The 127,678-nt window shown below is 44.7% G+C and overlaps 4 protein-coding genes across 13 annotated transcripts; 3 read left to right on the forward strand and 1 right to left on the reverse strand.

Moving 5' to 3' along the window:
• Positions 1 to 4,568: 4,568 nt before the first annotated feature.
• dlgap4a (discs, large (Drosophila) homolog-associated protein 4a) lies at positions 4,569 to 25,769 on the forward strand. Of its 3 annotated transcripts, XM_062392240.1 has the most exons (11): positions 4,569 to 5,780; positions 6,150 to 6,388; positions 6,777 to 6,854; positions 7,398 to 7,545; positions 9,564 to 9,810; positions 18,263 to 18,681; positions 18,776 to 18,873; positions 20,040 to 20,476; positions 21,958 to 22,049; positions 22,478 to 22,630; positions 23,315 to 25,769. In XM_062392240.1, exons 1-11 carry the CDS (start codon positions 4,569 to 4,571, stop codon positions 23,537 to 23,539), a joined length of 3,348 nt encoding a protein of 1,115 aa, XP_062248224.1. In that variant the 3' UTR covers positions 23,540 to 25,769. The 3 variants fall into 3 exon arrangements, with proteins under 3 accessions (XP_062248224.1, XP_062248222.1, XP_062248223.1); XM_062392238.1 differs by lacking the exons at positions 4,569 to 5,780; positions 6,150 to 6,388; positions 6,777 to 6,854; positions 7,398 to 7,545; positions 9,564 to 9,810 and adding an exon at positions 11,360 to 11,569 and having other exon boundaries at positions 18,260 to 18,681; XM_062392239.1 differs by lacking the exons at positions 4,569 to 5,780; positions 6,150 to 6,388; positions 6,777 to 6,854; positions 7,398 to 7,545; positions 9,564 to 9,810 and adding an exon at positions 11,360 to 11,569.
• Positions 25,770 to 28,438: 2,669 nt separating this feature from the next.
• On the forward strand, positions 28,439 to 39,705 carry LOC133956485 (6-phosphofructo-2-kinase/fructose-2,6-bisphosphatase 2-like). 5 transcript variants are annotated; one of them, XM_062391579.1, is made up of 17 exons: positions 28,439 to 28,568; positions 29,578 to 29,747; positions 30,589 to 30,714; positions 31,493 to 31,589; positions 31,769 to 31,835; positions 31,918 to 31,992; positions 32,075 to 32,131; positions 32,229 to 32,353; positions 33,118 to 33,325; positions 34,153 to 34,299; positions 34,385 to 34,489; positions 35,216 to 35,345; positions 36,404 to 36,466; positions 36,548 to 36,612; positions 37,718 to 37,918; positions 38,551 to 38,622; positions 38,714 to 39,705. In XM_062391579.1, exons 2-16 carry the CDS (start codon positions 29,669 to 29,671, stop codon positions 38,605 to 38,607), a joined length of 1,602 nt encoding a protein of 533 aa, XP_062247563.1. In that variant the 5' UTR covers positions 28,439 to 28,568; positions 29,578 to 29,668; the 3' UTR covers positions 38,608 to 38,622; positions 38,714 to 39,705. The 5 variants fall into 5 exon arrangements, with proteins under 5 accessions (XP_062247563.1, XP_062247562.1, XP_062247561.1 ...); XM_062391578.1 differs by having other exon boundaries at positions 28,459 to 28,568; positions 29,558 to 29,747; XM_062391577.1 differs by having other exon boundaries at positions 28,479 to 28,568; positions 29,561 to 29,747.
• Positions 39,706 to 40,806: 1,101 nt separating this feature from the next.
• Positions 40,807 to 45,330, forward strand: LOC133956486 (membrane cofactor protein-like). Of its 3 annotated transcripts, none has more exons than XM_062391583.1 (11): positions 40,807 to 40,943; positions 41,038 to 41,232; positions 41,873 to 41,972; positions 42,050 to 42,123; positions 42,708 to 42,935; positions 43,702 to 43,896; positions 44,342 to 44,438; positions 44,524 to 44,597; positions 44,685 to 44,864; positions 44,959 to 45,144; positions 45,220 to 45,330. In XM_062391583.1, the coding sequence occupies exons 1-11, from the start codon at positions 40,889 to 40,891 to the stop codon at positions 45,237 to 45,239; spliced, it is 1,404 nt and encodes a 467-aa protein (XP_062247567.1). In that variant the 5' UTR covers positions 40,807 to 40,888; the 3' UTR covers positions 45,240 to 45,330. The 3 variants fall into 3 exon arrangements, with proteins under 3 accessions (XP_062247567.1, XP_062247569.1, XP_062247568.1); XM_062391585.1 differs by having other exon boundaries at positions 43,705 to 43,896; XM_062391584.1 differs by having other exon boundaries at positions 42,711 to 42,935.
• On the reverse strand, positions 45,327 to 118,603 carry scube3 (signal peptide, CUB domain, EGF-like 3). Of its 2 annotated transcripts, XM_062391575.1 has the most exons (23): positions 118,251 to 118,603; positions 97,703 to 97,825; positions 95,381 to 95,506; positions 86,599 to 86,733; positions 76,351 to 76,497; positions 74,779 to 74,895; positions 69,947 to 69,994; positions 65,239 to 65,355; positions 63,482 to 63,604; positions 58,411 to 58,527; positions 54,118 to 54,240; positions 53,281 to 53,397; positions 53,101 to 53,193; positions 52,888 to 53,004; positions 51,988 to 52,149; positions 51,664 to 51,867; positions 50,919 to 51,080; positions 50,669 to 50,836; positions 50,401 to 50,562; positions 50,115 to 50,312; positions 49,876 to 50,028; positions 49,222 to 49,301; positions 45,327 to 49,008 (listed from the first exon to the last, which is right to left on the reverse strand). In XM_062391575.1, exons 1-23 carry the CDS (start codon positions 118,348 to 118,350, stop codon positions 48,856 to 48,858), a joined length of 3,045 nt encoding a protein of 1,014 aa, XP_062247559.1. In that variant the 5' UTR covers positions 118,351 to 118,603; the 3' UTR covers positions 45,327 to 48,855. The 2 variants fall into 2 exon arrangements, with proteins under 2 accessions (XP_062247559.1, XP_062247560.1); XM_062391576.1 differs by lacking the exon at positions 69,947 to 69,994.
• Positions 118,604 to 127,678: the final 9,075 nt, after the last annotated feature.

Below are 127,678 nucleotides of genomic sequence, written 5' to 3' on the forward strand. Positions count from 1 at the left end.
GAATAGAGAGAAAGGGGATTATTGAAGGGGACTGCAAAAGCTGATACCTGGCAGCTGCAAATTCACCCTGAGAACATGGAGCGAGCCCCAGATCAATACCGCTCTCGTTCTCTCTCTCTCCCTCTGCTCCACGCTGGAGGATGCAGCGGCAGTGCACGGCTCCAGGAGACATTTATTACGGGCCCTGCTCGGTGGCTCGGTGGGAGACGGCACGGCAGCCCTGGGTCCGGCTTGTTATCGGCCCTCGTGTTACTGTAACAGCGGCTGTATGTCAGAGTTGGGCCGTGTGACATCCCCTCCCGACGGGACAATGATGGGGGGGGGGGGGGGGGGGGGTTGACAAAGTAGCAGTGATTTCTCGGGCCCCTCGGAGGATGATTGTTTTGTCATGGCACATTTATTGTGAGAGTTTTGTCGGCTATTTGTGAAATTGTAAACCTTGTGCAAAATGGCGACAAATTATATTTACACATTTTTCATTTTCCATGTTTTGTTTAGCCATTTACTAAAAGAAAAAAACACAAGCAAAAGTATGTATTTTTCACCATTTATTTCCATTTCCTTTATTTCCGTTTCACTTCATGAATAAATGTGTGAATCCTCCTCACTGTTGCAGAACTGATCCAACTGTGAAACATTTATTTATTGACTTCTCTTTATTTATCGTTATTTTCCCCCATTCAACAAACCCTACATGCCCAGTTACAGTTATGACGTTAATTGTGTGTTTCATGACAAAATTAAAAGTCAATTTCATGCCTGTTAATCACAACAATCCAGAAAAATAATGAAAATGTGAGTGAGTTCTCTAATTCATTCACGGTCATTGAGTACAGTGTAATTAATTCAATCTTTTGGAACATAACTTTTTAATGCAATCAAATGGCACAAGGGGAACACGGCATTATGAGAGAATTAAAAATATGAATACTTTGACGCTGATTTAAACACATCTACTTATTGAAAAGTGTTTAATTAAATAGCTAATTTCCATTGAAGCATTATTTTTAAAACCCCAGAAACAAGTGTTATCCTCAGATGTCTATTGTCAAAGACACCAATGGAACAATGACAACCTATGTTGCATCATTTGAAAATCCCCTTAAATCCCATACACTGGAACTTTAAGGGTGAATCCCAGTCGGAGCGCCACGCCCTGCTCCCTGCGCCTCCGTAACAACAGCACGCAACTGCTTTTATATCAGTGTCGATCAACCCGTTTGCTTCACAGTGTATAAGCGTCACCTTGCATGTGCTGAAGGGTGCCTTGCTGCGGGGGTGTTTTGTATGCTACATAAATACTACAGAGATTACACAGCTACTCATGTATACAGAGCTCAGTACAGAAGGACCTTGACCACCGACAGGCTGTAATGTTTCCGTGCAGGCTCTCAAACCACGAGTCACTGTTGTCAAATCTAATTTCCCCATAATGTTTAATGGCTGTTGGGATTTTCAGTTCACCTTCACACACCAATCAGCCAAATGCCTGGATGAGTTTTTACCCTCCAGATGACCCGCACAGCACCAGAATACACAAACAACTGGAAGATCACTGTCTGCGCCGCACAAGTGCTCTGCGATTGCACATGGCATTTACATATGTATGAAGCCGTTTGAGGTTACACTTTTGATGCACACACACACGCACAGACACACACACTCACGCACGCACACACACACACACACACACACACACATAGGGCATACAGATGTAGCTGCTGGTGAAAAAATATTAACAATTCTGTCCCTCAGTGTGCAATAGTCTCTTAGACAATACCCACTGTGGTGTGTGTGTGTGTGTGTGTGTGTGTGTGTGTGTGTGTCTGTGCGTAGTCCAGGTATTACTAATCTGACAAACACACTCAAGGGGATTGTCTTCTTGTGGCAAATCTCCAAAACGTAAATAGGTAAATGTTATTGTGTTTTAAGGTTAGGTTTATGTTTAGTTTAGTGTAATGTTAGGGTTAATCAGGTACTAACTATAGTTCGGATTAGTTTAACGTTCGCGGAAATTGAAGGTTAAAGGTTCAGTGTGTAGTGTTTAGTGACCCCTAGTGGTGAAGTTGCATGTTGCAGCTGAATACCCCTTGTGTGTGTGCGTATGAGTGTTTGTGTGTGTGTGTGTGTGTGTGTGTGTAGCGAGACACACAGTCCAAGGATTCCTTCACCTTGTATCGGTGCTGCAGGCCTCCACCACTCAGACACACATGCACTGAAGCTGTGACTGAGCTGTGAGCCTCATCTCTTTCTCCTCTTGCTCCTGCGATGCTCAACACTTGACAGGGTTTTCGTTGGTGTGGTGGATTGGCAGGTGGGCGGTTAGCATGTTCGTGTGTCAGTGTCAGTGTGTGTTGGTGTGTCAGTGTGTAGGTGTGTGTCAGTTTGTCAGCAGTGGCGCCTACAGGACGTGAACACGTGGGGGCTACAGTCAGCGCGGGTGGGTGAATTACAGCAGACTGTGCCGTTGTAAAAAAGAAAAGAAAGCACGCTGGTGTGTTTGTGAGCACGCTGCTGCAGACGTCCAGGAACAGTGACTCAGATAAGTGGCTGCTCTCACACTGTGCAGAGCGAATCGGAGGTCAGGGACAAGTAAGAAATGGCAAACCAACACACTGGAATGAGAGCGTGCGCAGTTAACGCTGCACATTCAGCTCCCGGGCAAGACTCCATGCTTTGCTGTGGGAGAGGGCTCTTACCATTGACTGATCAGTGAGTCACTCCTCTGTGATAGAGACAGCAGCTGTTAGAGTGAATTCACTGCAGCATGGATTTCTGCCGGTGTGAGTGATGAGTTTTCACAACCTCCATGTAATGTTATCGCCTGTTCACAGTGAGCCCCGGTGAACGAGCGGTGAGGGAAGAGGACGAGCCGGTCGCCCCGAAACTATCTCTCTCTCCCCCTCATTTACTCTGGATTATGTTTGTGTTTCCATTCTCTTCGGTTACACAGTTGTTAAACCGCTGCTGGGTGGCTGGGGCATTTAGCCCGGCTACCATGTTCCCCCGTGATGGCACAGATACATCATATGCAGCAGGTGACAGAAACAGATTAAGCGGTATATTAAGATTAATTGTTGTGCATACATTGGAAACTATAAGGCAATGTTATGTTTGGCCTTATGCCGGAGAGGCTGTTAGAAGTTACCTGGAGCTTCTTTGAACCTCCGAGCTGTCATCCACAAATTCTGTAGTTAGAATAAAGAGCTCTTCCCACAAAACAATAGCATTCGCAATAATACCGTTACAATTGAGGGAAGTTTTATCAGATTAAATTCAGCATTATATTTCCGCTCAAATCGAATACAGATGCCACTGAACTGCACCTAAGAGGTATTTCCTCTGTTTTCAGTCAGCGGCCAAAAGAAGATCTGTTGTTTCCCCATGATGGGAACGTAAAGGAATCAGAGTTTATCCCAGAGGGAGTGTAGCTTTCAAGAGGATGGCAAAGCACCAACAGTGATTTGTGGAAATGAGGGTTCATTTTCCTGCACATGAACAAATCTAGCTTCTTAAATATGAAGCTCATTTACATGTTTGAGTTACAAGATTATTTCTATGCATAGTCAGTTCCAAGCTGTAAATCCTGGTGGTGTCTCAGATCGGGTCTCCAGAGGTTTCAGGTTTCAGGATGTGATGGAAGAGTTCATGCACTAAACTGCATTGAGGCTCCTGTGATTAAGGCTGTTTATCTTTTTCTGAGTTTCATCCTCGTGGCTTCAATGTTTGTAAATGTTATGAGAGCTATGTGAGGATCTCATGTTCCAGTGGATTTCTGTCATTTCAGCCACATCGATAAAACATACAATGGGAGGAAAATGTGTTTCTCACGAACAACAGTTGAAAGATAATACAAAAAAACAGCAATTTTAAAAGACAAGGGCTCTCATCATAGAGTACTATAAGGTGATTGAGTTAAAATGATAAAAAAATTAAAAACATTTGAGCTTAATGTTCCAATTTAGTGAGATTTGCAATATGTAATGTTAAACTGCCTTTAACCACTTAAAGCACAGACATATAAAGAAATATTTTATACTATACTATAGCATAATTTGAAGCTTCTATTCACATGATTTACAACTTTGACGTCATACTACATTTTTGAAATGTTATTTAAGGCTCGAGCACAATGTGTGTGGGTTTTTCACCCAGTGTCCTCTGTGCACCTATTACTGCCACCTGGTGGTTTGTTGTGAGTACTGTGACTGTGGCTTTGTTCTCTGCATTACTCTCTGTGTTGTGTTGCTTCTGTTCTCTGCACAGCAATCCAGAGAGAGTTTGTAATGTTTCTATGTTAATAGGAATATGTAGAAATACAGTTATGTTGTTGTGTGGTCCATCTAGGTATGCACTCTTGTGTTGTCTAAAGCAGTAAGTGCTGGCAGGCTGTACAAGTTTTAAAAGGTTTATTCAGAATGCAACCTTGCACTAAATAACAGCATCAAATCAGACAGTTGAGTGTTTCATGGATCATTCCTGTGTCTCTCTCTTCGCAGGATGAGTCCTTCAGGTCTATAGACCCGTTCTGACTGGAGACATGTTCTAAGGACGACACATGAGCCACCATGAAAGGGTTAGGAGCCAACCGCAGTCGTCACCTGTCCGACTCGTGTGAACCATGCCAGCAGAAGCCTCTCTGTCCTCTCACCTCGGACCCTCACGGCTCCTTCATGTTGAGCCCCACCATTAACCACTATGGCACAATGGACCCCCATCTCTACCAGTGCTCCCCCACCAGTCCCACCACCCTGCCACCTGACTGCTTGCTGCCTTTCAGCCAGATGTCCAACAGCAGCACCTTCCCGCGTCTGCACTTCACCTCCCAGAACGACCAGCTTGACTGCTCCCAGGCCTGTTTGGCTGGTGGTGGAGTTGGGCAAGGCAACAGGGCAGGTAATCTATCCAACTCCCTGTCCATGGGTATGGGCTTAGGCCTGGGATTCACAGGTGCACCCATGATCACCAGTGGATCGGCCACCATATCGTCTGCAGCAGCAGCAAAGATGAATCGGTTACCTTCCAACCTCTTGGATCAGCTGGAGCGGCACCTGCCCCTGCAGCATGATGGCTTCAGTACTCTGCAGTTCCATCGAGGACGTATGTCGAAGCAACGCAGTGAGAGCCCAGGACGAATACGCCACCTGATGCATTCTGTGCAGAAGCTATTTGCCAAGTCCCAGTCTCTGGAAAACTCTGCAATAAAAGGCAGCATAAACGGGCGCTCTGTCGGAGGGATGACTGGCACCACAGGGGCTTGTGAGGACGGGGGCAGACAGAGCCGCAGGAGCAAGAGTAAAGACAGGGCTAAAACCGAGGGGCCAAAGCAGAGGCCGAGGCCCAATGCACTAGGCCTCTGGAGCTCGGATGATGCCCTGGACACTGACACAACCAAAGCTGGCACTATAGCTGTAGGTTACCGCAACCCGCTGACCATGATGACTCTTGGCAGAGCGGTGTCAGACAGCCAGGCTCCTCCCAGGCACATCCCACAGGGCTACCACACTATTGCTGCGCATCCTCTCAAGACCTCGAAAAGCAGCAGTGACCTCAAGTTCCTGGCATGCCAGGCGACACAGGTAGGATGCAAGGATGCTGAGGGAAGAACCAGAGGAAGCAAGGATGACACAATGGTGAAGAGGGGCACCTGGTCCACTCTCACCCTCAGCCAGGCCAGGCAAGTGTTGCAGAAGGGCTCTGCCACAGTCAACAGGACCCTGCTTAAATCAAAGTCATGTCACCCGGACCTGACGCAGCAGTTCCTTCAGGTAGGAGGGATAGTGAGTATTCATCTTCATCTTCATCCTCTTTGTGAGTTTGCATGTTTATTCTTCTATTTTCCCTAATTTCTCTGAGGTTTGTCAGTTTTATTTATTCTCTTGAGGACACGTCCTGATAATTCTGTCAGATTGACCCTCATTCTATTTATCACATACACTTTATCCTCATATTCATACTCGCCTACACTTGACATTCAATCCAGTCCTGTTTTCTTTTGCTGCACATGTTCTGAATCATAATTTGTTCACAAAAGTATTCAAAATCAGACACAAACAAAGATATACATGCAGTATCAAAGGAACACGACTGACATATATATTACAAAGCTGTACGGTCTCACAACTGTACATATATGCATTTTAATCTAGGTCCCACTGGGTGAATGGACAGGAACTTTGGGTCGCGGCCGATCCAGGGGAACCGAGATCCCCTGTCGACGGATGCGCAGCGGCAGCTACGTGAAAGCTATGGGGGACCTGGAAGACAGCGAGGACTCGGAGGGAAGTCCCAAGCCGTCCCCCAAATCTGCTGCTCGACGCCAGAGCTACCTGAAGGCCACCCAGCGCTCCCTGAGCGAGCAGCAGCAGCCGCCGCCGCCTCCTCGCAAGTGAGTCATAGAGCACGTAGAATAGACGTCAAATTTTGACTTTGATAATATTTGTATTGTTTTGCCATAGTTGAGATACTTTAACTTTACATTCCTCCAAACAGAAAGACGCATTGAAGGGGTATATTTTATTGAGTTTCAGCCTTTTTGTCTCGTGTCCCCAAAGGTCGTCAGCAGGTGGCAGCAACTTGTCATGTATAAAAGTCACAAAGGGCAGCAGCTCTTATTGAAGTAAATGGGTTCAAGTCATGTAGGTGGAAATGCAGCTTAATGGGAGAAGACAGGGCGGGACACACAGTATCATCTTTATTTGCTGCGAAAAAGCGAGAGGAGGTGAAATTTGTGCCGTGTGTTTTACCCCCCCCCCCCCCCACATCCACACGGACAGGCCTCGTTACTACGCTCTCATGCGGGAGGATTATCTGTGGTCTCCTCTGCACAGTGCATGCTCTGTGCAGCATCTGAGGTCAGTGTCATCCCTACAGGCAGGCAGTGTGGCCCCTCCCCCCCCCAACCTCACCTGCCCCACCCCCATGACCCCGCCACCTTTATTTGTCTAACCCCTCCCGATGCTTTTTCCTCTCCATCTCTTTACCTTGCAGGTCCCGTGCGTGGCGTGTTGGTACTTAACACTCACCTGCTTCCTCAAGCCCTGGTTTTCATAACATGCAAACTTCCCCATGGAAATCACTCAAACACACCCTGCTGCTTACTGTGCACATATTTTCCCCCACACTAAATAGGTGAGCCAGAACAGAGGACACTGAACAGAATGTTCCCAGATCAGTCAGAGAGTAAATTTATAAATAAAACAAATTTCGCTCTGAAATCAGTTTCCTCTGTGCTGAGATTCGAAACCCAAGCACATAACCCTTATCCACACATCTCGATTGTGTTAAACTTGAATTTACCCAGGTGCTATTTCAAGTTTCTCCTGGATACCATCATGTAAACACAGCCCTCACTTATTCCAGACTCTGACGTCTGATTGTCACGTTCTCTTCCACAGCACGCTGCCGTCCCTGAAGGAGCTGACGACCAATCGGAGCCTGGATAACTTGGACTGCCTGGTGAGCCCGCTGGAGGCCCCGGCACGCCACAGGAACCATGATTTCAGCCATTGCTCTGCCACACTGGGCAGAGCCTCAGGCACTCAGGTACGGCTGCGGTGTTATCAGACATGTCACTGTTTAGGCAAATATCACACGTACGCTGATGTCAGGCAAATGTCACGGGTCAACGTTCACCTGTGTGGAACTGGACTCAAACTCAAGAGTTGTTGATTAAAGTCGATTATCAACGGATGTTTCCACAGCAGAATCTTTATGGGTTGCTTATATAAGTATTAGAAAAAAGCTAATTAGATCATTTTTTATTGACTCCTGTGAACCCCAAAGAGAGATGAGTATGTGCGATCTATGATATGGTCACAAGGGATTGAGCAAAAAAATACACAACTCTGAGGTTGAAGCTTCTGTGAGAGAATATTTAAACATATGCAAAGTCTGCTGAGACGGCCGAGAGACGGGTTATGAATCAACCAGCTGGGAATAAGGGGGTGGAGTTTTTTTTTAAAGCTTGCGCGTGTTTGCAGAATGTCAAAGTGGGATATCTGCCTCAGAGTAAACTTGAGGGAGCTTGTATATCTCCATCAGCACGATGTAGAATCACACACCAGACTAATGCAAACAACCTTTACAAGGGATGGTATCAGTCTGTATTTGTACAGTACATGGGAACTTAAACATCCATCACATTAGGATTCAGAGATTCTATTTCCTTGAAGATGGCAGTTAAATCAGAATAAAACATGTCTGGGTTGTAAACTACCACAAACGGAGGCAGTGATTTTTGAGGGAGTATTATTCATGTTTATGTTCCACCCACGGCTCGTTCATATATAACAGTAAAATGCCAAACATAAAAATAACTTGACTGCTACTGGCTGTGTGCTGCTTCTTTTCATGTTTCTTTATCAAACATGTCAGATCAAGCCCATCATAACTTGACAAGACAAAGCCTCACAACAAAGAAATACTGAAACAGAGCTATTTTTGGTCGCTCACTGAAAGGCTGCAGAAAATATTATTTTTATTCTGACTCTGAACCCAGTTCTAAAAATAGTCATACCATGTATCAGCTTTAATTATGTACACAACTTTAACACTGGTTTTTAAAATGTTATTACTTCCTGTCCATGAAATATTTTAACTAATATTTTAAATGTGGTGATGGACAGTATCTAAGAGCCATTTATTTTTGTGTTGATACCTTAACTTTAAATAAAATCAACAAATTATAACATGCATATAACTCATTTTGTTTACACTGTTTCATTAACTAACTACGAATGATCCAATACATTCAAGTGAAGTAAAAGTACTTCAAAATTGCTGCTTTGTATTGTATGTTTGGAGCTGCCCAGATCTTGTACCTGATTGGTCGGCCGTGTTTGAAACATTCTCCATCACCTTCAGTAAGGAGAGACGATCATCAGTTCCCACGACTCTTGCTTCTCAGATTAGCTCCTGCAGTGTTTGCACTCACAGGTGCACAGTGTGAAGTCTTAGCACTTCTGTCAATATTAGCTCAGCAGATAGTGTTGAATCACTGGAGATCGGCCAAACCACCTTTACACTGCAACTATGTACAATGTGTGAGGGGACTTCTCAAACTTGAAAAACTTTCCTCCTCTACCAGTAAAATTCTCTGTGACCCTTTACAAAAGACACAGAGGTGTTATTAGCAATTCCATTTTAAAGTTCTTAGATGGTTTCATTATGAGGCCCAAGAGGTCAAAGTATATCAAATATTAAATAGAGTATAAAAAGGTTTTAATTTGCTCATTCTTACCACATCAATCCTTTCAAATCTTAAGAATTATCATATGATCCTTTGGAGGGTATCTTATGCTGTTTATACTGCGGTGCATAAGAATTAAGAATCTAATAATGTCACATAAAACAAAATGAGTCATAGCCTTTGATCATTTAAGTACAGTTGAGTGATAATATGTCTGTGCTTCTATTTAAATAGGATTTCGAATGAGGACTTACTTATAATTGTTTTTTCATTGTTGCGTTTGTGCTTTTGCTGGAGTAAAAGATTGCTGTGTACTTATTCCACCACTTGGGAATATAGAATGCATGGTTCTCAGACTGCCGTCTGCCCACAGCGTGTGAGTCTGCACACGTTCTTTCAGGTATGCGGGCAGGGCTGTGGCCACTCGGTGATGTACTGTGACGGGGAATCACAGGCAGTGGAGGCCCTGGATCTGCCCACGCCGACGTGCTTCCGGTCGCGCAGCCACAGCTACCTGCGGGCCATCCAGGCCGGCTGCTCCCAGGATGAAGACACGGCCTCTGTGGATTCGGACTCACCGCCGCCCACCGCTGCAGTCTACAGCTACTGCTCCGACACCAGTGAGTACCAGAGACAAGAAAGACAGGACATATATCATAACACATACAGTCAAAGTGATAATTGTCCTTGGAAATAGATGAGACACTTTGGTTTTACATTACTTATATAATCCACAATTATAAACATATTCACTTGTAAATTATATTCAAAACTGATATTCAATTTTGGTTAAGAAGAATACGAAGAAAACAGATAGATAGTTTGACTTTGATATAACTTTTTTGGCTTTATTTTTGTGTGATATAGTTTGTTATGTCGTGGAATATCTTTTTTTATTTTATCGTTTTTCAGCGTTTACTGTACTTTGTAGGAAATGTTTCTGAAACACAGTTCATGATTTGAAAGTCAAATACAGTAAGGAAGATGATCTATAACAGAATTTCCCACCATCATCCCCTGTCACAGAAGGCTTTGATTCCAGGGCAGCATGTGTGATAATGTCTCCACCATTGAGAATGTTTTAGAATAAATACACTGCTGTGTTAGGGTTTGTTTAAAGGGATTGTGTGAACATTAAAGCAAATGCATTGAGCAACATTAAATTAAAGTGAATTACATTTTACTCTATTTGGTTTTAACCTCTGATGACCAACCAGTCTCTACTTTATATTACATAGATATTCCTCTACTCACCACTTTGACGATGGAGCCGGTGGGTGTTTGAGTCCATAAAACACTTTTTTTCGAGTTTCAGGGGCTAAACGGCGTTGAAGCCAAATCCAATACAATGGAAGTAGATGGGGACCGATTGTTCAAATGCATAAAAACAAGAGTCGGTAACTCGTAATGAGGTACTTTACAACATGTTTTCAGCCTAAATGTCTGCTCTGGAGCTGTGTTCATGTGTGGATCACAGTGGACATTTAGGCTAAAAACACGGTGTAAATGACCTTGCTCCGAGTTGAATTGGAATGTCTTGGCTTACAGACACTCGGATGACACCACAGGAGCAGTGTGGAGGCAGCTTCTGTTTTTTTTTTCTGTTGTTGTTTTTACGTTTTAAGAAGTGGTCACCATGTACTTCCATTATATTGGATTTGGCTGCAACACTGTTAACCCCTGAAACTCATAAGGACTCAAACTCTTCACCCACCACCTCCATCAGCATAGTGGTGAGTAGATAATGAGTGAATTTAATTTTTTTGGGGGATGAACTATCCCTTTAAGCTAAAAGCTGGACTGGCCTAACATCCTACATTATTGGTGCAAATATCTGACAATGTTACATTAATTAAATCATGTAGTTGGTGTTTTAAGGGCCCTGTCTACAGGAGGATGGGCCTGCATATTTAAATTAGTGCTAATCTATATGTCACGCTTGAAAATTAAGAAAACGTTGTTGTCCAATATTTTTGACAATTATGACAAAGTGAAAGAAAAAAAAAACCTTTGTCAATAATCGCGCCTTCCCGTGTCTGATGACATGTTTATGTCTGGTCCGACTCCGGTGTGATCCCCGCGGCGTCCAGGCACTGAAATGAAGCGCACCTACCTCGATGAGCGCCTCCACAATACAACGCCACTCCAACCCAATCGCCCGCCTCACCGATTAGCGCGAGGAGCCCAGCGGACCAATCGCGTTCGTCGGGCGGTTAGCGGCGAAAACGTGGACTCCAATCCTGGTCGCGAAGGGCGTGTGGCTCGGATCCTTTCTTCACAGCGTCTGTTGCGAGTCCCGCCGCTGATCGCCGCCGCGTCTCTCCTTCGCTTCATGAATGAACTGGAACATTAAGGATTTTAACCCGCCGCCATTAAACAGTAAGACTTCCTGCCGCCTTCTAATCAGCTCGAGCGCAGCTGCTCGTGATGTCCGCCGCTGTCGGCGCATTAGCAACAGCGAAGCTAGCAAAAGCTAACGCGGTGCTGGGGCAAGCTAGCTAACGTGGATGAAGAAAGGGAATGAAACGCCTGTGATGAGAGGAGGATGGTGGGGTGGTGGTGGTGATGGTGGTGTTGTAGCTGCTGCGGTGGTTACACTGGTTACACTGGTGCCAGCGAGGCTGTGGTGGGAGCCGCCGGTGGCAGCGTCTCTTTTGTTGGTTCACCCACACGTCTGCTATGTGAAGCCTCGGGCTAACGTTACCCAGCGATTAGAGCCTGTGATGAGCGTCCACTGGCTGCTAGCACAAGCTAACAGTAGCCGAGGCGTCAACAGCTCCACACCCGGCGACTCAAGCCGAACCCTTCACTTTGTTTTACCGCTGGATCACGACCCATCGCTGCTGGACGCCATGTGCTAATAGAAGCTGGCTGTACTTCACCGATCAGCTGGATTTAGAGATGCTCAAATCCTAATTCACACGCACACACCGATGATCGGTTTAAAATCAGAAATCCATCCCTGAATTGATTTGAACAAGGGGAATCCGTACTAGCGGAGGGTATCGATTGGGTTTATAAACGAACATGAGCGGTTTAAATGAGGCGATTGCAACGTTACACGACCCTTCGCTCGTATCCATGTGACAGTGATGCGAGCCCAGAGGCATGGAGGAAGCTATGATTCACCAGCCGGCCCATTTAAAGACTCCTTAAAAAGTTTCAGCCCTTTTTTCCTCCTGCAGACTGCGGGTGACTCGTTGCTCCCTCCTGAATGTCTCCAATGAGCATTTACACATTGTTCATATTGATGGATGAGAGAAACCCCCTAAATGCGGTTTAAGAGTTCAGTGGTTCAGTAGTTGCCTTAAATCCCATGTGGCGTGTGCAGATCCACTTTCTGTCTTGAAAGCTGCCTTCAGAAAATATGTTCTACCTCCACCGCAGTGGCTATTTCTGATTTACAGTCAGTGGCAGGGACCATTTTTCACTGAGCAGCCTGCTACCACGTGCTAAGACCTGAGGACATCATCAATAATTGATCAGCTTCCTGCTCTCTGTAGTGCTCTGCAGTTAGGACACTTTGCTGGGCTTTTATTAGGACCCCCTGACGTAAGAAGGATGTGCTCACAAAACGAATGTGAGGCACTCAAGATCAAATCATCTGTCTATGCACTCAGACGTCATCGAACGGGAGATTTCCTGTGTAGTATTGATTTATTTTAACCAATGCTTTTAATTTTCCATCCTCCAAGAGCTTGGAAACCTCCCAGCTGAACAGCTGTTTGGGTGGGTACCATCAGCCTCACTGGCTTTAAGCTTTATGTAGCCACGAGGCGTGTTCATTGTATCCAGCAACATATTACACAAGGCGGGATGCGTCTGTCTGTATACTGCCGTGAGTCACGAAGCACTCATTGATGAGGTAATCTCTCTCGCTCTCTGACTGAATGGGTGAAGCAGTTTCACAGTAAGGACAACAGCACGCCAGCTTCCTGATGATGTCTGCATGTGTGGGGCTTTGTGTTAACATAGTTACCTGTCCACTTCCTGCACACTCTGATTTCTGAAAGTACTTTTTATCAGCTTGTGTGAAAAGAAAATATTCAGAGTATATGTTAAGAGGCTGTTTGTGCCGTACAGTAAAATAAATTTTTGCACTTAAACAAATAGATGATTAATTGATGAGTATATGATAATTTTGATTATAAATTCATTATTAAGGACATATTTAAATAAGTGTCTAATAGTGTTTTTGTCTGGCTATTCACTAATGAGGGTTTTTTACCTGTGTGTTGGTTACACAAACCAACCGTTTTCATGTACAGCGCAAAGGATTCACAGAAAGAAATCACCGGGCAGATTAAGAAATAATCACTCTTCTAATCACTGTCTTGTTTTGTGTTGTTTTTTTCGTTGTCCTCTGCAACTTAACCACGACGCTCGATTTAACGACAGATTGAAAAGAGGTTGCGTGTCTGAAGCACATCCTCACATCCGTACTGATGAATGGCAGGCGTTTACTTTCTAACCACACGACCCACCATTATGCTGGAGCTTGCAAAAGCCCAATGCTTGCTTGTGGAGGTTATTTTTGAAAGGGCTTTCAAGCTGAGATAATTAATCTCTAGCTGTGAGCTTTTAACCCTTTGTTTGATTTTATTTGTGTGTCGTATTTGTCTTTCTTTTATCTAAACGAAATCAAAGTGGCTCAGACATGCTGTGTTAAAGTGTCCCAGCCTCCCCTCCTGATTTGTTTGACCTCAGAGGAACTTCTCACGTCTCTTAACGTCAGCTGTTCAGGCGACAATCCGGACTGCTGCCCCCGCCCAACAGGTCAGACTTAGAGACACAGCAGGTCTAAAGGAGATCGCCATATGCACCCGATAGCCATGCACAAACCAAGACTCACGCAGTGCAAAGAGTGGACTAAGTCATTCGGATTGTGTCTTGGTTTCAATGAATGTTCTCAAGGCAAGTGCTTTATTTAAAGTTTTCCTGTTACTTGCTTTAGGAACTCCCAACATTCATGTGATAAAACAAGTTGCTCGACTGGTGGTGAAATCATACCTGTTTGTTCTTCCTACGTCATTTTTAGTTAGTGTTGTCACTGTTTCCTTCTGTGTGTTGTGTAAAAGGTTTGCCTCTTTCTATCAGTATGTCAGCATTGTCTCCTGAACAGCAGGCAGCCTGTCTCTCTGTCTCGACAGATTGTTCCCTCTGTCAGGATGTCTGTCTCTGCTCATTGATTTTTATTTGTTTAACTCGTACCTCTTGAGTTTGTCAGATCAAGGGAAGCAGAAGAACACAAACATTGTGAGGACAAGGAGATAGGTTTTGAGGCTAAGGGCACGGTTCTTAAATGTTGTCCTAGAAAGTGAATTCAACACAGGCCAGTTTCCTGCCCATATGTGAATGTACAGAAACGAAATGATCAGTCAGAAGTCATCCTCAGACATGTGTCCCAGTCTAATCTTTCAGTCTACGACTCCCACAGTCTGTCAGCCTGCCATATTATCTTACAATGATACTGCTAATCTTCAACAGCGCTTCTATCACCACCTCTTTTCATGATACTTGGCTCGTGTCCAGTTTCACTGAGGTTCATGCAGAATAAGCTACAACACTGTCCATACGGCTTTGTGTGTAATTCAGGAGAAACTAATGTGAAACACTGCAAAAAAATAACAGTTCAAGCCTAATTAACTTTAAGCCAAATCCACTCAGGAGCGAGTTCAGCAGTAATCAAGACTTCTTAAATCCCAGATCCCAGACCAGAACACCCAAACACTGCCACTGGAAGAGAATCATGTTCCGTTTTTGTAAAAAATTAGCAAATGGCAACAGCATTTAAAAGAGTCGATCGCGTTAACTCAAGTTTTAGTCGGCGGTGGAGGGCCCATTAGTGGTCATCCGATAGCTCACAGACAAACCTGCTGATGGAGCCGGAGAATATCCTGCCTCAGAGACTGCATAGCTAGCATAAGTGAGGCAATTTACTAAACATGTGTTCATGGTGGTATAGTGGTACATAGGCGTGGGGGTGTTGACAGCACTGTAATTGGTCTTAATTGTTTTGAGAGTAGAAGAAGGCTTTTGGGTCACTGAATTATGTGAGTCAGACAGCGGCTGTCAGTCTGTTTACGTGTTACCTTGTGCGTCACTCAGGAAAGGGAGGCTGCGTTATGACTAGTGTAGGAAAACAGTCAGCCTTTTCATTTATCCGAATGTGGCCAGTCGAGTAACATAGTAACATAGTGCCTTTGCATAGGCATCCGGCCTATGCATAGGGATCTTGCTTTAAGTGGCAGGGTCGTTATGTAAATGTTGTATTTTCACCGTTAATGTTGCAGTTGTCACAACAAAAGATAAAATAATTGACGCAATAACCTGCCACGGTTGTAAAATAATTTCAGGATAACCAATGTTAGCATAAACAGCTGTTTAATTTCCAAACCTGCAGAGACATTTCATTAAACTTGATTCCTTTACTCAGGAACCACTTTCTCCAGCGGTGGAAAGCGACATCAATGTTCACACTTTTGCGTCTATTAAACTTAGCATACTAGCCTAGCTCTTCTTATAGCAGGCTATTATAGTCCAGTCTGCCCTTATGAAGTACCGCTGCTCAGGGCATATTAAAAATGTTAACACAATGATGGATGAAGCTCTTAAAAAGGGACCATCACCTCCACTTGCCTCCGACAGGAAACCACATTTGGCAGCAGAGAAAATGAATAAAAACACCGTTTGTTAATTTTTGTTCCTTCATGCGTTCAACAACCAGGGTTTTGACAGCAACTAAGCACCTTTAGAGATCTGAAGAATTAAATGTTTAAGCTGGAGGCTGTGTGCTGGCCCTGTCCTAGAGATCCAGGATCTAGGCAGCACGGATCCCTGCTTGGCACAATCTCAGTGGCCAGGGGATATAGAGCCAGCCACCACATATTGCACTCCGACAGTGAAATGGATTGTGCTGTTAGCTAAAGGTGTGAATAATCTGCAATTAGCCCACTTCACTATGACCCATTACTTGTTGTAGCTAATATATCAGGCTATTGTAGAGCTGAGTGAGAATGGCTTCCTTGTGGTCAGCTGTTGATGGATATTTAGCTTCGAGGAGATGATCTAACTCTGTGTTAATGTGTGTGATGCGTTGCAGCCTCGCAGACACAACAAGTGTTGGACATGTGTTAAGACTTGGGGGTGTAATAAGACACATCAACGTTTGGAATGTTGTGCATCTGAGCTATGACAACCACAAGGAGTGTATCGCTCTTTCAGAATAAATGTTCTGCTGTTGGCTGGATATGTTCTCTGAGGTGAGATTGTCCCTGCAGGTCAGGGCTGCGTGTGCGCCCCGTGATCTACATGGAGTGGATTTCCACAGCCGTGTTTGTGTATGTTTGTGGGATTTAATGAAGGCTTTGCCGGTGCCGTGACTCGCAGGCTGATGACGGAAGTGCAGAGCCCTCACAATTATAGGGTGTTGGGTAGCTGCTTTGGTTGAAACCACTGCTGGACAGAATAAATATATTTTGTTGAATTTCTTAAATTACTTTCTTGGGTCGGCTAATTTTATATACTGAACACTGTAACGGGGCAAAAGTATTTGCTGTGCTTTAAAGCTCTTTCTGTCAGCAATGTTACCAGTCAGCAAGTTGTTTAAATAGTATCTGCCACCACCACCACCACAAACTCTTGAAGAAAACCCGAGGTTTTTCCTTGCTCTCCTACGTTGCTTCACTTTAGTTGACTCTGTCTCATCCACCACAGCCCTGCAGTCAGACTGATGACAGGAAAAGAGGCACCAGTCTCACTGCTGGTCTCTGAGTCAGATGGGGCTTACTCACTAGTAATCCACTTTCAGGCCTCATTTTTAGTTTCTGTAAAAGGAGTTTGGGAATCCAAGGATTGTGTGTCAACGTCAGAATGTGAAACCTTCTGAAATGCAGTTTTCACTGTGTGGGAAATGGTGACTTCTCTAATTCTGATTGTCACAGTTGAGGTTAAAGCAGTTATTGGGCAACATTAGCATCCATGTGCAGTCATATTTCTGGCCTGCTGAAGAACGTACATTCTATGTGCTCTGATTTTGGTCTCTACCAACTTCTCTCAAGCTGCTAAATCCTCTATTCTGAAATAGCGTCTTGTTATGGTTGACAATACTTTTATGAGAGCAGCAGGTGGGAGCCAAAAGAGTCGCTGCCAATTGGTCAATATCGATTAATGCAGTCCCTACAAATGTACATATGTGTTTCATTTTTGAGCGATGGGGTGTTCTCAAACAACCCATGTTTCAAGAAGAGGAATTAGAAACTGAATCTAATATCTGTATTGTAGTTCCATGCGCCAAGTAGTCCCTGCTCCAGGCTTTTCGAGTGGTTCATGTTTATCTGGACGGAGGTCGGCTAAACTTATGGACGAGCTGAGAGGATGTACCGGAGAGAGTGAGAGCTTGGGAGTGAACGCAAGGGATGAGAGAACTAAGCCAGTGAACATGAGAATTACAATTTTCTTTGTTAAAAGTTTAATCGCTTAGGCAGCAAGATGGAAACTTTAAATATGCTAATCATCAACTTCAGAGACAGGCATGGAGGAGATTTTGCTCTCCTTTTGTCTCTGCATATCTCCCATTTCATCCACTGAGACATACCATGCAACAATAAATCTAAAATTAACAAAACGTCAGGGTGACCGCGGTGTCACTCATCTAATCTTCACTTTGTTAATCTTTGGAGTTCTTCAAATTAAGGAGGAATACAAACAGGAAAGCACAATAAGAACATTTTAGTTCCCAGTTTATTTCCTCAAAAGTGCTCTGAGCCACGAACAGAGTTGTCCTGTCATAAGGTCCCCAGAGGGTCGCTGTAGGTGTGGCATGAAAGAAAAGTTCCTCATAGAGACAGACGTCAATGAAGCACAGCATCCAGCAGCTTCACAGGGTAGCAGAGGTAGCATTAAGTACATCCTAATGGAGGCAGCAATAAGGGCAAAGTGCATGTTTGTTTTTCAGATGTTTTATAGTTTTATGTTTTATACCTTTCTGCTTTCGTTCTGAAGTCTGATGAGCCAAAGAGCAGGTTTCTCATGCTCTGCTCTCTTTTCTCTATCTGCTTCTTCTGCCAGCAGTCAGCAATAGAAGGGCCCCTCCTCCAGTCCCACCCCGCACCACCTCCAAGCCCCTCATCTCAGTGACACTGCAGAGCAGCACCGAGTCAGCCCAAGACGTGTACCTTGACCGTGGCAGTGAGGCCAACAGCCAGTCAGGACGCAGCAACTCCTCTGACAGTCTCTGTAGCCTCCGCACAGGCAGTCTGGCGAAGGGGACCCAGCCTCCACCAGCTCCTGTCCCTGCTGTGACCCCTACACCTGCTGCAGGCTCTGTTCCTCCTGTTCCAGCCCCTCGTGACCTCCCTCCCACTATCACTGTCACCAACGCCACCACTTCCACTTTTACCTTACCCCAAAATGACACCCTGAGCTCTCTTGTCACCCTAGAGCAGCCACCGACTGCAACCAAGAGGAAACTGTCCTCAATAGGAATTCAGGTAAGAGTTATCTACGTCTGTAGTGGGACACGTCATACTGGCAGAAAGATAAAGCTTGTATTTGACTGTTTTTCTGGCATCAATGATTGTTCAGGTGGATTGCGTACTTCCAAATCCAAGAGAGGAACCACTATCACTGACTACGCCCCTAAAATTTCAGTCAATTGGTGTTCAAGTGGAGAACGGCAGGCCGTAAGTACATTCTCACACTTCACATTAACAGTGAATGAAAAGCCATAAGTAATGATTGGATGGTTTATGTGTAATCCAGTCTTCAAAAAGATGTTGCAAAGGAGGACATGATGAGGATTTGTAGGTTACTGATAATCACAATTTTCCTGTTTCACTGCTAAGCTGCTTTCAGACATGCACTGGTCTCCGCAGCTCCTCTGTATTTTCTCCGAAGGAGGTCAACGTGTGAACGCAGATGTCCAAACACGATCTTGGTAGCGGAGTTAATGGGTCACTTCCTGCCTCTGCCTGCTGCTCCCGGCCCTGCAGCCTCTCACCTCATTTGATTATTGGCTGTTGTGAATGCTTCTGTTCACAGAACCTCCGGCTGAGTTGTGCATGTGTGAAAGACAAACTACGAGTAAACTCCGTAGCCAAATCTCCGGATTTTACCCGGAGGTCATGTCTGAAAATGGCTCTTGTGAATCACCCTAAAAAGGTGTGAACAGATATTCCAGTTTCTTCCAGTCAGTGGTACATTGATGGTTGGATAAAGGTTTAAAAATACTTATTATACATTTATATACACTCATATTCTTTCCAAATAGGAATATAGTGAAACCAGAATACATTATAATATTCCGATACATTTTTGACCCCTTTGAGAGGCCTGTGTCTGAATGCACTTTAGTTCTTCTGCTTCCATAACTGCACACACTCTGTTTTGCTGGTGAAGCTTCAGCACCAGTGAGCGGTTAAGGTCATTCACCAGCAGTCGGTCTGGCAGCAGGACAGCGGCCAAGCTCTCTGATTGATGCCCTTTTACTCTTACTTTGACTGTAGTGAACTGAAAACAGTGAGAAACGAATCATTTATACGTTTCCAGTACTCTGTAATGCCCCTTAATCACATTGGTTTGACAGTCTGTTTCCTTTTCCCCTCCTCATTATCTCCGAAGCCAGCAGCCTGCTGAGCTTTAATGTTTTATACCTGGTTTGCCGCTAATTTCCATTTTTTCTTGGTGCTTCTTTGAAATGCACAATGCTGCACCATCATCTGTCACGGACGTCTGTCAGCTAAACTCGCTGACCTCAAACGGTTTCCATGGAGTATATTCCATGCATCGCATCATTGTCTTATTTATTTAACTGTCATTCAAGAGCTCATGTTTATTCATGTCTCTGCAGTCTCAGCCGGGAAAGCAGCATGTCCTCCAGACAAAACACAGAGACTGAGCCTCAGGAGCCCCAGGATGCCGCACCCACAGAAAACAACACAGCCAACTGCACCAACAGTCAAACGGTGAATACCACTGCGCCCAACGGACCGGACAAAGCCATGGAAAAGCCGGCCCTTAAACACACCTCAGCCCCACCCAGGATATCCACCTCCCCTCCCCAGAGTCTAGACCCGGCTCTGGACCCCTCCTCTTTGCCACCACCAGACCCCAGCTTGGAGTCTGGAAACTGCAGCAACCACGGAGATAATGTTCAAACTGGCACGCCAGCTTGCCTCCGAGACGGCAACTGGTTCCTGAAGCTCCTGCAGGCGGAAACAGGCCGCATGGAGGGCTGGTGTCAACAGATGGATCAGGAGACCAAAGACAACAAGATCTCGGAGGAGGGTAAGTAACATAATTACATGAAGACGCTATCAAAACATTAAGGTTCCCTTTTATACATTTGCATAAAATCCAGATATATTCTGAGATAATTTCTTACATAAACTGTATGTGTTCACTTTCATCAAATCATAAATGTGATTGCGATTTTGAGCTACATGCAAATCATGTTCTGCTGTAATTCAGTTCAGAGCATGCTGGTAATGGACCATAATCTGTTTAGTCCTTTGTTGTCTGTTGTCTGTATTTGTTCAATTCCCCCTTTCCCCCGTTGCTTCAATGACACAAGGAGAACAGTTGTAAATTTCAGTTTATCTTTAGCTGACGTGATCACGACAGAGTGGCTATATCTTCTTTGTAATGTAGTGCAGATAATGGCTAGACTTTGCCGTTGACCTTCTGAGTTAGTTCTGAGTTGCTATTACTTAAGTATAGTCTTTTAAATTCAAATTAAATATTGTCATGATAAAATTTGTATCGCTAATTCCTTTTTGTGGGGAGCATTGTTTCTGAAGCGAGTTTGAACATGAAGTACAGCTAATGTTTAAATATCCTATGACCTGAATTGTAAGTACTGTGTAATGAGGCAGTACCTTGTTCCTTCTAGAGAAAAAAGGACATTTGAACAATTTAGTTTGTATAAGTTGCAACGGTTAGTTGTAGAAGCTTTACTGTGCAGGGAGGGGCATTCATATCACCAGATTTAATGGCACGTTGTCTTCCATCTAGAAAAAGCCATGAATAAAACATAAAAAAAAACGTAATAAAGTGAATAGCTTGTCAGTGAGTGATGTGAGGGATTGGATTGATGTCCCTGTTACTGGAGTTCACAGACAGAGGAGTAGGTCAGGTGACGTCCATGCAGACATGGACAATGAGGCCAAACGTGACCAGCGCCATCCTGCTATTGACTCACTGTATTGCTGCTGGTTAGAGTGGGAGTAAGCCTTGTTTTAGCTTTAATATACAGCCACAGCAAAGTCATTCCACTTCTCTCTGCTCCCAGAATACCACTCAGGCTTTTAGGCTGATGTATCTCTGCAGTGTCTTAAATATGAATGAGCACGGAGGACACGAGCAGCCGAGGCTCCGTCAGATTATCATTCCTCCACCTCTCTGTGGACCTGAATTCTGAATTTCCATTTACATGCAAATATTAGGGCATAAAATAGCCAAATAAAGAGCTGTTTGTTGTCCTCTCTTAGATTGAGTCAATAAATTACTTCTAAGGAAATCATTTACTGTCACAGAATATGACATGATAAATGTTCGCATACATATTTACCAGACAACGGGAATAAATTCTAGCCCCCCAGCCCTTCATTTGCAGTATCTCTCAAGTGCAAAAGGACTGGTGTCTTTATCCTACAGCAGTTTATGACCTCTTTGTGTGTTTTTTTCTGCTCCAATGTTTTTATTTTTCTCTATGCTCATTCTTGTCGACTTGTTGATGGTGAATAACATTCTCTTCTCTGCTTTCGTAGTGTTGGGGACAATCCGCAGTGCTGTGGGCAGCGCTCAGCTCATCATGGCACAGAAGTTCGAGCAGTTCAGAGGCCTCTGCAGAGAGAACTTGGTGAGTGGCTCCTTCACTTCATGTTTGTTTTTTCCTTTCAAATTCTCATTGACCCCAATTGCTTTCAATCTTTGCGCTGCCAACATCATTTGTCGTTCTCACGGTGACGCGCGGGAGTCGATTACATTTAGAGAGGAAGCGGAAACAAGAAATCCTCTGATTTATTCAGGCAAATTTATTCTGAGAGATGATCACTCGGCTTAGTTGACTCTATTGTCAGCTCTTCCTTCTTGTCAGACACTCTACCGCAGGTCTAATATTGCTGGAATGTAATAATCTGAATGTTGAGTAGTGTCAGTTCTGTTTTCTCATCATCCATTTGCTTGAAGAGATGCTGCCCTGGAAATGTGTGTGTGTGTGTATCTGTGGGGAGGGATGTGACTGGGTTCTACCACTTGTCAATACTGATTCATTATCCCTTTCCCCAGGACGCAAATGCCCACCCCCGACCGACAGCACAGGACCTCGCCGGGTTCTGGGATCTGCTTCAACTCACAATAGAAGACATCAGCATGAAGTTTGACGAGCTCTACCAACTGAAAGCCAACAACTGGCAACTTCCTGAGAAACCAGAGAAGAAGGTGATGTTTGGTGCCACTGCCTGTTCAAGTTCTTTCGGGTAGTACCTCCGATCGAGCTGGAGGAATTACGGTTCATTTAATGTCGACACATGGGGTCAAAGGGAAATTCAGCATCTGAAACTATGACGTACATTTTGATTTATTGTTGATATCGCCTCTGCATCATTAGAGTGCTGTATATTCCCTGCAGAAAATTGCTTTCACTGTCTTTCATTCACCTTGTGAGGCTGAGCACTCAAACATCTGGAGTGACATCCCTGAAAGAAAACTCAAGCAGCCAACCGAAGTTGTTGCTTTCCCCGTGTTCTGCCTCTGTTGATGCTGTAGCTCTGATGTGTAGTTACATTTCTGAGGAGGCACATGTCACCTACACCTTGGTTTAATTTATTGAATGTACCACTCTAGGAAAGTGTTGGTCATTAGGTTCAAATGTAAATCCAGCCAGAACCAATTAATCATTCTCAGAATTGATAATAACAGAGCAATTATTTTTTAACACCAATAAATAGTCTCTGGCATTTCAAGGCAAAGTTGCCAAACATTCGCTGATGCCAGCTTCCCAAATGTGAGGATTTTTACTTTAATTTTAATTAAGCTTACAAATAACAGTATATCAATCCCACTGAAGGTTTTGTTTTCCACACTGTACCTTATCCCTCCTCTTTTCTAATTGTATTTCTTCAGGATGAAAACAAGCCGCTTCCAGCATCTGTGCCAAAGAGGCAGTCAAAGCCCAAGCTGTCGGCGGGCAAGGACAGGAGCGTGGACTCTGCTGTAGACAAGCAGCGACAAGAAGCCAGGAAACGGCTGATGGCAGCAAAGCGTGCGGCGTCAGTACGACAGAACTCCGCCACAGAAAGCGCTGACAGCATCGAAATCTACGTCCCCGAGGCCCAAACCCGCCTCTGAGGATGAACCAGCACCAATGATCGAGGAATATCCTGACTCACTTTAGACATTCATCGACACAAACACACAAACAGATCTGAGACAAACACGCAGACACACAACGGATGCACAGAGGCTATCCCTCATAGCAGAGCAGCTGATGACGGAAGGAACTTTGGGATCACACGGAAACAATCCAGAAAAATACAGATCATGACCCCGGCTGCCATGGGACAGAAATAACATTGACCGATGTTTAATACTATTGTTATTATTGTTATTATTAATGATTATTATCTCCTAAAGTATATCAAGACTGTCTTAAATGTGCAAGGACATCCTGTACTTTGTGGGCTGAAGAAACTTGGTATCCCAGACGTTTACTCTCTTAAAAACTCCCTTCACTGCTGAGTCTACCGGCAAGTTGTGGCTGCCTGGTTTACGAGCTGAGCTACCATCCACACACACACACTCAGGACACACATGCAGGTGTACTCACTGTCCACAGAGTCTTCCTGTTCTCTGTTTGTATTAGGCTGCCCCTCGTTGGGTGTGGTGTGTACGCTTTACTGTGTCAGAATCATAAGACGGCGATAATGTACTCAGAGGTTTGAAAATGCAGAGAACCAGAGGAAGGCAGTAGCATATATATTAAAAATATCACACTACTACAATGTTCATTTTGTAAATGTTGTATACCAGATTATTTGTTAGAAAGAGGTCAGTGTTCAGTACCAAGGTAGTTTTTTATAGATCGAGTACATGTACTGTCATGATATATTAGCACTTGATGCAATCGTTCACTCCACCTCTCTCTGTCCCTCTCCTCCTCACGAACGCTCACTACACAGTCTGTGAGAACCCATTGTTAAAGTCTTACATTTGTTTGCTTTTGTGAAGCGATGCGAGGACCGACTGTCCAGCCAGTGAGCTACAGAGGAATGTATGACATGTATGCATTTACGGCTCATGTTGACTTGATCACTGCACTTTCCATTCACCTCAGATCAAGTCCACCCACCTTCTGTTTGCCTGATCGATCTGACATTCACTGCATCCCCGAGCGATGCAGGGGACCAAGGCTCACCACTTGATATGGCATTCCCCATTCCACCAGACTTCGTGTGATTTGGGTGGGGGTTCTCTTGCTACTGGAAAGGAAATGGAATAACAAAGCAATAATCATGTTAGAACAAGCAATGCAGTAGGTACCCAGTCTTAAATTATTTAACTAAACATCTCTTAGCATGAAGGAGGAATGTTTATCTCTTTTCTGAACTGACTGTCCTTGGAGAAAAAACAAAAAACAAATCTCAGGTCTAACTCTTAAACTCTCACCAGTGCAAAACCACTATGAATTGATTATTTATTATATGACCTCAAATAAACTGACTACACGCGCTGAGCCGTTTGCCAAATTGTAATAATCCAGACCTATCAGTGTTCTCGAAGAAGAAAAGTTAAGTTCACCTACGGTTTGGTTCAGTGAAGCACAGGCATAGTTTGAGTGCTCAAATCAGCCGCCGCCTTCACGCTCCTTTCTAGCAGCTCGAACTCCCACCCGTGTGTTGAGAATGAATAACTGTGGTACATTTCTAATTTAAATTTATAATGTCATTTGACGCCTTTTGTGACTTTCATCGGAATTGAGGTGAACCCAAATATGTCTTGACTTCTGTAATTATGAAAGTTACTGGTGCTGCGAGGGTATCGTATCGTGCCAAGACAACGATCATCAACATTTCAGTGTCTGTTGACACAGCTTTTATTTAAACGTGATTATTTTTATTTAATCTGCTCATGAGTTCAGCTGTCTGTGTGCGCATTCTCAGCGAAGTTTTGTTTGTGTTCGCATCAGCTCACTCCACATGCGCCATGCCTACATGTTGAGCATGGGACCGGTGTAGTTTCCATGTTTCAGTTTTCTTTCACACAAACACAAGTGCCAAGGGAACACGAGTGGAACAAGGCATAGCAGTCGTAGGTCGACTCACTAGTTTTTTCTCATCTTTTATTTTATTTTTGTAAGAGCTGGCTCTCCCCCTACTGGTCAATCCTTGCGTGACACTCCAGACATCACCTGCTTCATTTTTAATTCCTTAATTTACATCAAAACCAGAAATCAAGTTGAGCTGGGAATGCTGACACAAAACCAAGTTGTTGATTTTCTTATTCTCTTATTTGTATTACATCAACAATGGACATGTGCATTTCATTGTCCAAAGAAATCATTAAACATCCCTTTGCTACATGTCCTGGTCATCATTCTTGCTGTTGCTTTTTATTGCTCTCATCCACATGACGGTAATATTAACTGCCGAGTTAATATTACACACAAATAAGTCATTAGCATTAGACATTGTATTGTGTAATCTCTAAAAGCATGGCCTTCTTACATATACAAATACACTTAGATCCTTGCCAGTGAATTTATATTACTCCTTTAAATGGGTCTTGCAAACTATCTGAAAGTGTTCAGTCTGCGTGAGGCATTCAGGGTACTGCAAGTAGTTGTTTATAACTGATGAATGGTGGAAAGTCTTCTCACTTCTTTTTCATATAATTTGAGAGCTGGATCCCTTTATTTATCCACATACTGAACTTTAAGAGAGCACGACCTGATCAGGGAACTTCAGAAGGTTCGTTTACCAGTACTTCCTGAGTTTCAAAGGGCTACAAAATGGACTGACGGTGACCAGATCTTGCAACTCTGGAGGCAGATTATGTGGAAGTGCTGCGATCTTCTTCTTTTTCTTGTTGAATTTACAGAACAGTCTGAGACAAGTGGGTTTAAGTTGTCATCAATACTGGGTCAATGTGTACGCTTGATGGACAGAAACACGCTGAGAATCATAAGCCCATTATGACTTGTGCACCCACCCTTATAGCAGCCATCTGTCCCCGGCTGCACAGCCACTCTCTGGCATCTGTCCTCTCAGTGATCCAGCTTCTGGGAATGAGCAACAACTATGTAGTTCCAGATGATCTTGTACTGACAAATATAATTTGAAAAACTAAGCACATATCTTACAAAGGGTTGTTTAATGTAATGGTGTATTAGTTAGACACTGTGAGGCTAGTTTCCTTTAAGAGAATAAAGACTTGTGATTGCAATGACTTATGTGGCATATTTTCTGTATGAAATAAAGCTGTAGAATTAAAGGGGAATGCCACTCAGTTTTTTTAAATGCATGTTCTTCCTTCGATATGTGTCAAAAACGAATTACCTCGATTCTTGTTATTGTTTTTCCCGGATTTGAAGCAGAATTAGTGCCCAGCAAAAACCTCTTTTTGTGATCCCAAAGCAACTCATGTTTCTTTTTTGTGCGGTTGTTTTTATTGTTTTATAACTCAAAATAAAAAAAAGGGTCAGCAAAACACTCCATTTGGTCCACCTTAGTATGTGGTCATACAAGTAACAGTATTTCACAGTAAAGCTTGGAGCAGCATTAACGGACCCTCTCACCTTTTTGCATGTTGAGGTCAGGCTCGATGCCCCACATGTCTAGTGCTGACTGATAATTGGACTTTTCATGAACACATGAAAAATAGTTGATATAAACTAATAACTATGTTTGTAAGGAAACCAAAACCTAGTAGAGACTTGGGTGGAGTTAACAAGAATCCAAATGATGCTCTCACTGTAGGATTTATGTCATGGACCCAAGAGACAAGGTCTAACATGTCTGCCAACCAAATTTAAAAAAAATGTAGTTCAAACTTACCAGTCCTTTTATAAGGAGGCACTAGTGAGGACACATTTTAGGCTTTCTGAAGTGTGGGTCAACTTTTACAAAGTTTTGAAACATGAGAGGCCCCTCAAACACAGCATGTAACGTGTTGCCATGGTAATTCCCTGAGAAATGAAAAAGAAAGCATGAAGTCTTTGGGACTACTCCAAACAGATTTGCAAGATTATCTGGCTGCTGACAAGATGGCGGATCTCTGTGCTCCATGCATGAGAAATGTTTAAGTCAACTGACAGTCTGTAATTTAGATAGATAGATAGATAGATAGATAGATAGATAGATAGATAGATAGATAGAGTTTAAATGATATTGTTTGTGATATGAGAGCGTACAAAATGTAAAGTACACAGTGTCAGTTGACTTTTAAAACACATTTCAATTGAATGAAGTTTGTGTATTTTGATTAATTTGTGTGCTACTCATGTAAATGCATGCAAGAGTATTTGTGCAACTTCACGAGTATGAACACGACAGAAGGTCAACTTCCTTTCCTTTCCCGTGACCAGCAAGAGGTGCTATGAACAAGACTGAAATTTGGCCAGCAGCTAGAGTCAATATTTTAAAGTTCCATGGTGAGTGTTAAAAATGTGCAGCGATGCAATGGCAACCCCATGTGGTGGAAACTCACAATATTCACAATTCAATTAGACAATTAATTCACCTTCAGAGTGCATCGCTATAGGTGTTCATGTAGTTGGATAAAGTCTGAAAGACAATGACAATATTTTGTGTTTCCATTTCCAACCTTGATTTTAATGGTTTAATATAAATAGCTGAAGCAAATTACTCCAGAGGATGCTATTTTAATCATTTAATCATATATTCACACAAATACAAGTCATAAAACATCCACATTTCAACCAAAACAACAACAAAAAACAAAAACATTTGTACAATTTAATAATTATAATATAATGTTAATATATTAACACAAGGCTATAATCAAACTGTGGATTCACCTGAAAATAATACATTTTCCTTGAATTTAATGACTAAGTGAATATCCACATGAAAATTCAGGGTCAGTAAAAGTCTATTTTCTTAAAGTTTATAAAATATGTTTTATTTTGAAATCTAATATCCTCATTGGTCTGCGGGCATCTAAATATTTTATTTTGCCGGAAGTTGACAGTTGTGATCTTCCGGCAGCAGCAGCCATCACACCGGGGGGCGGAGCTACAACCCCGAGCAGTAGCAGAAGCAGCAGAAGAAGAAGAAGAGTCTCCGCTTGTGGACGCTGGTGATGGCTGCTGGTTCACAAGGAGGAAAACTAATAGAACCAAACACCTGCTGCCTGTTCGGTGAGTTTACACCTTTAATATTTGACTCAGCCTTTCCCTGGACGTTTACTTCCTTGTTTTAAAGCGACATTCGCCTCCAGGAAAGCAGAAGTGATGAAGTTTGCAGCTCAGTAGTGTTGATGCAGCTCAATGGCGACAGGGTTTCATTAAGGTCACACATGTGTAACTGATGTTTTAGTGTCAGTATTAAAGCTTTCACCTCAGTGTTCGTCAGTGGTTCTGGGATCTATGGTTTCTTTTACGCTGTGAACGAAGGAAGCCTCAGTCCTCTGGTGAGGGGCTCAGGGGGTGTATGCAATTTTATACATCATCAAATTGTATTATTAACTAATTACTAATGTCAAATAGTCCTGAAAGCCTCCATTGAAACCTCCATTCCCATACAACTGAATGGGACAGGTAATTTGGCCTCAGTTGGTTAATCGATAAGTCGATCAACAGAAAATTATTGTTTTATTTCGGACCTAGTTTTTTAAATGTGACAGTTCACTACTTGTCTTGGTCTCACATTATTGTGGATTTGATATTTGTTGCTCATTGACTCTTGGCCCATTAAAAGCTCCGTGAGGAGGTGTCGTGTTTAACTCACGAGCAAAAGTCAAACTTTAAACTTAAAAGAAATATCAATTTGAGATTTATCCTGGTGATCATAATTATCAATTAATGCCTGATATGAAAGCTTTTGCAAAACATATGGAATCTGTCATTTCAGCAAAAGAAAGCGATTCTTCTCGTCCCTGAAGCTTTTCATCAGGGAACACATGTGATGTTTTATTATAAGGATTTGTAAATTAACAACTTGTATTTCCTGTCGATCAATGATTTACTTAGAATAAAAGAAGAGGTTGGCAGGTCATGTTGTAGCCACGTGGTTAATGTCTGCACCAGTGTCCTACAATGAATTCAGTTTGTTGTTCAGCATCTTAAAATGTATTATCATCTCGGATCCTCACACAAGTTGGCATCTGACAGTGTTTGATATGATACAGCAGCGTCCTGTCCTCACCAGAGAGATGCTGACCTCCTCACACCAGTGACCTTATAGCCCTTCATCCCCACGTCAGCCGAGACAGACCAGAAGGACACAGATCAGCCCCGTCATGGCCGCCCGGCAGCAGAAACCTGCAGCTGCAGTGGAACCTAAAAGGACGGACTACAGAGCCAGCGAGAAGAAGTGCTGTGAGTGGTTTGTCTTTTCTCTGAAGGTGACGCGTTGAATCATTACCTGAGGCACTAACCTGTTTGTGTATTAATGATTGAACACTGTGCACGTTAACAGTGGCATTGTGATCTGATGCTGTGTCATAATGGTTCTTTAATAAAGACAGATAAGGTTTCAGCAGGCACTGATGTCAGCTGTGACGTCCATTGTTAGGAGACGTACAGTGCATGGGTGTGTTTGCACAAGCATAAACACACACGCACGCACACACCTTTTGAAGGAAAGCACTAGTGAGCTTATCAAGGTCAACTTTTAAACTCACTTAGCTCCACATAATAATAACTTCACAGTCACTTTAAAGAATCTGTTAATCAGAAAATATAGAAAGGAAATGATTCCAGCAAATGTGTATGTTGAGCACAAAATGACTGCTGCCTGTCTGGTCTCCAAGTTTCAGGTCTTGAGTCTGGTCTGCTCTGGTCTTTGTTTTGTTTTGTCGTGGACACTGACCAGAGAAGGAGGATAGCTTGAATATTTTCCACTTGATGTTCCAGCCAGCACAGGCTAACTCAATTTGGATTGCTAAGCAGCAGGAATTTGAGAAACATTATCCAACAGCTGAGGGGTGACAGTGTTATGATGGAAATGTTAAACTGAGCGTTAGTCAACCGGTACATGAACTCTACATGGGTGACTTTGGATTATTTCCCAACCCTTTAACTCCTTGGTGAAAACTTGTATTTGTGTGTGTTTGAACGTTTATGTAAATAGTGTGTGTATCTGGCCCCTTATCACCAATAGTAGTAATAATTTACGTAATAATTCAAATCTGTGTTTGTGTGCGTGCACAACCTGCAGCTTGGGCTTCCTACATGACCAATTCTCCGACCGTAATCGTGATGATCGGCCTGCCCGCTAGAGGGAAGACCTACATGGCCAAGAAGTTGACACGCTACCTCAACTGGATCGGAGTGCCAACTAAGGGTCAGTACAGAAGCAGCATATGGTTGAGTTTCCTGCACGTCGCAGCATTTGATTTTTCTTTTTAGAAAACAAGAGCCAATAAATAAACTTAAAGGGTCAACCTATCCCCTTTTCCCACATTTATAAGTCCCTTTAACATGTGATGAACTTTTTCCTCAAGATCCTTGTATTATTCTCAGAGATTTTGCTTCATCTCACAATGTTAAGAAAAATGAAATAAACAATTTCCTTCTCACCAACATTTTACGAGTTCTTTCCTGACCCATCTTTTCCTGACCCTCTCAATAAATTGTGTGGTAATCTGTCCAATAGTTTTCCTGTAATCCTGCTAACTGACAAACAAATGCAGACAAAAAGATTAAAACCTCTTTGGCAAAGGTAATATGTTAAATCTACATTCAGTTCCATTTTGAGGCCTGTGAAATATCTGGTTTTACAAAGACAGCACTGTGTTATTTTGTGAAAGGACACGTCTGTGTATACTGTGCAAACATGCAGGTAAAAAGGGGTGGGGCCGTGGTTCACTTTGTTACAGGAAAACTAATGACATTCAGGGGTATTATGATCAAAGCGTTAAACTGTTGTCAAATTTCTGTCTCTGGCCCTTGTCCAATGTTTCTGTTTGTAGTTGTACACTTCAGTTGTCATTTGAAAGGAATGTAGATGGACTGGTTTTGCAGAGGCTGTTGAGTTGAAGGTTGCCCCCTTGATGGAACTCACAAAGTTCAGCCGTCCCTTCTCATGTCGATCACTGACTCTCTGCTTGATTCTCTTACAGTTTTTAACCTCGGAGTTTATAGGAGAGAAGCAGTGCAGTCGTACAAATCATACGACTTCTTCAGACACGACAACAAAGAGGCAATGCAAATTAGAAAGTGAGTCGACAAAAGACATTCATTACATTACATTCATCTCTGGTGTAGCAGACTTATTCATCCTCCACTGCTTAACACCTGGTTTATTTAACATGTATATCCTGTTTTAAAATTATCATATGCTGCTGAATGTGCATTTAAATAGCTGATGATATCCCCTGACAATTGTGTATCCACAGACAATGCGCTCTGGTAGCACTAGAGGACGTCAAAGCATATCTGAACGAGGAGGGAGGCCAGATCGCTGTGAGGACACACAAAAAACGAAGCTCATTCCCTGTTATATTTTGTGTTGTTTTTAATGTACTTATCTTACATTGTTCATCAGGTGTTTGACGCCACCAACACCACTAGGGAGAGGAGGGAACTCATCCAGAATTGTGCCAAAGAAAATGCATACAAGGTCAGAATCTCATTGAGGGTTTAATGGTGTGACCTGATTTTACAGCGTTTATGAAATTAAAAATGCATATTTCTTTTCTCAGGTGTTTTTCGTAGAATCGATCTGTGATGATCCAGACGTCATCGCTACAAATATTCTGGTAAATGATGCATTTGTGTTTGTTCTCTCACGAGAACACGTCTCATCCTGCTTTGTTACAAAATAAGTCATGGCTACAAAATGTCTCTGTCATAAAGGATGTGAAGGTGTCCAGCCCAGATTACCCCGAGAGGCACAGAGAACGTGTCATGGAGGATTTTCTGAAGAGAATAGAGTGTTACAAAGTCACGTACCAACCTTTAGATCCCGACGAACACGACAAGTAAGAACCTTTCTTTGTTAAGAGTTCGGATGTGTTTTGTCTTGAAACTGGTAACACTTCTCACCAGTAACACAATCCATGTAAAAGTCAGTCAGAGCTGTTGTTTTCTTGTCTGCAAGAATGTGTTGTTGCAGAAGTTGTCCAGCAGGTGGACACAGCAGCTAATCTTTTAATATGGACGACTAATTTCCAGTGTATTGTTTTTTCATTTACACAGTAAAACTAGGAATGCTTCGGCTTCTTATTGTCAGAAATCTGGGTCATGTTGTGACAGGAAAACAAAACAATTCAGACATTGTTCTTTTTTAAACTCCTGTTGGATATACTGTAGATGGTTTCTTTGGTTTCTTTATTAATCAACTGGTGATATTTGCAAATCCAAATAGATAGATAGATAGATAGATAGATAGATAGATGGATACTTTATTAATCCCGTGGGACATTTAGGACATTACACACATTATAGTAGTATTTAGATAAAGTAACACAACTGAGACTCGGTAGATACTCTATTTCTGATCTTTAATTGTAGTCAAGAGGAATAGTTGTTGCTCTTGTTCGACCTTGTCACTGTTCATGAGCTGAGCTGCTGACGAACAACACTGCAGCATGTGATAGATAAAATATCAGGATATTTTGGCTGCACCAAAAGTACAAGATATTCACTCCTTATCCGTGTGTCCATTTTAAATCTCTCCCGCTCTGTGCGTGTGATTTTGAACTCCCCCTCTGTCGTGTGTGTGTCTTCTCGCTCTGACCCACAGGAACCTGTCCTTCATCCAGGTCATAAACGTCGGCCGTCGTTTCTTAGTGAACAGGGTGCAGGACTACATCCAGAGCAAAATAGTCTACTACCTCATGAACATACACGTGCACTCCCACTCCATCTACCTCTGCCGCCATGGAGAGAGCCATCACAACGAGGAGGGACGCATCGGGGGAGACGCTGAACTGTCAGAGAGAGGCAAACAGGTTCCTCCACATATCCTCACACTGTTTCACATGTGGATGCTGGAAAGACATCAGAGTCTTCCCAAGAGTCTTAAAAGAGCTGGTCGACTTATTGAAGAGTTAAATGAGAAAATGAATACCACTCTCTTATTTGTCTGTATCTGGTTTGGTATACAAATGATCTCAAGAAGCTTTGCATACAGCGTAAACTGCCGGGGTGGAGTCATTCACAAAAATATTCTGCTCCTTACAAAAGAGTGAAACACATGATGTCAGTGTGAATTATATATTCTTGATTTATGTTTTTATCTGTTAAATGTGAAGTCTCCACCACAAACATTCGGCATTTATTTTTGTCCACTGGTTGTTTGGAAACCACATTCCTCTGTGTAATCCACAGAGCCGATTTATCGTTGGTCTTGATCTTTAGAAGTTCCTGAACTGGATATTGTTTACTTTTGGACAGAGCCAGTCTCGGAGCTCTTCCCCCTGTGTCCACTTTGCATTAAGCTAAGCTAACGGTTGCTGGTTTTATAGCTTCACAATTACTGAATAAGAGCAACGCATCTAAATCTTGGCAACAAAGCAAAAACTAGTCCTTTTATAGTGATTAGTACAACTCAACAAGCTTTGACAAAGTGATTCTGTCAAGGCGTAAAATTTAAAACAACATTCTTAGCAACTGACAGATGACATTTAAAAGCATTAATCAATGAAATGCTGCTGCTGCATATCAGCTTAAGGCTTTTAGAGAAGAACTAATTCATTTCATTCACTGCAAAGTTTCTTTTCTGTGAGCAGGTGTCAGTTCTACAGTAAAAGTCCCTGTTCTCTGTCTGTTTCCTCAGTTCGCAGTAGCTCTGAAGGACTTTGTTGAAGAACACCGCCTGTCGGACCTGAAGGTTTGGACCAGTCAGCTGAGACGCACCATTCAGACGGCAGAGGAGCTGGGGGTTCCCTACGAGCAGTGGAAGATCCTCAACGAAATAGATGCTGTAGGTCTTCTCTAACACCACGGACAGATGCACTGTGCGGCCATGTCATAGGATTTCCAGTGTTTTGATTTCTCTTGTGTTTCAGGGTGTGTGTGAGGACATGACCTATAAGATGATTGAGGAAACGTTACCGGAGGAGTTTGCCATGAGGGACCAGGACAAGTATCACTACCGCTACCCTGGAGGAGAGGTGAAGGCTCCTCCCTGTCTTTACTGTGATGGTGTTGAAGAGTATGTTGTGCTGTTGGCAGTTTGAGTGTGTCAAGGAGTTTTGGACCATCCACACACACATGACTGTATATCTCCCTTCTCCCTTGGCAGTACCCAAGGTCAGGTTATAGATAAAGGGCCACAAACAGTTTATTGTCGCGTCTAGGCTCAGCGACTTTCACACGACAGAGAGGCACCAATTCAACTCTTTAGCGTATTTCACGAATTGAAAGACGAAGGACACAATGTGATTTAGGAATGTATATATAGACTTAACTATCCACTAGGATGCGAACACCTCCATGTAACATAGAGAGTGACAGCAATTCTACTCTTTCATGGATGTGCTGTTGGAATGGGTGACGCAAGTAGAGGGAGATATACTGGGGAAGCTGTGGGAGACATCTTCAGACTTGAAGCACCCCAGTTACTCTGTTGACGTTTTGTATATTGTTTCACCTTCTGATGCATCAAGTCCACATTATTCTCTTCTGCATAAAACAGTTCTCCTTTCACCAGCTTCCAGAAAACTTCCATAACAAAACTGACCTTCACTGATATGAGGGTTTGTTCAGCTTGTTGTGGTCGAATAGTACACTGCACTATTTTTTGTAATAGCTACAGGGTTACAGTTAGCAGGAATAATAACCATGTGTGTGAATAAATCTGAACCAAACCAAACTCTGTGTTTCCTCTCTGTCCGTAGTCCTACCAGGATTTGGTTCAGCGGCTGGAGCCAGTGATCATGGAGCTGGAGCGGCAGGGCAACGTTCTGGTCATCTGTCATCAGGCCGTCATGCGCTGCCTGCTCGCCTATTTCCTGGATAAGGGCGCAGGTAACGTACACGAATGACAAGACACGGTTACCTCATACTGTTGACTCCTCTGGCACCAGCTGCTTTTATAATATAACTAGAACTTATATGATCGTTAACATCAAGCGAGACTTCTCCAGAGAGCAGTAACTGAGCTTAAACTGTGGCAGAACAGCTTCACTGAGTAATTCAAGGTCGTATGGTTTGAGTGTTAAACGTTTCTGAGGGAGGTGATGAAGACACACTTGAGAGATATTAAATGACCCTAACTACCAATTTACATATCTAGTACTTTAAGGGGAAATGGGAGCATCTGCCTTCACGTTACAACGATAACTAGAAGACAAATGCCTCACTCTAATAAGCAGATTGACAGAAACACATTTGACAAAGTGCAGATTTCTGGGGCTTCGTGTTTTGTTGATGCCAATACAACGATAAGGCCTCTTGTTTTAGTTGGTCTGCTGGGAGTGTCACATGTAGCTCGACAACATTTAGATATCTTTGTGGCCTTGAGATATATTTGCCCATTTTATCGTGAAACTCTTTTGAGCCCTTTTCCATTTGAGCAAATAGTGTTGATTATATAAACGACAGCATCAATAGAAAAGTACCAAAAATCAACAGCAACATAAACTGTGGATTTCTTGTATCATAAATATGTAGGTATGGGAGTGTTTGGCAAAAAAATCAAGGATTAAGGCAAAATAAGTATAATTTGATAATGATAAAATAAAAACATTAAATCAAATGGGAAATGAAGCTCAAGGCCTGATCCTGAATCTGTCATATGGCAGACAGAGGGTTTCATCAGTCAGCAGAGGAAGTGGTAATTGTTGCAGCTTCTGTGTAAATGCTAAATCACAGTTAAACCAACCAGCTCTGACTGGCATGTTTTCCCACTGGATCCTCCCATAGCACATGTTGCACCACAGACTTAAAATAGCCTTTTACAAAGCACAGCAGGAGCTCTGCAGTAGTGTAACACTGACATCACTAACATGAGCAAAACATCCTAATCTCGAGTCTAACCAAAGCACAGAAAGTCTCACATGTCATTTTTATTTTCCCTGTCACAGATGACCTCCCTTACTTGAAGTGTCCGCTGCACACCGTCCTCAAGCTCACGCCAGTGGCTTACGGTGAGACTCCCATCACAGTTCAGAGGTTAACCGAACCCCGACAGAGCTGTGACGCCTTTTTCTCTCGCCCTCCTCTCCTAGGCTGTAAAGTGGACATGTTTGACCTGAAGGTTGAGGCCGTCAACACCCACAGGGACAGACCATTAGTAAGCTTCTTTCTGTGAATGTAATGTCTGTTTTGTCTGCCGCCGTCCACCCAGTTCACTGCGGTTACACTCGGGTCAGGGTTATATTCACAAGTTCAAACCAAAAATTACACACGGCAGTTTCAGCTTTCAGGAACCAGATATTCAGTTGTTTCTAAAGCTTCCCAGGCTCAGACGCCTCAGCCTCAAGCTCTGTGTTTGCCCAGAAGGAAAACTTCACATCCATTCTTCTACTCGGATCAATAAGTACATGTTTACACTCTGTTCTATGATATGCATCTGTTTTAAGAAGTGCTTGAAGGCAGATTTAGTTACTGTTTAACAGAGCATAGCTTGCTGTTTCCCTTTCCCTGGCCTTAGCCTTCTATATAACGGGTAGTTAGCCACGATGTTGAACTGTTCCTTTAACTTGTCTGTTCCATCGGTAGATGAAAAGAACAGCGAGAGGCATTAATCCATTTTACTGTTGAGGTTCTTTAACAACAGCCGGGCCGCTGGCTTTACATTACATCATGTGACAATGACATTTCAACCTCTAAAGTTTCTTTTAAATTTCTTCTCAAACTTTTCCTCCTTTCCAAAGCTGTTGATTTGCTTTTATTTACCGTTATATTTTAGTTATTTTAACCAATTTGTCTCCTAAGTGGCCAATGTCCTATTTTTTGTTACACTTCTTGCTGTTGAGGGTTAATTTCATGTTTCAAATGACTTGATTGGTCAGTGGGTGGAGCTTTAAGAGATCTTAATCCCTCATCACCAACCATTAAACCCACAGTTACCCTGATAATCACAAAACCTGTTGCGTAGTACAGGGCCTGTCCCCTGGTTGTGCTGTTTGTGTCGGTTTGTGGCGAGAGTTTCAGACAGAGTGGGTGTTAACACATAAAGACATTTACTGAGAACACCTCCTTGTTAAATGACTGAGCACTACAGCGGCTTCTATATTTAGTGCTGTTTGTCTCAGTTGCTGTTTTTATCCGTTTCCTTTCTCACAGTCAATTACACAGGAAACAGTGATTTCAGCCCGAGGACAGATTTAATTAGTCCCTGATAAAGAGACGTGTGTTAATCTGTCCACCTCGTCTGTGTGTCCCTCACCGAGCAGAGTAAAGCCCAGACAGATGCTGTGCCGCCAGCCTTCTTCAGAAGAAACAGCTTCACTCCGCTGTCCAGCCAGGACCAGATCAAACGTCCTCGTCTCTACAGCATGGGCAACCCTCCACTGGCCCGCATGTCCCAGCCCCCCAGTCTACCCAGCATGCAGTTCTCCGAGGCGTCGGAGGGGGCGGAGTTGCTGCAAAGCCAGGTCAGTGTGGTAAATATAACAGGTTTAAAGACTCTGTAAATGGAGGAAAGGGATATAAATGGTAGTTGTGACAATAAAATAAATAATATTACGAGCTAATTAGGGAATGAAAATTGTTGTTGTGGAGTCTTAGCTCTCATTTAATTGTTTATTTACCATATTTTACCCTTGCAACCGTTCACATTGTCCTTTGTGTGAAATCAATAGTATGACGTCTATTTCTTTGTCTGTTTAACACATCCGTGGTTCACCAGTTTTATTACCATTATAAACCATTTCGTCTGTTTCAGGCCTTCATATGTTCAGATGTGTGAGGTCACAGCTCACGTATAAAAACCTGCTGTTGTGTTATTGTTTTCCATGTACACGGATGTTGACGACAAACACCAGTGCCCCTTTACAAACATGTTTGATGTTGTAGTTTTGCCACAGTTCTTCCTGGTGTTGCTGCCCACAAAGTGACCTTTATTTAGGTTTTACTCCTTCAGAAACAGGGAGTGCCTTACTAGGGCTGGCGACCTCAGATTTTAATATTAGCTGGAGCTCAGTCCGTGCCAGTCAAAACAAACTGCTCATTCCTTTTACAGGTTTGATGTTTCTCTGAAAGTCTCTGCCTCTCCTTTGCCTTCCAGCAGGACTCTCTGAACGGTTTCACTGCAGCAGACACAGACGACAGTGTTCGCAGTTAAAGCAGAACTTCAGAGGTATTTTCAGAGTTTTACCCTCGTATCTTTCATGTGTTACATCTGAACTCTCCACCACTAACATCTCCCAATGCTTTACCCTTTATCTCAGGCTTTTCTCTGCTTGGATGTGTCACCAGTTCTGAAGACCAGTAGGAAAAAGCGCTACCATTTTCTGCCATGACATACTTAAGTGCCCCATGTCTGTATATCAGTATATACGTGTTTTCTGTTTAGTTGAGGGTTGGCCGATCTAGAGAGTTTTATTTTGTGATTAATCTCGAAGTAGTCCCATCTCAGAGATTGTTATATTGTATGTCATTATTTTGTTTTATGGAAGGCTTAAGAGGCAGCGGTGGACACTTCTAAAGGATGTATGATAAATCTGTTCAACCCCAGTATGAAGCGTTTGAAGGAACAGGCTGAGAGAGTCTGTATCAAGACCTGAAGGATCATAATCGACCATCTCACTGGACCAACATTGGAAAGAAGCAAACGATGGAGAGAGGACGTCTCGGTCGCTGGACATGTGCATGACCATATGGAAAACTTAAAGCAATATTGTGTTTCAAATGGTGCAAATAGAAAAATGTCTGTGTGCCGGATATTCTTAACTGTAAATTTCAAAATCCACATTTTTGATCACGCATCATTATTGTGTTGAAAAAGATTGTGATATCTTTTTTGTGTTTCCCACCCGTAGTTCAGTTATTGTTGGATAAGGAATGTATGTATGTGTGTGTGTGTGACTGTGCACACATGAACATGAACTCAATGCCTTTGCATAACAGCCTTCAAAACTGCTCTGTAAGCCTGCTCATAATAATGAAAAGATATGTATGGACTAACTCTTCTGTATTAGATGTAGGAAGCTGTGTGGGGTGTGTACCTCAGGAGAGTGCCTCTCTACAATGCAGCTACATGCAGCCTTAATGTGTTTGAATCTTTCTTAAATTGACTTATCTCAACATTCCCAGGCAATTTGCATCCTTCCTTTGGTGTTCTAATAAGATAAGGTATTATTAAACATCAATTTTTTTCTGTGGGCTGGGATAAAAATGAATGAAACCTTTTCTGGCCCCTGTAAAAAGTGCAGCAGCTAAAGTGTCTCTGTGACAGTTATTCCTCTCACTGTGTTAAATGGCTGTTGCCTCCAAGTCCAATAACAGCTTTAACACATTAAGCTTTCCACTGTGATAATAACAAGCTCATCATATTTTAACTCTGCAAAATTTATGCTGACATTTCAAATTATAAAGTTTCGATTGGCACTGGGTACTTTACTAACGTTTAAACCCACCTACATTCTCTGTGTATAATTTCCATCTATTATCTATACAACAAAAATACTGAGTACTCAGAACTGCCTGAATAGTATCCAGATCACATCCATTCATTTGACATTTGTTCCTGATCCAAGGTCAGTTTAACATGTACAGAACATGAGATATCCAATTCTGTGGATTGGCAAAACACTTAGATGTTTCTAAAAATATGTTACGTTACTGCACACTGTTATTTTACGTGTATCATTAAATTAAGTTAATTTGAAACAGATTTTACAAGGAGTTTTGTTTTGGCATCAGTCATACAGAAGACAAACACGACCAACAAACAAAAATAGGTCATCTCATTAAATCGTTCAGGTAAATACAGTCTTTTAACAGATACTGGGCCAATCACCAGATTTTAGATAATTTATAATCATAACACATTTTATACTTTTGCTTCACACGTTCATGTTATAGTTCTTAACGATATTTATATATGTATATGACATATGCTCCACTGTCAAATCTAGATTTAGAATGTCAAGGATCTATGTTGTTTGTTCACTTAATATGTAGAATGCTTTAAATTAAAGTAAAGCGCTCTTTCATTGTGTGAATAGCATTATGGTTTGTTTTTTTTCATTTGTCCTTCCATTTGTTTATGTCCCATTCTCATGAACACTGAAAAACCTTGAAGGAACGTCTTCAAACTTGGCTCAGATACAGTCAGATAAAGGTTGTGCTCCATATGAAAACTATAATAAGAATAATACAAATAATAATGTAATAAGCACCTTTTAAAACAAAGCCACAAAGTTCTTCGCAAAAGTAAAAATGAAGGCAAAAGTAACAAAACAATTAAAAGCAGTTTGAAGATCACACAGCGTGTGTGTGTGTGTGTGCGTGTGTGAGTGAGTGAGTGAGTGAGAGAGAGAACCACCCCCCCTGTATAAATAACTCCTCTCCTCCTCATCTCTTTAATCTTCTCCTCCTTTAGTTTCTCACAGGACACAACCATGCGGTGTCTCTTCTGGGCGGCTCTGGGTTTATTCTCTGCTTTACTCGCTTCAGGTAAATATCTCACCAACAAGAAGGAAAAACGCTGAATGTGATTATTTCTGATGTCGCTCACTGACGGTCGCTGATCTTCCCAAAAAATGAAAAGCCCATGGGGCAAAGAGATGCTCTGCACCTCCGGAGCACCCTCACGCCCGACTGGAGGCGAGGTTCCGCCGCTGGGGGGGCTTCAGCAGCGGGCAGGAGGTCAGCTTCAGATGCCCGGAGGACTTCAGTCCCAGAGGCAACCCGTTTGTGCAGTGCTGGCACGGAAAATGGACCAGACTGATGCTGAAGTGCGAGAGTAAGTTCATGACACCATTTCTTTGATATCAGAAAAACACTTTTAATGTTGTTTTCCACCGGGAGGATTCGTTTCAACCAAGGCAGAGACTTTACGTGAGTCAATTTGAGAAGCAGCCCAACGACCCCTAGTGGCCTGATGGGTGACCTGCGTGGCAGACAACCAATACTACAATATAAAATATTGTTTATTTCCTAGACCTGCATGGATATTCAATATCTACCATTGTAACAGGGAGCTGTCCCAATGTTGATTGAGGAGGAAAGTTATTTGCAATAGATTGCCTTGTTTTGATTTGTTTCTTGAAAACCTGAGAAATACATTAAGCTTTCTGTGTATTTAAAAAAAACTCATAAGTTCATAAGTACGTTTTCATGTATAGTGTTTGGTAAAACTGGCTGAGGTTGGTGAAGGATTTAAAGCAGCTGGTGAAAAATGTGTAGTTTCTTCATCTGGAAAATTCTATCCAATATCATCTCGACACAAACATTATCTCAAGACACTTTGCATTGTGAGGTCAAGACCTTTAAATATTCAGGTGGTCAGATTCCAGCCTTGAGCTCTGATTGATTATTTCCCTCTCTCTCTCCCCCTCTCTCTCTCTCTCTCTCTCTCTCTCTCTCTATCACATTTCTTACAGAGAGAGCGTGTGGAAACGCCGGGGATCTACCGAATGGACAGTTCGACTATAGAGGCAATTCATTTATCGGGCAGAAGGTTTTCGCGACGTGCAATGACGGGTAAGTTGTACCCGAGGACGCTCATAGAAAACCTGGTCGGCTGTGTGTGACTGTGCTGCTCATCTCCATGTTGACAGATTCACTCTGAAGGGACTGAACTACATGATATGCAAGAGCTCTGGGTGGACCGGTGAATTCCCGAAATGTGAAGGTGGGTCTGAAACTCGGTCATCTTTTGGTATGCAGAAACCTCGAGGTGAATTGCACTGGGATGTATTGTGTCTGTAAGAACCAGTAACCGCTCCCTGAATGTGACGCTGTTCAAGTTAATCCCTTGATTCATCTAAACGTGGTCTTTACACTATGTGAATAAAGTTGTGGAACTAGATATTGAGTAATCTGGCTTGACGTCATGTCAGTGTTATGAAATTCAGGGATGAACTCACCTGTTCTAAAATCACATTCTCTTTCCGTGTGTGGCAGGATTGTGAGTTTCAGATTTTCTCAGATCGTCTCCAGCAGAGTTGTGTCGTCTGATGTTACACAAATATTTCACTCGTGTGCTTTGATGGTTCTTTATTTTCTCAGTTTATGTACAATATTTTCAGAGGTTTAAACCTTGAGTAAGTTAAGGAATACAATTAGCAACAGAAGATTGAACAAAGTACATTTAATTAAGTACAAAACCTGTAGGTATGTGTACTTGAACACTAGTATTTTCCACGTATTTGTCTAGGTTTCAGAGAAATTCTGTACTTTTTACTTCACATTAATAAAGTGTGATTATTTTCACAGCAGAGGTAGCAGCCACCTGCTCCTCCCCTGCAGTGGACCACTCTGTGAAGGCTGGTGGGACAGTGTCTCTGTACCAGGTGGGAGACAACGTGACCTTCACCTGCAGTCGGGGCTTCCAGCTGGATGGAGCTCCGCAGGTCACATGTGGGCCCGGTGGACAGTGGCTTCCTCGGCTCCCTCGGTGTCTGCCCTCGACCGAAGGACCTGATCAGCCCTCTCGCAAAGAAGGTACGTTTACTTCTGGATAAATAAATTATTGGCAAGATTACACAAGCGCAACAGAATCGATTTCCATGAAACTTGATGACAGGATGCGATATAGGTTGGGGAAATTTGGCACAGATCTGGACAAAGGGGAATTATGTTGGTCACAAAGCACATTAGTGATGATATTCCTGCTAAAGGTTAACTCCACTGTGGAGGAGGAGGAGGAGAAATGAGGAGGAGAAGGAGGAGAAGGAGGAAAGACTCACATATCAGTTTTATTTCAGAGAATTTAATCTGTGAAGCTGTGAATATTTTCTATGACTTGAGCAAAATACATAGATAAAAAAAAGGATGTTCACTAGTATGAATTTGATCTCCACATTTCAAATCCAGGATTATCTTTTCACTTCCTAGCTTTGGGAGACAGGACAATATTTAAGACACCAATTTCCCAAGGGAATAATTCATGGATCTTGGTGAAAGATATTTAGTACATATTTCTTTTATGACTGTTATTCAATCTGTTGCAGATCCAAATAAAATCTGGAATCTAGTTTGTTTAAATGTGGTTATATAGGGTTTAGGTTTATTACAGGTGCTGTGCAATAACAATGGGACTATAAACCTGTTACTACATTCAAAGTGTGGCTGTGATGATGTGGATTCAGTAGAAAAAAAGTTAGTATGTGTCTTTATAAGTTTTAGAAAACTATTCCAAACAAACATGAGGTTATTGAATCGGACTGCTGGGCCTTGATGGAAGCTCACTCCTCACTCTCCTCTCCAGCAGGTGGATGTGGCAAACCGCTCACCATAAAAACAAACAACGCCAACCTCGCTGACAGGTATATCATCAAGACAACCTTTAGGTCCGGCGACCGGGTCCACTACACGTGTGACGTGGGACACGCTCCAGCCGGAGGCAGCAGACAGCGCACGTGCAGGAACGGGAAGTGGACGCCGCTGTTCCTGAAATGTGAACGTGAGAACTTGTAGATTCTGTCACAGTCAAACTTTAGTGTGAAGCTTTGTCCGTGACTGAGGAGCTGATGTTTGAGGTCTTTGAAGTCCTAATGTCATGAACAGTGTTTGATTCATAACTGATGTGAGGTCATCAGTTATCATCCATGCAGCCATAGTTTTTAACCCTAAACAATGTTATTTTTTCAGTGTGGCTGTCTTGATGGAGGAATATATAAAACTCTATGATCTACAAATATGAACAATCTAAAAACATTGTTTTCCAACTAGTTATATCAGAAATACTTTCCTTTGAACATACTTCATTCATTACAGAAATAAATTCCTTTTTAGTTGGTTAGCATTTTTCTTTTTCAGTTCAGTCGACATAAAAATAGAAACAATATATTTCAAGTTCATAATGTCCTGACAGATTCTAAGAGGGTTCTTGTTGTCGTCTTTAAAAGCAAAGCAGTGCGGCTCTGCAGGAGAGATTCTGAATGGACAGTTCACATACACTGGATTGGATTTTGGAGACACTGCTACAGCCGTCTGTGATAACGGGTGAGACAGCACCACGCAAGCTCTTCTATTATACAGACTGTTTGTTGTTACATATTTAACTCTTCATTTTATATCCTGTCCTCAGGTATTCTCTCGTCGGACGGGCCACCAGGCACTGTAAGGATAACGGCTGGGATGGACGTGTGCCCGTATGTGAAGGTGCGGTGAACAAACAGAAACATCTACAATTCTAAATGTCCTGAATCTCTTTAGTAATATTTTCTCCGTCTGTGGCATCTCCTCCAGCTGTGGTGTGTGAGGAGGCTCCACAGGGGACCAACGCAGAGAGGAACAACCTTCAGGAACCACCGTACACGTTCAGGAGCGTGATTGGCTATCGGTGTCGTGAGGGAACCCTTGTTGGACCGAAGGAGATCTGGTGCACCCACAACGGGACATGGAGCTCACCTCCTCCTAAATGCAAAGGTCCCAAATAGACGCAGCCTGTTTTTTTTGTTGTACAACTTAACTTCTTCATCATGAGCTAAATTATAAATGTTAACCCCCCCTTTCTTTGCAGTGATTACATGTGCGCCTCCAATTGTGTCGAGGGCCTCCTGGGCTGGAGCTCAGATGAACCTGTATCAATACAGGGACACCATATCCATCGAGTGTTACACAGGCTACACCATGATCGGCCAGAGCCTGGTTACCTGTGGTCAAGATGGCCAGTGGTCACCTGGCCTGCCCGAGTGTACACGCACATGTAAGTAAACAACTTTGTTGCAGAAACTTGATATTTATATTATAAACTTAAAATGAATATGTTTTTTTTTCTCAGGGCGTCGGGTTGGGAAATGAAATGCAAATCCAGAGTATTCCATCGAGCCGATAATGATCTTATTTGCTCTTGAAACTTAACTTTCAGACATTAAAGTGCGTTTGAAATGAAGCTGAAGTACAGTTTGTTTATTTCAATAAGTGTTTCTGGGCAGCAACAGGTACAAACTTGTTCCATTCACCTCTGTACATTTCTTTTTCTTTACAGTGGATAATGTTACTGTATGTGTATCATCTCTATAGACTAAACGGTGAGTGAGCATTTCATGGACAAACAAGCTACGAGAACATAAGAACACCAAATTCCATTCATTTAAAAAGACAATACAAAATCCAGACATTTTTTTTTACATGAGCAATAACAATTCAAGTGCAAATATCATTATCAACTCTATGATACATCATAGCAAACTCTTGTTAAAAGGCAACAATTAAAAAAAAACAAAAAAAAACTACAGGTTGCAGGAGAAGATGATGATGATGATGATGATGATGATTTTGGCTGGGAAGGGGGGGGGTTGGGGGAATGAGGGCATGTGGGCTGAGTGAGCAGCAGCACTGGGACGCTGCGTGATGACGTCTGCACGGAGGAGTAAATGTAAAATAAGTATTTAAGTGAGATGTGTATGGAGGGATTTTGTTTTTTCATGGCTTGGCCCAGCGTAGCCCTCAAATCTGACAAGGTGGTCAAATTCCCTTTGTGTCCTCCTAGAGCTCGGGTACGTGGAGGTACATGATCCCACATACTTTTTATTTACATTTACAAAAACATCCTCCCTGATCTATTCATTCGTTATCAGAAAGTGAGCGTCGACTCGATTTTAATTTTCCTTTGGAGGGTTGAATATGTGGGTTAAAGTGGGGGTGGGGGGGGGGGGTTATCATTGTCACTTGCCCACAGACCAACCATGTAGCCGTCTGCACTGATGACACTGATATTAAAAGGAGTTGCTCATGCACTTTCTTGCTGAGATTCCCGTCACCACTGTTCTTGATCAGCTCTTTAGTAAAAACCACACACTGTTGTTTCCACACTCAGAATTTCACATCAAAAAGTCTGAATGTGTTAAAAATCGGGTTTAAGAAATGTGGTGGGCAGACAGGACAAGGCTAGCTGTTTCCCTCCATTTCCACTCTTTATGCTAAGCTAACTATCCGCCACACATGAAAATGCCAATCTGCTCCTCGACTACTTTGCAGATCCTAACATGAAGCAAAGTGTCAGATTTGACTAAACATAAATTATTTCACCCTGTTTTGGTCGATGTTTTAATTTCACAACATATATATCAACATATTTTTAAACACACCAAATATCATGTTCTTTAAAATCACATTTTTTTTAACGGATTTAGTTTGTTTTTTTTGTATTTTCCCCGTTAAGAGTACAATGGAAAATTGTCGTTTCGAGAATTAAGTTGCAATATTGTGAAGATAAAGTCGTAATATACGCACAATACTCTGCACTTTAACTCCTTTTTTTGCACTTCTGGTTAGACGCTAAACTGCATTTCGTTGTATAAGTACTCGTGTACTGTGCTCTGACAATAAAGTTGAATATAATCTAATCATCTAATATCATGAGAATAAATAAAAAAGAAATGAGCTGCTATTAGAGCCTGTGTTCCACCTTGCCTGGATCCAAAATCTTCAACCAATCTCCAGGTTTCTGGAGAAATTGTGAAACTACTTTGAATATCACACATGTGTAACCAAAGATACACAATCGACCACCAATCATTTCCCTCCTCAACAAAAAAAGGCATTTTCCTCCAAGTCTGTATCTGTTTGCTTCTTTCTTTGAAATAAACTCTTTCACAATCTTTTTTAAATTCCTGATAAGTAACTAGATCCAAATTCCTCATTTTAACGTTTGCAGCAGGACTAAAATCCGTTTATTGTCATCATTTTACGACCTAATATATCGCGACTTTATTTTCATAAAACTTACAACTCAACTCTCAAAAGCAATGTTCTTCCCTTTAGGTTACCGTAATACTTATACGTATAAGAGAGACACGATGAATCCGAGACCTCTTCTGCCAATAGTGACGCATTTTTCATACGAGTCTCGACAAGACCGACGCCCACTTCACTTCACACCTTTGCACAACCACTGTGTGGGTCACAACAGGGCGTGACCAAAGTTAAAGGTGTTTGTCTTCTTCTTCTGACGGCTTCTAAATCTAGTGCACAAACAACTTGACCTTCCCGTCTTTTCTGGGGCAGTCTTTGGAAGAGCTGTCTTCATTGGGACAGAATACAACGTGAGCGGGTTGTGTATGGAAGGGGAGGGGGACGGGGGGGGGGGGGGGGGAGTAAGTACTAGGTGTCTTTGGATCTAAAGACGGGCACAACATTAAAGGGTCGAAAGTGTTTTCTTTTAAGGGGGGGAAGGGGGGGGGGAGTCCTGCGTAAACAAATTAGGATCAAAGAATTCAACCCTCGTCGAAATTTATTTTCATTATTTACAAGATTGTTGAAAAAAAATTAAAATAATAATAAAACACTGTAAAACTAGAAATCCACTGACAGGCAATGTGAGATTATCAATTTATCAACTGTGTGTGAGAATTAAAGAGTTTTTCAGATTCCGCCGGTTTTAAAACCCGCGGACTAGAAGTGTGTGGAGTACATCGGAAAGACAATATGAGATTGAAGAATTAAAGTGACCTTTTAAAAGAAGCAGCAAACGTAATGTCCCTCAAAGACATTTCTCTCTCTCTCTCTCTCTCTCTCTCTCTCTCTCTCGCTCTCTGAGACATGTTCCACCTTACATCCCATTATCTCATTTCTGTGGCTCTCACTATTATTATTAGTTTGTTATTCGTCCCCTCAATTGTCCGCGGGTGTCCCTGGAATAAAAACATTTGATCTATTTGCTTTTTAAGTTGGCTTGTAAAAGAGCAACACAACGGAACAAAACACAAACAAACTGTTTTAACAGTAAAACTCGTGGAAGTCGCTCTAAGAGCTCAAATATAAGTAAGGCTTTAAATGACCTGGAGCGAAGCTGCGACACGAGATTCAGCGACGGCTCCTCCTCGCCGGGCGAGTGTCAACACAGACACTGAAGATGGAACCGGGGGGTTACACAACACGCACACAACACGCACACAGAGTCATACTTAATGGTAGGAGTTGGAGCCGGAACTCAGACCCCTCATTTAAGCAAATACGACAGCAACAAGCTCTATCAAGCTCAAACCGCACACACACCAAACATCGCTCCCTGTCTGAAGTCGACGTTTCTATTGTTATTTTCTGTGTGTGTGTGTGGTTTTGTTTCACAACACAATAGAAAAAAACAAAACCCACTCACACACTCTACACCCCCACTGAGGGTTTGAGCTCGGGGCTGCAGACCTGCGCTGAACGGAAACGACATGAAGAAAACCTAAAACACAAATAATGTTCTCTTCAGGTCTGCATAGTGTTTATTGTCAAAGCCTATGGAAAATACGAGAGGGTAAACAAGGTGGCAGGTTTTGTGTTTCGTTTTCTTTTCTTTTTTACTTTCTTTTAAGCCCTGTGAGAGTTGCGGGATGTGGCCTGTAAGGCGGCGGGAGGGGGGTAGGCGGGTGGGGGGGGGGGTCGGGGGAGGTCACGATCCAATGCGTCGGCCGCGCGACCTTTTTTACTTGTATGGTCGCAGGAAGGCTGAGACTTTGCTGCTGATGAGACGTATGAAGGAGCGGGGGAGCATCTCGTTGGACTCCCGAGTGGTGTACTTGAAGTAGTTGTTTGGGTGAGCCAGCACGTCGAACAGAGTCTTAATCAGTTTCTTATCCTGTGGAGAAATAAAGACATCTGATGCTATAACACAATGCTATAAAATAAATGACACCTTCTATCTCAGATTTACATCTTATTATTATTATTAATGCACCATTTGACTCATGCAAGCACCACTGTATTTGTTAGCAGCAGTTTTACTTTGCCCAACAATATCTTACATCTAAAGACCAAGATAAACACAGTCAGAATAAATCCTTGTTCACACCTTGAGGATTTCTTGGTGGTTTTCTGAAGAGTAGAGTCGTCCGTCCCTCACTATGTCCTCTACCAGCTGTTCATAGTCCTCTGAATTCAGAAACACACAGGAGACAGGCCACGGTTACAAGCCACCGTGGGACATGTTGAAAAACATGGCGAGCACATACAAAACAGGCTTGACTGGGTATCCGTTGTTTGTATCAATGCTGTGAAACACATCAGTATTATCTGCTGATAAATAACAAGAAACTACAATACTATACCATTTAAAATTCTGTAAAATAATTATATTAATGTTTTTAAAACAAACATACCCAAATTTGCCCAAACAAATTCCAATGTCCTCTTATGTACTTATTATCAAAAAAGTTCAATCTGAAAACCTTATTGGAAAAAAAATAAAACAGCGCTACCTGTGGCCACATGGAGTATTTACACATTGAACCATATTACACTTTCTTAACACTTGAAACTGGATTTCCCAAAGTGTATGAGTTTCATCGCTTACAATTTAAACTTTTTACATGTAAGAGGAAGATTGTTATGTTGTCTTTTCATAGCTAAAGTCTATAGAGTGATAATAAACTCATCATAGAGTTTAAAATTAGTTTCATATTAGTAGTAAAAAGCAGCTGCTGTGGTAAATGGGCGTGTTCGCTACCATCATAGGTGACGTAGGGGATCTGGAAGCCCCGGGCGCTGTTGGCCTCGTTGGACTTGAAGTTAATCCACAGACGTCTGGAGCGAGCTGTGAAGGCGATTGGCCGCTCGTACGTCTGACACGTCTCGTAGGTGGTGATGGATGTGGCTGACCCTTAGAGGGGCACAGACAGGACAACGATGAGCAAACAGGTTTTTCTTAAACAGTCAATGGAGGACTGGAAAGGAGAAGAAACTCACAGTTCTTCCTCATCACCAACACATCTCCACACTCGTCCTCGGAGGGCAGGAAAATCTCCGGCACCACGATGAGGATCTTGCGTTTGCTGGGCGGGTTGATGTTCCAGATGCATTCCACGTTGGCGGGGTAATTGCCGGGGTAGTTCGGTGACTCAATGTAACCCATGAACTCGCCCATCTCTCCACCGCATTGCCTGTCTAGACACACACACACACAAAACACATTAGATTCCAGCTGCTGGTTGGGAAATCACACACAACACTAAACCGTCACTTCCATGCTCACTCTTGCACTGCGATACGCTCGTGGCCCCATCAAAGTCCGTGGTGGTGTTTCCTGGGCAGGAGATACAGTAGTTCTGTCTGAACTCTGTCTGATAGGTCCCCACGGGGCAGCGGATGCACCGGTGCACTGTGGTGTTGTAGTAATGACCGGGAGAACACTGAACTGCAGGGGTGAAGTGGAAAGAGGGAAACACACATCAGTGGCTGCAGCTTTTTGATTAAACGAGTATATTTTCCTGCCTTTTTTATCAAAAAGAGCACACGCTGACCTTTGACCTCACAGTCGTGGAAGGAGCTGGCACCTTCCCGCTTGGTGCCCAGTCCTCCGCCACAGGGGAAGCACAGGGTCCGTCCCAAATCGGGCTGGTAGGTTCCGTGAGGGCACGGCTGACATGGTTTGAAGCCGTCGCTGGAGAAGGAGCCGGTCGGACACTGGCCTGGATTTGATTTGAAGAACACAGAGAGTGAGCTCTCGCTCTAAACACATGTACACCTCTTTAATATTGTCTCTGGTGCTACCTGCACAGGAGGAGATGTTCCGTGCCCCCACAGGCCCGTGGCCGTCGCTGCCGGGGCAGAGGTCACAGGCCAGCTGCCCCTCCCTCTCCTGGAAAGTGCCCGGTGGACACTGGACGCAGCGCTCTTGCTCGCCGTGGTAATACGACCCCGACAAACATCTGACTGAGAGAATATCCACAGCGGATCCAATCAGAGACCACAAACATAAGAAAAACTGAAATGCAAACCTTAGACTAAGTCTTGATTTCAGGTTTCTTCTTGTCCCCGGAACAGATGATCCACTAAACATGAATATACGGTTCACTTTACTAGATACACAATCTAATGCAGTTCAATGTGTAAATCTAATTATAGGTTTATTATCATAGTGATCATAGTTACAGGCGGGGTTGTATATATTTTATCGAAAGGTGTTTTAAATGTTATTGTCCTTAGATTGACACATTATAAACACATCTGAATAAAGTGCAGTTCTCTTCCTCCACTGACTATGACCTCACAGCTAAAACACACTGTACAAGTTAATTAATATCACTAAGTGCACAGGAACACGTGTGGCATCATAAAAATAGACTTCATGGGGAATTTGATTGTATGAGACTGTACAGGTGTCGTCAGTAAAGTGGGTAAAGAGCGTTTACTTCAGTGTATAGCAGTTTATGGCAGCATGTGTTTTGATATGGGATTAAATTCAGAGTCTCTAGTTATGGTTCTAGTCAGCCCTGGTCCTGCTCCACGGTCTTACCACATCGGCCGCTCTCCCGCTCCGAGCCCGGGTTACAGTTCTCTTGACTGGGAGCGGCCTGGGGAAGTTTTTGGGCGACCTCGTATTCCAAGCCCGCGACTCGGATCAGGAAGCGCTCCTGGTTGATGGACTTCTTCAGAGCCTTGATGTAGGTCTTCACCTGCTTCTCCATGCGCTGTCTCAGGCAGCTGAGATTACAACTGCCTGGTTTTAGGTACATTGACGTAGAAATAAATAAAAAGAATAATGACTGAGAGTGAAATCTGTGGCAAAATACGACAGCCCCAAGGTCAACAAGGTGTTCTTCCGAGTGAGGTGAACGACCTGTGGTGTCTCCGGGTTTGACCTCGGCCTCCAGCTCCAGAGTGATGCGAGTGACCTCTTTGTTGGACGGGTTACGAGCACGTCGTCCCTTCGCCTTCTTTGAGGAGTCACACTTGAGGTTGACAAACGTTACGAGGCAGTTGCTGCAGGGCTGCCCCCCTCCTGTGAACACATGATATCACAGTCTGTGTGAGATAAACCTGCAAAGCCCATTTATTCAGTCATTACAAATTACATTAGTGCTACAACTATTGATCTGCTGAATATTTTCTTCATTGGTCAACTACATATCTCTTCTATTAAATGTTATCTCATAATTTGCCATCAATCTAAAACTCTGAAATATTCATCTAAAATGTATATAAATAAATCAAAAATTAAATAATATATTTTTATAATATATATTTAATTAAATATACAGAAATATGTCAAAATAAACCTGATAATATTGATTAAAATGTACATAAATATATCAGAATACACCTATAAATAATTCAGATAAAATATAAAGAAATATATCAAAATAAAAAACCTAAATATATTCCTATAAAATATAGAGAAATACATCAAAATAAAAAACCTAAATATATTCCTATAAAATATATAGAAATATATCAGAATAAAACCTAAAAATGTCAAAATTGAATGTACAGATGTTTACTAAATATAAACCTAAAAATATTCAGAAAAAAATATAAAAAAATATATTAATAATAACATGAAGTTATATGACAGGTATCAACAGCAAATCCTCACATTTGATTTGCTTGCAGGGAAAAAAGGTTTGAATTTTGTATTTGGAAAATTGTGAAAAATAATCAAATACGCTCCTATAATTTTCGATAAAAAAACGCACACACACACACACACACAAACACACAAACACACACAAAGACTTACCTGGTCCTAGCGTCCGTCCCCTGTCCTCCGTCCTGCCGGTCAGTTTGGGGTGCAGGTGACATTTGGCATTTTTAATCTTGAAGGAAGCCGTCTGCTTCACTGGAGGAGCCAGAGTCTCTACACACAAACACAGCCACAGCGTGTCAGAGCACACAGAAACAGAGAGTGTGTCCAAATTGTTGTGTGATCACTAGAATCTGGAGGGAATCGAACCTATGCAGCTATGACTGCTGGAGTTGAACCTGGAGGGAGACTTTCCTCTGAAGATGGGGATACCACAACTGACTGAGTAGCTGTTGTCAGACTCTGGAAAAAATCACAAACAAAAATCAAACTACTTTGACTTCCAGGGTTTATTATTGTAAGAGTGCACTCTCCCTGGGAGGGACGTACCTGCCAGATAGTGAGCTTTAGAGGCACAGGTGAGGGAGCAGCTCTCTTTCTTGCCCGTCTTGCTACAGGTCAGTGTTGCTTTGGGTGCCACCAGTCCAGCAAAACACTTCAGGACTTCTGAGGGGAAAGGTAGGAAGACACAGACAAAATAAACAATGCATTCCACGACACAAATAAAACACAAACAAGAAACACTAACATTTGCCAAATACCAAAAAACAAGAGCAGATGTAAAAGGCTTCTGGAAAAAACACATTTCAGAAAATTTAATTTCAGGCAAATGAATCAACTGAAACAAGAACAACAGGAGGTAAAATTAAACTGAGATTAAAAACTTAAATCATCCTCGGGATAATAATGTGTTGAGCTGGAGATTGTTCTGTATGTTATTCCATGTTGCAGGGGCATGATGCGAAAATGTGGATTTATCAAACTCAGTAAAAAAACAAACTGAGAATCCATTCATTTGAGCTCAATACACATTATAAGAGAGCAGTAAGGTGATGTGAAAGCTGGAGTCAGACCCATGAAGATTAATAAAACCCAGTGTGTTCCTCTAACAGAGAGAGCGATAGAGAGAGAGAGAGAGAGAGAGAGAGAGAGAGAGAGAGAGAGAGAGAGAGAGATCCCAACTCCATAATTGTAATTATCACCTGTTATAAATCTTGAAGCATATTGAAAAAGAGTGTGCAACAGTTTCAGGGTATACATACTCTTTAGACTGGCAGTAAGGTAATATATCTAAATCAAGAAAGCTGAGAGAGACACACAGACGTTTCCCACAGCCAAGAGTGTGACTCAGTGGATCGGCCACACGGGGGCAGTGCTGCTACGTACCGACGCAGTCCTTCCGGTTCCAGTGCAGCTTGTACCCTGGTGGGCAGGTACACTCGTAGCTCCCCTGAGAGTTGATGCAGCCATATTTACACCCCCCACGATTTATGCTGCATTCGTCGATATCTGCGAATAGAAACGTTGGCACATAGATGTTTAGTTACAAAAAGAAAGGCTCAAAACATCAAGAGACAAGCATCGAAGCAATCTGGAGTTCATTTTCTGTTGAGTGAAATCCTTTGAGGAGTTTCTCTGAGGTCAGCTGGATCCGTTCAGTCAGAGTCTCACATCCAGGGAAGATTAATGTGTTTGCGTGTAAACAGAAGTGATTCCGTGTTTTGATGACGCCACCTTGGATTTCATGGTCAGAACTGCTGCGCTGCTCCGTGTGGGGGGCGGCTGGTGTGCGGCCCAACTAATTATAATCACCTTTCCAAACACATGCTGAGCTCTAACCACCAAAAGCATCCGGGTTCCAGATGCAGGCCGGCCGCCATTCACGCCAGACAGAAAATTAGCTGCCGGGGACGTGCCAGGCCGCGGACAAAGTGGTGGGGACATCGGGAGCGAGCGAGAGTGAGAGAGAGAGAGAGAGAGAGAGAGAGAGAGAGAGGCGCAGATAATGGCAGTGATGGATGATCGGGGCCTGATGATATGAAATGCTCTTCCCTGTCTCATTCAATTATTCACCCTGATTAAAAACAGTCTGTGCGCCTCTGCACTCCCAGAAGAAGTTGATGACTTCATCAGCCGCGTCGTGCCAGCCGGAGCCGCTGGTGAGCGATGCGCTGCTTATCCTCCGCATCGGAGCCCACCATTTAAAAGACAAAGAGCTCTAATGAATATCTGATGGAAGCTGAGCTCATCCGACGGCAACTGCTGTTTTGACTTCTTTGTTCCTTGAGCACTTGCAACCAAACGGACGCACTCTGACCTTTCTGCACGTCCCTCTGGCCTTTTCGTTCTGTGCTCTTAGAAAACAAGAGAGGAGAAGAGCTCGGGGGGGGGGGGGGGGGGGGAGCAAGAACGCAACAAGACAATCTAACATTTAATTCAACAACTGCTTTGTGTCACGTAGAGGAATTTCAGGGCGGGTTCGGGAGCTCGTGGAAACATCAACATCTTCAGATTTTAATCAATTTTTCTGAGCTTACTCATCAACATCAGCGACTCCCAGTGCAGCCGACATCCCAACGTGAGCACGAGGAGGGAAAACTCAGGCTAAACTCGGGCAAGTCTGAACAGTCAGGTTGTTATTACCCCCGACCAGAAGGCCAGGATTTTGTCTATTTGTTTGTTTGTTTGTTATTGAACAGGATTACAGAGGAACTACTGGACTGATGACCATGAAACTTGGTTGAAGGATGTGGTTTGAGTCAGGGAAGAACCCATCTTATTTAGGTGCGAATCAGAATCAGGGGGCATATCAGGGATTTTTTTTTTATTTTGAGTTCTTTAAAATCGTTTTTCTACATCTCCGTTGATTTCTCAGAGAATAATTCATGGATCTGCATTCAAAAATAAATCTTGCTTGTTTAGGGGACTGAAATTTATGAACGAGTGTAATTTGGTGTGGATGCAAATAAAAAAGCATCCAGATCTAGTGAATTTAAACGTGGTTTCATGAGGGTTACAATTACAAAACTTTAAACTCTCCTGTGTGTATGACTGTGTCTTTTGTTGGTTCTATAAACACACACATTTCTCTGTAGATAAAGCCGCTCTGCTCAGCTCCACGCTGCCTGGACCAGATGACGCAAACTCAAAATCACTGACCACTTCAGCTACTTAGCTGCAACTGCCGAGTCTATTTTCTTACCAGATAAGCAAAATATGTGTGGATTGTTTTGCTAGCTGAGAGGGAGAATGGCTGGATATACTCTCACTTGGGAGGAATGTCGACGGGCCTCGGCACAATGCTTGACAGCAGGTCACCGACCTAATTGGGTTGGCTTAGGGTGAGTCTATTGTTAAACACTGAGCAAAGCTTTCTGCCTTGTTTGACAGCTATATCTCGGCTGATGAACCACACTGGGAATAACATAACCTTGGTTATGGCCAGGAGTGGAGAAAGTACAGCAGCCAGCGCCATAAATCTCTAGGGTTATCGAACAGTTCCGACAGCAGCGATGAAAGGCGAGGGAACTCATTCATCACCGCACAGCTCAACAATGGTAGAGAGTCATTTACGCCTGCCCATCTTCTCCCCGCTGCAGCTCGGTGCGACCTGATCACCGTCCATCATGTGAGTAAAAGGCCTCACAAATCCAATTCTGCAGCTTTCTATTCCCTGAGCTGACAGCGAGCGCAGCTGCCTATTGTGGAAAGGATCCTATGACCTACAGCAGCATTTTAAAAGGCACGGTTATCTTTATTAGATTGTGACAGCGGAGATACGGACAGGAAACATCATGTAACCTTTTGAGGGTGTAATTAACTGCGCTGTCGGGTTTGTGCAGACCTGACAATCCCATACATCTTAACCTTACCGCTTCTCTCGACTTTGTTGCAACATTCCTGATCAGTAGACTTGTCAAAGCACAGACGAAAACAAAAGCACGGAACAAATCACTGCAGAGCCGTGTATTTCTGAGATGTGAGTGCATACGCTGTCTCTCCTTCTGTGTCTCTCTCACAACTACTGTGAGGCCCTGAGGCACTGGAAACAGCAGCAGATTCGAACTGGTGATACGCACTCCATCAAAGAGCCGCCACAACATCCTGATGTGCTCCGGCGGGCCGCTTTCAGCTGCCCGCCGGGCAGAGCCGACGCGCCCACCACACACCTCCTGACACCAAAGGCTACTTCTGCTATTTGTTCCACAGCAGAGTACAGTGTACCTGCTAGTGCTTGATGGACGTGGTCCTCCTCTGCCTGACGCCGATGGTTTGTCATGTTTTAGTCCATTAACTGCAGCGCAAATCATCTACATTTTACATTACTGCCAAGTGTAGCGTGGGTTCTCAGATTGATTTCCTGGCTTCCGGGCAGCCACCTGTTTCAGCTCATTTCAGTCCATTGGTGAATCAACTTGGAGACTTAAAAGTGGCTCGAGATGGGTGATCCATCAGAGAGAGCATTTAGCTACATTTACTTTTATCCTTGAACGCAGACGCATGCGGTAACTCCACTGCACTGATGTGTTTTCAAGGACTGTGACATCCAGATTTACGAGTAAGCTGCTGAAAAGCAAAACAACCACAAAGCTAAAGCACACTGAGGTTGATTCCTTTCGTTTCTTGTTGTTCTGCAACTCTAACATCTCTGACAGCAGAATGAAAATATATGTTTTAATGTTCACTTGATAGGAACAATTACAATAAAATACTTTGATGGACAATCTGTCAAGTTGATTCAACTGGATTTTTTACATTGTTCATCAATCCTGATTGTGCATGTGCTCCTCAGAAGATCCTGTTCACCGCTGTACACAAAATGTTCTGTATTTATGTATTTAGAACGTTAAAGCAGCACCTTGACGCCTCCTTCTTGCATGATTACAAGAGAAAATACAAAGGATCAGGTGTGACAGACATGTATATTACATATAAACGTATGCATGTTAATCTAATTCAACATTTGACGAGTTCACATTAGAAGTTATTTACTATTTAAAACCGATTGTAAAATTAAGATAACTGGTTTATAAGCGATGACTTCAGGAACTAACGCAGGAGAACGTGTATGAAAATGTTTATCTCCACCAACATATTGTAGAATGTTAGCATTTGCTAATTAGCACTAAACACAAAGAACAACTGAGGCTAGCAAAGCTATAATAACTCAAAGGGGAGAATATCCCAATCAACACCAATTGGGATATGTCCCAATCATAATTATTAACCCATTAACCTCATGGTGGCGCTCATTTGTTATCATGACAATCCACTCTCAATGAACTGTGAATTTATTGAATCCACTCAATACTAGACACGTTTCATTTTCTCCCAAATTCAAAGCCTGACCATCTTACTGACGTCACTGCAGTCCCTTTGACGGCTAAGAACACTCAAATAAAGTGGGAAACTTAAATTTACAGACTGAAACATGCCTCGGAAATTAATCAGAGATTATCTCAAGTCGATAAAACGCTTTAATTTATCAGTTCAATCTCTGAACTCTGCTCTGGTCCCATATAAGCTGTCAGAAGAAATTCTAATCAACATTAATAATCTTTTTCTAGTGTTCTTGTTTCTTTCCTGCCAAACAGGGACTGATAGAGGGTTAGCGATGAAGTGCAGGATGCAGAGGAAGAGTGAGGGAGATATTTGGGGGGGGGGGGGGGGGGGGCTCACCTCCACAGTGTGCCAGGCCGTACAGGACGTAGCCTTTGTGACACAGGCACTGGAAGCTGCCGGCAGAGTTCACACAGAAGTGGTCGCAGGCGCGGTCGAAGGAGCATTCGTCGATGTCTGTGTGGACAGAAAGACAATCTGTTAGAACCTTCTACATCACTCCAGCAAATTACAGAGAAAAGATCTTTCCATTTTCAAACAAGATTCTCCCCGCACCATCACAGCATGGGTTCCTGCTTTCATGTTTTTTCATTGTGTTCATTGTTTGCGATGGGTCAAATCACAACAATCAGAAAAAGGCATCTCTTGGGAAAAAAGGAAGACGTCTTCTGTTCCGTGCTTGGTGGCCGACCTCCCGCTGTCGTGCAGTTTTCCATTTTGATGCTCTGAGATGGAATTCTCAAAGCACTTTTGAAATAACAAGCAGCCGCAGCAGGAGACAAAGGAAATTCTGCTCGGCACTTGATAATAGGGACTGAAGGAACTTTATTTTGTTGTCCCTACACAGAACCTGCCAATCATTTCTCCTCTTAACCGTGATGGAAGAGGACCCAGAAACGTTTGAGACTCCGTAATCTGACGTCTTTACTCTTCTGTTTCCAGGGTCATGTAAGTAAATCATGCATTGAAAAATCCTTGAAGAAAAGACAAATGTAGTAGGTCACAGTATAATCTCTGATCTCTGAGGGACGAGAGTTTGGGGCTGGAAACATTCTGCTTTCTGTTTCTAGTTTGACGAATCAGGTTTTAACAGGCTTTGGTTACCTGTAGGTAAACAGTCCGTGTGGAGACCACATTGACTGAGGCTTCATCAACACCACCACGTTTTTTAGGTGTCGTAAAATGTACAGTTTAACCGCACAACATCTGTTAAGCAACGAGGTAAGCAACGCTTGTAACTGATCATCTGTGTTGCGTTCTATTCTGTTAGCCAAGATTAACGACAATTTCTTCTGGAAGACGTCACGTGTTGGAGCCTGACCAATCAGTGAAGGCTACATTCTGCTCGTCCAGACTAAAACATCGCAGGAGTTTTCAAAGTAAAACAGGGGGGGGTAGAGTTTCCAGATGTTTTCATTGTAGCGGCTCTGAAACTCGGCAGTAGTGTGGACGCAATGCGTATTTGTATTTTCAAACCAAAATATAGCGCTATGGATGTAGAACGAAATGCATCAGCTATCTGAGTTTTCAATTTATCTGCATTCATTTGTGTTTTGTCTGGAGAAACGGTTAATAGCCAATGGAAGACCTGTCTTGGCCTTGATATCCATCGTCTCCACAGGAAGCCCGCAAAATATTGGCTGTTGCCCCCCGAGGCTAATTCATGGTCAGACGATAGCCGATTGGCCCAAGAGGTTGGTCACAGTAGGAATGAAGATAAGACGAAACTTCAACCTCATCAAACCTGCAAATCTACATTGAACCGGCTCCTTCCTGCCCGTCAGGGTCTTATCTTCTTCAGCTCCTCTGCTCTCTTACAAGTGCAGGCCGATAAGTTGCTTTCAAATGTCATGGGCTCAAAGTCCGTTGGGATTGATACATGAAGCTACAGGAAGCGGATGACATTTGGTTTTATTAGCAGTTTCCTTTAATGTCAGCAAGAATCTGTCTAAAGCCCGGGCAGCGCATGCTGGGAGAAAAATGGGATGTGCTACAACTTTGCTGGATGTTTAATTGGTTAATTAAAATAAAAAAACTAAAAGGATTTTCCCAGGAATATAACGCATTTCATCCTTTTCATCCACTACAGCGCCAGCCACCATCAAACAGATGACACAGGTATTTCACAGCAATTACAGGAGTGCCGTTAAATAATGGGTTACCTGGAAGAAAGCAAGAAGACAGACTGATAAATGTCTGCACAAATCTCCCATGCTTTCATAATACTTGACCAAATATTCACACCACGCATAATCCTTCAGAGGCAACACAGCTGAACTCTGTGCAGACCAGTAAAAACACTTAGGGAGGGTAGTGCTTGGCAGATCACCAGAAAAAGATGAAACGGTGCGGAGATTAAAAGTTCATTAAGTGATCAGTTTACAAGCTTTGGAGGAGATCCACAGGTTGATGTTTAAAAGTTTGAAACCTACTCGTCAGGGTGAATAAATCTCCTCCCAGGAAGGACAAAAAGAATCACAATTCAAATGGAACAATCTTTTTTTTTAATTTCCGAACCTGGCGAACCCGCAGATCAAAAGTGACCTCAAACAAAAATGAAAGCAAGAACAAACTCTTAAGAGTCCCTGGTTTTTAGGGCCTCAGGTGATTAATAACAGCACAGGGAGATGAGAGCAGCATGGGCTGGCACATGCCCCACGAGCCATTACAAAAGGGATTGTTTTGGGAATATTAAGTATAAACTATGCACGGTGCACTTTTAAGTGAGGAGTCTAAAACCCTCTGGGAATTAGGGGCGTGGTGACTGAGTTTACTAAGTGACGCCAGAGGTCGATCTGCAACTTATCATTATATCGTTCTGCGTTCTTCTTTTTTCTTCGTGCCACGCTGCAGAGTAGAAGTGTAGAAGACATCTGGGAGCTACAGCCCCTATTTACCAAGCATCTAAGGTGAAGTATGCAGTGCAGGGCTGGACCACATCATGAGGCCACGCACATGCAGGGAGCAGTGGAAAGATCAAGTCAGAGCAGTCATATTAAGAGACGGACGGACTAAGATGGAGTTTCCTTCAATTATTTCCTCTCTTTGTTCTCTCCTGGTTCATCACTTTAATCTCCGCCCTTGCTAAAAAAATAAAACTCCAGGGAGGCAAATAGCATTGGCTGAAATTCAGGAAGAGGTCACCGTTGTTTATATACAGAACAGATAAGAGCTTTATCGTAGATGTTCCCTCTGGAGAACCCACGCGGGCTGATGCACATCTCCCTAAGTGCCCTCATGGGGATTAGGAGTGAAGAGGAGGGTGTCGAGGGTGGAGGAATGCCGACAGGGGCTCAGCAGACGTGTCCCGTCCTGACTCTTGGGCCACGGTCCACTGACAGCGGGGAAACACCATGACTGTTTAAACCAAGATAAATCCAGAGTTCAGTTTACACATCTCAGCACCTCGTGGAGACGGCAAACGCCCGGTTAAGTGTCACTGATGTCACCGGGACGCCTCAGACGAGCTGCAGCATCCATTACCAGGAATACAGGGCCGTGGTTGTGTGATGGCTGCAGGGGCACTTCTTCATCTGCCTGGGATTTATTCTCATATGTGAGATGCATGATGGGATATTATACTTTGTTTAGTTTACGTAAAACCCCCGAAACACACATTTTAGGACACCATCCCAAATTAAACTTACATATATATAATTTAATAATATGAACTTGTTATTCTCATTACAATTATACATTAAATTCAAGTTGAGTACATATAGAAGCTAAGGAGGTTATGTTTTGGGCCCCGTCCATTTGTTGGTTGGTTAATTTGCTTTAACTATTGGACAGGTCACCACAAAACTGGCTCTACTGGTGGTAATGGGTCATTCATGGAACATCCCATTCAGTTTTGGTCTGGATCAGAACCAGGAGAGGAATCCAAGAAAGTCAATTAATTAAACATTGTGAAAGAGGGCGTTTTTAACATTTTCCCAGATTTCCCAGGGAAATAAATAAATTAATAAATCTTGACCCAAAATAAATTAAACCAGGCAACTTTCAGGGACTGATAAGCCATTAACCCTAACCTGACCAATACCCCAACCCTTTTATTTTAGCAATTTGGTGCAGCTTGATTGAAGTCAAGGGGCCGTTGGGCCTTGGCTGAGATGTGTGCTCTCCTGAGTGCTCTTCTGTTTCATGCAGTTTTAATTTGTCTTTCATGTAGACACATACTAGGAACTTTTAATGACATTGTTAGTCTGCCATGCCTGCAAATACATTAAAGGGAATTTGAAGTATGCTTCATACTAGAAAAAAGAGGTTATTTTGGATTATGTAGAATGGATTTTGATCTGAAAGTGTAAAACTAAATCCTTGTATCAAATCATATGTTTGTAAACTAGTAGATGATGGTCAAATTTAAAAAAAATCCCAGTTGCAGCAGCAATAGAGGAGAAATCATGAGGATGGAGCTTGACCTCCACTGAGAGGCATTCTGCTCTTTTTTTTCCAGCTCTCATTCAGCGAGTGAGAAAAACGTCAGGAATGAGAGAAGCGCGGATAAGGAGCAGACAGGTGACTCAGCGGTGTGGAGTGGGTGAGCCTGGCATCACCTCACTCAACAGGAGGTGAGCTTCAATCACGGCCCTTCTCTCCAGACAAAACACACAACACCAAACAAGGACAACGCTGTTCCCGAGTTGCCCCCATGCACCCAAACAGCACATGGCTGAGAGGGTTGAGGCACGGTGCCACAGAAAACAAGCTGTGATTTACATTCCTACATGCACAGACCACATTTTCTCAGTTATCTGTCATTGTGGCAAAATAAACTCTGAATTGTTTGGCTCCGAATAATGAGACAAAGGCATCCCACTAAAAAGCAGATACAAAGTGACAACAAAGTGGAATGTGAGGCACAGGGACGTGGAGCATGTTTTCGTTGACCACATATGATGCTGCTGCAGAGCCGTGTGATTCCGCGCTGCATTTCTGAGCTCGGTGCATGACACTGATGTGTAGCAGGCGTGATATTGACGGACCACATCAATCCAGGAAGGAGAATGAAAAAAAAAACAAGGAGCATGTCATTTGTTTTTCCAGCCCGAGAGAGACGCTGAGAAGTTCTTGTCTGCCCGCTCTCCTTCCACCAGATTCCTCTGTAGTGGCTCGGCTCTTTAAAGAGGTTTTAGAGCTGCAGCTTTAATTCCCCACACCTGTCTTCGGCCGTGGCAAAACTCTTTATTTGTTCTGCAGCTCGTCCTCCCGGCTCCTGCTGAGTGACGGCTGCCACCAAGTCGAACAGAAAAACAAGCCTGAGTACCCTGCTTCGTCCAGGAGGGACGATTACTGTGCCACTGGAGAGACACTTTTAGTTCAGTCATCTTTCTGTATTGAAGTCTACACAAAACACACAAAATATGTTCATTTAAGCGACAAAACCGTGGTTGAATGAGCTTCCTACCTTGACAGGTTCTCTCATTGGTCAGAAGCTTGTAGCCTTTCTTGCAGCTGCACTCGAAGCTGCCGACGGTGTTTCGACACACGTGATCGCAGCCGCCGTTGTTCAGGCGGCACTCGTCAATGTCTGTGAACAATCGTCAAGAAGAGTGGACACATCAGACCACACGTCCTAAATGAACCGTAAACACAATATTAATGTAACATCTTTGAAATGAAGAACTCGTGTCCTAACAGCTGCCTGTTTGAATATCCAGCAGATGGAGAGCAGGAATCTTTTCTCTACATTATATCAACATTAACATTAGACTATATTTATTTACATACAAGATAGATTTCCAAAGAAATAGTTTATGGATCTTGATAAGAAAATATGCATATTTATGCGTGTGTGTGTGTAATTTGGTCCTGCTTGATTGAATTTAAGGAAACTATGTTTTTGGCCACTTGTTGCTCTGCTTTGGGCTCCACCAGCTCCCTAGAAAGACATTTGACTCATTAGCTCCTAAAAGCTCCTCTATGTTCACCAGCTAGTCTCTGACTTTGCATGAGCTCAGTGTATTAAAACTTTCTTGTTGAAAATAACAACACAATAAAAGCAGTGAGAGGGAATCAAAGTGGTGTAAAGTTATGGATCATTAAAATGAAGTGAGACGCTGCTGAGAGGAACTGCTGAATTGGGCTTTAATGATAAATAACAACCTCTCACGTACAAAGAATCTTGATTATAGCAGGTTTAACAAAATCTCTTGAAAAAGTTGTTAAAACTGAACACATTGCTCGAAATAATTAGAGATAATGTCTGTACAGGCGTGAGAGTCTCGCTGAAACGTGGAACGAGCATCAGGGCCTTTCCTTAATGTCCCTCCGAATGGCTGAAATCTGTTTGCGTCTGGCTGTAATGGGCTGCAGCTCTCACACGGCAAAGCCTTGATGCAGCGCGACCTCTAAATCATCATTCCGATTACCGCGCTCTTTATTTCTGCAGCCAGTATTGATGTATCGTGAGCGCATTCCTGCGTTTGATGGGTCTCTGCCTTGATAGGTCTGGCAGCAGATCTAATTAAGTCTGAATTATCATCACAAATGAGGCATTTGTCTCTGGAGGGGGAGTCTTCATCATCTGGTTGAAATAAAATGCAACCGAAATGGAATAAAAATAATCCCTTCCTCTTCTTTGTCTCTGTTCTTCAGAAGTGTCTGGCCCTGCAGCGAGCCCCTGTCTTCTTGTGCCAGTGCAGCCTGGATTTGTTTTCCTCCTCTTCTTTCCTCTCGAACCAAACTCATATAAGCCAATCTATCATGGCTTGTTGGTGTTAACATTATGAGCCCTAGAAAGAACACAGATTTCTATCCCCCGCTCCTCTGGAAACAGAGTTTGTCCTCAAGCTCTCCAAAGTGGCCTAATCTATAACTGTCAGTGGTGTCTTTAATCCCTTAGTCCCCTAATATAATTCTTTGTAAAGCTTGGAATTGATTTCACAAGACGTAATATATAAAACCTGTCCACACTAGTAAAGGAAGACAATGGTTATGCAGTGGTATGATACAACTATTACTCTAAATATAAGGCTGAACACCAGAGAGTAGAGTAAGATCTGTGGAACCAGTGAGGATGTACCGTACAAATTTTAAGAGCACTCGACAAAGAGAGAATCCAACTGGACGGAGGTGTTAACGTGGACGGAGGCATCAGCGTCCTTCTCCAGGATCTGAGCTCCAGGTGGAGAGAGACGCTGGAGCCGTGTGGCGGTGCTTTACCTTTGCAGGTCTTGCGGTCCGGCTGCAGGGTGAAGCCGACGGGACAGCTGCAGCGGACCCCCGTCACCGAATCATGACACGTGCTATCACAGCCGCCATTGTTCACTGCACAGGTCTCTGCAGGGTGGGGTGGGGGTGGGGGGTGGGGGTGGGGGTGGACACAAGCACTCACAGTCAAGACAAACCCCTGGGAAACAAAAACAATGCTGTAGATGCTGTCTTGACCTACTTATTTCTCCCTCCCCATCGAAACATGCACGATGGTGTGAAGGTGAAAATGTGAAGACACGCCTTTAAAAATATACAGAATTCTTTTCTTTTTTTTGTATCTCACAGGAGACGAACAAATATAGGAAGCACAGAAGGGCTAGAGGTGTTCGGAGGTAGAGAGGAATGAGGAGGAGAAACAGATGCATGAAGCAGCCCAATGGGATTAACAGAGGGAAATAATGAAAGGTCATTAGGGGGGGAAACAAAGACAAATATAGTGTGTACATGTGTGTGTGCATGTGTTTGCTTCACTTTGGTCAAGGTGAATTACAACCTCCAGAAGTCCTCAGCACTGTCGGACATCCAACCCCCCCCCCACACACACCTCCTTCCCTCCAACGTGAGGGTTTGACTTCCAGACACACACGGACAAAACCACCTTTTTTTTTTTCCTGGTTTTGACCTTCCGGGCATTTTGGGGATAAAAAAGCAATTTCAGCTACCTGTGCCCCTGCGTTGGCCAGACTGAGTCGAGAGGAGGCAAAGGAAAAAAAAGAGGGAGGCACTCAGTCAAGATAGGAGCTTCTCCTCCAGACAGTGACAAATTTCACTGAGACTTTCATTTTCAGCAACTGTACCGGAGAAATGTGTTCTCGCAGAAGAGAGGCCGGTGGACAAAGCCCGAGAACAACAGAACAAATCTTTGCAACCTGGAACAATCTTTAACTCGCTGCCCGGTCACAAGTCATTCACACAGCTCATCGCTCCTTCTCACTAATGGGCCGGACGCCGGCTGGCAGCTTCTCTGAAGAGGGAGCTGGGTTCGTCCAAAGGCTTCACACTGGCAGCAGCTAGCCTCCCTCACACGTGGCACTAAGGACGGGGATGCAGCTGCAGCGCTTCTTTTACAGGGAGTGAGGATCCCTTTGGGGAAACACCTAATCCTCATCGCTTAAATCTGAGACTGCAGCGCCTGCAGCGGCCGTAATGAAACTTTTTAAAGCCCCTTTTCTCTCAAATAAAGAAAAGTGGCTGTAGATTGGAGTTATGTATCAAAGGGAAACAGGTGCTCACAGCCATGTAATGGAAGGTTTTATAGCTGCCTCACAGACAGCAGCTGAAAACAGTGGATCGCATCGCTACAGGGTGAACACACACAGAAGACTTCGAGTAAATCTCAACACACACAAAGTTTCAAATAACTGAGACAACATTACAAACAGGGCTATAAAGGCGGTGTGGCTGTAAATGAATTGCCGTGAATTTGGGCTGTTGGCTGATCAGTTCCACGTTGGTCTTTTAGTTGAAGTTTTATTGCAGCTTATTGTAATAAAACAACAACAAATGGAGACATTAAAAACTCTGCAGACCGCTGAAACATTTCTCTTAAGAACAAAACAAAACCTTATTTTACAGCACGAGAGAAGTAGGATTAAATGAAGGTATTATTAATAAGACCTACATCAAAGTGTGCATATTTAATTAAAACTTTTTTACAGTCTAAAATTCAGATTATTTAACTTTTTTAAGACCTGGTAGCTGATCTCTTTCATCGATACACTTTGCTGTGTTTAGTATTTGTTGTTATCACATTGACATGTTCCCTGATAATCTAAAGAAATCCACATTTTTTCCTTTAGCTGATCTTCAAGCAGTTTACAAAGATTATTTACTTTACAAATCAAAAATCTAACTTTAAAAAAAATGCTTAAACAAAATGTTTTATTTTATTTTATTTGCCTTTATTTAAAAATGCTCTGAACTGAGTCAATCAGTGTGATTAAAGGAATCGCTTTAAAGAACAAAAGCCCAATCTTCATTAAATCCCACCCTTTCTAGATCTGGTTCCCTGGAGCTGGATCAACAGAAGGGCGCAGGGCAGAGGGGGGGGGGGGGGGGCTTCCAGTTAATACCTCCGTCCCAGCCCAGGCTTCAGAGCATGGCACTGTGGCTTCACATAATTGCAAAGTGTGAGCAGAGACACTTGGCAGACGAGACAACAAGACAGTGTCAGGACACGTCTCCCAAACGCTTAGTCAGACAGCCATCTCACCAAACTGTAATGATCATGCATTAAGAGAGCAAAGAAATATTTCTGACATTATGGTTTCGTGAGGGCAGGGGAGAGACACACACACACACACACACACACGCAGAGACAAAGACACACACACAGGCTCTGGTATGTGTGTGGGTTTGTGTGTTTTGGATGCACACCAGCCACATCCACACTGCACCAGGTTGGGATCTGCAATTACAGCAACAGTGGGCAGACTTTTGTAAATATTCTCGGGGGGCGATGTGTCGGGGGTTCGGTCTGACGCTGAGCCTCGGCGGTATACGTTTCATACGCAGAGAGGCTCAGACGCTTCCGCAGCATCTTTTTAACAGAAGCCACAGGATTTACGGCTGCACCACTTCTTGCCTTTACATCAGAGCTGTTGACAAGCAGCCTCTGCCCGAGCTGTCATCGGCACATTTCTAATGGCCGCCCCTCAGAAAGCGGCAACGGGCGAGAGGACAGGAAAAAAAAAAGGCAAAAGACATACACGATTTGCTGAGAGTTTGTCACTGGAGATAAAATGACTTCAGGGGAAAAAGAGGAAAATATTGTTTCCTTGACCAAAACAGCACACATGCAGCTACAGACAGAAGAGCAAAGTCAAACTGAAGGTGCATCAGACAGAGAAAACCCAGACTACAGCCCTGAAGGGAATGCTCTCTCAATAACACAACAATAAAACCGAACCAATGAAAAGAAGTGCTAATGTTCGAACACAGGAAATCAGGGGACAGATCAGATAAAGCAGATTGCAACATAAGTCTCCTGCTCTTTTGTTTTTATATTTCAGAGGATAAAATAAATCAAAGTAGGCCACAGAATCCTGAAATAGGGCGAGAGTGTTGTATTCTAGCAAGTGGGGAACTCAGCGCTCGTGTGCTTACAGTAGTAACAACTGCTTTCTTATAAAACACTATTGTTTTTTGCTCCTTACCTTGAACGGGCTTCTCCTCTGGGAACAAGCCTCCTCCCTCTGTTTCTTACATGAAATAATTAAATCCCAAGTCTCTTTGATGTGTTAAGGTTTGATTCACCGCTCGCAGATTTATGAGTTTATTCTCCCACAGCTCGTCCTGAACGTTGGGCCTATTTGCATTCAGGATATTATCATAAACTTAGTTTTGATTCTTTTTCCCTCCCGCCACATGAGCTCCGCTGTCCCCGATGCAAACCCAGTGAAACAAATTACTTCTGCCCACAGAGTAGAAAAACAAACCGGACTGATATTGATTTCTTTTCGCTATTTCAGGCCACGAGATTCCACATGTTTGAAAGAGCGAGTTATGAGGGATTCTGTGTTTTTTTATCGTTAACGTGAATTATTGCTGCATCGTGAGCTCGTTACAGTTCCGTCACCGCAGCTAATCGACCACGATGATGGACTTTAGAGACTGGGACCCAGCGTTTGAAACAACAGAAGATTCATTTCCCTTCTTTCACTTCAAAACACACAGAATTTCAGTCTTTTGTCTCCCTCTTTAAAACCATCACAGTTAAACTGAAAGCGCTTTAAAACTTTGACAAAAGCTTCTTATGTTAATATTTATAATTTGTTTATGTTTAATCAAAAGACAAAATGCTGTTAAGGACGTTAGCTTATAGGCTAATTTGAGCCTCTATTGTCCCTAGAGCCAGTTCTTACAAGGCAAACTGAAAATAGTGTTATATATTTACAAATATACATTTTTAATTCATTTGAATTATGCATATCATCGAAACTAAATGTACAACAAACCCAGGATTAAAACAATATGGTTGATTTAAAAAAAAAAAATCCTGATTTAAACATATATTACTTTTTGTTCGGTAGATTAATGAAACCGTAGAGAAGGAAGTCAGGAGTCAGATCATTTGCTTAAGTAACAATTTGGAAAAGAAATATTAAGAAAAAGTCTCTTTGGTGGAGCAGCTAACAACTCAGACATGTTTGGCCCCAACTACACATCGATTTATTATAAGGTGGCTTACGTATAACATATTAGGAACCACTGTTTTAATCTAACCTCACATATTTTACGTTTTATATGTATATCTGAGTATTTATATTTAAAATCTTAACCTGAAAAGTGACAGTCAGGTGAATGTGGTGCAGTATTTGCCGTAAAGTACTTCAAACTGTCCTTAAGTGCAGAATTTGAATCACATACAGTACATCTCCATCCCCTCACATGATGTTCATAACGCTGCTCGGACGCTCCCTGTCTGCAGCTGTGTTTGGTAAAGGTGTGGTTGGACACGGGCAGCGGTTGTTATTGAGAGGGCATTCACAGAAGGAAGAGGAGGAGGTGTGGAGGGTGTCAGAGGTCAAAGGTCAGAAGGAGGATGCCCCTGTGGGGAGGGGAAGGGCCCGGTCAGTGTCTGCTAGGTTAGCTTCCTCTACTCCCCACACCCACAGACCCCCGAGAGAGAGGAGTCAGAGGAGGAACACATATTTACCATTGGGGAACAGATGTGTGGCTGCCGGGGACTGGACACTCCTCTCTCCTGCATGCACACGCACACCCACACACACGCACACATTTTAAAAACACCACTTTAGTTCTCCGTACACTTTGTGTGTTGGGTTAATCATGAGCATGTGACAAGATCGGATGTGGTACACTGTATATCCACCTTGTGTCGTCCCCCCCCCCCCCTCTCTGCATGACTTATGGACTTTAACTGAAGCAGCTTTGGTTGGAGGCCACAGGTGTCTGCTATTCTTTGGGAAGTGAACGACTTGTGAACACAGACTCTTACACAGTCTTCACTATGATAATGTGATCATGAGGGTGAGTGGAACGACCTGAAGAAGACGCCTTTGTATGTTCAGCTACTTTATGATTCTGCTGGATTACTGTTGGTTTATCAGAGTCTAATAAAGACGCACACGTTTTGTCAGATGAATTTGACAAAACTTCTAAGCAGATTTGTCTATTTTTGCTAGACAACTATACCAAAACTAACAGTAAGAGTTTTATAATATATCATATTTGACACAAAGTTGTTTAAGACACACATTTTGTTAAGTTTGACCGTTGATGCAGTACGGAACCCCCAAAGGGTCAGAGCAGGGATTTTATTGAGGATTTCTTTCACAATTCATATTGAAGTATAGTTTTTTTTTTCTATTCCTTCCGAGCCATATGAAGTATTGGTCCTGAGTAGTGTGACCTGCGAGTACTGTGTCACTTCCACAAATGTTTATTGCTGGTTTTCCCGTGTCCCGACGGGTCCCCACTATGGATCAGATTATTGATTTTGACTTAAGGTAATTCTTAAAGCAGGAGGTCTCTCCAGAGGAGCAGTATGCTGATCTGCAGGATGGTGTCTGATTCACGTGGAACCAGTTACTTTACTCAGGACAACTGGCTTGATACAGATGACTGCACAGCTATAATCAAATAATGATGTTGCATGATGGGAACGGGATAGTAACATATTGTGAGGGAACGCAAGAGCAATCCTCAATAAATTCTCATCGTGACCATCAGGGGGCTCCATGGTGCAGCAGCAACTTGTCTCCGAACTTACGAAGGTTCTAACACTAAGCTAACTCAGTTGTGTGTAGCAGACGTCACCGATGCGTTCACATCATCCCATCTATCACGTGAGAGTTTGTGTTCTAACTTTATTCAGATGTAACACCTGTGGCCTCTCTGCTCCCACGCAGACACCGGTTCAGTGACGAGAATAACTGCGAGCAGAGTCCATAATTCATCCAGAGTATCATGAGCTGAGGATACAAGGTGGATAACATCAACGTGAGGCGATCATCTCTCCAGATTTAAACACATCATTAAAGTCCATTAGTGCCCACGGGAGGTGGTGATGACATGAGAGAACTGGCGTTATCCTGTCGCCGCAGGGCAAACAGCAGTGATCATTTTCCAAACCGCCACGACCACGCACTGCTGAGGACAGCTCCTCGTCCCCGATGAGGGAGGGTGACATTTCAAGGCAAAAAGTGTTACCTCTCGACATGCAGTCATGCAAGCAGATGTTCCCGCACGGTGCAGACAAAGTGCAGTGTTGCTGTTTCTAAGCGAGAGGAGGCTTCGGCGAGTTAGTACGAGCACTGCGAGCCTTGACAGACAGAGTGAGTGGTGGTTAGTGCTGCAAGCTGAGAGACAGGGACAGACAGAAGCGTGTCTGTGCTGTGGGAGAGCTGTTATGGTCCAATCATTTCAGGATCAATGTTATTACGCTGCTGTGTCAAGTCGCTAAAGGTCCATCAGGTCCAAGTGTCTTTTTGTTTATACTGAACTTTACATCAAAAGACGCCTGTTAATACATTCTACAAACTAGATTTTCCCACTGAATGTGCATCTACACTCAACTACAAGTACACATTTGTGTATGTAGCTCATGTACTGTCACCCATGAATCTGCTTGGGTGTCTTCAAATTAAGAATTTCAATAAAAAAAGGAAAAAATACAGAATTTATGATAATAAAATATCCCTTTCCCCCCTGGAATTATCCCACATACTCTCTGAGATGGTAGTACTCAGATGCCCGAGTCTGTCAATGACAGGTCAACACCACATGGACGTCCATGTTTTCTTCGACCAGCGTGTCCCATGTCCCAGCATGCACCGTCCAGACACAACCATCCACATCAGTTAGAGGGAAAGAGAGATACCACCACACACAGCAGACGTGAATCCACGGACCACCCGAAACCAGAGCGCTGTGTTTATGTCACGGGCATGTGCATGTAGAGACTGCACGGGTTTACATGCATGTGATGCATTCATGCTGGATATCCTATCGTATGTTTGTGGGGTTGTTTGTTTGGCTTTCTGTTTGTGTTATAAAATGCATCTCTCGCTCTCGTTCGTGTGTGTGTGTGTGTAGTTTGTCCAACTCTTCAGATGATTGAACTCCTGAGCATGCCTGCATCTGCCTGCTATTTGTGAATGTTTATGATTTGCTGTGCTAACAGCATGAATGCTTCCACATGACGGCGGCTCCCTCCTGATATTTTTAAACTTTCCTGATTCACAGTCATTACAAGCAGAAAATAAACCAGATTTATAGTTTTTTGGGACGATTTCAGTCAAAATCTGGACTTTTTGTTTGAGTTTGAGCAGTTGAATCAACGTGTGTCTCTAAAAGTGTGTGTTGACATGTGTGTGTGTGTGTCTGTGTGTGTGTGTGTGTTTGAGTGAGAACAGTCCACGTAAAGCCTCCACCGACATTAACATTCTCACCTACAGCCGGCACAGTATCAACAGGGGTGGGACAGGAAGGATGAAGGAGCAACACTTCCCAACCGCAGCGGTAGGGTATTGTGTATTATTACAAAATGCATGACCGAGCCCGGGTGAGGAGAGACACCACATAGTGAAGGAGAGAAGTTGCAGAATCTTAATGAAACCCCCGACAAGATGGATTGTGAACAGTGAAGCTGCAGAATACTGAAGGAGACAGGAGCCACTGATGAGGATGTGTTGGATTCTTTCTGGTGTCGGTGTTTAAATCAATACTGAGGTTAAACAGGAGGCTGTTTTCCTTTTGTGTAGCTGCTATGGATACTACCGCACTCTTAACATTAGTACTATTTCCAAACACGGTGGCTAAAGGCTAATTATCCCTACGTGCTGTATGCAGAGAGCAAGAAATATATAACAATACCCACGAAGCCATTTCCATCCTCATGTGACAATAAAGACCAACAGGATTAAAACGTGATTCCTCAGCTCAGAGAGATTTCTTATAAGCTTTGGAATAAATAATAAAATGGAATCTCTTTCTTCAAAGGAGATGCAGCTGTTGCATTTAGTAAGAAGTCGTACATGTCAAAAAAACAATGCCAAGGGTTAAAGTATTTATCCTTAAATCTGGCGCAGCAACTTGGAATATCTGTTTTAAACCTATGCAGCTTTAACAGAAGTGCAGACGCTGCTTTTTAATGGCGTGTTTTTATGGTGGAAACCCCTCAGAATTACAGTCCTGGTGCGCGGCAGTGGAGCCTCACTGAAGGTCTGCCAGCGATCTTGTCACTCACTCCTCCGTCAGCGGCTCATTTGGCAGATTGTTTGTTTTATGGAGGTTTTTATTAACTAATAGAGTGTCTGGGAGATGGAGCGCCCCTGTGTCGACCACAGAGCGGCTCGCCCTCCACCTCTGTAACCCCAGACTCTGTGGGGGGAAACCAGAGATCTTAACTGGCCGACTGCTTCCTAATCTGGCACACCGAACGTGCATGTGCTCTGCCTCGGAAATAAAGACGGGCTACGGCGTATAATTTGGTCGCGGTCAACTTTGTGGCGTCCCCCTAGCCTAGCAGGGTACAGCAGTAATGACAGGTTGGCTGACCAGACCTTGACATTGGTCTGGCGTTCATCAGCGCTGTGGTAATAGAAACACTGAGCTTATCAGCCACGGCCCAAATCAAACCCTCAGAGTTTAACAACCACCGAAAACCGAGCGCCTGCCTCACTAGGCTCTGCAGGGCAAGCAGCATCTGATTCCTTTACTGTGTGAGTCTCCCTGACAAAAAGAAAATATGTTTTTACCAGAATCACCGAGGTTTCACGTTACTAAACCAGCGAATTAACATTAGGAAGCCCTGGATATATCGGTTTAAACAGGTTTGTAATGTAAGCAGAAAACATTAAAGGGACTTCAAATAGGCGGATACAAAAAAGGCCTGTGTGCGTGACACAATCCACACACATCAATCGAGGACCTCCGCTGTGACTCCCGTGCACCTGCAGGTCCCACCCGATGCACACACTGCCCTTCACAGCGGCTCAATATGCCCGAGTGGCCGAATGATTTTTACTCAACTTAAGTCAACTCAGGCAAACCCTGATAAATGCCAGCGGAGGGCTAGGTCAGCTGTGGGAGTTAATCCCTAATGGGAAGCAGTGGAGGAAGTGACCCGGGGGCTAATAGAAGGTGTGCGTCTGACCGAGTGGCTGTGAAGGGGGGGGGAGAAAAGGGGGGAGAGAGCTGTTGCACAGTGTCCAGTGAAGGAGAGGAAGAGGAGGAAGAGGAGGTAAAGCCGAAGCAGATGCAGGGACTGAGAGGTTACTGGAGCAGCAGCAGAGGGGACAGCACAGTGGGGGGGGTAGCCTTTTGTCCTTGCATGTCACAGATCAAGAGGAGAAGACTCAGGCGTACGTCTTCTTAACAAAAGCCTCTTTTCTTATCAATGTGCACCTCATTCCAGATGTTAATTCAATTGGCTGTCTGGGCGCCGGGTTAATTGTCTGTGGCTCAATCTCTTCTCATTGGGTTTCGTGCCCTCGTCGTGGGATCAGGGGTGAGATGACTCACCTACACAAGTCTTTCCATCGCTGTGCAGGACGAACTTCATGTGGCACGAGCACTTGGGGCCGTGGTCCGTCTCCTCGCAGATGTGCTGGCAGCCCCCATTCCCGTAGTTACACGTCACTATCAGAGGATACACAGAGAACGCAAACTGTACGTTAAAAAAAATACAATTGGATAAAAAGAATATTGCCTTATCGAGTTGGCAAACAAAAATCGGCTTATATGAGCCTCTCATATAAATATCAGTATCTGCATTTGTGTTTGCCAATAAGCGCAGATATTAAAACTTCTCTTTTACAGAGTAAACAAATCAGAAACGATGTTCAAATTATTTTCTTATTCGACTTCAAAAAATTTGGTTGTATTTGTTTACTTCTAAACAAAATGTTGAAAAACGTTTCTTGATACAGCATCTTAGAAATCATTCTACATATATATACTGTATATATATATATATATGTGTATATGGCCGATGAACATGTATCTGTATCTGAATTTTTCCTACTACTTACTATCAATATCATTGGACGCCAAAAATCCTCTATTTTTTATTATTATTTTATTATTTAAACTCAAAAGCTGTTCAATGCAATAAAAGTATTGCAAACAAATGCAATACTTTGAACTGGTTTTAGATCAAAAATCCGTGAACCACAATATGCAGAAGGTCATGAAATGATTTACATATTCAATGCCTTAAGTGTGAATGTACAGTGTGTTCATCACTGTCTCAGCTTCCATTCATTACTCCACATATCAAATCTTTTCATCCTTGCGGCTGACGAGTTACTCGGGAGTTGCGAAGGATCTTGAAAGGTCATATTTTAAACTCTCCGGCAGCTGAGGTGTCGGCCTTGAGCAGGAGGCTGAACTCGCTCACTCATTGTAAGTCACTGTGAAGGGTGTGCGATTCCTGCTCTAGGTTTGTGTGCTCCTGCGTGTCTCTTCGCAAATCTTTAAGTGCAAATACATTTATATTCTGGCGGCTGAAGGAAGCATTAACCTTGGCACTTTAAACACACCTGTGATGACAGAGTGAAAAAGAGCCGGGGCGAGCGAAGCCCTCCACCGCCATCCTGTCTGCACCCAACCATCCCAGCGCCTTTTGCCCTTTTCCTGGGCTGTCACAGCAAAACTATAGAATAACACTTCTCCAATCCTTATCCAAACACAGACAAATCCCCCATCAGCCCCGGCCCCGGCCCTGACAGGATGATCTCTGCTGCACGGCGACAGGAAGTGTGCGCTGTCCGTCAGAGCGGTCCCCTTCGAGTAACCTCCACACTCGCCCCGGTTGTGTAAATGACCGCTCCTTATTCGATAAACATGTTTTCCTTTTTTTTTACGAGGACCATTCAGAAGATTAGTCGCAGCCCGTCAATGTAACGTGAATGTCAGGGAACCGGCTTCAAATCTGTTGGAGAGGCATTTGTGGAATGAATGCAATTATCCGACAGCGGCAGGTTTCCAACCCCTATCGCCTTCTTCATGAGGAGCCTATAAATCCTCCCTCCGCTTGTGTGTGTCTGTGTGTGTGTGTAAGTGTGTGTGTGTGTGTGTGTGTGTTTGACTTACATTTGCAGTCCTTCATGTTACGGGTGAGCTGGAACCCAGGTCGGCACTCGCAGGAGATGCCCCCCTTCTGTGTTTCCCTGCAGATGTGTGCACAGCCGTGGTTCTTGTCCATACAGGTGGGTCCGTCCTTATTGCCTTCTGGTTGCGCTGTGGAGGAAACAGCACAAGGAAAGAGAGAAAGAGAGAGAGAGAGAGAGAGAGAGAGAGAGAGAGAGAGAGAGAGAGAGAGAGAGAGAGAGTTAACCTTAACTTGTTTATTTTTTTAACCATTCAGTCTTAAATTAGATTTTACAAGGGCTGTGCAGGAGGAGTCAAAAACCTTAATTTCCCCGTCGTGCCTTCTGACCCTGAGTAGCACATGTGCTGACTGCTGGTGACATGACGTGCCCCGTGCACCCCCCCGCTACAACGATTCAAGCACTTGTTGGAACACGCTCACTTGTTTCAGGCTATAAAAAGGAGGCTGCCAACAGAAAGGATAAAACTCCCAGCAGGACCTGATCCAGTAGACCTGTAATTTTAATTGAGGTAATCCCCCATAAAGGAGAGAGGGAGAAAAAAAAAAAAAACTCCTTTGTTAAAATCTCACTGTAGAGACTGAGTTTAAAAGCACTAAAAAAAGGCCTCTTGAGTCAAGTCAAGGTCGAAGCACTTCAGTTAAGACTTTAAAAACCCCCAAAATTAATATATAAATGGTATTGAAAATATATGCATTAAATTATTCACAGCTTTACTAAAACATGGCACGCGGCAATGCCTTATTCCTGTGTGATGTATCGATGCTTGATGAACAGACGAGCACCAGTGCATTTGACTCGGGACCCTCGTGTCATGAATGATGATCCAAACGGACGCAGCCTTTGAGGAAGGACACAGAGATTTGATTTATTTATAGTCAAACTTTGCCGGTGCTCCCGACGCGGTGACAAACCCCAGATCTCCGGCTCATTAAAACAGAACAGATCTCCTCTCCTGCTCCTCTGGTGAACAGGGAGGTAGAGGACTCCTCCGTTAACGTCTCATTAAATCGGCTGTTGCACTGAAGGGTGTTTTCAAGTCGAACTTTCTTAATTAGCTAAACTTGTTGGGCTGTAGATTCGCTCATTTGCATTCGTGTCGACACCTGGTGACGCTCAGAGAACTCTGTGGAGCGTCAGTCTGGACAAGACTAAGAGCAATTCACACAGGTTTGGTTTTTGTTCTGAGTTTGTTTGATCATTTGCAGGATTACACAAAAACTGCCCCTACTTTGTGGAGGGGTGGGCTATGACCCAAGGAAGATCTCATACATTTTAGATGCAGATCTGGATCAGGGGGAGGATCCAGGACCTTTTATTTGACTTTCTCTGTTTGTGCAATTTGGTGCAGATCCATATCAACATCTAGCGAAATTTAGATTGATTTCAAACTGGGACTGTTGGGCCTCTGTCTATGGAATTTAGCAGCTTTTACATGTAACGAAAAAATATTTTGAAAGTTGTAAATAAATATGAACAAATACTTGATGCTCTTTTGTTAACTTCGCAGAGGAGGTTCTGTTTTTATCAGCGTTTCTTTGAACGGATTTTCATCAAATTCAGGAAAGGCAAGATAGAGCAGTAGCCTTTTTGGAGGTATGTGCCCTCTTATTCTCTTTTTTTATTTTAATTTGTGCCACCACTATCCCTTTAGATTCCATACCTTGTTTCCAAAAAAACAAAACTTGCCCTTTACTAAATTTCCACTGTGGATGTCAAGAAACCCATTTCAGAATTTCTCTTTCCCTCCAGGAGCTGACAACGTGAGTGATGTAGACGATCCTGACCTCCTGCTTAAATACTTTCCATCACCTTAAGTCTGTCAACACGTGTCACAAGGTCATGCTATCCCCCTCAGACGTCCCCCTGCCCGGGCTCCTGTCACTCTCGCAGACGACGTCAGTCTTCACACACTAACCGCCGCAGCAGCCTGGCCCTGCTACACAAACACCGGACCGGCGCGTCAGCTGAAGGGAAAAAGCCACGACACGACTGAGTGAAGTGACCGTGAAGGAGCATCAACAGAGCAGCTGCAGAAGTCACATGCAAGCCACATTTAAGTGGGAAGAGGAATTCAGTGGTCCCCTCTCTCCGCTCCGCCACTTTCTGAGGCCGGCGCAAGAAACCGACATCTGTGAACCTGACAGAGGATTGGATTTCCAACCAAGCAGCCCCACCGGACTAAAGACGACTTACTAAGGTTGTGTTATGGATCCCAAAACTCACTTCACTCCACCTTCATTTTTATGCAGCCCCTCTTACCCGAACGCTACAGACCCATCCATCAATAAGCATGCGGAGCTGGGGCCAGAACCTGGGCCTTCATGTCTCTGTGGACCAATAAAAGCCAAAGTGTTGACACAATGGCCCTTTTCTCCAGGCCCAGCTCTCATCCTCCGTGTGCTGTTCCCTCTAACCGGCTGCCAAAGGCCTCCAGTTTTTATCATTACTAAATGATGGGAAGCAGGAAAAATAACATACATTTATTAGGAGGTGGACACACACAAAAAAAACCTCTAGATCATATATACCACGATCAACCAAAACAATTTGCTGACCCGTAAGACATAATTCTTTATGGAGAAACGCATAAAAAGTGTTACAGACCACTTTATAGGCTGAGAACTGGACGGCAAATAGAGTCCAACGTCTTGGAAATGAGAAGTAGTCCTTCCAAATAGCTACCGAGGGACAAACCAGAGAGGATATAGGATTTCACACAGCTCACCGGGAACAGAAACTACTGTAAAAAGGACAAATGTAATTAAACCGAGGAAACAAGTGGGAGCGCCCCCTCCGCGAAGTGACCACAACTGAAGGTCATGACCTCTGTGTCCACCACTAAAACGTGGCGCTGTTACCAGGAGCCTATAAATATGTTGCTTAACTAACACTTCGGCCACTAGGGGTCCCTCAATCAAAGAAATAACAGAAGACCGAGTTTGACGATGTTGAAGTTTTATTCACCAACTAGAAGATATGGCAGAGACGGAGAAAGCCACAGGTTATGATATGTATTATATATTTATCTGCTCAGATTTATCTGCTCAGATTTTTGGTTAAAAGCGCTATACAGATAAAATTAATTGTAATTGCTGTTATAATAACTTCTATTTTTAAAGCTTGAATAAAACTTGATATGTGGGCCCCTGGGATATAAAACATAGGTCAAGTCGTTTTTTAGACGTTTAAATGAAAGATCTTTACATTTCTTTTTAAAAAGGTCCAGTGAGTAAGATTTAGGTGAAAGGGATCTATTGGCAGAAAGCCATTTAACCATGACAAGCAGCCAGTTAGCTTAGCATGAAGCCTGGACACAGACAGCGACCACACAACCCAACACCCGTCATTCATTTTTCCAACAGAGCCCATTGAAAAACAGACAGAGGAGCACAGGAGAAAAACAAAGAAGAAACTCTAAAGTGAAATAATCTGAGCTCTGGCAGAAATGAGCGTGTCCATGCAAGAGCCTTTCAATCACAGTAGGACACTAGCTGAGGAAATAGGTTCTCAGTGTCTGTAAGAACACAGCGTGACTGCAGAAGCACTTTTTCTTTTTGGCACTCTCAATATAAGTGTGACCCAATAAGATTTTGATGAGCAAGCTAAATACCCACACGCGTGCCTTTCCTTTTCTAAACCAGAGAAACAACTGCACGATCCTCCCGGAGCAAGGTGACAGATTGTTCCCATCTTAGAATCAATTTGTGCGTCTGTCACCGAGTCGGTGCGACTTGGACTTAATATGTGAGCTCAGCCTCGCCACCTTCGGGACACGTCGTTAAGTTCAGGTCACATCACACAGCTCTGGAGAACCAGCAGGTCAGGACAACAGGGGGGGGGGGGGGGGGGGGATTTACTGATGAAGGTAACTCCTGCAGGCGAGCCAGTGGGAATGAAAAGCACTTTGGAGAAACTGATTGGAGCTCAAATCACTGTCTCAGGCAGGGGCTGTTATTTAAACTCAATAGCTTCTGAGCCAAGTTGCTTCTCCAGCTCTCTGAGAACCAGACGTCCACTGAAAACACAATTTGCCCGGACACGGGGATACATCTACATCTTGCGAGGGAGGATTCTGTTGCACCACATGTTGGGCTACAGGCTCCATGAGACTTTCTCTCTGAGGTGAAACCCGCCTACCGCAAAAAATACAAACAACAGTAAACTTCCAATAGCAGGGTGTGCGTTTTGAGTTGACCTTAGGGAGCTGTGCGAAAGCAAGGAAAGTGAACACGGGTGCTCCGGCTGAGATGCCGACTCCTATGATCCTAAGACAAAAGCTCAGAGGAGGCTGCGAGTTCTTCACCGCGGCGCTGCCAGCCCTCTTAAACCTGAGGAACATGAAGTGGAGAGAGTGAAACAATGGGGCTGAAGTATAGAGGAAGGCATGCCAAGGGTTTATGGTCTGTCCTGAGTGCCTGGGACAGAGAAAAGAGGGCTCATGGTCCAGGGTTGAGCCGCTGTCATACGTCTCTCAGATGGGGGGGGGATGGTCCCCTCTTTGCCCGACGCTGGCTGGAGAACATCAAGCATCTATAGCTAGTGTTGGTTAAAGCCGGGGCCTAAGCATGGAGCCACCACACTATTAAAGCAGCATTCCTTCCTCTTAGATAATGGGCCCTTAAAAGTTTTAATGGGAGGATAAAAATGTCAGCGCATGGAAAGGAGAATGGGAACGGAGCTGCACCGGATTGGGCTGGGCTGAGCTGCGATGCAGATGGTCAGGCAGCGCGACGGGGAAGCCATCTGGTCAAGAGAGTAGGAGCAGAGGGAATCCAATCCAAGTGCTACTGTTTGGTCTGTCGCGCAAGTGCTGGTTTCTCTCCTGCTCCAAGAGGCCGTGTGGAGGCACAGGAGCCACTCAAAGAATAAACAACAATGAATGGAAAAGACAGCAGCTAGAATTCCGGACGGATACCTGTCACTGCAAAAGTGCTTTATTAATACAACTATATATATTTTATATTTTATTGTTCTCTTGAGATCGAAACCGGAGACATTTAACATGCGCAGTGTTCCAAACTCTAACTGGTGCAGTGATACACTTTAAGGGAGAGTCATGAATACAGTGGAGACCCTTGTAAAAGGCTCTTGAGAATCTGTGTGCACGTGCGTGTGCATGTAAGCATACATTAATGCATGCGTATGCATTGACACAAGTTTATTTGCATAATGTATGCATGTCGCACACGGGCATATGTGTGCGTCCGCTCATCTGTGTCACTGACAGTCGTGCAGCACCTGCTGGGGACGTTGCCACTTTTCCTTTCACTCCGATTCTATCAAGGTCACCTCATTGTGCAGTCCCAGAGGAGCCGGGCGTCCTCCCAGCAGAGCGGAGGCTGCAGAGCACGAGCACGGCTGCTAGAGCTTTCTCTAATATAGAGATACAAAAAGATACGAAACACTCCATCTTATCACAGAGCTGCATTCTTTCCCCCGAAAAATACAAAATAAAAGTCAAAGGGAGAGGGAAGTGAAGAAGGCGTCTGTGTCTGCAGGGCTCAGTCTGGCCCGCTGGTTAAAGCCATGACAGCCAAGTGTTAGTGGAAAAACCCAACTGGCACTCAGGCAGTCGGCAGCAGCGCGCTGGGCTGGCCGGCTTAGAGATGGCCTTCAACAAACCCACCAGCAAAAAGGGATGCCCATCTCAAATGAGGTTAGGAGAATTCAGTGGCGAGGCAGCCAACGTTTGCTGAAGCCCGAGCCACTGGTGTATATTTGTTCAAGGGTGGGGGCGAGAGGGTGGGGGGGGGGGACATGGGGCCTGTGAGAGTCTGGACAAAGAGGGAAGACGAGGGGAGATCATGACGGAAGGAGACGGGCAGAAAAAGACGAGGACAAAGACAGGGGTGCACGGAGAGCCACGGGACTGACATGAAAGTGTCTCGTGGATCTGCGTCCTCCCCGCTGCGGAGAGTGAATCGGTAGCGGTGGAAGCACGAGGTGTTCCTCTCGCTCCACTTCCCCAGAATAGGAAAAAGAGCCTGGTTATACGGTTGGGCTGCAGAGCAATGGAGCAGCGACTTCTGCACTTGTAAAAACAGTTCTGTGGCCAACGCACAGACAGAGAGGCCGGCCGGCTGAGAACCACCGACGGGAACATGTAAGAACCATGTCGGCTCCTGCGCAGTGGGACAACCGACAAGAACACGCATGAAAACCCACAAAATGCCTCTTCACATACTTTTGACTTTGCAGTATTGAACAGTGCATCACTGGGATAATGGAAACAGGCAGTTGAGCAGCGCCGTACTTCCTGAAATGAAAGTGTGCAACATTCTGCCAATTGGATAACGCAATGTAAGAAAGAAGAGGGGGGTTTTTTTTGCATTGAAAAAAGCATTAAAGCAGATTCAGTGACCCCCGTGCCTGATTTCACACAGAAGGAATGTCATGGCTGCAAGGCAAAACTAACTGAGAATATGATGCAGCCATTTATTATGGGTTTGATCACATTTATTGGAAAACTCCTCGTGCTGCTGCCGCTCCGGCTCGTGCAGGCGCTGCCGCTCTGGCCGGCAGGTCGACACGCCGCGCTTTGCATCTAAATGTCAGAATGGAACGTGTCTGAATTTGCCTCCAGCTGGATTAGATTGAAAAATTATTGAGTTGTGCTCCTGTGCGAGTCAGTGTGTGTGAGACTGTGTCCATCATGTCGGCATCTGAATTTGAGAGAGAGAGAGAGAGAGAGAGAGAGAGAGAGAGAGAGAGAGCAGGAGAAGGAAGAGATTAGCTGCTTGAGGGGTAACGACCCCTTTGGGAAGCTAATGAAGGTTGTAAACACAGGAAGAGGTTTTTATTTACAGAGCAAACATTTCCTGGAAAGACAAGGCCTACTGTACGGAGCACTGCACTCACAGAGAACAACAAGGCTCCTAGAGGAAAATGTTACACTTTTTCTAAGATAGACAATTCCTGTCATCAATTAACCTAACGTTTTATATTTTATAAACCAAGTCTTGTGTTTGCATCTTCTCCCTGTGTGTGAGTGGGATCCATTCAGGTGCTCCAGCATGCAGATTGGGGTTTGGATTATTAATGACACCTAGTTGACTTTGTGAAGGGTTGTTTGTTTCTGCAGGTCATGTTCCTGCGACCTGACCAGGGTGAACAACACCTCCCGCCCAATGTCAGCTGGGACTCGGTTCAACTCCCCCCACGCCCTTTAAAAAGATAAAGCTGTAAAGATGATGGATGCAGTTTCTCTTTAAAATGTTAGAAAATGTCATTAAATTCTTCAGAAGTTATGTTAAAAACCAAACTATATGATGAAGAAAACCCTTGAAGTTAAAAAGTGTGTATGATTGATTGAGTTGTGAATCACTTTCTCTTGATTGTCGACTCAAATGATGAAATATAATTTCTCGCTCTGCCTTTTCTGCAGAACAGCCATCTACGTTTAATGGAATCCTATAAAGTAATGTCTTTTAGAATGGTAGAATTCCTTCTGGATTTAATTTATGCTCACTGGCTTGTGACTGTGCACGTCGAGTGCAGTGGCCTATTAGTACGTGTATACCGGCAGTGAAAGGTGACGCTGACGCCTCGGGGCTCACGCAATCAAAGATTTCCCAGCAATGAGCTTCAGATCGTAATGTAATCATCAGGCTGCAGTGAACTTTCAGACTGGTTTCTGACGTGCACGTCTTTCCTCTCAGTCCCAGCCTCACTCCTGCCATATTGAAAAAGATGATCTTATTAACTATTAAACCTCTACATGCATCTCTTACATGACTGGTTCCACTTCAACATGTTAAGCTCAACAGAACTGACTTTCAAATCCCATTAATATTTTTTTTGCTGAAGACAAAAAGAACTGAATACACGAGCTGGCGTACGTGACTTAGGTAACAACTCATCAGTGCACACTTCAGGTAACTGCCCGAGCGGATATTCAGAAATGTAGAGGGCTGAAATTATGGATGTGTGGGTTGACTGAGCCTGAAATTCCTGAATTCCAATGTGCTGGATCCCGTCTCACACACATACGTCCCTGTTATCCTCCTATATGAGAGAGACAATAAATCAAACGCAAAGCACTGGAACCTTTCTTGACCTAAATGGCATTCCCATCAACCGCTAAGCACCTTGGCTGGCCTTTCAAAGGCTTTATTTCTTGACTGGAAGAAATGTTTGGGGAGAATAAATGAACTGTTACATTTTGGCCAGCGAGACAATGGAGCCTTCATTTGGCCGGAGTTATTCCTGTTCAGGGGGGAAGGGGCAGGTCTAATAAGAGACAGGCCAGCAGCAGCCCTGTCATTAGCTGAGAGGCTGGCAGACCCCTGCTGCCTAATTGGCACCGGCTCACTGCTAACAAGAGCTCACCAGCAGGGGGAACAGCCTGGTACCACAGGGCGCTGCGGTGACCGGCCCTCCACCGTCATCAGAAAGACTCCCGAGTAGTTGCCCAGGGTACACCTGACCCATTAATGAAAGAAATGGAAAGCTGATGTCTTTTTAATGAGAACAATAAAGCTCATGAGAAAACGGCTCCCCGGGCTTTGCACTTAGGAAACACAGAGACCCGGCAGAATGGATGGAGGGCGGCATTAAAAGCGACTTGGCCGGGAGATTAAATCAGTTTTAATTTTCTCAATTACAATTTTTTTCCCCTTCCTGAGCCACCTGTGCAAAATACTTCAGTGAGCGGGGGGGAGCGGTGTATGCAGCGATCCTGCAGGCTCGCTGTCCAATAACTTGGCAAAGCCACATCCTCACCACCTCCATTTTCCTGCAGACACACAGCGTAATAAGAGCAGTAATAATAAGCAGATGAGCGGTTGTTCTGTCTGTTAGTCTTTCAAAAATAATGAAACAATGACAGGCCGGCTATCTGCCGAGCGGAGGAAGTTTATAGACTGATGGCAGCATTAATCTCTCGATCCCAATGGGCCTCATCTGGAAGCAATAAAGACAAAATGAATATGAAAATGGAAGATTAACGGGCATTTGTCGAGAGGGAAAGAGGAGAAAGGAAGTGAGAGAGAGACGGAGGGAGCGTGGCCAGGCGGGGGCCGGTGCTCGCAGTCTGCCTCCGACACCGCTGATATAGTTGCGGCACTTGGAAACACATGATCCCGCTTTTCGCTCCACTCAGAAAACACTGCGTTTATGAAATGTAAACATTGACAGTTCACAGGGCCAGACTGATCTCATCAACCAGACCTCCGAGATCATCGGTTCACCATCCAGGGGCCTGAGGAACATCCTCGTGTAATGACTCCCAGCTCGAGCAGTTATCTCACCAAAGATCCAGGGAGAGCAAGAGGAGGAGGGCAGAGATAAAGAGACACTCGGGTTCTGTCTGAGTGAGAGAGGCTCGGCTGCGGGAGACCAGGAGCCTGAAAGAATCCACAGCCCCGACCTGTCAGGGCTGTGGAATCTGAAAACAGCTGGATAATTACTTTTTGAATTAATGTGTTTTGTGATGGGGATGGCAGCTGTTCATTTCCCCTGGTGTTGCTTTTCAGAGCGATGACGAAAAACTACTGAACAAAGTACAATGGCAGCGTATTTTGTAAAAAAATATTTTTTCCCTTTATTTTGTAAAACTGAGTCTGATCTTTTTTTTACGATATAAATTGATAATTTGGTGCAATCTTAACAAACAGGAGTGAATTTGTTACAAAATACAACCACTGTGTTGTTGTTTTCAGCCACTGTAGAAAAATTGCAATGAGACAAGAATGCAAAAATCCAAACCTCATTCTAGGCATGACGTTGTGAACGTGTGTCGGCAGTGAGCCCTTGGTCTGATGAGTAAACCTCAGAGCAGCCCGGCTCTGTGCTTTCTCCTGTCACGTCTCCATCCCACAGGAATGCTCGAGAAACAAGAGGCGTGTCGGCCCCAGGCTGCTCCTTTAATTGTTTTCTCGGCTCGCAGGACCCCGCAGGCCACTCTCATACCTCCATACCTTCAAATGCTGCCAAGCACTAGATTGGTTCAATTTGAAAAAGGGTGGGTGGAAAACGAAAAGAGAGATTCATCCCTGCTCTTTTTATTCCCCTCAGTCTGGAGACACTTACCTTTGCTCGCCTTTCCTTTACGCCTGTTAGGGCCGATCCCAGAGTTTAGACCTTTACAACTTAAACTGTTAAAAAATAAACCCGAAGATCCACATCTTACATTGAATTAAAGATATTCCACCACGTGCATTAATATTAATATGTGTCCTGCTATTTCCCATGAACAAACAGTGCATGTGAGTTTGTGCATGTGTTTAACCTTTAGGCCTCTGGATGCAGGTGTGCTGGTTGTCGCTGAGGAGGAATCCTTCTCTGCAGCGGCACTCGTAGCTGCCCATCATGTTGACACAAATCTGCTGGCATCCGCCGTTGCCTTCCGAGCACTCATCCACGTCTGCCAGGAGACACAGACATAAATTCAAAGTTAATAACATAACTTCCAAGACAGAACGAATGCTACATGGAAAACTGTTTGTCTGAGGGTTTGTCTGCAATCAAATCGAGACGGGTTTAGAGCTGTAAATCAGAAACTGGCACGGCTTCTAAGGAATGCAGATATATCTATATTCTGTTCATTTACAAGTATAATGACATCGGGGGAATGTAACCTGCTAAATACAGAAAAAGTGATTGTTTAGAGAAATGCAATTTCCCCGAGCTAACAGCACAGTACCTTCTGAGACTGTGTCGGATACAACAGTTTTTACCTCGGTCAAGGACGTTCTGTTTCATGCCCGTGTCTGCTTGTTTGTTTGTTTGTTTGTTTGTTTGTTTGTTTATCAGCAGGAGTACACAAAAACTGCTCAACAGATTTCCACCAAACTTGGTGAAAGGATGGGACGGGGGCCAAGAGATAACTCAATCCAACCTGAATCTTTAGTGCAGATACACGTATAAAATGGCTTTAAACTTTCTCTGTATTCCTTGTTTAAAAACCGTATCTGTCAATAGATTCAGGTTTTCTATTGGATAACAATTTGTTCAGTATTTCTAAAAATTAAATAGAATTAAAATATTAAATTGCGTTTTAAATAATATATATTAACTTCTCACATCGTATCTTTTAGCAGGTTCAACAAGCAGAGTTGGAGCTCTGATGTGCAAATGTCACGAGGCAGGAAAAAGAAAGTGTTTGGATGTCTTTTGAAAAGCCAGAGGAGTTTGTCTTAAGCCGTCTGAGAAGGCCATGTCTGTCTTAATGGTTATCAGACATGGCAGCCGACCAGAGGTGCACTAAAAACCTGCAACTGTGCAGCACTAAGCCATAAAAACGCACACGCGGCACAATCCCCCGACAAGAGGGGAACCTGATCCACCTGGGTCAGAGTACCTGCTGATGACGAGTGTCTGTCAGCCCCATGACAGGAGGAATGCGGGGAGAGGGAGGAAGGAGGAGGAGGATGAGAAGGAGAGAGAGAGAGAGAGAGGAAAAGTCGAGATGGAAAGAAAGGAGAGTATGGGGTTGGGGGTTAGTGGGGGTGTGCAGGGTAACAAGCAATCATATGAATCCACCTGAACAACTGCGTCCGAAGGCAGAGCGTTTTCAAAGGTGTCGCCTCGGGCCTTGTTCTCCCTCAGGGAGCGACAGAGACACTGACCACGAGAGCTGCTGACTTCACCTCCACTCATAATGAATCGTGCACATCGAGGTGTTCTCCCCCAAAGACACACAACTTTTTCCTTCCCCAACTCAGTGTGGGACTCGACAAAAGAAGCAAATGAACAGCAGAGGATTTATCCATTCATCTTTAAAAAAAAAAAGCTTTTTTCAAAATGAAAGCAGTTGCACAATGTGATATGTTGCAGGCTTCATGGGGGATGGCGTGCTGCAGAGCTTGGCGGCCTCTGCTGTGCATGACTCCGCTGCGAGGCTTCCCCCCCCCGAGACACGGGCTCCGTCCCTCACCACCGACCACACTGGAACCTTATCCATCCCTCGGCTCGATGCATCAATAATCTGCTGTATACACAAGACTTTTTCTTTCTTTTTTTTAATAAACCATCGTGCGAAACTAATTTACTGTCTATTTGTCCAGTCTGAGACGGCCTCGATTGAGTTTCATTTCTGGGGAATTCTCAGCCCGGCAAAGTTAGAAGTTAAACGTCGCTCTGTCCTTTCTTCTTTTTTCCACACAGAAATTTGGACGGACGTGGATTCACCACACACAAACAGACAGACACACACATACCCACACACACACAGGGCGCTTGCAGAGTGGCACCTGATTTTGACAGACACCTCCAGGGGTGATAAGTAGGTCACTGGCAGGTAGCACTCACTCACGACCCCCATCAGTTTGCAGAGTCTCCTCTCCGCTCCCCTCTCGCATCCTATGAGCCCAAAAACTGTCCCGTCCCTCGAAAAAACAATGTGTCGTGTCAGCTGAGGTCGACCGGGGGGGGGGGGGAGCGTCACTCCGCAGACAGCCAAAGGGAGGCCGGTGTAGAAATAGAAGATGTTGGTCAGACTTTTCATTCAGCTGTGCGGCTGCTTTGGTGTTGACCCCATGGTTGTTTCATCTCTCCACCATGAAAGCGGCAGCAGCAGAGCGGAGACCTCTGAGCTGATGAAAGCTGCCGGCAACCCACGGCTGCACCTTTGCAGATAAACTGTTCGCAGGAGCCCAAAAATAAATAAATAAAAAAACTCCAGAAAACATCCAAACACACACACATAAACCCCGAACATGTCATCGCTACACAAATACACAAGTCCTCCATACATATGCACAAAATGCCCGTGAGATTTGTGACCAGCTTCAGCCGTCCTGGGGGATTTCTCTTTTCGTGTCCTCAGAGCATCAATGGAGGTTTCATTTCCTGATTCCTTCGTCCCTTCCAATGAGGCGTCGCCTGTCAGTGGATTTCTCCTGTTTAAATAGCTCCCATAATTGCCTGTGTTGTGTGCTGGGCAAGGCCGGCGTCCAAAGCAAATATTTCCAAGCGGAAAGGGGTTCTGGCATGGGCCGGGGGAGAAGTGCTCATGTTATTTGGACCTAAAGCATATTTAAAAAATTCTCTTGAGAGGATGGAGGAGGGGGAAAAAACAAAATGAGTGTCTTAATCAAGTGAAAAGACTTCCCTCACTTCAGAGAAACGAGACATGTCCCTGCTCTGTCCTCGCCTCACTCGGGGAGACCGAGGGGAAAAGTAAAAGGTTCAGACGGAGAGAGATTAAGAGATTGGTCGTGTTTGCGGAGGCCATGTCCGCTGGTTGCTCTGATAGCCTTGACTGTATATATAACATTTGGCCTTGTGCTGAGCTTTAGAGCCGTGTAAACACCGTGGTCGCCTTGCAGAAGCTCCTGAACATATATTGAAGAAACGCTCAACTGCTCTCCTTTATTTCCAAAAAAGCTTGAGCAACTTCCGGAGCATTTAATGGCCCCAGAGTTTTTTTTATTATTTTTTAGCAGGGAGTGAAAAACTGCTGCTGTCTGTCATCAAAGCTGTCCACGCATCCGCCCCACTGCTCGGTCTCTGTGTGATTCAGACAGAAAGGCCTCTGTCGTCTGGACGGCCCGGAGACGGGGAAGCCAGCGGACGGACTCCGGCCTCTTTGGGCATTTAATTTACAGGAGTCGAGGAGGCGCACAGTCTTTAATAAGGCAGCAAATCGGAGCCATGTGCAGTGACAGGGAGCAGAGCGGCTGGAGGGGGGGGGAGAACAGGCACTAACTCGGCTTCTCTCAGCATCAGCGAGTGAGGAGTGGCACATACACAGCCAGCTTCAATTAGAACAAGATCCCCTCTGATTTTAAACAGGATTGCACCATTTCCTCTCCCTCGCCGTCGCCTCTGGAGTTCGGTGACGGAGCAGGTTTTTTTTTTTTCACACCACTGAACAGAGAGGACGGCGCTCGGGTTTGAACCCTGAACCTGCAGGAGAGGGGAGCTGAAACTGGACTGGTGTTAAACTGTCAGAGGAGCTTGTTTTAAAATAATGTGCTGCAAGATGTCCTGAGCTTTCCCCTGCAGAAGACACACACTCTCTTAAATCGTGTGGGAGAGTGTCACAGGCTGAAAGCTGCTATTAAAACACTTGAGTGTCGATTTATTAGATTTATTAGATTTATTAGCTCCTGTACTTCCTGTCGGCCTGAATCACAGCGTCTAATAGAACAGAATCACATCTGCTGAGAAGGTCTGTAGCGTTTTAGTCTTACACCAGCAGCACTGTTGGATTTTTATGCTTTTACATAAACAAAGCTCATTTCACTTTGATGGAACTCTGGCTTTTTTTTTGTCTCCAGGCCCGTCTCCCAGGTAACCACTTTGGTAAATAAGCACAGACTCAGAGTCCAATCTGTCGCTGAGTTCTTTCCTAAAAGAAAAAGCTATGAGCTAAGATCATGCTAAATGGCATTTCTCTGTTCCTCCAAAACAAGTCTGGAAGTATTTTAAAAACAAAAAACCCCAGGATAAGTGTTCGGGGTGGACCGCCCTATGCCAAGCAGACGAGAGGCCCAGTGCTGACGTCTGATGGCTCCCAGTCTGCTGCATGCCTACATCCCCCGAACGCAATCTCAGGCTTCAGTTTCCCCCCGGAGCCCTGCCAGTGGGCGCAGCTGGAATTGTTCATTTCATGGTGCACGGGACTGAAGAATCCCGAGAGGAGGGAGCGAGTGAGACAGCGCTCAGGAGACGGCGAACGTGCTGATCTCGAATCCCATCCCTGAACCCATCACTCTCTCCTGACCTGTGGAGAGACGCCCGAGTCCAAACCCGATCCGTGCATGTTTTCATCTGCATGAAGGGAGGTGAGGATTGTCTGTGCGACCCCTGAGCCCCCTCTGGCTGTAACACGAGAGGAGCTGATCGTCATTGTCCCGACTAAATCCTGCATGTTCGGGAGTCAGAGGTGGAGGTTGAAGGCTCCTCATGCAGACTGGGATCAGGATCTTTTCCGACTGGAGCGGGGGGGGTGCAGAGGTTATCACCGCCGCCTCCACACCTTTAAAAAGGAATGCTTTTAAAAGGCTGCAGAGCCAAATCCGCGTGACGCTCTTTGATGGCCAATTCCCCCCCCCCCCCCCCCCCCATCAGAACCCTGGTCAATAATAAATCAGTCTGAAACCTCCTGTTTGATTAGCCAACGTGGCAACAAGACCCCAAAGGACTACGAGAGGCGGGGACACAGGCTCCGAGGGCGACGCCTTGGAGAGGCCACACGTCTGATGGTAAAGATTCATCCATCATCAAACCGTCCGAGGGACTCTCTCCAAGTGATTCTCTGTTAAAACACCATCGCTCCACAATTGGAGATATTAGCAAAAGACAAAAGACTTTCTGGTCTCTTCATAGCCGTTCTTCTAAAGCCCATTTCGAAGCTGCAGTGACATTGCTTTTGTGTTTTATAGATCAAGTTAGGTCTTTGGGGAAGGTGAAAGTAAAAGGGCATTCATTTCCCTATAAATTGCATGGGGAATTGAGCTCTGCTGAATCAATACAAACCAAATCACTGTTGGTCAATAGGAATCAAAGAAACATGGTCTGTTGCGCTGTGTGTGTGTGTGTGTGTGTGTGTGTGTGTGTGTGTGTGTGTGTGTGTGTGTGTGTGTGTGTGTCCTGAGCCCCAAAATCAGTTCCCTGGTTACTGCAACATGTGATGAATGAAATAAGGTAAAGTTATCGTTTAAATGACAGAAGCTCATCTTTTGCAGCGTGGTGGAACATCTGTCCAGTCCATTTGGAGCCGGCCTTTGTCTCTCCCAGTGAGTCCCATTAAGGCTGTGTGTTATTGTGGCATTTCCACTTTATGTGTATAAAGGGGAAAATATCTGCGTTTCTCCAGATAGAGGTGCCCTGTTGTGATTTGTGGTCACGAGGACGGGGGGGAGTATTTGCGCAGATGCTAATGATATCAAGCTACTTGAGAGAGTTTAACGAACTAGTAATGATAAGCGGGCATTTGGGTTTTCGGTCGGACCTCAACCAAAACACGTAGGTCATAAATGTGGGGACGGCGGTGCTGCAGTGGGGAGCTAATAGCCTTCCTGCATCTGGTTTTCATTGTAAAGAGGATGTGTGTTTTGGATTAAATTGACATTGATTCCTCTGTTTTTCCTAAGACTCGAGAAAAAACCCCTTTACAGCCTGGCCATGAAAGAAGTGCGGTGATTAAACGCCGTCCCACCCTCGCCCTCAAGATAACACTAATGACAGTTATAAAAGATGTAATCAACTTCTCATATGCCTCACTTCCTCTCGTACGTGTGAGCTTGGCGAGGGCACAAAAGCCCCCCGGTGAGGTCAATTATACAGTGAGTGACATCTCACTCGGCGCAGACAGGAGCAGTGTGCTGTGATATTGCATCGCTTCCACCTTGCTGGCTCCCTGACATTGTGGTGGGGTTTTCAGGGCAGACGGGGGGGGGGGGGGGGGGGGGGGGAGAGACCTCAGAAGCCGGAGCATCCCCAGTGAGGCGCACGAGGCAGCGTTCTGCTTCACGCTCTGCCGCCTCCTGCCACCGCCCAATGTCATTATGCTGCCAACACACCCAATTACAAGGAGCCGGGCGGCACGCGCGACAGCGAGCAAACACAGGCGACACGGACGGGGAAGCGTGTGGATGCGTGTGCGCCGGCCGAGCTTGTGTCCTATGAGCTGACAGCCGCTCGATGCAGGGTGCCCACCGGCCACAGAGAGACCTCGGGGGGCCGAGAGCTGCAAGTCTCGTTCCACCGCTGAGAATTTATACTCCGATATCAACCTGAAGAGCCGAGGAAATAAAACAAAATAACTGGAGCTTAGTGGGAAAACAACACGGGGTGAATCTGAAGAAAACCACCTCAAAGATTCTCAGGCTCTAAACTCAGAGTGACCTTTGGAGGATCAGGTGAATGTCTCCTTCTCTGCAGCCCCGGGCACATCTGGTCTTTAAGGGCTCTGAGGGTTTGACCTTGTCTGGGAACCAGCCGCTTAGGCTCTGCACTCCAGGACCGAGGGGAATAATCTTTCTCTCAGGGGCCAAAAAGAAGCTTAAACCTGGAAGAGGAAGCTGGGGCCTTAACATTAAACCCCGGCTCTACCTCTTCCTCTGCTCTCTTGTGTTTGTGCTGGGGATTATTTCCTTAGCTGAGCAGAGCGGGGGCATTAGAATAAGTTAAATTCTCAAGAAAATTAAGTCTTTAGAGTCTTTTGGGGACTGTAGGATTTGTAGTTGACAGCTGCATGTACTGTATATCGTTTAGCATCCGGCCCCATCTGCTGCGCTGGAATGAAACACGTATTTTATCATTGAATAAATAATTGGATGGTTACTTCACAGGAGAAACCTTCCAGGGACGTCTGGGCCCTCGCGCACAGAGCAGAACACCAAAAAACAAAACTCTGCTTCACAATGACAAATGATTTCGAAGCGATCAATGGAGGCAACACTTTGATGCACCAGCGGCAGCCACACAACGATACGTTGCGATTACACACCTGCACGCAAGGCAGGAGCCGATCCACGGTGAAGCAAATGATCCGCGCACAGCCGAGCGCCATTGCTAAATGGTTTGGAAAATAGCTCCCTGCTTTACCCTGACACAAGAGCAGGAGGGAGAGGAGGGATGAAGAGAGAGACGTTTCAGAAGAGGACAAAGAAAGAGAAAGCCGGAGCATCGTCAAGTCAGAGCAGGTTTATTATCGATCTGAAGACGTGTGTTTTCCATTCCAGTGTCGCTTAATCCCAGCGTTACATTCAGCTCAGCGATCGACTGAGGGATGGATATGATTGTGTTGCCTTGTGCGTGTGAAGGCTCTTTTCACAGTGGCGCATTGTTAAGTGCTGACAAGTTTTTCTGTCATCACTTCAACTGAATGTGAAATCCGCTGTGGCTGTTCTCTGCAACAAACTCTCAGCAGCGAGCATGGGTTTCGCCAGCTCTCAGGATCTAAAACCGTTTTCAGACATGACCTGTGGATAGGGAGGAGAATCGGGTCTGGGCTTTACCGCAGTTTGCCTTTCACACATGCACAACGCGGGTTTTCTGCACGGACGCGACAAAAGCAACAAATTCTCTGCAGCATTAAGGTGAGGGGTGGTGCAGCAGTCAGAGGATGTAACGTATTCCTTCCATTGCAGAGATCACGTGATCATCTTGACAACACACGGACACTGGTTTCAGCTCTTATCACCACAGACTCTCCGGACATCTTGGTCGTGTCTTCTTCGTGAGAAAGCCAGAGAAGGTCCAAAGATAATTCGGAGGCTCTCCCTCAGACGTTCACAACTCCTCCGGAGGTCAGTGCATGTGTGAAGGCAGCGTAAGTGAACCGCATTATGCTGAGGCTGTAACCGAGAGGAAGACGGTTTCTGAGGAGCAGCAGGGTCTGACTTGGGGGGGTGCGGGAATCATAACAAAAGGAATGGAAGGTGGGTGGATGGGGGACAAGCAGCGAGATGGACAGAATAGGCTGGTGGGGGTGGATGAGGTCTATGTTTAGCAGCTCCCGGCCTTCAGGAAGAGCCCTGTTTTTGTTCCCTTCATTTCATCTCCTTTTTAAGTGTAACAGGTTCTCTGTGAAGCGATATCAACGGCACACTGGTGAAATATTAAACCATGGGAAAGTACGCTCGGCTGACGGCTCACTCGGAGCTCACAGCTCAGGGTCAAGCTCTTCATAAATTCACCCCTCTGTCTTCAGATTTATTACCCTCAACCTCTCTTTTTTCACCCTTAACAAAAACACACCGGAGACTACCTGCAACCGGAGACGAGGAAACGGCTAATATGTGAAACCGCGGCCTAATAAGAGCTCAGTTCAGCCCTGGAACACACATTACCGTCCCTGATGTGACATGAGACGTGCAGAGGGGAGAGTTTATGCAACCACATGGGTGACGTCAGGTGGAGTTTGAATTTTGACACTTTCAGTTTAATGTTTTGGTTCTTCTGACAAAAAAAAAACCTTTATATATCAACTCGTTCCTGCATAATTAACCCAGCTGCAGAACATGTGAGGGGGAGAAAACAGCCTCTCTCTCTCTCTCACACACACACACACACACAAACACACACACTTATTCTACGGCCGCACATCACATACTCACCGAGACAATTGTGCCCGTCATGTGCCAAGCGAAAGCCATCATAGCATGTGCACCTGTAATTCCCAGGGATGTTGATGCACTCGTGCACACAGCCGCCGTTGTATTCGGTCGCACACTCGTCCACATCTGCAGAGAGAAGATACACAAGGATTGTGTTGACAACTTGAAACAATCCGGATTCATGCAGGACTTTGGGATGTGGGAGCAGTCATATTGGAAAACCCCAACTGTAGGTTCAGCTGTTACTGAAGAGTATGACAATAATTGCTTTGTCTTTAATGTCTAATAATGATGATAGGCAAGTTCTTATGACACATTTTACAGTCCAATATCTGAGTGGTCTCATGCCAAGACATTCTTTTTTTATGTTAAAACTGGCAGAATGTTAAAGCATCTAAAACAGACTGTATCCAATAAATCATATCAATTATTTATATAAAACACATATTTGGATAATTAAAAATAAAAAGGAAAGGAGTAGTTTGTTTGATATGAGCTATCAGAGAGGAATTTCCCTGAAATTAGCACGGACAGTATTGGCGTTGCTGACATTACAGACGGACCGGCAGCCAATACTTAATAACAGGCATCAGACGGATAAATCAATGTTTCCCTAAAGTTCCTCCGTCCCGGTCACTGAGGGAAAGCGACGCACAAAAGAAGGAGCAGAGGCAGAAAGATAAAGAGAGGCTGCAGATCGCTATGACAGCCTGAGTGGAGTTGTCTGTTACGGTTATGATGACGGGTGAGAGGGCCCACGCTGAGGAGACCCAGACAAGGTGGATTGAGAACACAGTGCACTTCCACTCAGCACTTACTGGCCCATTTAGGGCCGCGGATCCCGGCTGCTGGGCTCCTTTCTGAGCCCGTCTCACTCGGGGGCTTGATTGGACTTGACAGCAGAAGGGACGGGAACGCAACAAAAGCAACACACTGTGCAGCTCCGGCCTCTCAGCTGCTTCCCACACAACTCTGTCACTCCTCCATCACAGCGCACAGCCGTCACTGCTCGACAACACTGGAGCAGAAACACCCACCGTGTGAATGCAAACGTGTTTCGCCTCCAGCAGCTTTGAATAGGTTTTTAATTCACTGCTTTTCTATGTCCACCTTATATCCACAGAAGAGATGTGGATTTGTCAATAAGTGGAAGATTTATACAGAAAGAATAATCGAGATTTTAATACTAAGGTTATTGGATAAATAGATTATATCAGACTTGTGCATCAATATCCCTGTTGTTTAAAATTACTTCTTTTTTTACTTTTGAAAAGTGTGAAAAGTACTTTCACCTGAAACCTATGGATAGAAAATGTATTAAAATCAATACAAAATCCTGAATACAAAAAAAGAATAATAAAACAAATGAAGTGACTTTCAAAAATTCCTTTAGATGTGATCAGAACCTCCTCACAACCTGGAAATTAGACTTTTTCCTTTCCTGCCAATAATTAATACAAGAAGGTGTCAGTCTGCAGCAAAGAGACCTTTTGGGAAGGTTTAATTTGACAGTCTGCTTCTAAAACCTTTTCACTACTTACTTAAATACTTTTGTGTTTCTTTCTCTTTTTATCAGCGCTGCTTTTGAAATTTTTCAACAAGCATATCAGGCTCCAGGAGCCATCAGCTAACCTTCAGCCCAATGGAAACCACGCCGTGCATATATTTGATAAAAGACTCAATAAAGCAAAAGCTTTTTATAACCTACAGGCAAAAGGCCATGAAAAACACTCGGTCAAGTAAATGAAAGAATAATAATGGTGAGGGGAAGAAAATGACATTGAGAAATATGGTTTTGTAATAACACTAATAAAAATTGTGGGATATAATGATCCGGAGGTTTTGAGCCCATTGAACGAGGCAAGAAAAACAGCTTTGTGTCTGACAGTCTGCGAGGGCCTGCCTCTGGCTGTGGAAATATCCCCGACTGCTTGGCAGCACCTCTGACTGCCGCTTCAGCCGCTATCTTAATTCTCTCCTCTAACATGTGCAGGAAATTTACTGCTTCATTTCATCTTGTCACAAAGGAGCATTCTGCACCTGGCTTTCCCCTTCCTCCGTCCGCCACTCGCTCCCTCTTCAGGAGAGTCTGAGAGCTAATAAGTTGTGTTGAGTGAGACACGGGCTGTTATCGCGCCTGTCACCGGCCCCGGGGCTCACGTTCACAGAGATATGGAAAATCGACACGAGAAATGTGGTTTTACATCAGCGTACGGTAAAAAAAAAAAAAGATCCTGCTCTGACCCCGACAGAAGGGAGCACACGTTTGTGCCTCCAACCACTGGAGGAAAAACGAGCGTATTAAACCCGTCACTCTTTTACCTTCACAATGTTTGCCGTCCCCTTTATAGCCCGACTTGCAGATACATTTGTATGACTTCAGGGTGTTCTGGCAGATGGCATCGATGCTGCAGTTGTCAAGCGCCTCTGCACACTCGTCCACATCTACAGAGAAGGGGAGAGGAAGGGGGGGGGGTTAAGAAAAGCTGGAACTGTCTTCACGCTGGTGTCACATTTTACTGATTTTCTCAAAGTAAGATTTTTTATATGAGCATGAATATGAATCGTGTTGAGGATAGATTTGGTTAAATTGCCGGAAAAATATCGATAAAGTCTGAATAAAACATAAAGGGAAACAAATTTCAAACAAAAAGACGTCGATCATGAACCTTTGTTGAACCTTCATCTTCTGTGATCTCTCCACTCATTTTAATAAATGAAACACTGTCCAAAAACAATTATTAAAAAAACTATAAAGTCCCCGGAATTGGCTTTTGAGTAAAAAGCTTTTGTTTGGACTAAAATTAAAGCAAGATTAAAAACATGGTAAAAAAAAAATGCATTAAAAACCAAGTGGAACTGAGGCTCATTCATTTTCAGTATCTGGTCAAAACACATTGGGACCAATTGAAATTCTGACGGTGCCACGAGAGCAAAAATTCAATTCTCACAAAAAGGGGGGGACCGGACAGCAAGTGTATGTATTGAATTTCATGGCAATCCATGAGATATGTGTTCAGACGTTTCAATAAGACAGAACATGTTTGTATCAGTGCGTGAAAAGTCAGGGGATCGCAAAAGGCAATAACATTCATCCTGTGGACAGCGTGAGCGTCTGTAGAAAATGTCACGGTCGAGTCATTCATGAAATACTTGTTGAGATATTTCAGTCGGGGGCAAAGTAGGGGACCGACCGGCGGCCTGACCCCGTGACACCGTGTTGAAAAGCAATAAAACTGCAATAAGACACATTTTCTCCAGCAGCACCGATTCCAAACCATCACTATAATATGCATCCAGAAGTTCAAAGAAGAATTTCAAACCAGGGAATAACCAAAACCTACTTCCATTGAATTCTACGGCTGCTCGCCCTGAATGTCTGATGTGGGCCGAGATAAAATAGTATGAAAGTGAACTGCTGTGTCACTGCTGGGGAGTGTGAAACTGTAAGAATGAGAAGGGATTTAACAAGACAGAGTACGATCAGGTTTGCCTCATGGAGCCCCTAATCCCACCAAATCCCAGTTAACTAGCCCAGGTGTTTGGGATTACCCCCCCACCCAGGGGAAGGGCAGCTTAACAAGGTTTACATAGCTTCCAGTATCCACTCTTATCACAAACCCTCTGCAGGAGCCGGCTGATCCCACTGGGAAATGACCTGCGATCTAAACCCCTGAGCTTAGCACATTGACTACATCTGCCTGTTCCTGGAGGACACGCAGTCGTCTGCTAATGCTGCTGCTGCTGCTGCGTGGGGAAGCAGGACAATGACGGGGCAGCGTTCACAAAAAAAAACCTCTGGAAAATGTGTATCACCAAAACTGAATCTAATACGGCCATGACAACACCTTTGGGCAGACGCAGTGGAAACCTCCCGATCGCAGGTTATTAACGCTGGGACCTCTCCAGGAGGAGCACAGAGCTGCGAGGTCACACGTTAGACGCAGGGTCCAGTAAGCGGCGTCCTGCTCAGTTTAACATTTCACTAAAAGGTTTGCAGATGTTCCTCTGACACTCGATGACTGTGTGAAAAAGCTGCTAAGGGCCTGAATCAAGGTTTGGCTTAATAAGAATGAGTCTGTGCAGCCAGGTCGTCGGCTCTGTGAGACTGAACTCAGGCTCTGATGAGTTTTTGAGCTGAATTATAACGTTTGCAGGCAAATATGCTACAGCTACAATAATTGATGAAGAAGTAATAAACACAAATCTTATTTTTAAAAACATAAGTACAATTGCAGATGTTTTCATCCGCCTTTGGGAAGTTAAAATAATTGCATTATTCCCACAATTGGGAAATTTGTCAAAAATAGGCATCGGTAAGTAATAATAAGTAACATGCAACACTTAAGTGTAAGCACATTGACAGAAAATAAAGAACAAAAAAGAAGGATATCCATCCCCATTTCCCCAGTGTAACTTAAAAAGTACTAAAAAGTGTCTGAGTCTGTGTTAAGCACGCAAACAGGAGACATGTGCACAACGTGTCCAAAGAACACACCGAAAATCTGATTACAATCGATTTTGAACCTCAACACGGGGCTGTTGAAAGGCTCCACTTCCTGTTCCACTTCAACATTTGGCCTCACATTATCTTCAAACGCTCTTTGATATGACTCAGCATTCTTCAGACGGCCAAACGACCCCAAACCAAACCATGACATTTCCACCAGCGTGCTGCTCAGATCTAATCTCGCTGTTCTCCTGAAAAGCTGCTTCGCTCTCGGCAGAACACGACAATGTCACGTATGATCCGTCTAGTCCAGAGCACGATAATCCAGAAGGCCTGGTGATGATGGCTTTGTCTCGTTCTAATATAATCTATGAATTGGGACTTGTTTGCAGGTTATTTGGAGAAATCTCTTCCTCATTATAGATGCGTCTTTGACCCTGACAGATCTAAGAACTGCCTGCAGGTCCTGTGGTGGAAACCTGACTTTGCTCGGCCTGCCAAATCTGCAACCTGTAGTAATGATTTATTTCAAATACTTGGAAATCTCCGTCACCTTATCGTGGTGGAGAGGTTTTCGTGTCCCTATGAACCTGAGGGCTGTGTTGTCTGGAGCCTTGTGCTCCTGGTAGGGTCTCTCATGGCAGAGTGGTCTCAGGTGAGGGGCCAGACTAAGAATGGTTCAAAAAACCTCAATGAATAACGGAAGGAGAGGAGATGTGACCCGGCCCGGAGGAAGCCCGGGGCCCCCGTCTGGAGCTAGGCCCAGACGGAGGGCTCGATGGCGAGCGCCTTGTGGCCCGGTTTGCCACGGAGCCCGGTCGGGCATAGCCCAAACAAACTACGTGGCACCCCCCCTCTCTTGATACCATGGGCCCACCTCCTGTGGGAAGACCCGTTGGGGTCGGGTGCGCAGCCACATGGGTGGCAGCGAAGGTCAGGGGTCTCGACGGACCGGACCCGGGCGGCAGAAGCTGGCTCTGGGGACGTGGAACGTCACCTCGCTGTGGGGAAAGGAACCGGAGCTTGTGAGGGAGGTGGAGCGCTGGTGGGGCTTACCTCCACGCACAGTCTCAGCTCTGGTACCGTACTCCTGGACAAGGGTTGGACTCTATTCTTCTCCGGAGTTGCCGAGGGCTTGAGGCGCCGGGCAGGTGTGGGGATACTCATAAATCCCCGGCTGAGCGCCGCAGTGTTGGAGTTTACCCCGGTAGACGAGAGGGTCGCCTCCCTGCGCCTAAGGGTTGTAGGGGGGAAAACTCTGACTGTTGTTTGTGCGTATGCACCAAACAGCAGCTCAGAGTACTCGGCCTTCTTGGAGACCCTGAATGGAGTCCTGTATGGGGCTCCAGTAGGGGACTCCGTAGTTCTGCTGGGTGACTTCAACGCCCACGTGGGCAACGATGGAGACACCTGGAGAGGCGTGGTGGGGAGGAACGGCCTCCCTGATCTAAACCCGAGCGGTCGTTTGTTATTTGACTTCTGTGCTAGTCATGGATTATCCATAACAAACACCATGTTCGAACATAAGGGTGCTCATAAGTGTACCTGGTACCAGAGTACCCTAGGCCGAAGATCAATGATCGATTTTGTGATTGTGTCATCTGATCTGAGGCCACATGTTTTGGACACTCGGGTAAAGAGAGGTGCGGAACTGTCAACCGACCACCATCTGGTTGTGAGTTGGATCAGGGAATGGGGGAAATTTCCGGATAGACATGGTAAGCCCAAACGAGTAGTGCGGGTGAAGTGGGAACGTCTGGAGGAGGCCCCCTGTCCTAGGTATCTTCAACTCAAACCTCCGGCGGAGTTTTTCTGGCATTCCTGTGGAGGTTGGGGGCATTGAGCCAGAGTGGGCGGTGTTCAAAGCCTCCATTGCTGAAGCTGCGGTGGCTAGCTGTGGCCTCAGGGTCTTAGGCTTCTCAAGGGGCGGTAACCCTCGGACACCGTGGTGGACACCGGTGGTCAGGGAAGCCGTCCGATTGAAGAAAGAGGCCTTCCTGGATATGATATCCTGGAGGACTCCGGACTCGGTAGCAGGGTACCGACAGGCCCGAAGGGCTGCAGCTGCTGCCTTGTCGGAGGCTAAGCAGCGGGTGTGGGAGAAGTTCGGAGAGGCCATAGAGAAGGACTTTCGGTCGGCACCAAAGTGTTTCTGGAAGACTATCCGGCACCTCAGGAGGGGGAAACGGGGAACCATCCAAGCTGTGTACAGTAAGGATGGGACTCTGTTGACCTCAACTGAGGAGGTCGTCGGACGTTGGAAGGAACACTTTGAGGAACTCCTGAATCCGAATAACACGCCCTCTATGTTGGAGGCAGAGCTCGAGGTTGATGGTGTTTCGTCGTCAATTTCCCTGGTGGAGGTCACTGAGGTAGTCAAACATCTCCGCAGTGGCAAAGCCCCAGGGATTGATGAGATCCAGCCAGAAATGCTAAAGGCTCTGTGTGTTGAGGGGCTGTCATGGTTGACACGCCTATTCAACATCGCGTAGGAGTCGGGTACAGTGCCAAAGGAGTGGCAAACCGGGGTGGTGGTTCCCCTGTTCAAAAAGGGGGACCAGAGAGTGTGTACCAATTACCGGGGCATCACACTTCTCAGCCTCCCTGGTAAAGTCTACTCCAAGGTGCTGGAAAGGAGGGTTCGGCCGATCGTCGAACCTCAGATTGAAGAGGAACAATGCGGTTTTCGCCCCGGACGTGGAACTACGGACCAGCTCTTCACTCTCGCAAGGATCCTAGAGGGGGCCTGGGAGTATGCCCATCCGGTCCACTTGTGTTTTGTGGATCTGGAGAAGGCGTATGACCGGGTCCCCCGGGAGAAACTGTGGGAGGTGCTGCGGGACTATGGGGTAAGGGGGTCTCTCCTCAGGGCCATCCAATCTCTGTACTCCCAAAGCGAGAGCTGTGTTAGGGTCCTCGGCAGCCAGTCAGTTTCGTTCTCAGTGGGTGCTGGTCTCCGCCAGGGCTGCGCCTTGTCACCAATCCTGTTTGTGATATACATGGACAGGATATCGAGGCGTAGTCGTGGTGGGGAGGGGTTGCAGTTCGGTGGTCTGAGGATCTCGTCACTGCTTTTTGTGGATGATATGGTCCTCATTGGATCATCGGCTTGTGACCTTCAGCAATCACTGGATCGGCTGGCGGCCGAGTGTGAAGCGGCTGGGATGAGGATCAGCACCGCTAAATCTGAGTATATTTATAAAGTTTTTCCATGTAACCGATCTCTTTTGTGCAGCTGCATTTTTTTTTTTTGGTGCTGTCGTTTGGTTGAAGTATATCACTTTTATTAATAGCAAACATTTCTGAGGATCAAATGTTTGCCTGTTCAGACGTGTTGAAGGAAAGTCAACATCTTCCACGGGGGTGCACTCCATTTCTCTGCAGCACCTGGGACAGTCGTGCAGTTGCTCGCTCCTCTGCTAAGTTTCCACAAAGCCCCGTTTAATGACGCGGGAGCCCTCCGAGCCCTCCATTGATTTATATTATGTGAGAACAATATCAATTCACCTGAAGAGCAAGCCCGGGTCCTTTCTCCTTACACCGTCTGTCTTCCAGGATAAGACCAAGAGCAGCCAGGTGAGCAAGTGTTTTTCAATGGAGGGAGTATTAATCACGACAGAGTACCCGTCTCACTGTCAGCTTCCTTTGTGCCGAGTCTCCGTGGTAATTATTATTCATCATGACAGAAACTCAAAGAATCCCTCTTTTCATCTTGTTATTTATGTTTCAATCTGGAGCGTCGGATCACTTTATCTTTACAGTCTGTAGGGTTGTCAACTCTCGTGCCTGTTTTACTCTGAGTCGCACGCACACGCACACACACAAACACACACACAAACACACACACACATACACATACACATACACACACAAACACACACACAGTGAGGCTGACACACTCACATCTTTCAAACATGCCTCAAGCCAGAAACTACGGTTAGGATTTAAAGATTAACAGCGTAACACAATCGACTGTAAATTTTAAGCAGTGTTTTTCCAGAGCTTTGACATACAATATGCATTCACACACACACACACAGACACACACACAATGTCACTTATCCACGCCTCCACCACATCCTCTGTTTTTCCCTCATTCAAATTGCCGTCTGAAAAGACTTTGATGCTGTGGCTGCTGCAGGCAATTGTTTGAGTGCAAAATTCAAAGCAGCAGATCCTGAGCTGAAAGCATCTTTAATGTTACGCAACTGGCGTGTTATGATAACAGTCACATTTTTAATGATGGCAGGGAGCTGCTCCCTCCACACCTCGGGTTTTAAAACCAACAGGACTGCCTCTGTGTTTGGTGAAAACCACCTGAGCCGGTGACATTATGTAACGAGCTGTGTCAAAACCTGCTCCCTCCTCACCAAAAAAAAATCCCCTTCCAATCAATCAGCGACGGCTCCACGGCACCACAACCGCATCTTTGTGCAAATATTACTTTGACACAGTTATAGCACAGGCTGACACTTCACTCGTCGGACTCACCGGATGTTAGAGCGTAGGGTGCAGGCCGGCCATTGGTCGCTTATTTTAGGCATCATTCTCCTCCCCTTCCACTTCACGCCTGTTCCCCCCCCCATACGTCTTTTACGGCCGTTTGTGGCATAAAGATGGCACCCGACCCCCCCCCTGCCCCGACCCAAAAAAAAGTGAGAGCAAAGCGTTGCAATGGCCACCTGGTGGCTGGCTACAGTATAGGTCATAAACCCTGCCTTCTCCGTGTTAATGGATGAGACATGGACCAACGTAAGTCAACACAACGCTGCCAGTAAATTTGGGTTTAATCTGTTATTTGCTGCTATAGAAAAGTTTGAAAGTCATGAGTGACAGCTGATATTGACTCGTGATTGGTCGAGAGCAGGACCTCGAAACCGCGGTTCCAACCCCCCCCCGATCGCTACTGCGTAGACTCTGGTATTTTAGCTTCATGTCTGGATAGTGGGAGGAAGTGGAGACGTGTCGTCCATCTTTATATTCAGTCTATTGTTCCCCCCCATGACTATTTTCTGGTGGCACCTCTCGCAGCATCCTGGATTAAGTGCTGTCCAGGAGAATTGTGATTGGTTAAAAAAAGACACAAACAAGCTAGAGGTATTTCCTCCTGCAGCAGAATGATAATGGCTGCAGCCAGAACGCTTTCAAACGCTGACACAACACTTCACTAACAATGAACATCAACTTGTGAGCAATGATTTAACAGCCAGTGCAAACACAGAGGGATCTGTTAACCCTGATCTGTACATCAAGTGGGTCTCAAGGAAATGATAATGAACACTAATGTCAAAATGAACACATCCACATTCCCCCTTTGTCTTTGGTGTGAGCTCCACAGAATGAGACAAATACAAATTTAGAAATCCTGGCCCACAGATCATAATCATCCATGTCCGTCAAAGCATTGTTTAAAAGATCCAGCCATGAGAGTTACTGATCCGACGGACACGTGAACAACAAACCCGAACTGCCTGTGCCGTGGAAATAAACATGTCAGAATGAATCCGTCCTTCGGTCGGGTCCAGAGGACGCTCCTGTGAGAGCCTGAGACAAAGTCTCAGTAATGCAGGCCTGGTAATTGACTCATGCCTCAGATGAAAAGATTGTGTTTTTCATTGAGAGCTTATTTCATTCTTTTGAGCTGAGGAGTCACAGTTGTTGGGAACAAGTTAAGGCAGCGGAGGACGGAGCCAGCGCTTCCAGACAAGGATGAATAAACAGAGTCGAAACAACAAAAAAGCCAAGAAGAAAGAGATGTTGGGCAACGCTCCGATGTTTTAAACAGTTTCCCCCGGGGGGGATGTGTCATTTTGAATATTGCTGCTGCTGCTGTAGCTCTCCCCTGTGGTTCATGCACTTGAGCATATTAAAGCCACAAATAGCTTGAGTCTGTGTTTAAACCCACTGACATTCTTGGAATATTGAATTCAATGATTTTGTTGAAACCGAGTCGCACAGAATCCACGCATGTTTCCTCTCTCCTGAAACCGATTTCCTTCATGCTGCATTTGTACGCTCAATAAAACTTTAAATTTGCAGCGTGTCAGACGTCCAAATCCCTCAGTGAACTTCTGCATAGTCCAGAGCAAACTTTTCATTTGTGGATATGCAGGCCTAGACGGGCCTGGATTTATTAGAACTGGATTAAAAGTGGCCGGATAAAACATTCTTTAATCCTCACAGGTGACCATCACTCAAGGAAGAACTACTTTTGCTCCAGATCCGAAACCAGTGGGCAAATCCAGGCTTTTTTATTTAACCTCGTGATGGCTTTTTTCAACATCTTTCTTTATATTGTAGGTATAGGTCCTCTCAGGAAGGTTGTTCTTAAAAGTCATTAGTTCATTTATTTTCCGGAGCCGTCCCCACATGTAAGTCCGGGGATTGGGGGGGGGGGGCTGCTAAGGGCTGCTGCTGGCCGTGGAGGTGAGACCTTGTCAGAGTTGCTTTCCTCCCTGATTAATGGGGCGGCTCTGGGATAAGCAGTGTATTTAACTGGGCCAGCTTGAGGGGGTGCAAGCAGGAATCAGAATCGGGAGGGAGGGATGGGGGGGGGAGCGCGAGTGTGTGGGAGAATTGTGGGGCTGAAGGTGTGCAGTTCAAACATAGGGTAATGTTTACTTTGAGTGTTGAGACCCTCGCTGTTTGCTTTGCTCCCTCCCCGCCCCCCCCCCCGCCTTCCCCCTCCCCAACCCATCACCTTTCCTTTGGAGACAGAAATAGACTGAGTGGAGCTGGGACACCCATAGGTGTAGCTTTACTCGCAGCGCCCGCAGCCAGCTCCAAAATAATGGTCAGAAATATGGACCAAGTGATGCATTCAGTCAGCGAGGGCGATAAAACATTCAGCTGCCCCCCCGACAGAGTGGCCGTGTGCAGTGTTTGAACGTTTGCCGGCTTTTTTTCTGCATTCGAGACAAAAACATTCTTTCATGACATTTTTTCTGAAGAAATGCTTCGTTTTCACGAGCCCCTCGCAGCGCGGGAGGAAGGGTGCCGGGTTCAATTCCATAAAAAAGGTGTTCTCTGGATCACGGTGTTTGTCATGTATGGATAATTACACAGGAACAAGTATTGTAATTATCCATCTTGGAACCACACTTACACTGTACTTAGGGTTGCGGCCGTGCAGGAGGGGGATAAGGTCAGGGTAATTACTGTAGGTACTGAGCAGTATGGCTGTATAGTGTGTATATGCAAACCTCTTTTATCTATAAGTTCTAAATGATCCATATTCTTGTCAAACTGATTCAATTTGTTTTAAAGCAAAGCAGCTGATTACTGCAGTCTCAGCAAATTCTGACCAATGCAATATTAGTACCAACATTAATTTTATCCCCACACACCAGATATATTTAGAGACAAACATATTCTACGTTGATTCTCTTTGTTTTAAAAATGCATTTTACTGGTTTACAGCCCCTGCAGTGTCGCCGGCAGGATGGAGCGTGTGCCAGAAATCATGTCATGGCATCTGTCAATTCCTAACCAGTGGTGGTTCTTGGTCTTGCACCTCAGAATTGTTTGTAACTATAGCCGCCTCACTCATTCGCCTTTACAAGCGTCTCTATGACTCGTGGAGCTGGGAGTTCATCAAGCAACTAGATTACTTGGAGGTAAGCCACACTAAAACCTCACGTACAATCAGGGGCGGACTGGGGGAAAAAAGTGGCCCGGGAGTTTCTGTCAGACCGGCCCACTCAATACACGGCGGTGCGCATGCGTATAACTGGGTGCCGCGTTGCGTGTATGTATGCAAATCCAAATTCTCTACACTTCGGCTGTGTAAGAACCAATTTAGAGGTGTTTATTAATAAGGTGGAGATCTTTTCTTACTTTGGACTTCCGAAGTCTGTAAAACACATATTAAAAGACACTTAAAAAAAAATCGAAAAATAGTCACCATGAGTGTGAAGACCGATTGCGAGTAGCAGTATAAAAGCAGTCAGTGCGAATAGATAGGTATAGCTCTTGGAGAAAATTACGCTTGTGCCGCTGTTTCAACCATTGTAGGGCTGATGCGATGATGGGCGTGGGCCGGTACATCATAGTGATGGGCCGTTGGATTTATATTTTCGGCCATCGGCCCACCGGGGATGTCCCCGGTATTCCCGATGGCCAGTCCGCCCCTGCGTACAATAATGCAGTGTTTGGCAGTGATTACGATTAAGACGCCCACTAGTGGTTGTGAGCATATTGCAACATAGAGTGCATTGAGTTATTGCTTGTAGTACCGATGGAGTCATGTATGAACAAGGCTTTACTCTCTCTCTCACAATGTACCAACATGCAAATATTGTTGATTTCAAAAATCTGAATACGATACACAAGATGTCTCCATGTTCAGGGAAAAAACTCAATTCTCAGTTTCCCCCGCTCTGCAAACGAATGTAAAAACAGCCTTCTGGTGCAAATCAACATCAATGTGCACAACAAGCACAACACCTTAGAGCGGAGGGGAGGTGTGCATATTTACACCAGTAAAAATGTACATACATACAATCATGTGCTTGAGTCAAAACGAAAACACATTTGTGAGACCACATTTCCATTGGGAAAGTGAATATATAAAACATGTCACGTTAAAATGTGAATACTTAGTGTGTATACATCCAGTTCTTTTTGTAGCACAGGCTGATATAATGTGATGTGAGTCCTTCCTTTGGTCTGGGGGCCTGAGAGGAAGTGAGGAGCAGGTTGCGGACGGGAACAGGAACCACGGCTGCTTGTCGCAAAACATTATCACAGCACAGTGTGAAAGTGTCGCCGATTTTTCAAGTTGTTCAGGACATGAGACTCTCTCACCTCCACCTCCTCCACCTCCTCCTCCTCCCAGAAAAAAAAGAGGTGGTTTTGATGAAATGCAGACGTCAACATTAACACAAAATTTAGCATCCCCCCCCCCCCCCCCTCTCTGCTGCCCCAGATCCCCCTCCAGCTAATGAAGGGACACACTGTTGGCTGTCAGGCAAGGCTCTAAAAAGTTGTGAATAAAAATATCAACTGCTTCCATTCGGGATATTTACACTCATCCTTCACACACTCTAAATGTTTAGGAATCATGACCACCGACTGATCCTGGGCTTTCAGAAAACCTGTGATCACAACTTCAAAACCCCCGGGTGCCTCCCTGCTTATGTCCACCAACCATGAAGCCTCAGACTAATCTGAGGAACACGCCGGCCGGGCCTCAGCAGAGCGACAGTATGTTCACATGCCTGAAGACATTAACTGTGGCAAATCGACTTCTTGTTTATGCCGACCCATGCTTTCCTTATTTATTCCTTGTGCCTTGTGTTTTTATTAAAGTGCTGCACCTCGTGAGGTACAGTTTACTTTGCACAAGGATTACTCCTCGGCCCAGGAAAAACAGTTGTGTAACGTCCCGGAGGGAGTTTTTCCCAAAATGTGAAAAAGAAAAAGACCCTATGATGATGTCACAGTGATGTTATCGGTGTCTCTTTCTCGGCTGGAGCTGGAAGCATTTTTAACAGGCGGCCTATCTGCCTCAGCTGTCTCTGCTAGAGATGACGTATGAAAAGGGAAAAACACAAAGTAAGCCAGCTAGTCGGCTGGTTTTCCTTTCACCGTTTTAATAAAGTCACTTGTCATGATTCTTCATTTCCATTTGCTTCTGTTACTGAAGCTGCACCAGTAAAGTGCAAACACACAAAAGAACCAGGTGACCTAAGAAGATGATAGGACAAATAAATCGAAGCTGCCATGATTCCACACTGCTTCACGATTTCATCGAACTATAGGTCTTTGATTTGGTTTGTTGTTTTTCAGATTGTACGTTTAAACTTTAATTTGAAAGAGGTAGAGGAGCCATGCAACAGAGCCAGGTCCAGGAGTTAATGGACTCCCCCCATTTTCAAGTTTTTGAAGTTTGATCCAACCTATGCTGCAATAGTTGTCCCAAGTCTTTTTGGAATTAAATAACCAAAGTTCCTCCAACTTCAATACTAAATTGCTGAAATTTAAAACGACTCTTATCTCCATCAAGTAGGTCATGTTTTCATCTGCGTTTGTAATTAAGCAGAATAACTGCAGAACTGATTTCCATGAACTTTCCTAAAGGGGGGGGGGGGGGGCATCACTCAAGGAAGAACTACTTTTGCTCCAGATCCGAAACCAGTGGGCAAATCCAGACTTTTTTATTTAACCTCGTGATGGCTTTTTTCAACATCTTTCTTTATATTTATGAGTGTGTGCAATTAGGAGCAGATCCAAATAGCAAATCTGGATCGGGGTGAATTTTTTAATGTGGTTACATAAGAGGACTGTTGGGCCTTGGCGGAGGTTTGTGATAAACTGAGTGCTGCTTATACTTTCCTCCTTTATTTTCTAAATTAATAATTTGTTCCTCATTACCTCAGCGCTTATTCAACCTGCCATTAATTAGTTTCAGTATTGTGTATTTGTTTATTCACTCATTAACAACATTAAACCACGACAAATGCCAAACAACTGTCTATTAAGTCCCATATTTGTACACACAAAGAGTCAACTAGTTTCCAAACTGAGGATTATTACATTTTATCTAATCTAAATATTATTTTGTAACATTTTAATTGCCTGTCAATCAAAAATGGAAAATATGGAAGCAATTGTTGACTCTAATATTTACTTTCCAAGGTTTTTGCTCCGCTTCAGTCCAAAGTACTACATTTTTTACATATTCTACATCTCTAAGCTTCTGTATTCAACAAACCTGTATATAATGGATGTGTACTCCGGGATTCATTCAACGTCTTGACAATAGTCAAGTGAACATATACAAGCTCTATTTATGTAATTCCTCAATCTGTTACCGCTTCCATGAGATTTTAATGCCGTGTGTGTTTTCCAGCGACTCCGATGAACCCGGCGACTGCAGAGTAACAGAGCGAGAGGACGCACCTCGTGTCATTTATAAAACATCTCTGGAGGAAGCTCAGGCTCCAGCTCCGTGAATAAATAACGTGGATTCTCTGAGATTCTGATCACAGACCCGAAGCATCTGGTGCTGGTCCTTTAGCATGTGTGGCCTTAATAGACTGTGACTCGCAGACCTCCGGACCACCTCCAGAAGGAAAACACTTATTACAGTAATTAAGTGAATCATGGAGTAATACTAAGAGAGCGCAGAGAGGGGCCGACGTGACACACACATCATGTGTCAGAGGTCTAATACATACAACACTGAATAATTGAGCGTAGCTTGTAACAGTTCCCATTAGGAGGCGAAGAGACAGGAAATTAATTTGAACCTTTCCGGCGGGAGGGGGGGGGGTTCTCACCCTCCATGTGGCATGTGTCCTTCACCGGTAATGATTTCTTGGCCTCGCGCAGCATATTTTATACGCGGGTAGGGTGGCACTTAGTCCAGCTGTGTACCTTATATTTATACGACCAGAGCTAACTGACATGACACTCTCCCCTCTGCACACGGCAATTACATTCATTGGTGGTTGCTTTAGCCAGATACAGTACCAACTATAAAAGATGGCAACGTAGCAATTACAGCACAAGTGTGATATTTTTAGATGTTTCCTGTCAAACTGGGGAATAAAGTGGTTCTCTGTGTAAGCTCTGAAGCAGGCATTAACTACTGAAGCTCAGAGGCTGTGAAGTTCAGCGGGCTGGAACTGACTGGACGTCCGCGTCGTCTGAACGCTGAGAGACAGCACAATCACTCCGGGCAAACATTTCACTTTAACAGTTGCTTCAGGCGTTTAATGGCCTCTCAATCAAAGTCTGTACTGTACTTTAGCAGACTGCATAAGTAGGACGACACAGCGAGAGAAAAAAAAATAGAATCTGTAAAGTTATACCTTCGCAGAGGGAGGCAAAAAAACAAGGGGTTCATGTGGAGATAGAATCGGGTCCGGACTTTACCTGCAGGGGGCTTTTCACATAACTGTCGGATGTACGGCTGCAACTAAACATAGTTATCACGAAGTAAAGCATTAAATTGTCAAATCTAAAAAGCTTTTTTTTCTAGAAATTATGATTATTACAAAAACTACACAAAAAGTTATAAGGTAGCGGAACCTGGTGGTGAATCGTCACCTGCTTTATGGTCTCAAGTGAACTCTGCAGTTAATCATTGCAGCACCATGACATGTATGGAGACTCCAACTTGGCTTATGACAAAAGTAGAATTGTGTGGACTTTTTTATTATAAAGAAAAATTATAAGGCTCAGGCAAAAGCTTTCACCTTCAACGGTGGAGCCTATTAAATGTCCTGCACATATTTCTTACATGTCCTCATCGTTATGAAGTAATGTGAACCAATAGACACAAATAAATTAATTATATATGTATATAAATAGCTTTTCACTTTTATTTAGAATATTTCAGCCACCGGGACTGTAGAATTACCCTAGAGTAAATGGCTGTAGAGCTGCAATAATTAGATAAGACATCTTTTAATTGATCAGTTCTTTTATTTGTGTCATTTAGGCCCAGAATCCTCTGGTTCCAGATTCTCATATTTAAACATTTTCTCATCGTCTTGCTTTTCTGTGGTCGTAAACTAAATATCTTTGGGTTTCGGATGACGTCCCCTTTGGGAACCGATGAGCATTCTTTGCTATTTGCTGACATTTAATAGAAAATAATCAAGTTCTCTATAATGAAAATAATTGTTAGATGGAGCCCATAAATGTCTGCATGACGGATGGTTACAATTTAAACACAAGAACAAACATTACTTGCCATTAATCATATTTAGAAGCTATTACAGTCTACAATAAATATATATCTGGAGTTCAGCAGAGGTGATTAAACACTGCAGAGTGTCATATGGGTTTTCCCAGGCCTCTGTCCATTGAGGAAGTCTCAAATTCATCAGTGAAGTCATTCCCCCCTTTCTACCCAGAATGCATTGGCCAGGGCCCACCACATAAATAACTTTCCTCTTTTTTTTTTTCTCATCTGGATTCCTTGATGTATTGGGCTGGATTTTTCCATTACTAAGCAGAATAAGAGCATTTCCTTTCACTTCCAGCAGTCTCTAAAGCTGGCGCTCACCATCAGGAATGTAAACACACACAGTCTGTAAACAAGGCTCTCTCTGACCCCCAACCCCCCTCCGACAACGCTGACCACCGCAGACCATCCTAATGATGTCCCTCGCGGACCCCCCCACCCCCCTTCGAACTCTCAAATAGAGACGCAGACCCATTATTCAGCCGAGAGGTCACAGGAGGGAGCGGGGAGGAGGGCACGAGAGGAGGAACGACGGTGTGGAGTCAGTCGTGGGTCCCAGGAAAGTGCCGAGGCTGTGGGGACAATCTCCCTGATACCTCCTCCTGAATCACACTGTCCCCAATCAGTGAGACATGCAAAAGAAAAACAAATGTGGGCTGAGCGGTGGGGGGGGGGGGGATAGAGAATTAATGATCTAAGAGTCTCTGCAGCTGGCTGAGGGACAGCACTGAGGCTCCTCAGCGAGCCGGCGGCGCTCGTGGAGGGGGCTCGAGACTCACGGGGTCAGAGCGCTGTCGACGGCGACTCCATCCTCCCCCGAAACCAACAGGGAAGTTGTCAGCACAGCGCCGCATCTGCACGCGGAACAAAGGCCAGTGCCGGGGTGAGAGGCAGCGAGAGGGGAGAGGGATGGGAAACAGGGGAGAGAGTTTTTCGGGGATGTTAACCACAATGCCACAGTTGAGAGAAGCATCACAGGCCTCATTTGGAACATATTGTTCAGTTTAAAGCCTCGATAAATAAACAAGCTCCACACAGGCTCTGCACTCCTTCCTCCTGAGTGCGAGGGTTTGAACGTTCCTCACCGCTGGACACTGGTACGAAAACACAAAGCGGTTCAGACGACTGTAATGAAATTAATCCCATCATCTGTCGCGCCAAAGAGAAATGAGGTGAGAAACAGGGTCACAAGGTAGAGTGATAGATAGAGTGAGTCTGCTCAAGGAGAGGAGAAGAGGTACCGTGACAGAGGGGTCTCAACAGCTGATCCGGTCCCCTGGGGAGGAACAGGGAATCTGCAGGGTCTGCAAGCAGGGGCGTTGGGGGGGTTGGGGGCGATCTACCCAGGGCCCCACTGAGGGAGGGCCCTCAAAAAGCCTGTTTGTCCTGGTTTTATTCCTAAGTACTTAATAGAGTGATTTATGAAGCTGGAGTGAACCTGTTGTGAGTCAGGTCTCCTCCCCACAAGAAAGCGAAATCAGGAAATCAAAAAAGAAAGAGATGAAAGGGGAAAGAAAGTAAAGTGACCAAAAATGGGCACTTTTATTTTAAATGGCTTTCTTTCTGATTGATTGACGACAAGAGCATATTTGCATCATGCAGCATAAATGAATCCATCCAGCTATACTGCTTCTCATTTGCGGGTCATTGGGGAGCTGCAGCCAATCCCACTGGACACTTGGCAAGAAGCCGGGTACAACTGCAGGAAGCTGAGTCAGGGTTCAACACTAGAAGAAGAAAAAGCCACTCGCTGCTTTGCTTGTAGTCTTCACCTCAAACAATTATGTCAGACTCTGATTAAAACATGATCTACTGTCCTATTTTCCCCTCTCAGATAATTTAATAATGTAAGACGTAGCCCAGCCAGAAGAGTGTAATTTCAATCTGGGACCTTTTCCTCTGAAGTGAGATTAACTTTGTTTTGTGTATTTGCTTAAATATAAATAATTTGGAAGCTGCACTTGAAATTCTCCTTTTCGAGCCCTCGAGTTGGGGAACTCAGATTTCTTAAGGCCAGAATCGTTGACACTCTGCTGCAGAGAGGAAAATGTCTTGGTCTCACATTCCAGCGGCCCCGGGATGAAAGTGAGCGACTGTCCAGAACGCGGAGCCCTCGGAATCGCCTCGGGTCACAGCTTGTGCCAGACAGCCCCGACTTTACACGTGCCTGTAAACACGGTGCTCGATCTGGACGTGGCCGCTGCAGCCTGCCTGCCCTAAAACTCAACTCAAGTGTTTGTATAAAGCTGCGGCTTGGCCACACCGGAGCTAGGAATTAGACGGACTAGGCACAATGCGCCGGAACCGCTCTAAGGATTCTCCAAATGTAGCGGAGCCTCCCTTTGGGCAGCGAGAGCTCTTCTGCCTGCTAAGTGCCATCATTAACATCCAGTCTCAAATCACTCATCGCCGTCATCCTCATTCACTCGCAACACGCCCATAGATCAAAGTCCCCTTGGTGATTCATACCACATTGCTCACGGACAGAATTTCTATCGAGCGTTTTCCACCGTTTTGCCAGGATAATAATCTCCCTGCTCTCTCGGCTGCTTTGTAACAACACGCACGGTGGTGCCGGCGCAGCACTTGTCAAGGCTGATGCTTTTTCCTGAGTGTGTCGGCTGAGTGGTGAAGTGAAGCCGGATTAATCCGCCTCCGCTCTCTTGTCGGCGAGGGGCCGCGGGCCGCCCCGGGGCCTCACCTGCCTTCGACACCGGGACACGACGGGTCGGCTGCAGAGAGCCACAGACTGAGACGAGCTCGGAGGGTTCTTTTGTTTAGGGGGAACATTCGCAGGTTGGGAGCTTATCTGCTTTAATTGGGCTCAGACAGGGAGAAGCAGGTAAGACTAAATAAAGTCTGACACCTCGCCGGAGTTACATCCTGATCCACAGAGTTCTTTACTTCTAAAAAAGACACAGGGCATCCCGATGACGACAGGAGAAGTCTTTTTTTTCTGGTTGACCTGAATACATCTTCCATTCGCCCGGCTGTTTAAATCACTCTGAAGGAAAAAATGGTGCTACGTTACCATCGCAGACAATTGGGACTTATGTGTCTGCTTGGTTTGAGGCACATGGAGTCTCTGAGGGGATAAGTGTCGCCACTCGACAAATACCACTGCAGTAGCTTGTCAGGACTCGGGGGGGGGGGGCGACGCAGAAACCACACAGCCCGAGTGGAGGGGATGTCAAGATGTTAAACGAGGCGACCGGCCATTTTCAGAGAAGATGGTGCAGCGGCCCCTGTCCGTCTGTCATTTCTTTCCACCCCTCTCTTTTTCCAGCTGAAGAACAAATGCTCATGAGTTCAAGGCCAAGGGGACAAAGTAAAAATCCCAATTGAACTGGTTCTCTAACGCAGCTGTAAGTAATGTATGAACCACCACGGACACAGCCAAGGCACACACACAAACACACACACACATACACACTTTGACACTGGCATTCTTACACAGACCTGCAGCATATCCAGCCAACGCAAAGTGGGCTGGATGGGCCTGGAGGACGCACGGTGAAGGGGGCCGAGGGGAACCTGTGCACGGCCTTTATGCTGCAAAACAATATTTAAGTAGCACACCGGCCGACGGGAGCTTTCTGACACGGTGGGTGTGATGCAGTCGCTGCTTATGGCTGACGGAGGAGAAGAAGAAGAAGAAGAAGAAAAAAGCGCAGCTACTTCATTAAGTGCAAAGGAAAGGAAGCGGGGACAAAGCAAACAAAGCAGGAGTTGGGTGAAAAAGAAAAAAGGGGGTGAGTGGGTGTTGGGGGTGGGTGGAAGGCTGGTGGTGGTGGTGTGGAGGGTGTGGAGGATGTGGGGGGGGGGGGTCGCTCAGAAGGGGCAGCATCTCGAGGTAAGCCCTCCCCGTCACTTGGGCCTCATATTGCCAGGGCTGCTCGGTTCCCACAGTGGGCCCGGGCCCCGGCTCTGGCCTTCCTCCCCGCTCCGGCAGCCCCGCGTCTTTAGACCCCCAGGCCCCGGAGCAGAGGTTACACCAACACAGCCAGCCACGGCAGCATGTCAGCCCCACACCAACCGTTGCCTTGGTGCTCGCTGCATTAGCGAAGGAGCTCCCGGACTCTGTTCGAGGGGAAAGTGATTTGCCATGACGTCTATGGCTCTCCCCTCTTTCCTCTCCTCCTCTGTTCCTCGCCTGGTGCCGATCGCTCACACTGTCTCGTCGCTGCACCCTTAATCTCTCCTGTTTCCCCCGGTCTCATTTTTCCCCTCTTTGTCATTCCCTCCGCCACATCCCTAAATCTTCCCTCCCTCAATTCCACTGCTCCTTCACTTTTCTTTTTTTTCCTAGAGCAATGACCGATGGCTGAAACCCTGTGCCAGGATCAGACTGACAATGACGAAAGAAGAGAGACATCTGCGTTAAATAAATACTGAGCTGATAAATTGTGCGTTTTTCACCTTTCCCTTTCGGCGTTTTTCCAAATTGCTCCCAGCTTGCCGACGTGTCCGTGCCACAGAGTTGCCACCGACGTCAAACGCTGTATTTATTTTCACTTGGGCACAAAGTATGCTCACAAATAACTTCAGACTGCAGAGCTGCTTGAACAGGAACCCGGAGGAGAAGCCTACCAAGTGGCCATCTACGGCGTTTCCCAGTGAGACCAGCAAACAGGTGCACGCCACCGCCGAGCGACTCTCACACAGAAGCATTCCACACCACAATGAAGTGTGTAATCGATGTTGTGGAAAATAAAGTGAGAGAAAAGTAGTTCTAATTGCAAAATGTAAATATTGAGTTTTCCCACAAGTGGGGGCAGACCACCCAGGATGCAAAATAGTCACCCACCCCCTTTTCTCTTTTTGCCGTGTCGACCGCCTGAGAGATGTCTTTTTGTGTGTGCAAAACATCACCAACCACAACCAACACACACACACGCACTCACACACACACACACACAAACCGTGATGTGTCTTTGCATGCAAATACTTTCTGGCAGCTCCGGCTTGGCATTTGTGTTGTGGGAAAATTAAGTGATGAGGGGGGAAAGAGGGCTGAGCGGATCTGAAATTGAGTGTATAACACCGTGTCTGTCTTGTTCCTGTAAGGTGCCAGGCTTTTGATTCGGGGGGGGCGGCCTCTCGTCTGCTCTGAATAATTTCTCACAAGACAGGGGAGCAAGAGGGCAGCCGGCCGGGCAGAGCTGTACTGTAGCTGCAGTGTGTGTGACAGACACAGGGCTCCTCCATGTGTGTGTTGCAGGCCGGTGTCAAATACTTGTCTGGACTGTGGCAAATACCTCCTGCTAGTCGCACTTCAATTACCTGCAGGATTAGCTATGAGACAGAACCATTCACACTGCTGAGGCTGTTTGAAGATCTGTGAAACTTCATTTAAGCCTCATTATGTTTCCTCTGCTTTGGGAAATCTGCAGGAATCTAAAGGAGCTGAGCACAGTGGCACAACACAGAGAGCAAGAGAGAAGGCGGCTGCTGGATTTAAACTAAAGAAGTAAAAAAGAAATGATTCACCAAAGTCACTTTTCTCTCCTCCACGTTCCAAAAATAATCAACTTACAACTTCGTTTCCACTTATTTAGACAAAAGATCCTAATATTTATAAATGTCATCTCTCCCAACGCACCCAGTAAACCCATTCAGGAGGAACCCAGCGATCCAGCAGGAGCCAGTAACTGTTCCCTGGCCACACGATGGGTTGGAATAAAAAAAAAAAAGGAGCTGTGTGTGTCGAGGTGAAAACTTACCTTGAGTGCTTTTACTTCCTGAAGCGGACTGTTGGACAAAGGCGACCAGGCAGAGAGCCACAAATCCAAGGCTCGCGCGTATCAAAGCGTGCACGTACATGGTAACTTTTGCCCGGAGTTAGAGCACGAGCACTTTCTGAAAGGTTCTGCGATGCGCAAGGAGCGAGCGTGCGAGAGAGAGAGTGAGAGAGAGAGAGAGAGTACGAGAGAGAGAGAGAGTGGTATAAAGGTCTCTTGTTATTCCCTCTGAGCTCCCGCTGACAGGATCCTGTGCGATCCTCCTTCCCTCCGTGCGCCTGCTTATTGGAGTTTCAAGTGGTCGGGGTCCGGCAGCGCGGCGCGGAGGAGGAGGAGGAGGAGGAGGAAGGCTTCTCTGTTGTCATGTTTCCAGTCAGACCCGATGTCAGTTTAAGAAAGGAGGGAGGGAGGGAGAGAGAGAGGGAGAGATGGAGAGAGGCGGTGGGGTCTGAAGGGGGAGGAGAGAAGAAGACGCGTCCGTACTCCTCCGCCGCTCCTTCTCCCCCCTCCCTGGGTTTTTTTATTTGTTCTCCTCCTGCAGGACCCTCAGGTGCTGGTTTGGACAGAAGGTGGACCTGGGGGGGGGGTTACCACGTGCACGATGGACCTGAACCCCCCCCCCCCCCCCCCCCCCCACCCGCGTGCGCTCACCTGGCACATGTGCTGTGGCACCTGCGCCACCAGGGGGGAGAACGCGCGTGGCCGGTCACGTCCGCGCGAGTAAGAGCAAGAGGAGGAGGAGGAGGAGGAGGAGAGGGAGGTGGGGACAAGAGGGCGGATGGGTTCTTAAAAGACACAGATGGAAAAAGTAATAGCCTCGAGATTGCATTCTCTCCTCGCTCGCCACGTGCAGGAGCTCGTCCAGTCCGTCCAACAAACCATTAAAACGCGTGTTTTCATGGGGTCACTGGTGCAGCACTGGTGTGATGGCGTCTACGATATCTCACATCAACGCTGGCCAATAAAGAGAAGCCTCGGCAATAACTGCCGACATTTGGAAAAAGTAAAATTAAGACGCAAACAGTTTAATTAGTGCAAGTGAGAAGAAAAACAAACCCTGGTCCTTTTCTGTCCAGCACCACGAGGGAAGTGAAAAGTTCAACACACGGAGCAAAAGAAGGTAAATTGCTAAACTTATTTGAAAATGGAAAACGAAAGCCTACATTTTTTTTTTTTATTTCAAACCTCATCATCTCCCTGCCTGTCGTCCTTATTCCGAGGTCAATTGAGGGCTCGAAGCAATTCCGTGTTCCTGTAACAAGTGGAACTGGCCCTGCGTGAAGAACCCAGATCCAGGTGAGCCTGCAACTGGTTAAGAGAAGCACATGAAGGAAACTCTTCTCCTCCTCTCGAACAGAAAGGGCCCTGCAGATATTAAACTAAGTTTGAATGAATAAATGACAGCAGCTGTTCCGAATGAAACAGCTCCTCAGGTATGAAAACGAACAATCAGTAATTGTTTACAGGGACGCTGATGAAAGCCTTTGAATGATAATCATCTGGTGTAATAAAAAAGGGAAAAATGCAAATTATATTTTTTGTGTCATCTGGTTGCAAAACCATGACCAGCAGAACATTAGTCACCCGGCGGTACTGAGCACGGAGTTCTCCTCTGCAGGAGATCCAGCTCTGCTGCCACATTTCAACCCTCCACATCGATTTGTGCTCCCGGCTTTCAATGACTAAAGCCCTGCTCGGTGTCATAAATCAGTCATAATGAGCTGCACTCAGGTGGATTTAAAGCAAGTTGTGCAGAAAACTTTCATGCCAATATTCCCATAAAGGAACTGGTGCCGTGCATTTAAAAAGTTCTGCTTTCTGAGGATGCTTTTTCACTCCTCACCCACCATCAGTTGCGTATTCCTGCAAATCACTGATCATGAGGCTCCAGGCCATTAACCCACCCCCCCCTCCAAGACCTGCAGAGGAATGAGACCTGACGAGTCACATGAATCCCAGCACACCTCTCTATTATACCAGCAGCACTGGCATCTGATTTCAGGAAGCGTCCTGCAGAGGAACCCAGTCCCACACCTGCTCCCACCTCCTGCATTATAACGCCCAAATGAATGTGCTGTGTTGATGCATTTATGTTTCCATTTCTATGTACAGGCAGATTCCACACTGTAATTATCACTCCGGCACCCGTGTGTAATTTCTTTTTGTCAATCATAGATAATTAGGAGCTCACAATGACGCTGATTGGAGATAATAACTCTTTATTCAGATGATGCAGAGGATCGGAGCCACACATACACACACACACACACACACACACAAACAAACACACACTGAATTCGACTTATGCCACAGGGAGAAAAGAAGATTATTTCTCATTATCTTGCATCTTATCCAAATTCTGTCATTACCTGCACTTTAGTACTTGTCAAATTATAACCACCTTCAATTCAAAGGCAGATATTTCATGAACCGTTATTTGATATGTTTGTTTTCTTTCATGTCACCTCTTGTTTCGCCGGAGACTCGAGGCCCTAGATAAACAAGCGATTCAGTGTATAACCTGAGAAAACCCCATCGCATCCACAGAAGAAGAAGAAGAAGAAGAAGAAGAAAAAAAACATGTAAATCCGTAGCACAAAGTCAAGGAGTTCGGTGTAATTAAAACAACATCCGTCAGGGATATGGAAATATCCCGTGTCCCTGTGTCCAAATCTCTGGGTAATTGTGAGCACTTGTATAACCAAATGAGCTCAGAGTCACTCGGGGAGTTGGAGAAAGTCAGAACGCGGCTGCCGCTGAGCCGGCGTACGAGTCACACTGCAGGATCAGTGTGTGTGTTTTATTTTCACGGCAGCACTTCATTAAAGACAAAGGGGCTGGTTACACTGTGCACCAAAACCCAGCTAGTTTTTCACGAGCACCCCCCCCCCGAGGGAAACGCAAGCTATGTTTAATTTATGATGCTCGTGGTAAAAAACAAGGCCTTTGGCGACACGCTGGGTGTCTGGGGACCGGCGAGGATCTGTTGTGGATAATAAGTCAAATGAAACTTGTGTTATTTTCATTTTTCGCAAACAGAGGAGACTGTGTTTGTGCAGCATGTTCAGGAGGTTTGCTGCAGAGCGACTGACCACAACCAGCCGTGACTTGTTTCACATATAAAATGAACTGTTTCCCTTTTTGGGATTTTACTGAATTCAAAGGTGGAGTTCACCGAAAAATGTAAATTAACCGATTATCTACTCAGCGCTATGCCGATGGAGGTGGTGGGTGAAGTGTTTGAGTCCATAATACAGTTTGAGAGTTTCATGGGTGAACAGTGTTGCAGCCAAATCCAACACAGTGGAAGTCAATGGTGACCAATTCTTCAAATGTATGAAAACAACAGAGAAAAAACATAAAGAGCCTCCATACTGCTTCTGTGGTGTCATCCGAGTGTCAGTAAGCCCCAACATTCAACATTCAGCTGGAAACAGCATTTACTCCATTTTTTAGTATGAATGTCACGATGCTACTGCACAACCGTGTAGTGTGTGCAGGAAAACATGAACACGGCTCCAGTGGAGGATCCAAAATAACAATACATGGTGTAAATGATGCCCAACTTTGAATATCAGGGCTTAGGGAAACGTGGATGACACCACAGGAGCAATAAGGAGGCATTTTGTTTTATTTGTCAGTTGTTCTTTAATGTATTGGATTTGGCTGCAACGCTATCTACCCCTGAGACTCCTTCACCCATGAGATAATTTGGTGAACTATCCCTTTTCAGGGCATCGTCAGCTTGCTCATTTTCCTCTGTTCAGGAGCCGGAGCGTGGCCCTATGTGGATCTTCATGAAAAATGTATGATTGTCAGACACACACCACGTTTAACGACCGCCTCAGCTGATGTGTCTCCACCGGCAATTGTTTGGAAAGTCCAACCTTTTTTTCCACTTCTCAGGAACCAGGAGGCAAAACACATCTTCAGACGTTGTTGTCACAAGATACTTTTTACATTTTGACTCTGAAAAAGCGCAGACAACACCCCAACAGCTGGTGCTGTGAGATAAACCCAAGATGGATGCATGTTGGGAGGCGTTGGTGCGAGCCCACTACTGTACCTCACTGCATGCTAATGAGCTGGGAAGTTAGGTGCCCTGCAGAGAGCCTAATGTTCTCCTCCAGATGGTCCTACACAGGGCCGCATCACCTCCGCTCCTCATTTACTTTCTTCCACTTCCACTTTTGCACTCCCCAATTGTCTGAAAGATTTATGTGTGAAAATGCCACGGCTTACAACCTCGGAACCTTTTTTCTCTTTCTCCCTCTTCGCTCTCTTCTCTGCGGGGGCCTCGAATGTGAGGTTACCAACACCACCGCAGGCCCAGCGGGGTCTCTTGGTACTCACCATGCCAGCACCACAGGGGAGCGGAGCGGCTTGCTGAGTTCCACACTTTAGTGCAGGCATCCCAGCGAACACTGTGGGCTTGCCCCAGGAATGCCTCCCGACCACAGCCTCAGTCACTGGCACTAACCGGGAGCCGGAGAGGGAGAGTGGGGAAGCAAATGCAGTTATCAAGTTGTATAAAACAGAGGAGACACACACACACACACACACTGTAACTAACTTAAAGCATCACGGGGCAACAACAACTCAAGTGGCACAAGTCCATTGAAGTTGTGTTGCATTTGTAATACCACACCACTGGAAATGTCACACGGGTTGAAAGCTATTGAGGGTTATGGCCGCAGTACCCTCAGGCCGAGGGGGCATGAGGGATTGTTTTCCTTGAGTCCCAGTCCCACATCACTCTATGTTTGAGTCCCAGTCCCACATCACTTCCTGCAGCAGCAGCAGCAGCAGCAGCAGGGAGGTAGAGGAGGTAGAGGAGGTAGAGGAGGTACGGACCGGCTTGTTAGCTGCGTGAGGGAGCGTGCGAGTCGCTGGAGGGGATGCAGGCCTGTGCGCGTAAACTCAATCTGGTGCGTGTACACCTGTAATCAAGTGGACCCATCACGATCAAATGAGACAGGACAGGGAGGGAGACATTGTCCTGGTTGGATCCGTCGGCTAAGCCCCACTGATGAGCCCGCATCATTCAAAGTATCAATCATCATCATCATACAAACAAAGTCGTACAACGGCACACGAACACCAGCGCCCACGCCCACACAGGGGCGAGAGATAATACCCGTATATTTGAAGTAAACTCTCGATGACACAGAACTGGGCCGGGCATGCTGAAACCCCAGCACACTCAGCAGTGGCTCTGTGCCACTTTGTCTCCACTAATCCTGCGTGATCAACTCGTATCTGGAGAAAGGGCCGAGGCGCTCAGCAGGCCTCTTTCAGACAGACAATGTGCACCGTCAGTAGGTAAGTACAGAAGGGGAACAGGACGGGGGGGAGTCCCATGAGCTCACTGTCTAGCCTGATGGTGCTGCAGCTACGCCTACCTGCCCTGCCAGCTCACAGCAGGGAGTGTCCCCGGGAGCTTTGAGGGTGTGTGCCGTAAATATTACAAAAACCTAAAATAGTGAGGGAGTGAAGGAGCTAAATTTAAGATCCCATTCAAACCCTGTCAGGCCCCTGAAGCCAATCAGGAGTTATGGTTGTGTTTAAGGGTCGTGGTGACACTCGGATGAGTAAAACCTTCCAGAACATCGCCCACGTTCAGCTCTTACATTCTTTGCTAATACTCCGACCTGATTCATTTCCTCTGGAGGGAACAAGACAAAGTGATTCTGTTTGGAAAAGATAAAAAAATGCAACCGAGCTCTCGGAATCGCTCTGGTTCCGGCCCAGTCCGTCCGACCGCATAATCAGTACGGGAAATAAATAATGACTTGTTCTTTCCTCAGACAAAAAAACAGTATCTGTAAATAAACTGGAGAAGCATGGAAGCAGCAGGGCCTGTGCTAAAGTTTCATGAGACAATTCATGGATCAACAGCAGAACCCAATTCTTTTTAATTACTGAACCAAATTTCATTATTGCAGAAATCCCAGATTCTTTCCACACTTTTTTGAACGACCGCACTTCTTGGCAGTGACGTGCAAATAAAATGGAAACTGAGTCAAAGTCATTTATTTGGGTTCGATTTTTCTGTTTAGCCTTTTTGGCACCAAAGGTCTCAGACTGCAAAGTTATGACCCTTTGGCTGAATTCACAGGAAACTGACTTGTTACTCTTTCCCAACGTTTGTTTGTATGATAATAAAAAATATTTTACTGATGTTTATTATGAAATATGAATTTTTTTAATTCCTATCTGGTCCGATCCTTGTGACGTTGATGCAGCATCGTGAACTGAGGTTGGAGGAGTTCAGTACAGTGTCACTGTGCCTTTTTCTATATAAAGATGTTTACTTAAAATTGTGAACATATATATTTATGTACCTAAAGATTATTGGGCACATGTAGACAAAGTGCAGTTTTTTTTTTAAGGATTGAAGGTTTATTTGGGTGATTTTTTTGTTTAGCAAGGACTCGAACCAAAGTTATGTCCCTTTGGCTGAATTCACAGGAAACTGACCCTCTCCCAGTGTTTGTGTGGATGATAATAAAACTGTTATATTTCTGTTCATCATAATTTAATGAATGTAAAAACAAATCTTACACAGTACAATCATTTATGCCTTTTAAAACAAGCCGTCTACTGGCCGGTGTGATGGTTAGATTCTCCTCCTGAATCATCGGGGTTTGAACTCGAAACGAATGACATCTGTTGAGTTTCAACACAGACGCAGAGAAATGTGTCATGTGACTGGTTTCACTGCTTTGGGATTCAGAATTCACCAGCATGTGATGTGAAGAAACATGCGTTTGAATGTATAATATTAAATCTTACCCACCACGTGAACCCTCAGCTTCAGTCTGGTGGCAGACAGCATCAGTGGGACACTGGGACACAAACACCAATCTGGACTGCCCCCTAGTGGTGGAGCTGTTCCTGTGGAGCTGTGTGACACTGAGGGGCCAAATCAAGAAAAACTGAGACAACTCACACAGAAAAGAAAATCAGCAAATAAATCACAGTCAGACAGTTGTTGTGTTGCAGTAATGCTTGTTAACCTGAATTTGTTCTTCACCTTTTAGCTGTTAAATACAACAGAATATGTGTGCATATTATTTTGGCCATTTGAAAAAAAAAAATTCCTGAATAAGATCAAACTTTGGCCCTTGAGCCCAGCTATTGAAATTCTATTATCTCAGATCCCACGGTGGCCCTGAGAGCTCAACGAACTGGAACTTAAAAAAACACATGCAAGTTGACAAAACACAAGCAAAGTAAGAAAACATCTTCATCAATTTCACAACACAACACAAGCCCCACACACACACACACAGAGTGGATGAAGAGCCGCATTCGGCACCAGAGCCGCGGGTGGCCGACCCCTGTGTAGAACCGAATTTGTATGATGTATAGGACGTTTTTGTGTCTCCTGTGGCAGCAGTGTCCATCACTTTTAGCTGTCCTCTGGAAACACTTCCGTTGTCGTTTCTCCTCTATTTGCAGCGCGGTTCTGCGCGTTTGTGTATTTGCTGCGCATTTCTGTAATGTGTTGTGTTGAGTTGTGAAATTGATGAAGATGTTTTCTTACTTTGCTTGTGTTTTGTCAACTTGCATGTGTTTTCTTAAGTTGCCGTTCGTTGAGCTCTCAGGGCCACCGTACAGATCAGATCATAAACCACTGCATATGAAATCAACTCACTGAAATCAGAAACCAGATCAGCAATACTTGGTCCAATATGGCAGCGACGTGGACCCAGCAGCCAACTCTCCTCACAGCTTGAAAATCTCTGGGTGATAAACAGGTTCACTATTCATTTCTTGGGAACCTCAACACAGGCTGTAAAATAATCTAAAATTTTCCTAAAATCTATAAACAAGAAGATTTCTTAAAATTGTTTTTCCAGTTTACTGTGACGTCACTGTGGCACGATGAGTAATTCATCATCTTTTCTCATCTTAGTTTCCATCTGGTGTCTCTGTAGCCTCCTTCACACGGAGAAGTAGGTGCAGGTATGCAGATGTTATTGGTCGCAGCTGATCTATGGAGCCTACCAGGGTGACAGTGAAAGTGACAGGAGCTGTCACTGAGTCCCTGTCAGTCAGGTCTGCTGGCAGCGGGTCAACAAACAGAGCAGGTGGAGAGGAGAGATAGCTCACATACCAACATGCCGCAGAGCAGCACAAAGCCGCCTGTGTTGGTTCGACGGCACGAAGCTGCTTCCTCTTTCACTGGCTTTCTCTTTTACTCCAAGTCAAACTGATGAAGCTGAAACAGCACCAATGATTCTAACTCTGATATCAGCTTGTGTACAATCAACACCCACACTTTTGGTTATATCTTTCATCTGTAGTATTCAAAACAATATTCAAATTATTTTCCACCTGGCTCTCATAACCTCTGACTGACAACAAAAAAGGGTTTAAAACACACACACACACACACACACAAACACACACACACACGCATAGAATGGAAATATTCTCTTTATGGATGGAAACACATGCGAGAGGAAATGTTGGGTGTGATCAAGAGAACAAAAAGGCTGAAGGGAAAGTAAGGTGTGCAGGGCAGGGCAGGGACATGTGAAGCTGCACTTGGCATGGACGCAGTTATCTGGAGACAGTATGTGTGAATTTAATTAGACAAATAGAAGAACACAAACCTCTGCTAAAGCAACAACGTTAATATCGGTTCCCTGACTGTGACTGATTTTTATTTATCAAGATCCTGCAATTCTTCTCAGGGAACACAATGGGAATGATGAAAAACGCCCCGTGTCACAATGTTAAAGGAAATGGAATTAAAACTGGATCTGCACCTAAATGGAAAGGGTTCTTCCCTGACCGATACAGCATTGATCCAAGGACAAGGGTTAAAGCACGACCTCTGTGGTAAAGGTCATAAGAGGAATGTTACAGCACTGCACCACCAGTAAGATTTGTGCGACTTGGATGTTGCCGTCTGGTTAGAAAATCCAAACGTGGACTTGTTGTTTCCATTAGTTGTGCCGTGTTCTCTACACGTCACAGAGTTTATGAACCTGGGACTAACAGCTCAGAGAAATGTCTCTCAAATCAAGTAGTAGTTGACCTTTACAGCAAATTACAGCTAAGAGCAAATCTATTTGTCTCTAAAAGCCCGCAGCAGTGATAAAATGCTTCTTTCCAGACGGGCGGCCCGGCGGCTCTTAAATGTGCCAGAAGGAGCAGCAGAGGTGTTGCACAAGGGCTGAGGCAGGAGCTGAGAGAGAAACAGGTCGCACCAGTTCTCTCACCATCACATCAGATAAGGGTGCTGAAGCTGAGCCAGAAAACAGGCGGCTCTGCGTGTGATTGGGCGCGAGGCCGTCACATGGTCACATGTGTCACTTGTGAGTAACGCAGGACAGGGTATGATCGAGAAGTTTGATCTTACCAGGCACAGAATAACACAAGTTCAATCAGCTCAC

The sequence above is a fragment of the Platichthys flesus genome, chromosome 7 (assembly GCF_949316205.1).
Source record: "Platichthys flesus chromosome 7, fPlaFle2.1, whole genome shotgun sequence".
NCBI lineage: Eukaryota > Metazoa > Chordata > Actinopteri > Pleuronectiformes > Pleuronectidae > Platichthys > Platichthys flesus.

Bases quoted from the DNA above. Each gene is read 5' to 3' on its own strand.
- LOC133956486 (XM_062391583.1), top strand. From the start codon at position 40,889: ATGCGGTGTCTCTTCTGGGCGGCTCTGGGTTTATTCTCTGCTTTACTC. The intron at 41,973-42,049 runs GTAAGTTGTACC...CCATGTTGACAG, and splicing joins TTCGCGACGTGCAATGACGG to ATTCACTCTGAAGGGACTGA. The intron at 42,124-42,707 runs GTGGGTCTGAAA...TTATTTTCACAG, and splicing joins TGAATTCCCGAAATGTGAAG to CAGAGGTAGCAGCCACCTGC.
- LOC133956485 (XM_062391579.1), top strand. From the start codon at position 29,669: ATGGCCGCCCGGCAGCAGAAACCTGCAGCTGCAGTGGAACCTAAAAGG. The intron at 31,590-31,768 runs GTGAGTCGACAA...GTGTATCCACAG, and splicing joins GAGGCAATGCAAATTAGAAA to ACAATGCGCTCTGGTAGCAC. The intron at 32,354-33,117 runs GTAAGAACCTTT...TCTGACCCACAG, and splicing joins GATCCCGACGAACACGACAA to GAACCTGTCCTTCATCCAGG.
- scube3 (XM_062391575.1), bottom strand. From the start codon at position 118,350: ATGTACGTGCACGCTTTGATACGCGCGAGCCTTGGATTTGTGGCTCTC. The intron at 52,150-52,887 runs GTAAGTCTTTGT...ATGTGTTCACAG, and splicing joins GGGACGGACGCTAGGACCAG to GAGGGGGGCAGCCCTGCAGC. The intron at 51,868-51,987 runs GTCGTTCACCTC...ACCTAAAACCAG, and splicing joins CAAACCCGGAGACACCACAG to GCAGTTGTAATCTCAGCTGC.
- dlgap4a (XM_062392240.1), top strand. From the start codon at position 4,569: ATGAAAGGGTTAGGAGCCAACCGCAGTCGTCACCTGTCCGACTCGTGT. The intron at 7,546-9,563 runs GTACGGCTGCGG...GTCTGCCCACAG, and splicing joins GCAGAGCCTCAGGCACTCAG to CGTGTGAGTCTGCACACGTT. The intron at 22,050-22,477 runs GTGAGTGGCTCC...CCCTTTCCCCAG, and splicing joins GCCTCTGCAGAGAGAACTTG to GACGCAAATGCCCACCCCCG.